Raw genomic sequence first — 144179 nt, forward strand, 5'->3', positions numbered from 1 at the left:
ATTCATAACACCTTTTTATTTCACAATCTGATATAGCATGCAGGACAGTTTCTCAATATCAGCATTACATTTGTATGTATTATGATTTTTTAAATCTCTATCAATTAAATATTGTTTTGAAGTAGAAAAGCAAATCTGTTAGATAAAAATATACGTAGATAGTTTCCACCTCTCAGTACAATCCAAGACAGAACAAGGACAGCCCTTTGGAACAGAGATAGAGGAATTTCATTAGCCAGAGAGTGGCTAATCTACGTTGCCACAGATGGATGTGGAGGTCAAATCACTGAGTATCTTTAAAGCGGAGATTGATAGGTTCTTGATTAGTAAGGGCGTCAAAGGAGAACGGGATTGAGAGGGATGATAAAAATCAGCCACGATGGAATGGTGGAGCAGACTCAATGGGCCAAATGGCCTAATTCTGCTTCTATGCCTTATGGATGTTATTAGCAAATAAGCCTAATTATGATTATAATTCCAAACAAGGGAGTCATGCATAGTCCAATTCAGAACCAGGATACATATAGAATTATGTACAAGAAAATTGCATTTGGGAATGCCAGAGAAAGTTCTGAAATGCTCAAATGGAGATACAATAAAAATACTCAAATACTTACAAGCATAACAATGGTAGCAATTAATCGAGTTGGCTCAAACATTTTTTTCAATTGTTTGACAGGCCCCATCAAGAACAATGTACTGAAAAACAAAAGTGAATCACAAAATTATAAATTATCAATAACAAAAAACTGAGAAATGTATGTAAGGGGAAAAGGTTTGGAGAGCTGATATTCCTTTATTGTTCAAAACCTCACTGACAAAGGAAATAATTACTTTTATATAGGACCTTTACAACAGCAGGCCATCCCTAAGCCCTACAAGTACTTACAAACTGCAGACATTGTTCTAATGTATCAATAATTTGTACACAGTAACCTTCAACAAGTAACAGTATACGGATGAACAGATAACATTTTTTTTAAGTGTACAAAAAGCATCAACTCTTCAAAATACTGCCACTGGATCTTTTTCATATGAAAAAAACACTGATGAAGAATGATAAGTTCAAAGAGCCAAGGTTGTTCGGAGAGGATAACCAATAGGTGCCTTAAAGCAAGTCAGCCTCAACTTTTTTTGTGTGTTCAAATCTCTGGAGTGGGCCGTGAACCTACATCCTACAATCTTGGAGACAAGAATGCGAAAAATGGAATCACAGCTGACATTCAAGAATAATATTAAGTTGGTTTAAATCCCTTAGCAAATAATCAGCAGGCTAGATTCTGGGAACTAACACTGCCACCCTACAAAAGCAAATGAAATACAGAAGCAAACTATCAGAAAACACTGGCATAAACACGCTGGATGAACTCAGCAGGTCGGGCAGCATCCATGGAAACGAGCAGTCAACGTTTCGGGCCGAGACCCCTCGTCAGGACTGAAGGAGGAGAGCGCAGGGGCCCTATAAAGAAGGTGGAGGGAGGGTGGGAAGAAGGCTGTGCCATGTGAAAAACCAATCAGAGGAAAGATCAAGGGGTGGGGGAGGGGAAGCAGGGAGGGAATAGGCAGGAAAGGTTAAGGAGGAATGTACGGGGAAAGCACTATGGGTAGTAGAAGGCAAAATCATGAGAGGTGATAGGCAGCTGGAAAAGGAGGCAGAGTGAAAGTGGGTTGGGGGAAGGCAGAGGGAGGGAACTACCTATAGTGCTTTCCACTTACATTCCTTCTTCACTTTTCCTGCCTATCCCCTCTCCATTTCCCATCCACCACCCCTTGATCTTTCCTCTTACTGGTTTTTCACCTGGCACCTACCAGACTTCTTCCCACCCTCCCCCCACCTTCTTTTTAGGGCCCCTACCCCCTCCCTCTTCAGTCCTGATGAAGTGTCTCAGCCCGAAACGCTGACTGCTCATTTTCACGGATGCTGCCCGACCTGCTGAGTTCCTCCAGCATGTTTGTACGTGTTGATTTGACCACAGCATCTGCAGTGCACTTTGTGTTTACAGAAAATACTAGAATGTCAACCAGGCACAAAAGTAGCTTCATGTATTAAAAATATAATTTTAAGACTAACATCATTGGTCAGTTTAACATGAACCACAAAATTCTGCAAGATCGCTACTTGAATCCTTATGCACATTTAGCTGAGCCATTGCAGAATGAAGATTTTGCATCACCTCCAAAAACCAGAGGTTAGGCAAGAGTAGATAAGCTTGAGTTCCACTTCTTGGCCTCCAAACACCCATCTTCATACCAGAAATGCATTTAAAAACTGAAAAGGTCAGAATAAACTTTAGCAGTGTTTTAATCCAAACTACAATGTGTCTCAGAAAGCTTGAGTAACTGTACACAAGTATGAAATGTAGAATTCCTGCACTTCAAGAACTATTTGCAATTAAAAAGTGAAAAATCTTGCACTACTTTACAAATATCAAATATTCCTACAAGCTACATGCTTTTAAATTCTTGAAGCTTTTTGTGGGATGCTTTCTGCATCATCCATTTTATACTACTGTAATTCAGTTACCAGAACCAAAGGTTACATGACAGAATTTTAAGTGCAACCCAGGTAGGATGTAAATAAAGTTTCCATGCTTCTAAATTAAGTGAATTTGAATAAGGCCACTATAATCTCATTTTTTTTCCCCATTTAGTAGTGCAAAACTCCTCATATTATCAATCCTGAGAAAATTAAAAATACCGACGGTGCAGAACAATTGAAGGAACCAAAATTTATGTTCATTGTTAGGCTCATTTGGAAGATCAGCTCTTCGTACCACATGCTGGAATAGGCATTGGCTCCTGAAACTGCACAAACACAGTACAGCTCCCATATTTCATTTGAATTGTATAAATCACAAAAAAACTCAAAAGTAATAAACAATAAAAAAGCCTCAGAACATTTCGTTGCATTAACAATTTGTAAAATATTCTGGGATAAAAAGCTTGAAAATTCTGTATGGAATAACAAGCAAATAACTGGCATTTTGTAAATTGGACAAATGGTTTACAAAAGTTTAGCATTTGCTCTGATTTCACAGTAATTATTTATATACTAATTGTGACTTACCTACCAATGGATGATATGTTCCCAATGCTATAAAAGATAGCGAAAAGTATTAACCCTCTTTTTGGAATCCAGAGAAAGCATACACCCTGGGAAAGAATTGTATTTGTAAACAGACTGTTAATTAACTAACACAAACTATGCATGTACTTTTTAAAACAATATCTCTTTTATTTCCTGATTTGGAGGTGTGGCAGGAAAAAGTGTAGATGTCTCAACTTGGCTTTGACAGCTGAGTTAGACAATGAAGTTTTTGTATTACCGTAGATTCCGGACTACAGAGCGCACCTGATTAAAAGCCGCTGGCTCTAATTTTAGAAATAAAATCAATTTTTTACTTGTACAGGCCGCACCGGATTTTAGGCCACACCGGATTTTCGGCCGCAGGTGTCCCACGTTGTAATATGAGATATTTACACAGAAAGATATTACACGTGAGGATTTTTTAACTTTTAATTAAATCCATATGGTAACATAAACAAATACATATTGCAAATGCTTTTTTTCGAACCGTGCCTGCAACGCGGCTACTTTTAAATATACATTGCGTATACTTCTTTACTGAACAACATTCCAATATCTCCTAACGACTGGTAAAAAATATATATACTGCAGCCTACCAGGAAAAGTTATTGATCGCCTTTAACTTAAAAGCAGCGTTTTCACTCCGCCGCTCGCCCCCCTCCTTCCCGTTTATCGCAAACCGGTATCCCACAAGACGTGGCGAAACCGGGTGTGACGTCATAGCATCCCGCGATGTAGTACAGAAAACAAATGTAGTTAAAACAGTTCTAACTTTAACTAACAAATGAATTACTAAGCGAAAATATTATAAACTAAATAACTGCCATAAAGGCAGCACAATGCTTTTCTTCGAGTGTTTTCCATGTTGATGAGGGTGAGTACAAATGACTGATTTACAATAATTTAATTGTGAAAGTGCGCTTGATTTATCGTACAATTTCATTGGACCTCTGTGAACTACTCATCAATTTTATTGGTCTACTGTTACGAGGCAAAATGTTTTTGGCGGCATGAAAAAAAAACCACGTATTAGCCGCTCCGTATTAAAGGCCGCAGAGTTCAAAGCTGTTCAAAATGTGGGAAAAAAGTAGCGGCTTAAAATCCGGAATCTACGGTATTTTACCATTGGTTATATTAAAAAAATCAATTGCAGTCTAATTTAATGGCACTGCAAGAGTTTCAACACACCAATTTCTGTGTTCTAAGGAGGCAGATCACCATCTTCTTTTGTAATGCAAGAAGTGTTCAGAACTAAATGCAAACATTGTCCCCAAGGGCCACATGGAGTATTATATTAAAAGAAAGGTCTTTGCTTGTCACTATGGCATTGCATAATCCTTCAGTCTGATAGTTTTGATTTAAACACCCTGGTAAACAAAAAGTGGCTGCAAATATAAAAGTAATTTATGGACTGCCCCAAGAAGTATAAATTAGATGTCATAAATATCAAGCCATAGAGATGACTGTGGGGAAGCAGCTTTGCTTACTAGATTGAACATTCATTTCAAACATTAGAAATGTCTAAACCAGGTCCAAAACAAGGGCAAGGATTGAACCCAAATGTTTCAGGGTGACATGAGTTTCTGTTTTCTAAACTGAAGTTATTGAAAGTTTTAGATGCTACCAAAGTTCAAAAGCTCAAAGTTCAAAATAAAATTTATTACCAGAGTGTATACATGTCACCACATTCAACCCTGAGATTCTTTTCCTGCAGGAAAACTAAGCAAATCTATAGCTGAAAAAGATCAATGAACAACAAACTGTGCAAATGCAGATATAAATAAATAACAAAAATTAACAAGCATGAAATAATAAAAGAGTCCTTAAATGAGAAAAGTTATCTCCTTTTGTTCAAGAGCCTGATGGTTGAGGGGTAGCAACTGTTCTTGAACCTGGTGGTGTGACTCCTGAAGCTCTTGAATCTTCTACCTGATGACAGCAGTGAGAAAAGAGCATGGCCTGGGTGGTAAGTATCTTTGATAATGGATGCTACTTTCCTATGGCATCATTTCATGTAGAGGTGCTCAATGGTTGGGAGAGTTTTACCATTGATGTGCTGGGCCAAATCCACTACCTTTTGTAGGATTTTCTGTTCAAAGGCATTGATGTTCCCATACCAGGCCGCAATGCAGCCTGTCAGCACACTTTCCACCACACATCTATAGAAGTTTGCCAAGGTTTTTGATGACATGCCGAATTTCCGGAGACTCCTGAAGAAGTAGAGGCGCTGCCGTGCTTTCTTCACAATTATATTTCTGTAGCGCCATGGGAAAGGTTTCACTGCTAAAGTAATGGTTTTTCTGTAGCAGCAATGCTTGGGTTATGATTAGAGATAACGGGGGCTTTGGAATGTGTGCCGGCCAATGAGGGGAGTGTTTTTTTCTTTCTTGTGTGCCCGAGAGTGAGATTCGCAGTCTTTTCTTCAGTGGAAGATGGAGAGAGAAGATGCCAGAACAGGGAAAGTCATAGACAGCAGGACAGAGTGAACTTCGAATGGGGCCGGGAGTCGAGCCTGCCCGGGGAAAATCAATGGAGGACTAACAGACAGGAAACCCTGAGCTCCAACATGCAGATTAGACTGATTCGTTAAAATAGGCCCTTTTCTTATTGTTTTCTTTACTAACCCTCTAGTCAAATTAATAATTATAAAGCAAAATCATTTAATTGCGTATGGTGCACTGTTTGTTATTTTGTGGTACTGATTTGTAACAGGGGAACACATCAGGCAGCATCCACACAAACAAGAGGTTTTGCACCTCAGATTTCACATATTCGGCAGCCCAGAGACCGTCTTCCCTAGACTAGTGCTGCTGGCCAAATCTGAAGGTCACATTTATATGATGGGTCCAGAATAAGTCTTCTGAGATAGTGACACCCAGGAATTTAAAGTTACCGGCCCTCTGCACTTCTGATGATTTCTGTTTCATGGATCTCAGGTTTCCCTTTCCTTAAGTCTACAATCAGTTCCTTGGTCTTATTGCCATTGAGTGAGAGGTTGTGTTATTACACCACTCAGCCAAATTTTCAGTTTACCTCCTGCATGGTGATTTGTCACCACCTTTGATACAGCCCACAACACTGTTGTCATCAGCAAACCTGTATATGATATTGGAGCTATACTCAGCCACACCAGCAATTATGGATGGATTTAGCAATAACCTCTTTATTTGAGTGGCGGAAAAATTGGGGTGAGTTGTTTCAGAGAATAACTATATTAATATTACTCCTACAAGAATGGTACGAGAAGGACATCAGAAGAGTGGCAGTGAATTGGGGAAAAAAACTGGAACAGTTAGTAATCGGGCAGCAGAGATGAGCAATACAAATCAGCACAATTTTAGTGGTAGCTTACATTTCCAATAAATCAGAAACTAACAAAACTGCAAAAAAAAAATCAGCTAAATTTGAATTGATTTAAAATAACACACTGTAAAATCAAAACAATGCCCTTAGAGTCAAAGGAAAAATAGATAGAAAACTGCTAGTCAAATGACTTTTTTTTAAACCAAAAATCCACGCAGGCTATTTTTCTATTGGCAAGCACATAGTGTATCATGGAGGCAATTAATTTGTAGTAAGCATAGAACCAACCAGAAATCAAAAGCAAGAGATCAGTGATCAGAAAATTTACAAGCTACCCACTTATGATTGCCACCAAGAAATATGATTAAGTTTGTAATACATTTGGGGAGATATATTACATTTGTGAATGTAAGTCTCAGAAGAAGAAAATGTTTCAATAAGAGAACCACAGCACTTATAATGAACCTACCCTCATTAAGGACCCTCCAACTTCCATCTCATTAGACACAGAAGTTTTTGAACATTTTTGAACCCTTTGCCTCTCAATCTTACCTTGGATAACTAGTATTTCAGAAATATTAGAATGAAACTTTAAGTAGCAAACATAGTGATCACAGTGTGCACTTAGTACAGGTGACCCCACAATACAGCAGTTTGGGTAACAGAATTTCATCCTTGCAGAAATCAATTTTTTTTAACAATTTTCTTGACATGCGCAAATGACGCTACTTCATATTTCATAAAATTGGAATAAAGATTGCTTGATAGGAAGACAATTCCTTAGTAAAGTGGCGGTGACTTCCACAAAGTCCCAACTTTGTACATACTTCAGAAAGAATAAAATGTTAATTCAAATTAGCTTACCAAAATAGAGCACAGAATTCCAGCTACAAAACAGACAAGAAAGCCCTTCACTCGAGTTCCCCATCCTAGTGTGCTTCCTTCAATTACCTACAAGAAAAATAAAATATCATAGTAAAAGTGAAGATTGATTTAAAACAATTTCTGGTCATTGAGGGACACTGCCGCAGTTGCTCATTATATTGATTCTTGTAGATGCTCATTATATAGGTTCTAACAGAAAGCAAGACTGAAAGGTAACCAAGTAGAAATACTTTCTTCTCAGACTGATGCAAGCAGAAGAAAATTATGTTGAAATATATAAACAGTGATATTTTGAATTTTTTCATTTTTGAAGATATTCATAGGAAGTGACAGGGCCTTTGTAAAACTAATTGAAAAAGCTTATGGGATCTGGAGCTTTAGCTATTGCATAATATAATAAGGTATTTGGTAGAAACAATGAGGTAGTCAGGTGTCCCTGGTGACAGTTGGAAAATTTCGTAAAATATTGTAACCATGGAAGAAAAAATTGAGGAAATAATATGAGGTCTTATCTAGATCTTTAAACATGCCCAAGTATTGATTCTGGATCAATGGTAACAGACTGTGGTAGAGGCCAAGTTTAAGTTTAAGGTGAAAGTTGATAGTTTCCTGATCAGTCAGGGCATCAAAAGGATGTGACGAGAAGGCAGGTGTATGGGGTTGAGTGGAATCCACGATCAGCCATGATGGAATGGCAGAACAGACTCGATGGGCTGAATGGTCTAACTCTGCTCCTATGTCTTATGGTCTAAGTTCTTATACTCTATTTGTGAAAAATAATGAAACCACAATAACCTTTATTAAAACAAAAGTCTGACCACAAATAAAGCATATACTGGGCACCATACTCTGGGAAATGTTAAGGCTTAAGAAAGTTGCCAGAAGAAATGTACTAAAATGCTTCTGGGAATGAGGGATTCTAGTTATGTGCAGAAGCTGAAGCAGAAGGAGTTTAAGAGCTATTTAAAATTATGAATGGTAAAAGGTAAGAATGAAACCACTCCCATCATCAAAGGATACAGAATTAAAGTGGTGTACAAAACAGCCAAATATGACAATGGAAATGACGTCTTTATTTTAAAAAAGTGGTAACAATATGTAATGTACTAATAAAGGTATTAATTGAGACAGATCCAACTGCTGATCTATTAAGCATCTGAAAGATAAGGCACGCTCTGTGGAGCAGGCAGAGGAATTGAACTAACTGAATTGCAGTTACATTGAGCTAGCACTGACTCCATGGGCCAAATGGTTCTCCAATTGTAATTGTTACCTTCTGCAAAAATCTTTTGTAATTGAATTCCTTAATGTAGTGTTAATCTGACATTTATTAAATATAAACATTACTACTGTTGTGGTTGACTTTCTTTTTAAAAAAAAATCAGCCTCACTCAGAAGGCCAGTGCTTTTATGTATCTTTAGCTACCCTGGAACAGTGGACTGAGGAATCTTCATGAACCATCATTTAATACTGGGGAATGTACAGCCAGCTTACATCAGAAGGTAAACATGGCTCAGGGTGTATTCTTCCAACAAGAGAGACAGAGAAAGAAGATGAAATAGAGAAGCAAATGAAGGAAGAGTATTGGTGAGATGCAAAACTGAGGTCGATAAATGTAATTTTAGAATAGCACACATTATCCTCATATTCATTGTTTTCTTGGGAACTTATTTCACTTTCGAAAAGTATCCTTCTACAAATCAAAACTGAAAATATTGGAATCAAATGTTCAGACACTTCATAATGAAATACAGTGGATTCTGGCTAATTATTTGGAACAACTCTTAAAGAACAAAAACTAATTGAAAAATAGCCAAGATTCCCTTTGTTTATTTGGGATACTACACTGCTTATTTGGGGCAGGAAGATGTTGTAGTTTCTAACTAGCATCAGTTGAACGCACCTGCAGGGCCATTAGACACAACACTGTGCTTCGAGCAAACAGTTTTTAAATAGCGTCAGTTGTGTGTGTTTGTGTTTAAAAAACAGCAGTTTTTTGTCACAGATGGCTTGCAAGAAATAAGGAAAAAGACAATTCAGAACTGTTTTGCTCACTGCCTTTTCAAGCTTGGGTGCGAGAAATGGCCGGGAGTGAAAATGAAATGATTTCACTACTTCAACAAGTTAGAAACTACGAAGAAATGAAGGTATTGACAATCATCTTGAATGTTACAATGAAAACTTGGAGGATGCAATTGTCAACAGCACTGTAGGAAGGCCGTCCAGCATCTGCACAAGGTGTCTGCTCTGATTTTATTTACAGTCAAAAGAACGCGACGCAGATGAATTCTTCCACCGATTAGTATTAAGAACTAACACTAGCACTGCAGCAGTATTGTTAGTGTTCTAATTTGTTCTGTATTTCTTTTAAATACATAATTTGTTACTCAGTTAAATGGTAACTCATCTTTTTAAAAAATATCTTTTTAACTATTTCTATGAAACTTCGGCTAATTGGAGCGGCCGATTGACTGGGCCAAAACGTACTGATCCCAATGTGTCCCAACAAGCTCATGATTTAAAAATCTGTTAAGTTTCAAGGGCAGCTTTTCTTCACCCCCCAACCCCCCGCCCCACAACATATTTATGCTATTGGTTTTTAGTCTGTTCCTCACAAGGACAAAATTCTAATAAGCTTCTTCAGCATTACCACATTCCCCAGCTCACAAAATGTTAACTGTTTTTCTTTCGACATATACCGCCCGACCTGCTGTACATTTCTCAGCACGTTCTGTTTTAATTTAAGATTTCCACATCTGCCATTTATTTGATAGTCATTTATTCAACTCTCTTCAACTAAATACCAATGATTAACTAAGGTTTGTACATCAATTACAATTAAAGCATTTTGGTCATTGAAAGGTAAATTGAAGGCAGTTTGCCAAGTTATTTCAAAATCTCTGTGCAACACTGAAAGAATTAACTCCTCAGATAGTTAACAGGCAGCTACTGAAGCCACATATGCAATCAGAATATCTAATTAAATGTCACCGTGTTCTGGAAAATCATTGTGGATACAGGAAATCCAGAGTAACATCATTAACAGAATTCTCCTCTGCCATCTCACACCTCCTCTTCAAAAAAACTGCCACACTGGACCCTCTTTAGAGTGAAAATTTCCCTCCAATTTTCCACTACACCGGTAGTTCGTTTGCTCCTATAAGTCAGTCGACGACGCACAAGGGGAAATTGGGGGGAGGGAGTGGCTGACATCACAGCCCAAGTTGGACAAGTTCATTCAATGCTCAGAAAACACACTTCACACTCCTCTACAGCCTACCGTCCTCTCCTCTGAGCAAAACAGTGCTCACCAATTATCAACAACCTCCTCCATCTTGCGTATAAACTGAGAATGGACGCACCAAATGAACTCGGTCCATACTGGGCTGAGGTTGCTAACAGGGCTGCTTGGTCAATGCTCACCAATGTTGCACAACGCTAGAAAGAGGAGTTTTCTTAAATCACGATCTCTTGCAGAACCCCTGGCCTATAGCATTAAATTACCTGCGTCTCAATATCACCAAGACCAAGGAGATGGTGGTGGACTTTAGGAGATCTAGGCCTCATATGGAGCCAGTGATCATTAATGGAGAATGTGTGGAGCAGGTTAAGACCTACAAGTATCTGGGAGTACAGTTAGACAAGAAGCTAGACTGGACTGCCAACACAGATGCCTTGTGCAGGAAGGCACAGAGTCGACTGTACTTCCTAAGAAGGTTGGCGTCATTCAATGTCTGTAGTGAGATGCTGAAGATGTTCTATAGGTCAGTTGTGGAGAGCGCCCTCTTCTTTGTAGTGGCGTGTTGGGGAGGAAGCATTAAGAAGAGGGACGCCTCACGTCTTAATAAGCTGGTAAGGAAGGCGGGCTCTGTCGTGGGCAAAGTACTGGAGAGTTTAACATCGGTAGCTGAGCGAAGGGCGCTGAGTAGGCTACGGTCAATTATGGATAACTCTGAACATCCTCTACATAGCACCATCCAGAGACAGAGAAGCAGTTTCAGCGACAGGTTACTATCGATGCAATGCTCCTCAGACAGGATGAAGAGGTCAATACTCCCCAATGCCATTAGGCTTTACAATTCTACCGCCAGGACTTAAGAACTTTTTAAAAGCTATTATTAATGCTTTTTGAGATAGTGATTTAGATGCATATCATATTTTTTTTACTGAGTTAAGTATTGTATGTAAGTAGTTTTGCTACAACAAGTGTATGGGACATTGGAAAAAAAAGTTGAATTTCCCCATGGGGATGAATAAAGTATCTATCTATCTATCTATCTAATTGTGGGGCTGCTGGGTAGCATGCTCAAAGATCCAAAAGGCCTACTCTGTGCTGTATCTCAATCAATAAATCAATAAATAAGAAAGAAAGACCATAAGACATAGGAGTAGAATTAGGCCATCTGGCCGATTGAGTCTGCTCTGCCACTCAATCATGGCTGATCCTTCTTTTCCCCTCCTTCTCAACCCCAGTTCCCGGCCTTCTCCCTGTAATCTTTGATGTCGTGTCCAATCAAGAACCTATCAATCTCTGCCTTAAATACACCCAGCTGCATGTAGCAACAAATTCACCACCCTCTGGCTGAAGAAATTTCTCTGCATCTGTTTTGAAAGGGCGCCCCTCTATCCTGAGGCTGTGCCCTCTTGTCCTAGAGTTCCCCACCATGGGAAACATCCTTTCCACATCTACTCTGTCTAGGCCTTTCGACATTTGAAAGGTTTCAATGAGATCCCCCTTCACCCTTCTGAATTCTAGCGAGTACAGACCCAGAGCAATCAAACATTCCTTGTATGAAAACCCTTTCATTCCTGGAATCATCCTTGTGAACCTCCTCTGGACCCTCTCCAATGCCAGCACATCTTTTCTAAGATGAGGGGCCCAAAAACTATTCACAATACTCAATGTGAGGCCTCACCAGTGCCTTATAAAGCCTTAACATCACATCCCTGCTTTTGAATTCTAGACCTCTTGAAATGAACGCTAACATGGCATTTACCTTCCTCACCACCGACTCAACCTGCAAGTTAACCTTTAGTGTGTCCTGCACAAGGATGTTGCTTCGGGCCAAGTCCTGATGAAGGGTCTCAGTCCGGAGTATCTTTGCATACAAATTAACGTAGATCTAATTTTCAGTATTATTAGATGTATATTTTACTCAGTACATCAACTATGATCAGTCTAATTTCAGCTGGAATAAAGAATTCTATGGAACAGAAAGGGGCCATTTGCTCTTTATACTTATGTTAGACTATTTCTTTGTCAAATATTATAGTTCTTTATAAAGCTTCTAGGGAACATTTCAAAATTACAGTAATCTACTTAGTAAACAATTCTTCCAGTCTACTAAAAATACCCTGTTAAAAGTCACTTGTAATTGTCTTCATGCTCACAAAAATGAATGTGGTTATGTAAGTTCTAACATTTTGCACCCTTCAAGTTTCTACACAGCCTGAGAGAAAAACAAGCCTAACCCCCTGGGAAATATCACTGCTTAACATTATCCAATATTAATAAAACTCCTGATTTCTGTGGTTTTCCTGAATTCAGTCATGCCACCACATTCCTGCAATCATTTTCATGTTTGACCCCAGGCTCTCTGGGAATACCTCTGAAATTCAGAAAGCCGTTTCCATTAAGAGGTAAAACTATGGATTTCTGGTGCATGCAATGAAGATCACTAGCATAATAACATCGTATTCCTCTGGCATTCGGGTGACTTCAAAACATCACTTTTGCATTCTCTTGGGCATTCTGACACAAGTGTTATTTAACTGCAGATGCAAATGGTAGAATCCTTAGAATTAACAATAGCTCCAACAGCTGAAACACTAAACAAAATAATTTAAAGCCAGTTGGAGATGTTCCTATGCAGAGCTACAGATGATTAAAAAAACAAACACTAGTATTTTGCATTATTTAGACTACTAAAAAATGTGTCCAAAGTGATTCCATCACAAATGTCAGGATATCTGTCCAGATTATTAGATATCTCAATCTAATTTACTGACATTTGTGCAGACTGAATTGGCAAATACGTTCAGGATCTTCTAGCAATACTCTGCCAAATATGGCCTACCAATCCCAATGTGAATGGATCTATAACTAAAGATTACCTGCTGCAAATGGGGAACGCAACATTGGAGGTGTTTATTCACATGTTGCAGAACAAAAATAGTGAAACAAACAACTTCTTTGGAGAAGTGTCAGTAGAAACAGGAATGAAAAGAAAAAGAAACAATTTACAGATTTTAATAAAGTACTTATACCTATCAAATAAAAATCTACCAAGTTATGAAATCATACAAAAGTCCAAAAATAGGGTCACACAATGGACTCCATTCTGTCATTTGACATACTAGCTTAGGGGCTAAAAGTTTGAAAATATAAATTCCAGAGTTACATTTTCTGGCAACTTACACACCCACAAACGCAGTACTTTAAACAAAGGCACCAGAAAAGACTAAACTGGAGAACAGCAACAAAGATTTACATGCAAAAGTCATACCAGAGCACAGAGAATCATTACAAAAATCAATATAAAAATTAGAACTTGGTTTAAGTACTAACTACAATGCACAAATAAAATAATCCTGACATTTGTACAACACATATAAAACAAAAGAACAAATTTTGTAGACACAAATATATAATAAAATGCGAATCGACGTGATTAGCATGCACTAGTTTTAGAATTCTATTTGACCGCTTGACTGACCAAAAAGTTTGCAGACATCACTGAGACTTACCCTCAACACTAATAAACTGCTAAAAGCTAATTTCGATAAGGGATTTGAACTATGACCTGAAAGTTACACCCTTGTTACAGGTTAGTGCAGCAGAACTAAAAATTCCTTAAATGAAATGTGATACGTACGTCTAACATCATATGGAATGCTCACCATCTCTGAGACGTAGATTTAATACCAAGATACCAATAAATAACATAATGCACAACAGGAACTTCCGCACCTCTATTTAGAGTTTAACTTTCCCAAAGCATGTACTCTCCCAAGAAAGGCGTTTACAATAAGGTACGATTTATGTTTAAATGGCGATCTTAGAGTTCAGGAGTCCACGTTAAAAGGGAAAGGCTGTAGAAGAGTGAGGCACACGCCAGCGTCAAGCACCGTCCTCGGGACTGTTGCCCAGGCTGCCCGGCCTAACCCCGAACTCTAAGCCACGGCCCCTCGACTAACCCCGACTCGGGACGTCGCCTTACCTCGCTCAGGGCGCCTCGGTCATCGGACGAATCCTCCCCGTTCAACACCTTCTTCAACTTGTCCATCTTTCCGTGACCGCTCGCACACCCCTGACTAAATGCGCATGCGCCAGGTCGCCACTAGCGCCCCTCGTGGCCACAGGATGCATCAACACCGCAAGGCGCACCGTAATCTGAGATACCAGAGTCGGGTCAACTTGTCCATTTCTCTCCACAGATGCTGCCCGACCCGCAGAGTCAATTATCGATGAGTTTCTTTGTGCAAAGTGACTCAAGTTGCACTTGTTATCCGTGATTGCTTTTTTAAGTCATTCACCATGCTGTGTAAATGGATCCGTGACTTCTTCACTGGGAGGCCACAGTCTATGAAGATCGGAAATAACATCTCCTCCTCGCTTACGATCAACGCTGGCTCACCTCAAGGATGTGTACTTACCCCACTGCTCTACTCTCTCTAAAACCACAATTGGATGGCAAGGCAGTGCTCAAGTGCCTGGTATAGATTTGCCGACAACACCACTATTGTTGACAGGATGGTGATGAGGAGGTATAGGGGAGTGAGATAGATCACCAGCTGGGTGGTGCCACAGTACAACCTTGCACTCAACATCATAAGACCAAGGAATTGATGGAGGGGAAGTCGAGGGAATACACACCAGTCCTTGTCACGGATCAGAAGTGGAAAAGGTGTGCAGTTCCAAGTTCCTGGGCGTCAACATCTCTGAGGATCTAACCTGGGCCCAGCTGATGCAATTACAAAGAAGGCACTACAGCAGCTATATTTCCATTAGGAGCTTGAGGAGAATTGGTATGTCACCACCAAAGACACTCACAAATTTCTGTAGGTGTACTGTGGAGGGCATTTTAACTGGTTGCATCGCAGTTTGGTGCAGATGGACCACTGTACAGGATCAGAAAAAGCTGCAGAAATTTGTAAACTCAGTCAGCTTCATCATGGGCACCTTCAAATAGCGATGCATCAAAAAGGTGGCATCCATCATTAAAGATCCCATCCACCCAGGCCATGCCCTCTTCTCATTGCTACCATCAAGGAGGAAGTACAGGAGCCTGAAGACACACATTTAACTTTTCAGGAACAGTTTCATCCCTGCTATCAGATTTCTGAATGGACAATGAATCCATGAACAGTACTTCAGTATTATCCCCTCTCTTATAGCACTACTTACTTAATTTAATTTTCTTATATATATAGGGATTATGTCAGCCACTATGGTTCAGATTGGTGGAGGAACTATGTTTTACATAGTACATAAAACAAAGAAATTACAACATAGTATAGACCCTTTGACCCACAATGTTGTTTCAACCATTTAACATACTTTGAGATCAATTTAATCATTGGCTCCTATGTAACCTTCCTATTTCTATTATCCATGTGCCTACTTTTTGCAGGTGATTGTCATAAAGTTGTTCTCCTATGCAAATCAGTAATGAATTTCATCTTGTTTGGTCTCCAAGTGAGTACACATACAATCATTCATTTGGATTGACATTGGTTCCAGAGTTCAGATCAGTTTGAATCGTTTCCTGAAGATTAAAGTCTCTCCATTGGGAACTTGTTGGAAGTGAGGTGTAATATTATAGCTTGAAAAACTGTGAGTAAGGTTAGAGGAATGACACAGCCTTGATGACTGGAATCTGCACTGGGACAGGCTCTGTGCTAGTTCTGTTGTTAGAATCATGACTTGTGAGTTATCGTGTGGCAGGTGTGGAATGGAGGCAAATTTCTAAGGACAGTCGCCTTTGCAAAAGTTCCCCTACATCTCTCCTCAGTTGTCAGAGTCAAAAGCTACAGAAAGCTTTAGAAATCGATGCTGTCCATGACTTTACTTTGAGAGTTTGTGTTGTTCAGATCATGCAATAACTGCAAATCAGCGATAAGCCCTTTGTCCAGTAGGAACTGTTAGAATTGATCTGCTGTTACCTTTGATCTTTAGCATGTGAGATGTGATGTCGTACTGGGTCAAACAGTTCTCTTCCTCCAGGAGTGTCTCATTTTGTTGAATAAAACACTTCTGTATCCACTGGCTTCACTGTCCCTCTGGTGACTTTACATTTGGGGCCTTGCCTGGAATAGCTTCATGGGACTTCTTTCCTTTTCAAGGTGGCTGGTGTCCTGTCAAAATCCGTGATCTACAGCCGCACTCAAACTGTGTTTGTTTGTCATGGCTCTTACTTAAAATTAAATTTAAATCTTACATCCACTCCACAACATGAGGGAGTAAAAATCTTCGCATTATGACTCTGTTGCAATATACAGACACGAGAATTTATAAGTTCAAAGCCTTGTAGAAAGATGCTGTCCTGTAGCCTGTTCAGATTCAGATTCAAATTCAGATTCTGTTTATTGTCATTTAGAAACCACAAATGCATTGCAGTTAAAAAATGAGACAACATTCCTCCAGAATGATATCACAAAAGCATATGACAAAACAGACTACACCAGAAAATCCACATAACGTTTGGCAATCCCCAATCCAGAGTCCGGAGAGGCTGCTGCGTATTAATATCGCGCTACCGTCTTAGTGCATTCCCTGGAAAGGAGCTCCAAATCCACCAGACAAAACAAGACCAAAAACTAAAGCTACAAGACCTGCACAAAACCACATAGTTACAACATATAGTTGCAACAGTGCAAACAATAGCATAATTGATAAAAAAAAACAGACCATGGGCACAGTAAAAATAGTCCAAAGATGTTAAAAGACTATAAGTTCAAAAGAAACCACCACACAGTTTCCACAAGTCCCCAGGGTCCCGACAGACTCGCCATCCCACACCGGCGGCAGAAGGGAATACCCCCGCTATGGACTTCCACGGTGCCGCCCGACTCAGCCTCGCAGTTGCAGCACACAATGAAAGCACCATCGAACCCAGCCTCGTAGACACAGCATACAGTGAAAACGACCTGACAGCAGCGGACTCCGAGTCTGTCGAACCTCCGAACCTCCGACCATCCCCTCCGGCACAGCTTCTCCGAGCACCATCCTCTACCGAGCGTATTAAGACGCCCCCGCCAACAGCCATCGGCAACGCGACCCTGAGGACTGAGGGCATGTTCTTCCCAGCAGAGACCCGGACCTCACAGCAGCCTGAAGAAGGTCTTCCTGGAGATTTCCAGATGTTCCTCCGTGCTCCCACGTCCGTTTTTCATCCAATTATGATTGCGCACGGCACCCCGCTTCACAAATAACAGATAATCAGCTCCGGAGTGGCCGCTGCAAGCTGCGTTGCGCCGCCATTCGGAAGGTGTTGGTCCCGGCTTTAACGCTGCAGTACTGTTGCCAAATGAAAGTAGCTGAAACAGTTTATGGTTGGGTTGACTGGCATCCTCAATGATCTTCCAGGCCTTCTTTCTGCACCTCCTCAAGTAAATGTCCACAATGGAGGGAAGTTCACATCCACAGATTCGCTGGGTTGTCTTGTACCACTCTCTGCAGTGCCCAGCAATCAAGGGTGGTGCAATTCCTGTACCAGTTGGTGATACAGTCAGTCAGGATGCTCTCAATAATGCCCCTGTAGAAGGTCTTGAGGATCTGGGGCCTCATGCTGAACTTCTTTAGTCGTCTGAGGTGGAAGAGATGCTGTTGTGCCTTTTGGCCACAAAGCCAGTGCGTATAGTCCAGGTGAGATTATCAGTGATGTGTAGACCGAGTAACTCACCCTCTCAGCTGCAGACCCATTGATATTGATCAGGGCAAGTCCGTCTCTGTTCCTCCCGTAATCCACCATCAGATCTTTTGTTTTTTGGACATTGAGGGAGAGGTTGTTATCTTGGCACCAGGGTGTCACCTGTCCTCTGTGGGCTGTCTCATCACCGCTAGAAATAAGGCTGATCAAAGTTGTGTCATCTGTGAATTTGATCTGCAGATTGGAGCGGTATATGGCAGCACAGTCATGGGTGGAAAGGGAGTAGAGGATGGGACTCAGAACACAGCCCTGGGGAGCACCTGTGTTGAGGGTCAGAGGAGTAGAGATGAGGGAACCCATCCTTACCACCTGTCGGCAATCCGATAGGAAGTCGAGGATCCAGCTGCACAAGGTGCAGTGCAGGTCCAGCTCTCTGAGCTTCCTGTCAAATCCGGAAGGAATTATGGTGTTGAATGCTGAATTGTAGTCCAGGAATAGCATTCTCACATATACATCTCTCTTCTCCAGGTGAGTGAGGACAGTGTGCAGTACTGTGGCTACGGTGTCGTCGGTAGACCGGTTCCGCCAGTGGGTGAATTGTAGGGAGTCCAGTGTGGGTGGTAGCATGCTGCAGATGTAGTCTTTAAGTACAGGGACAATGGTGGATGATTTGAAACAGGAGGGCACTACACACTGGGAAAGGGAGAGATAAGGCCACTGAGCCTGGAGTACGCTGAGTGGCCTGGCGTTTCTATATCTCCAAGAATATCTTCAGGCTGCGGCCCCAATTCCATGCCAGTGTCTCTGTCTGAAGCCTCGCAGGAGTTCGGAACATTGAGACCGCTGTGTATACCGTGTGCGCTTCAGACTGTACATTTGTTGGTCTTCCTCTCACTGTGGCGGGATCAATACTTCTCTTTCCCTTGTTAGTGAGAGAGGGAGAGGACCTGCGGCACCCAGGGGAGAAGCAGAACATTTTGTCAGAATTGCCCTCAGTTAAGGTCACCTGCGGGAATGCAGAATTCTGGCGCAAGCTCAAGGAAATGATTGAAATTCCCCAGGTGCACCCTAAAGATATACATATGTTGGTAAAAGTGAATATGTGGGACAGATGGCCCAGACAGTGCAGGATAGTACATGGACAACTATTGGAAACGCCGGCATTGAAGAGAGATATCACTTCTTGAAGGGGGAGTGAGGCAGCGACTGGGGGGGGAGGTGAGAGTAACTGGGGAATGATAATAGCAGTGATTCAGAGAGCTGATGGATTATGCAGAATGTAAATATCCAATGTGTGAGTCGGGGTGGTTAATCCAGGGAGGGATTACCCGGCCTTCCTGAAAATGCTGAGGGAAAGCCTGAGCTCGGTCCACCAGGAAGTTTTAGATCGTGGTGGGATCAACCTACTCTGTGATAGTGTCATGGGCCAGTGAGATAGACCAGAGGAGGGTGAAGAGAAGTCAAAAAGTGGCTGTAGTGAATGTAGCTGCTGTGACATCACAGAGAACTTGCTTCAGAACCATAGAACACTACAGCACAGTACAGGCCCTTCAGCCCTCCATGTTGTGCCGACCCCTATAATCCTTAAGAAAGGTACTAAACCCACACTACCCCATAACCCTCTATTTTTCTTTCATCCATGTGCCTGTCCAAGAGGCTCTTAGATACCCCTAATGTTTTAGCCTCCACCACCATCCCTGGCAAGTCATTCCAGGCACTCACAACCCTCTGTGTAAAAAACTTACCCCTGATATCTCCCCTAAACTTCCCTCCCTTAATTTTGTACATATGCCCTCTGGTGTTTGCTATTGGTGCCCTGGGAAACAGGTACTGACTATCCACCCTATCTATGCCTCTCATAATCTTGTAGACCTCTATCAAGTCCCCTCTCATTCTTCTACGCTCCAAAGAGAAAAGCCCCAGCTCTGCTAACCTTGCTTCATATGACTTGTTCTCCAAACCAGGCAACATCCTGGTAAATCTCCTCTGCACCCTCTCCATAGCTTCCACATCCTTCCTATAATGAGGTGACCAGAATTGAACACAATACTCTAAGTGCGGTCTCACCAGAGATTTGTAGAGTTGCAACATGACCTCTCTACTCTTGAACTCAATCCCCCTGTTAATGAAGCCTAGCATCCCATAAGCCTTCTTAACTACCCTATCAACCTGCGCAGCGACCTTGAGGGATGTATGGATTTGAACCCCAAGGTCCCTTTGTTCATCCACACTCTTAAGTAACTGATCTTTGTGTGCCAACAGCCGGGGCATGTAGCAAGGAACCGCTGGAAAAGGCATGGGAGGTTAAAGGAGGTGATTTCTTACAGCTGCAGCTTCTCAAGCCACGGTTGGAGGCAATGTCCTGAAGAGAGAGCCAAGTGGGAGAATTGCACAGGCAGAACCCGCAGCCGCGGCCTCTCTTTCCGATTTGAATGCTGACCAGATTATAGATCCAGTGAGGCTAGACAAATGGCTGACGGCAGCCTCCAGTGCTGGTCACCCATGAATGTATACAACAGGTTTATTAGCGAGTCAGCAATGTGAAATGTTAATGGAATTCTCAGTATCATTAACTGATCTACTCGTGATGTGATTTACATTACCAGTGAATCAATGTGGGCGGAGAGAAGTCAGCCCCAGGTTCTGGAGATTGAGGGAGTGCAGCTTCCTGTAGATTTTTTGGGTGTGCCCAAACAATGAAGGTACTGTCCTGGGATTGACACAGTGAGTAAGGCAGGTGCAATCACAGACTCAGGAAAAGGAGAAATAACATGGACAAGACTAGGACAGCGAACATGTGTGACCCACAAGCCAGTAAACATGGCCCACAGAGAGACTACAGCCCTAGAAAGGGAGGAGAGGCAGGGCGATGTGTGGGAATTATGTCAGGAGGTCCCAAGGGGAGGGACCAAATACAGTCAGGAGCTATTAGAAGTAATGCAGCTGCCTGAGGTGATCACAGTAACAATTTCTGCTTAGAGACTTATAGGTAGCCATTAGGGATGATAGCATAGATGCAGATGCACTTGATAGCTAATTTGGGACAGAGTTCCAAAGTACAGGGCATTTTTGCTGCCCTATTTGATTAGATCCCCCTAAAAGTATGACCTTTCCTGAACAAAATTATTTTTGTCCAGGAGGGCCAAGAGGAGGGACTGTTGGGGTGTGTTCTGGAGTTAGGGTATTTAACAAGAATTAAGTTAAACGACAAACACAAAATGCTGGAGGAACTCAGCAAACCAGGCAGCATCTATAGACAAATGTTTTGTGACTGTACTTTTTTCCACAGAGGCTGCCTGGCTTGCTGAGTCACTCCAGCATTTTGTGTGTGTTGTTTGGATTTCCAGCATCTGTAGACCTTTTTTTTTTGTTATGTTCAACATCAGCAATTATTTAGACATGAAGGTGGATTGTAGATTAAATTTTAAAAAGGTCTCTTCCTCCAAGAGTGTCTCATTTTGTTGAATAAAACTCTTCTGTACCCACTGCCTTCAGTGTCTCTCCAGTGACTTTGTTCACGTTACAACAGGAACAATGGAATAGGGACCATGCTTGACTTTCCCCATGGAGTGGGAGATACCTCTCTATTTACACAATGGAAGTTGTTTCTTTACTGGAAGACGGTCATGTTTACACCTCCTGAGGTCCCCTAGCATATCCTGCACTTTTCAGATCAAATAGGTGTGGCCTTGAATTTGTTCTCAGAAGTTTTAGATCTTCAGCAGAGATATTGTCTGCTCCAGAGGCATTATTGATTTCCTTTTGAAATATGGTGTTTTCACCCTCCTGTTGGTCTTTGGACCAGATGGCATGCCATGAAATGGAGTTAAGGACAATTGCATCAAGGATTGATTGAGGAATTCTTCCAGTGGGTGTCACTGCTTTGCTATCCTTGATAAGCTCTCCTCCTTTCCGGGCTCTCTGTAAGGTGGACCCTTGCAATTTTGGCCCATAACCTCAATAGTTGAAAAAACTATGTACATTGTAATAATTAACAAATTCCGACATTCTGTGTACTCAGTCAGTACACCATCTGTTCTGCGGGTCAAGAAATCTTTGATGGAATTTGGTCCTCACAAACCTGTAGAACTATTTTCTTCCCTTGAGTCGTGATTAAATTTCCGATGCCAAAACACTCGAGCTGTGATTAATTAGCGGCAGATCTGGCTCCTTTCATCAAAGCAGTTTTGATGTTTGCCAGTAGAGAAGCCAAGAGTTTCTTCACCAATTCTAATTATACTGGGATTTCAAGGGAGCGCAGGAACAGTCTTTGGCTCATTTGGTTGTGAGACAGCAGGCTTTCTATGAGGCACGAACTGAGAAGAGCAATTTTTTATGTACTTTGAGATACAGCATGGCAAGAGGCCCTCCCAACCCAAAAAGCCTGCACCGACTTCTAACACACGTGATCATCTCAAGTCAAGTTTATTGTCATTTAACTATATACCTGTATACTGTGAAAAGAGACAATGTTTCTCTGAACAAGAGTGTAAAGCACAGTAGTGCACATAACATTCAATAACTTAAGGATGTGACTAAACACATTGATGAAGGAAGAGCCATAGATGTAGTGTATATGGATTTCAGCAAGGCATTTGATGAGGTACCCCATGCAAGGTTTATTGAGAAAGTAAGGAGGCATGGGATCCAAGGAGACATTGCTTTGTGGATCCAGAACTGGCTTGTCCACAGAAGGCAAACAGTGGTTATAGACAGGTCATATTCTGCAGGGAGGTCGGTCACCAGTGGTGTGTCTCAGGGATCTGTTTTAGGACCCCCTACTCTTCGTGATTTTTATAAATGACCTGGATGAGGAAGTGGAGGGATGGGTTAGTAAGTTTGCTGATGACACAAAAGTTAGGGGTGTTGTGGATAGCGTGGAGGACTGTCAGAGGTTACAGCGGGACATCGATAGGATGCAAAACTGGGCTGAGAAGTGGCAGATGGAGTTCAACCCAGATAAGTGTGAAGTGGTTCATTTTGGTAGGTCAAATATGATGGCAGAATATAGTATTAATGGTAAGACTCTTGGCAGTGTGGAGGATCAGAGGGATCTTGGGGTCTGAGTCCATAGAACGCTCAAAGCAGCTGAGCAAGTTGACTCTGTGGTTAAGAAGGCGTATGGTGCATTGGCCTTCATCAATCATGGAATTGAATTTAGGAGCTGAAAGATAATGTTGCAGCAATATAGGACCCTGGTCAGACCCCACTTGGATTATTGTGCTCAGTTCTGGTTGCCTCATTACAGGAAGGATGTGGAAACTATAGAAAGGTTGCAGATTTACAAGGATGTTGCCTGGTTTGGGGAGCATGCCTTATGAGAATAGGTTGAGTGAACTTGGCCTTTTCTCCTTGGAGCGACAGAGGATGAGAGGTGACCTGAGACAGGTATATAAGATGATGCGAGGCATTGATCGTGTGAATAGTCAGAGGCTTTTTCCCAGGGCTGAAATGGTTGCTACAAGAGGACACAGGTTTAAGGTGCTGGGGAGTAGGTACAGAAGAGATGTCAGGGGTAAGTTTTTAACTCAGAGAGTGGTGAGTGCGTGGAATGGGCTGCAGGCAACGGTGGTCGAGGCGGATACGATGGGGTCTTTTAGGAGACTTTTAGATAGGTACATGGTGCTTAGAAAAATAGAGGACTATAGGTAAGCCGAGTAATTTCTAAGGTAGGGACATGTTTGGCACAACTTTGTGGGCCAAAGAGCCCATATTGTGCTGTAGGTTTTCTATGTTTCTAAAATCTATAGATGAATCATGCACAAATAACAAACTAAAGTGCATAAATTAAATATTATCAGGTACAGAACAGATTAACTAGTGACACTTTGAATGTGATGTGGCAGGGAGTTTAGAAGGCTAGTGGCTTTAAGGAAGAAACTGTTTTCCAACCTGACCATCGGAGTTTCCTGCCTGGTGGTAGAAAGTCAAAGAGAATGCGGGATGGATGGGTGGGATCCTTGATAAAATTCTCTGCACCTGATAAATGTCCCCGATCTATGGTAGGGAGACCTCCTCTAACCTATTTATACATCTTTGCAATGTGGGAGGGAGCTCGTGAGGCTGCAGGGAGAATGTACAAGCTCCTTCCACACAGCAACGGGATTGAATTCAGATCGCTGGCATTATAATAGCACAACGCAAACAGCTACCCTATTCTTTCAGATCTGTGGACTTGACTGTCTTGCAGCATTATATTGGTTAATGTTATTACTTTGGAGCTAAGGTTAATGGAAGTAACGGTGGGAAGAAGGCAATGGTCCATCAACAACTGTCACATTACATAGTATTGCTCAGATGTTGACACAATCTAATCGGTACCAGAACGTGGACCAGAGTTGATGCTGCAAGGTTTTGTCCCTTTGAGGAAGCAGAACTTTAATTGAATGAAACTGTGTGCCAGGTATTTTATCAGGATGACATCATTGGTGTCAGCTTTCCCTTCTTCTTCTTTACTGATCATACGTACGTTTGCAGAGGTTTGCATAGAAGCAGACCTTTCTCCTATCATGCAACACACACAAAATGCCGGAGGAATGCAGCAGGCCAGGCAGCATCTACGGAAAAAGAGAACAGTCGACATTTCGGGCTGAAACCATTCAGCAGGACTGGAGAACAAAAGATGAGGAGTCAGAGTAGGAAAGTGAGGGGAGGAAGAACCACAAGGTGATAAGTGAAACCAGGAGGGGGGAAGAAAAGAGCTGGGAAGTTGATTAGTGAAAGAAATACAGGGCCGGAGAAGGGGAATCTGATAGGAAAGGATAGGAGGCCATGAAAGAAAAAAATGGGGGAGGAGCACCAGAGGGAGATGATGGGCAGGCAAGGAGATGAGAGGGGGAATTGGGAATGGGGAATGGTAAAGGGGGGGGGGTGCATTTCCAGAAGTTCAGGAAATTGATGTTCATGCCATCAGGTTGGAGGCTACCCAGATGGAATATAAGGTGTTGTTCCTCCAACCTGAGTGTGGCTTCATCTCGACAGTAGAGGAAGACATGTCAGATTGAGAATGGGAAGTGAAATTAAAATGGGTGGCTACTGGGAGATCCCACTTTTTCTGGCGGAAGGAGTGTAGGTCCTTGGCGAAGTGGTCTCCCAATCTACGTCAGGTCGTCTACCATGTCCCATCCATCCCATATCCTACCAGGTTCATGTGGACCACCAATAATCCATCTGTACTAATCACTTACCAGCACTTGGTCAGTAGCCTACCCTGGTAATTCAAGTAGTTATAAGGACATTTCTTATATGTTTTGGAAGTATATCAGCCTCCACAATCCCTCTGCATTGCATTCCACATTGCAGCCAATTTCTGGGTGAAAGAGATCTTCCTCTGTGTACAAACCAGTTGTATATTAACAGATTGGAAACCTTGCTAATCACTGATGTTGCTTTGATTGTCACATGTGCTGTCCATCACCCCTGAACCTGTGGGAAACAGGCCAGCCCAGTAAATAAACAACAGGTCTTGCTCAAGGTGGTAGCGTTCTACTGCCACCTAGTGTTTTACCCTGAGCAACACACACAAAACGCTGGAGGAATTCAGCAGGTCAGGTGGCATCTAAGGAAAAGAGTACAGTCAACATTTCAGGCTGAGACCTTTCATCAGGGCTGGAAAAAATTTTGAGAAGTCAGAGCAAGAAAGTGGAGGGAGGTGAGGAAGAACCTCTAGGTGATAGATGAAACCAGGAGTGGGAGGGGTGAAGTAAAGAGCTGGGAAGTTGATTGGTGAAAGAGGTAACAGGGCTGGAATCTGATAGGAAAGGACAGAAGGCCATGGAAGAAAGAAAAGTGGGAGGAGCACCAGAGGGAGGTGATGGGCAGGTAAGGAGATAAGGTGAGAGGGAAGTGGAAATGGGGAATGGTAAAGGAGAGGCTGGGGTGGGGGGTATTTCAAGAAGTTTGAGAAGTCGATAATCATGCCATCAGGTTGGAGGTTACCCAAATGGAATCTAAGGTGTTGCTCCTCCAACCTGAGTGTGGCCTCATCGCAACCGTAGAGGAAGCCATGGACTGACATGGCAGAATGGGAATGGGAAGTGGAATTAAAATGAGCGGCCACTAGGAGATTTTGCTTTTTCTGGCAGCTGGAGCGCAGGTGTTCAGCGAAGTGGTATACTAATCTGCATCGGGTCTCACGGATATACAGGAGGCCACACCAGGAGCTCCAGATATAGTAACGATCCCAACAGACTCACAGGTGAAGTGTCGCCTCACCTGGAAGGACCATTTGGGGCCCTGAATGGTCGTGAGGGAGCAGGTGTAGCAAGGATAATTGCCAGGTAGGAGATCAGTGGGAAGGGATGAATGGACAAGGGAGTCATGTAGGGAGCAATTCCTGTGGAAAGCAGAAAGTGAGGGGAGGGAAACATGTGCTTGGTGGTGGGATCCCATTGGAAGACACTAGCAGTGTGCCAGTGGTCTATAAGTGTCAGGGAATAGGGGTACCATTGTTATAACAAAGGAGAAAGTGCCTGGAAAACTCAAACATCTTAAGGTGGATAAGTCACCTGGACCAGATGGACTACATCCCAGAAGGAAACAGATGCATTGGTCATGATCTTTCAAGAATCACTCGATTCCGGCATGGTCCCAGAGGACTGGAAGATTGCAAATGTCACTCCACTCTTTAAGAAGGGAGGAAGGCAAAAGAAAGGAAATTATAGGCCAGTTAACCTAACCTCAGTGGTTGGGAAAGTGTTGGAGTCTATTATTAAGAATGAGGTTTCAGGGTACTTGGAGACTAATGCTAAAATAAGTCAAAGCCAACATGGTTTCTGTAAAGGAAAAGCTTGCCTGACAAATCTGTTAGAGTTCTTGAAGGAAATAACCTGCAGGGTGGACAAAGGAGTGGATGTCATTTACTGAGATTTTCACGCCTTGTATTAAATGTTATTTACTCTCCCTCCCAGGAGATATCGGAATGTGTGACATCCTTAAATGCTAAGAAGGTCTTCGATCGGCTTAAATGGAATTATTTATTTAAAACCTTAGAAAAATTTAATTTTGGACCAGATTTTATTCAATGGATTAAATTACTTTATCTATCTCCTTCTGCTCAGGTTCGTACCAATTTTCAAAATTCCAAACCATTTAAACTTCATCGTGGAACTAGACAAGGCTGTCAGTTGAGCCTTTGCGTTAGAACCCCTTGCCATTGCTTTTCGAGAATCTAATGATATCTGTGGTATTTTAAGGAGAGGTATTACTCACAAAATATCGCTTTACACTGATGATATATTGCTGTTTATCTCTAATATTGAGACCTCGTTACCTTGCATACTTTCTTTACTGTCCCGTTTTAGCCAGTTTTCAGGATATAAATTGAACCTACATAAGAGTGAATTATTTCCTTTAAATAATTTGGTATCAATTAATACTAATCTCCCTTTTAAAGTTGTAAGGAATCAATTTATTTATTTGGCTGTTACAGTCACTAAGAATTACAAACACTTGTTTAAAGAAAACTTTCTTACTTTATTGAATCATGTAAAGAAGATATCATTAAATTGGTCACCTCTTTCAATATCATTGATTGGACGAATTAATTCTATTAAAATAAATATTCTACCTAAATTTATATATCTTTTTCAGGCTTTACCTGTTTTTATTCCTAAATCCTTTTTTGACTCTCTTGATTCTATTTTATTCTCTTATATATGGAAAAATAAATGTACTTGTTTAAATAAAGTTCATCTTCAAAAATCTAAGAAGTCTGAAGGTTTAGCCTTACCTAATTTTAGGTTTTATTACTGGGCAGTTAATATACGATATCTTACGCTTTGGCTATATTATATTAATCGTGTAGACTGTCTGGTACGCGTCTCTTTAGAAGCTAACTCTGTCACTCACTTCCTTTATTTGTAAGTAAACTAACTGATATTTTAATAGTTAAACATACTCTGAGGATCTGGATACAATTTAGAAAACACTTTGGTTTATTGAGATTTTCCCTTTCAAGTCCCATTTATTCTAATTTTTTTTAAACCCTCCATGATTGATTTAGTTTTTAAAGAATGGGACAGGTTGGGTATTAACTGTTTTTGGGATCTGTTTGTTGGGGGAAACCTTTTTGCATTTGAGCAATTGTCAGCTAAATATAGCTTACCCAAAACTCACATTTTTTGATATTTACAAATTAGAGACTCTTTAAGATCTCCATTATGCACATTTCCTATAAGCGCAGATAAGAACTTACTAGACGTAATTTTTAGTTTGACACCTTTTCATAATGGTTCAATATCTAATATTTATGGTATGTTACTGGAGATGAGGAATGTTCCTTGAGACAAAAATAAGAATCTCTGGGAACAAGATTTACAGACATCAATATCTGAGGAAACCTGGAATGAAATGTTTAAACTGGTTAATACTTCATCGCTATATGCTCGTCATTCCCTCCTACAATTTAAGGTGGTATATAGAGCTCATATGACTAAGGATAAGCTATCTTGTTTTTATTCGGATATACTCCCTACTGTGACAGACGTAATAATGGAGAAGCTTCATTAATTCATATGTTTTGGACTTGTCCGAATCTTGAAAAATATTGGAAGGAAGTTTTTCAAACTTTTTCCTTACTTTTTAACGTCAATTCTAAGCCTAGCCCTCTGATGGCCCTATTTGGTATTGTTGCAGGACAAGATATTAAGCTGAAGGCATCTGATTTACATATTTTGGCCTTTAGCTCTCTTGATGCTTTTGTTTAAATGGAAAGATGTTCTTCCTCCTACTCATGCTCAATGGTTATGCAACATTGTCATGTTTAGATTTAGAGAAGATTCGTTGTTCAATTTCTGAATCTTGTCAAGACTTTCAAACATCGTGGGGACCCTTTTTGAATTATTTTCAAAACATGCAATTCATTGTTTAAATTCAGATGTTGGTTATTATTAATTTTTATTATATGAGAAGGTATTTTACCTTCTTTTCTCCTTAATGAACAGCTTCGGTCTTGGTAGGGGTTAGATTCTTTTTTTGTAATAAATTAGTATATTTCAATATAACTATTGATTAACTTACGTGAATACAGGGTAATGAGATTTTTATTATGAACAGATATAATGTAATTGGTAGTTTTTAAAAAACCTTTTTGACCTTTTATATACACTTTCTTGTACTCTGTATTCTTCTACACAGTAACTAATAAAAATAATGGAAAAGAAAAAGATTTTCAGAAGGCAATTGATAAGATGCCAAATATGAGGCTGCTTAACAAGATAAAATCCTATGGCATTATAAGAAATACACTGGCATGGATAGAGGAATGGTTGAATGGCTGACTGGCAGGAGAGTGGGAACAAAGGGGGCCTTTTCTGGTTGGCTGCCAGTAAATGGTGGGGTTCCTCAGGGGTCAGTATTGGAACTGCTACTTTTCATATTGTTTGTCAGTGATCTGGATAATGGAACTGATGGTTTTGTGGCGAAGTTTGCGGATGATACAAAGATAGGTGGAGGGGTAGGTTTTGCTGAGGAAGCAATGTGATTGCAGCCGGACTTAGACAAATTGGAAGAATGGGCAAAAAAAATTGGCAGATGGAATACATTTTGGTAAAAGGAACAATAGTGCAGATTATTATCTAAATTGGGAAATGATTCAAATATCAGAGGTGCAGAGGGACACAAACGCTGGAGGAACTCAGCAGGTCAGGCAGCATCCATGGAGAGGAATCAACATGCCAGGCTGAGACCCTTCATCAGGACGAGAAAGAAACCAGAATAAGGTGGGGGAGGGGAAGGTGATAGCTGAAACCAGGTGAGGAGGAAGGTATGTGGGTGGGGGAGGGGGGAATGAAGTAAGAAGTTGTAAGGTGTTAGGTGGAAGGGGCAAAAGGTTGAAGGAGTCTGATCAGAGAGGGTAAATTACTTCCAACAATTTGCTCTCCCTCACCCTCTCTAATTTCCATTCCCCTTTCAGCCCCCACCCCCACTTCAACTCTCTATCACCTCCCTCTAGCACAATTCTTCCTTTCCTTTCTCCCATGGTCTATTCTCCTCTCCAATCAGAAACCTTCTTCTAAAACCACTTACCTCTTCTTCCTATCACCTCCCAGCTTCTGACTTCACTCCCCCCCCCCCCACCTGGATTTACCCATCACTGGGCAGCTTGTGCTCCTTCAGCTCCCCCCACCACCTTATCCTGGCTTCTTCCCCCTTCTTTTCAGACCGGATGGGACTCGGCCCAAAATGTTGATTGTTCATTCCTCTCCATGGGTGCTGCCTGACCTGCTGAGTTCCTCCCGCATTTTAATTTCCAACAACTGCAGAAACTCCTGTTTTTATGAATGTTTATGAGATTTTGCTGCATGTGAGCACAGGTTACTTCATTATCTGAGGTTCTTTTCCCCCTTTGCATCTTGTGGCGCCTCACCGTTTCTATGGCATTTGTCTGTTTTTTTTTAAAAAAGAGGGCAAGTTGCTAGATTGACCTCACCCTCGCACGGATGAAAAGCGTGTGAAGAGCTGGCTGGATTTGAACATGGGACCACTCACATCAAAGTCCGGTGCAGATGCCACTACACCGCCGGCTGAATATCAGAGGCATTGAACACACCTCTCTCTCTCAGTGTCACAAAAACAAAGAGGTTGGTTGTGGATTACAAGAGAAATGGATGCAGGCTAACTCCTACTGACATCAATGGATCTGGGGTTGAGAAGCTGAACAGCTTTAAGTTCCTCGGCATCCACATCACGAATGACCTCACTTGGTCTGTACACACCAGTTGTCGTGAAAAAGGCACAACAGCGCCTCTTTCACCTCAGGCAGTTGAAGAAGTTTGGCATGAGTCCCTAAATCCTAAGGACTTAACTGCAGGGGCACAATTGAGATCATCCTGACTGGATGCATCACTGCCTGGTACGGGAACTGTACTTCCCTCAATCGCAGGACTCTGCAGAGAGTGGTGTGGACAGCCCAGCACATCTGTGGATGTGAATTTCCCACTTTTCAAGACACTTACAGCAACAGGTGCATGAAAAGGGCCCAAAGGATCATTGGGGACCTGAGTCATTCCAACCACAAACTGTTCTAGATGCTTACCATCTGTTACCACAACTGTTTACCATTTGAGAAACAGTACCACAGCATTAAAGCTGGGACCAATGGGCTTCGGGACAGCTTCTTCACCCACCATCAGACTGATTAATTCACACTGACACAACTGTATTTCTAATCTATATTGACTGTTCTTTTGTATAATTTACTGTACACACTATTTATTACAGATTACTATAATTGCATCACAGACAGTTGTAACATAAACATTTTTACTCATGTATGTGAAAGATGTAAGAAATAAGGTCAATTCAATTCAAATAGGCCCATTTTGGTTTTAGTTTATTATTGCTTTATTATCCTGTTAATATATTGAATCAATCACTTTTGCTGGAACATAATTTATAGAGAAATGAAAATATTAATTTAAGAATAGCATTTTCAGAAACTAGACATATCAACATATGTATATTACAATAACATTATTTAACAAAGCATTTAATATGTAATGATTTCTGGAATCTTCATTTCCTTTATTTCCTTCTATATTAACATATTCATATACCCAAACAAGTTCAGTACCAATTGAGTTGTGACAAATATATTCTTCCCAATATATAGTAAAGGTATTAAAAGCTTCAGAAAGTCATAGCACTTCAGGCAGCAAAATTAAATAGAAAACATAACAATTTAAAATCAAATATATACATTCTTTTGAAGTTATCTGCCAATTAAGACAGTTTGAAGATTGATTTTGGTCCTTGCAGAAACAAAGATTGTATTTTAACTATAGTCAATGGCAAACTGAAACAATTATACAACATTTAAATTAATAAATGAATCAACTTCAATGGCTGTGCTTGTTTAACAAAGACAAAACTACTTCATATATTTTTCAGTTTTAGAAAATAAATACTCATTTCATCCATGATATATACTGCTTACCAGACTATATATTATTTAGGAATGCATAAAATGAAAATCTAAGTTTATCTTCAAGGTATTTATTTATAAAATGTTTCTACAAAAAAAAGATACAATTTTTAAATGGTTTCAAGCTTTCATGTTCAATCTTTTGCATACTTCACATCACGTACAGATCTTACAAATCCTGTATATTATGTAAATATGAACTTAGAATGCTGAACATTTTAAAATGGTAAGTACGTAGACTTGGAAAAAAAGTAATTGGAAGAATACTCAAAAGTCTTAAATGCTGAAGGCAAAATAAGAATATTTGAGTTCGCCAAATGTCAAAAATTCTGCAATTTTTCAACATTTAAACACACATCAAGATAATTTGACTGAAGACAGACAAAATTGTAGATATTAATAGCCATTAGGCAGGGAACAGGAAGAGAAGGGTAGCCCAGAGCTGTTTTCTTTGGAGGTAGAGCATTAGATTTGGAAGAAAGGGCCGAGTTGGATGGGTGGAGGTGTTAAATTAGGGTTAGGGTAAGGGCGGAGTCATTTATATTGCCTGAGGGGGTGGCCAGCACAGGCTAGGAGTGAGGGATGACATCAGTATTTTTAACCAACGGAGAAAAATGCTATTATATATTCTATCAACATACATATGGGATGTACCTTTACTCTCATGAATTACTGTACACCAAAATAGTAGTGCTTATGTTCATTTTATCTGCTCTATGGTTTCATAAAGACACATTCCTCAGTAATATTTCCAGTTAATTCAAAGTTTTTTTTAAATCCAAGATTCCAAATACTTTCAAGTTTACTTAGTCTTTTTTTCTGAACAACCACCACAGCAACAACCACATCCCTTCTCCCCAACTCCAACACATACCCATGTTCCAGCTCTGCCCATTACGAATGAGCAAACTAACTATTTCACTAACTATCTGTGGCCGTGGCTGGCTAGAGTTTGTCAATGGGGTAGGATTTCGGAAAGCGGTGATGAGTGGGTTGGTGGCTGGATGCTGTTTTGGATTCTGGCGTTGATAATATGGTCAGGTAGCTTCTGAAGTGGCTGCCTGCTCCAAGCCCCATGGCTCAGTAATTCACCCACACCAGTAAAGGAGCAGGACTCGCTTCCCTTAATTGAAAGTATCATGAAGTAGCACTGACGTGAAGATTGTGTGTAAAAGTATACTGCAGTATTATTAATTTTATTTATTTAGGGATACAGCATGGATGAGGCCCTTCTGACCTCTCGAGCTGCACGTCTCCAGCAACCCCAGTTTAAACCTAACCTAATCACAGGACAACTGACAACAGCCCGATAGGTCTCTGGGCTGTGGAGGAACCCAGAGCTCCTGGGGACAAACTCGCGCATTCCACCGGGAGGACTCACAGAGACTCCTTGCGGAGGATGCCGGAATGGAACTCCGAACTCTGATGCCCTGAGTTGTAACAGCGCTGCTCGAAGCTACCGTGCTGCCTATTCTGGCAAATGACTGAGAAATCCTGGACGTTTGGGGGGGGGGGGGGGGGTGTGAACCAAAATTCTTACTGAATTTTCTTCCGTCTCATTCTAAATTAGGGTGGCACTGTGGCGTAGTAGCCAGCACCACACTTCACAGTCCAGGTGACCAGGGTTTGATTCCCGCTGCTGCCTGTAAGGAGTTTGTACGTTCTCCCCGTCACCGCATGGGTTTCCTCCGGGTGCTCCGGTTTCCTCCCACACTTCAAAGACATACCGGTTGGTAGAATAATTGGTCACTGCAAACTGCCCCATGATTAGCAATTCAGGGGAATAGCTAGGCAGTGTGGCTCGAAGGGCTGGAAGGCCTGTTCCATGCTGTATCCCAATAAATAATGCACCACACAGCAATACTGCTTTCTTTCTTTAAAAAAAAAACACTTATGCAACAGTTTCTGATGCTTTCCAAAACCTTTCCAAAATACTTTCCATCTAACTTATGAAAAACTGTAAACCTTTGTTAGGTATAACTGGTGGATCTAAATGTTAGTCCGGAAAGTGATTCATGCTTATCGACCGTGTTTGAAGTAATGTGATGAGTGCCTTGTCCATTGGAAGAAGCATATGATGCCAGATATTACACAATCTAATAACATGTCCTCGATGTCACAGCACAGACAATAATCATCAGGAAAACTACAGAGTTTGCAATTAATTTCCTGCTCCTGAAAAATGTTTTAAAGCTAAAGAAATATGTTAGTGTTATAGTTCGTGGAGGACCATTGTAGTGAAAAGGCATTACAGTTGAATATGCATCAGGCAGTCTAAATACTCACATTTCTATCATTAGACAGCCTTTTAGTCAGTCCTCTGTATAATGACAGGAGAACACTTCTATTTGTAAAATGGTCCAAGAGAAAAACATTATTGAATAAACCCAGCTGGGAATTTTCTTGAAACGCTTCAGTCACCATTGCCACTATAATGATTGCGAGTTTGTGGGAAATCGCATTTATATGCTGAAGCATTGGCATTTGTGGTGGCTAAACTTAAAAATACCCTAAAGGCACCAATAGTTTCTCAAGTAGAACTTAGAGAAAAGATTATTTATCTTAGTTTGCAAGGTTTATTTGCTCTCTTAACCATAAACATATGTATAAAGAACTCAAGACTTCACTACAAACATAAAAATCAGAGGTGATTTTTCATGCACGACAGAATCTTTGTATTAATATTACTGCAGATACTTCAAGGATCCGAAGGTAGGCACAGGGGATGGGGAAAGGGAACATTTTATCTTTGACTAAGCTTGAAGTGGACCAGTTGGAATCCTTGAGCTGGCATCAACTTTCTTTTCATATCAATGAGAAACAGATTTCTGCTTCAGTCTGAGCCTGCCTCATGCAAGGGCACAGACCAATTTCTATTAGCCTCAGCTCAAAATTTTCCTTTTGTAACTTCCACTTTTTAAGCTCTTTCATGTTTTATGTTCAATTATCAGCAAGATCGTACTTTTGGTTAACTAAAATGAACAACATTAATCTAAAGCATCCAAGCCGTTTGCCCTTTCTCATGGAATGTCACTGGTATTAATAAACTGGAATGCAGCCTGTATTCAGAAAGGTTAGACTTCCAAGATTCATTGGAATTGGAATCAGATTCTACTCTAAATCACCTAATTCCTATTTTGTTTTAAGTTTTAGAGCACAGAAAGTGAAATTCTGACAAAAAGATGCTTTTCTGCCATCTTCCATCGCTGACAAACAGTAGAACGCAGTATAAAGTTCTGATTATTGCGAAGTTACTTGATACCACCATCAGACTTGTCAGAAATTATGGGCAATGCAGGAAAGTACAGGCAGTAGATTTCATTATCATGCATAAAGTTAACTATCATCGACACAGGTTTACCCAGAAGAAAGCGGTCAACCAAATACCAAAGTATTTTCTGAAAAGGCAAATCCTAGTAATAAAGAAGGCACAGTAGTAGCAAATAACAAGATTTATCTGGCTACATTTCCTCTTCAGTCTCTTGATCTTTCTCAGTTGATTTAAGCAGTCCCATTTCCAGAGGCTCAAAACGTTTTAACTTTGTATGAATTACCCTGTAAATTCACAAAAGATGTGTGTATAAGTTTGATGAACATAGCCACAGTGAGAATGATACAGATTAGTCTTAATGTTAAATAAATTTGATTGGTACCCCATCATGACCATAAACTTTAATTCCCTCCAAAATTGGTGCATTATGGCTGGACTGTGAACCATTAACAATAATGGTCTGAAAGTACCTCTTAAACCTATAAAATCTACCAATAATGGCAGCAGACACCACCTCCTGCAGGTTTCTTTCCAAGACTCAAACAGTCCTAACTTTGAAAAAAAATCCCCAGTTTCTTCACAGGTGTTTAGTATCAATCCTAGAGTTCACAAAGACAAAGGATGGACCAAAAAAAACAAATGGTCTTACCAGCGATACCCACAACACAAAGAATAACAAAAATATATGGTTTTAGTTAAAAACGTGGAATACATTTGCCGTTTATTGCTGCATTCCATGCTATGGATGGCAGGGTAGCACAGAGGCTAGTGCAATGCTTTACAGAACCAGCGGTCGGTGTTCAATTCCTGCCACCGTCTGAGAAAAGGTTGCACATTCTTCCCATGACCATGTGGGTTTCCTCCATGTCGCGGCTGGTGGTAAGTGTGGTCTCCCTCAGCTCTGCCCCTCAACACAGGAGGACCCCTGATGGCTGTGGCCAAAGCCCCCTCCTTTACTCTCTGCTCCACAGCTCCAATCTGCTCATTAAATTTGCAGATACTACACTGAGTGACCTTTTCTCAAATAATGAGGCAGCCTACAGAGAAGAAATCATCACCCTGGCACAGTGGTGTCAAGAAAACAACCTCTCCCGTCAATGTCACAAAAGCAAAGGAGTTGGTTGTGAACTACAGGAGGAACCATAGCAAAGAAAGCCCAGCAGCGTCTCTACTTTCTGCGAAGGCTGAGGAAAGTCCATCTCCCACCCCCCCATCCTCATCACATTCTACAGGGGTTGTATTGAGAGCATCCTGAGCAACTGCATCACTGCCTGGTTCGGAAATTGCACCATCTCGGATCGCAAGACCCTGCAGCGGATAGTGAGGTCAGCTGAGAAGATCATCAGGGTCTCTCTTCCTGCCATTACAGACATTTACACTACACGCTGCATCCACAAAACAAACAGCATTATGAAGGACCTCACGCACCCCTCATACAAACTCTTCTCCCTCCTGCCGTCTGGGAAAAGGCTCCGAAGCATTCGGGCTCTTACGACCAGACTATGTAACAGTTTCTTCCCCCAAGCTATCAGACTCCTCAATACCCAGAGCCTGGACTGACACCTTACTGCCCTATTGTTTTGTTTATTATTTATTGTAATGCCTGCACTGTTTGTGCACTTTATGCAGTCCTGGGTAGGTCTGTAGTCTAGTGTAGTTTTCTTTGTGTTTTTTTTTACGTAGTTCAGTCTAGTTTTTGTACTGGGTCATGTAACACAATGGTCCTGAAAAACACTGTCTCGTTTTTACTGTGTACTGTACCAGCAGTTATGGTCGAAATGACAAAAGTGACTTAACTTGACTTGAACCCCTATTGACATCAATGGATCTGGGGTTAGAGGGTGAGCAGCTTTAAGTTCCTCTGCATAAACATCACCAAAGACCTCACGTGGTCTGTACATACCGGCTATGTAGTGAAAAAAACACAACAGCACCTCTTTCACCTCAGACGGTTGAGGAAGTTTGGTATAGGCCCCCAAATCCTGAGAACTTTCTGCAGGGGCACAACTGAGAGCATCCTGACTGGCTGCATCACAGCCTGGTATGGGAACTGTACTTCCCTCCATCGCAGGACTCTGCAGAGAGTGGTGCGGACAGCCCAGCGCATCTGTGGATGTGAACTTCCCACTATTCAGGACATTTACAGCAACAGGTACATAAAAATGGCCCGAAGGATCACTGGGGACCTGAGTCAGCCCAACCACAAACCGTTAGAGCTGCTACCATCTGGGAAACAGTACCGCAGCGTAAAAGCCAGGACCAACAGGCTCCGGAACAGCTTCTTCACCCAACATCAGACTGATTAATTCACGCTGACACAATTGTATTTCTAAGCTATATTGACTGCTCTGTTGTATCTTACTGTACATACTATTTATTACAATTTACTGTAATGTGCACATTGCACATTCAGAGACATATTGTAAAGATTTTTACTCCTCGCAGGTATGTGAAGGATGTAAGAAATAAAGTCGATTCAATTCAATTCCAGTTGCTCCAGTTTCCTCCCACATTCCAAAGGTGTACAGAACGGGCTAGGATTAGTAAGTTGTGGGTGTGCTACATTGGCTCTGGACTTGCTGGCTACCCCCAGCACATGCTGGGACCTTGTTGGACACTGACACAAACGGCACATTTCACTGCACGTCTCGATGCTTTGATGTAGCTGTGACCAACCAAACCAATCCTTATCTTTACACTAAGCTTTTAATTATCTTCACTTTGTTTTTATCCCCATTATACAACTCCATTTCTTCTTCAGCTTCTCCTGCAGAAACCAGCATTAAAAAAATACTAGAATGCATTTAGCCTTCCAAGGTTCAAAAAATTCTATTGATGCCTTCTGAGAGAAGTCTGCACTCTGTTTTAAAACTTGAAATGATTTGATCACATTGTTATTTAATCAATTCCTGAGAATTGAACACCAGGGGGCAGGATTGCAACTTCAAGCTCTCACATACCAGTATAACGAACCCAATCAATTTTCAGGATTCAACATTCAGGAGTGTTTAATTTCAACTCCAGTGCACAAGTGGAAAGGAGAACAAAATAATTCTTGCTCTGGATTCAATGCAGCACCAAAGGAAACACAATAAGATAAAGAACACCATCATAAAAAAAAATATATGGCATGTATGTATATGTAGATATAGATTTTAATGTTGATAAAGTGACACCAGACACGGGAGTGTCTGTACATAAGGTGACTAACAATAAAAGAGAAAGTAGTGGTGTTGGTGCGGTGTGGTGAGGTGGGTTAATGGTTGAAGATGTTGATTAGCTTTATTGATTGGGGAAAGTAACTACTTTTGAGTCTGGTTGTGCTGGCATGTATACTACATAGCCTCCTCCCTAATAGGAGTGGGATGAAGGGTCATGTGCAGGGTGGTATCCTTCCTGATGTTACAGGCCTTTGCCTGCACCTTTTGGTTTAAATGTCCTTGACGGTGAGTAGGCCAGTGGTGATGCGTTGGGCAGTTTGACTACCCGCTGTAGAGACTTCCTGTCTGCCACAGTGCTGTTTCTGTACCATGTTAGGATGCTCTCTACTGCCCATCGGTAAAAGGACACAAGTATAGATATATACAGTCCAGCTGTCTTCAGAAAGTAGAGGCATTGGCGCGTTTTCCCAATTGTGTTGCATGTGTTCTGGGACCAGGAGTTTGAAACTGCTCTGTCGCCGATTTAAAAAGGGCACAAGTTTCACCTCCTCTGTAGGCCATCTCATTGTTGTTGGTGATGAGCCCTACCACTCTTACGTCATTGGCAAACTTAATAATATGATAACGCGTCTGCTTGGTTGTGCAATCAGGTGTGTCATTGCCAATAATATACTTTTGTACATGGAATGGTAATGAATTGAGATATCTTTGTTGCATAATTAATCATACTTTCAAAAGTGCTCATTGGCTGAAATTTGATTGATTAGTATGAGACAACCTTTGTCATGAACATAGGGATTTTTTTTTAAGGGCAGCACAGTGGAACTGTAAGTAGAACTGCTGTTTCACAGCTCCTGCAGTGTCCTATCTGCGTCTGCGTGTTGCGTCCATCTCTGAGTCTGTGTCCATCTGCGCACCCGCGTGCCCATGTGCCCGTGCATGCGTGCCCGTCCGTGTGTGGTGTTGGTACACTTTGTGTAACAATATAAGCCTGTCCCAGGTGCTTGGGCTTTCTTCCACATTAACAGGTTTGGGTGAAATTAGAGTCGTAGAGCCAGCGAGCACTTCAGCACAGAAACTGGCCTGTCAGCCCAGCTGGTCCATGCCAAACTGCTATTCTGCCTGGTCCCATCCAACCTGCACCCATCACTTCTGCTGGCAGCTCGTTCCACACACTCATCACCCTCTGAGTGAAGTTCCCCCTTCTGTTCGCCGTAAATATTTCACCTTCCACCCCAAGTTGAGTTCTAATTCGAGTCTCACCCAGCCCCAGTGAAGAAATGGCTGCTTGAATGAACCTCTCTACACCCTTCACAACTTTGTTTACCTCTATCAAATCCACACCCCACCCCCAATTCTCCTACGCTCCAGGTAATAAAGTCCTAACCTATTCAACCTTTCCTTATAGCTCAAGATTGCAATTCCCAACAACTTCCTTGTAAATTTTCTCTGTACTCTATTTTATTAATACCTTTCCTGTCGGCAGATCACAAGAACTACATACTATACTAGAAATTGGGCCTCAATGAATGATATCACTTCCAACAAAGCATTGCATTCCTGTACTTTGATCTACGAAAGCCAATGTGCTAAAAGTTTTCTTTACAACCCTATCTGCCTGTGATACCACTTTCACGCAATCATGGAAACCTCTGCTCTGCCATGCTCCCCAGTGCACATTCGCTGTGCAAGTCCTACCCTGGTTTCTCTTCCCAAAGTGCAGCTCCTCACACTTGTCCACATTAAATTCCATCCCCCATTTCTCAGCCCGAGGTTCCTACTGGTGCGGGTCCCTCACAAGCACTGGGAGCCTTTATCGTTGTTCACTGTGTCACCAACGCTGGCATCATTTGCAAATGTGCTGATCCAGTTCACCACATTGTCACCCAAATCGTTGATATCCATGAGAAACACTGATCCCCATTGGAGGTCACAGACCTCCGGTCGGTGAGGGAACCATTTACTATGACTCTCTGGCTTCTCCTGTGAAGCCAGTGTTCAATCCAACTCATCAGCTCAACCCAGATGCCAAGCAACTGAAACTTCTGGGCCAGCCCCCCCTGCGGTACTTTGTCAAAGGTCTTGCTAAAGTCCATGTAAACAATCTGCAGCCTTTCCTTCCCGTACTTCCCTGGTAACCTGCTTGAAAAACTAGAAGCTTGGTCAAATACAACCCAAAACAAGCAAAGCCTGATTGACTCTCCCTAATCAGGCCCTGATTTTCCATTTATATATCCTGTCCCTTAGGCAACGCTTGTTTTGCTTTGGTTTAAAGATATTTTCCAAATCTGCATTAGTTTTAAATTACAAAGGGAGAAGAGTGGGTGTGCGCAACCACATTTTAAATGTCCATCAGGCACAGACAAGTGCAAGAGCAGGACAGAGAAAATGCCACCCGCAACAATTTTTTTTGAATTTTGAATTCATTAATATCCAGACCACTATCATGAACCGATGCCGATGGAAATGCTGATCAATATTTGGGAAATTAAAATCTCCCACCATGACAACCCTGTTATTATTACACCTTCCCAGAATCTGTCTCCCTATCTACTCCTCGATGTCCCTGTTACTATTGGGTGGTCTATAAAAAACACCCAGTAGAGTTATTGACCCCCTTCCTGTTTCTAACTTCCACACACAGAGACTCCGTAGACAATCCCTCCATGATTTCCTCCTTTTCTGCAGCCATGACACTATCTCTGATCAGCAGTGCCATGCCCCCACCTCTTTTGCCTCCCGCCCTGTCCTTTCTGAAACATCTATAGCCTGGCACTCTAAGTAGCCATTCCTGCCCCTGAGCCATCCACGTCTCTGTAATGGCCACGACATCATAGCTCCAAGTACTTATCCATGCTCTAAGCTCATCCGGTTCGTTCATGATACTCCTCGCATTAAAATAGACACATCTCAAACCATCAGTCTAAGCACATCCCTGCTCTATCACCTGCCTATCCTCCCTCTCACACTGTCTACAAGCTTCTCGATTTGTGAGCCAACTGCCCCTTTCTCCGTCTCTTCAGTTTGGTTCCCACCCTCCAGCAATTCTAGTTTAAACTTTCCCCAATAGCCTTAGCAAACCTCCCTGCCAGGATATTGGTCCCTCTCAGATTCAAGTGCAACCCATCCTTTTTGTACAGGTCACACCTGCCCCAAAAGGGGTCCCAATGATCCAGAAAACTGAATCCCTGACCCCTGCTCCAATCCCTCAGCCACACATTTATCCTCCACCTCAATCTATTTCTATACTCACTGTCGTGTGGCACAGGCAGTAATCCCCAGATTGCTACCTTTAAGGTCCTGCTTCTCAACTTCCTTCCTAACTCCCTGCAGTCTGTTTTCAGAACTTCCTACCCATGTCATTGGTACCAATATGTACCACGACCTCTGGCTGTTCACCTTCCCACTTCACAATATCGTGGACGCAATCAGAGACATCCCGGACCCTGGCACCCAGAAGGCAAACTACCATCCGTGTTTCTTTCCTGCGTCCACAGAATCGCCTGTCTGACTCCCTAACTATAGAGTCCCCTATCACTGCTGCCATCCTCTTCCTTCCCCTACCCTTCTGAGCCACAGGGCCAGACTCTGTGCCAGAGGCATGGCCACTGTCACTTCCCCCAGGTAGGCTGTTCCCCCCCCCCCACCCCAACAGTACTCAAACAGGAGTATTTACTGTTAAGGCGGGCAGCCACAGGGGTACTCTCTAGTATCTGACTCTTGCCCTTCCCTCTCCTGACTGTTACCCACTTCTCCGTCTCCTGAGTCCCCGGTGTGACTACTTGCCTATAGCTCCTCTCTATCACCTCCTCACTTTCCCTGACCAGACGAAGGTCATTGAGCTGCATCTCCAGTTCCCTAACGCAATCCCTAAGGAGCTGCAGTTTGAAGCACATGGCGCAGATGTGGCCGTCCAGGAGGCTGGGAGTCTCCCAGACTTCCCACATCTGACACCCAGTACAGAACACAGACATGCTTCCTATTCTTCACAAGTAACTTAGCTCACCTCGACCTGTTGAGCTAAAGCCCTCCTACTCTGACTCCCTCTACTCTGACACCCGCTCTATAAAGCTGTCTTCTTTTAAAATTCTTCTTGCCAATCTAACTCGCTGACGTCCTCGTGCCTGCGCAGTCTGCACAGTCGTGCCTCGGAAAGAAAAGCTGTGAGGTAGGGAAGGGGTTTAAAGCAGCAGTGTGGGAAATGGATGAGCTTTGGACAACAGTTTCGTTAACAGTGGTGCAGGGGAATCTCTGTTTCATGAGAGCTGAAGACATTTTACGACACTGATGGCAATCTTCTCATATGAGGAGAGATTAAGATGACCAGAATTATGCTCTCCACAGTTTAGAACAGGGGTTCACAACTTTTTTTACGTCATGGGCATTTTAACATTAACCAAAAGCTCTGTGGATCCCAGGTTGGGAACTTTTGGTTTAGAAGAACAAAGTTGGTGTCATTGAAACACACAAAATTCTTTCACGGTTTGGCAGGGAGAATGTAGATTTGCTGGAGTAACTTGATCCAGATGTCACTATCTAAAAAATCGAGGATCAGGAAAACAAGATACAGAATAGAATAAAACCCCTTCAGTTAGACAACTGTAAAACTCTTCCATGGGTGGTTCCAAGCCCGAATGCGAAAGGAGGAGGATTGTGCAAGCAAACCCTATCTCGCCAACGACCTCATCCCTGGAAACGGAAGGATCTTCACCAAGAACTGCAACAGGGGACAACTTGAAAGACTGGTCTAGTACAACCGTTATGCCTTTTGAATTCTCTACCCAAAAAACAAAAGCTGTGTAGGTTGAGACAATAATTATCTTCAAGACAGAGACTGATAGATTTTTGGATATTGAGGAAATCAAAGAATATGGTACTTGTGCAGGGGGACGGCATTGAGGCGGAAGGTCGGAGATGATTTTAATGTATGCAGAATGGGCGTCAGGATAGAAAGGCCCACTCATACTTCTGTCTCCTAAGCTCTTAACCACAGTTGACTTCAGATACGTGAAAGAGAAATGCATCCACTCACCAACTGACAATTGCATAGCTAATGGCCACAATGAGAAGCGAAAAGGCATAATGCCAACAGTAGCACATGGTAATAAACATCATATTGTCGTGGCTGCTTTGGTCCCATTCAGGGCTTCCGTTCGGAGGGTATAGAATAAACCCAATCTGCAAAAGAGAAATTAAATTATCTCAATTAAAGGAATTAAAAGGTGCGCAGATTTTTTTTCCCCAAAAACTCCATCGGGGTAGTTATAAATTCAACTCCACCATGGACAGACCCAAGCCCAGCTGCGAAGGGGGGGGGGGGGGGAGTTGGGCAACCCCCTCCCATAAAAACCCAACAAAAGCTCCAAAGACCTCATGCCTGTGAGAAGGAGGATATACCAAGATGATGGGGCATTTTGAAAGAATAGACAGAGGGATTCTGGCAAACTACTGCTGGTGGCCAAAGACCAAGAAGGGGTGATGCGCTCATGAAGAGAAAAGGTTATAAATTCAGAGTCTTCAAGTGGAAAAAATCTAAGCACGTTGTAACCAATCAGTAAGAAATGTTTCACATGGTTTTATTACATGACACTTTTTTTTTTTAAGAGCAATGGATTAAAAGAGAGTTAAGAACACATTCACTTTGACACCTGGGAAAGGGTTCAGAAAACATTTTTAAGTGATCAATTTTAGAATTCAGGCGCATAAACAGGATGGAAATAAATGCTAGTTTTGGATCGGGGGTACCATTCTAATTGCTACTGTGAAACCAAACACACAAAATATGATTAAATATTTAAACAAATACAAAACTGACCTAATGATACTCATTAACTATTTAATTTAGTGGTTTTAGGCTAGGAAAACTAATCATTCCACTCTATGTGATATTATCAGTTCGCCATCTGGAAACACTGCAAGTATGGCAGCAAGCCCATCAGGAAACATACCAAAAGTAAAACATCACTCATCCAGTGGGGATTTACTCAGACTGGCCCTTCTGGACCATTACTTCTGCATTTGTTTCCTGATCATTCAAGTATCAGTTATCACCAGGTAAAAGATCATAGATACAATAAACACACATCACATTTTTAGTTAACGCAACACACACAAATTGCTGGTGGAACACAGCAGGCCAGGCAGCATCTTATAGGGAGAAGCACTGTCGACGGTTCAGGCCGAGGCCCTTCATCGGGACTAACTGAAAGGAAAGATAGTAAGTGATTTGAAAGCAGGAGTGGGAGGGGAAAATGCGAAATGATAGGAGAAGACCGGAGGTGGTGGGGTGAAGCTGAGAGCCAGAAAGGTGATTGGCAACAGGGATACAGAGCTGGAGAAGGGAAAGGATCATGGGACGGGAGGCCTAGGGAGAAAGGAAGGGGGAGGGGAGCACCAGAGAGAGATGGAGAACAGGCAGAGTGATGGGCAGAAAGAGTGAGAAAAAAAAAAGAGGGGGCAAAAAACTAAATATAACTGGGATGGGGTAAGAAGGGGAGGAGTGGCATTAACGGAAGTTAGGAAAGTCAATGTTCATGCCATCAGGTTGGAGGCTACCCAGCCGGTATATAAAGTGTTGTTCCTCCAACCTGAGTGTGGCTTCATCTTGACAGTAAAGGAGGCCATGGATTTTTAGTTAAATGTAGATGTAGTCACATTTTTAGTTAATGTAGATGAGCACAATATTGTACCCTCACTGGAAAAAATGCAACACAATATTGCTATTGCAATGAGCTTTTGACTGAAAGGTGTTAATAACAAGTCTGCAATGTTAACTTTAGAACAATAATCCTAAATCCTAAAATATCAAAATTAATTGTATTCTAGAATGGTATGAATCTCTTTTACGATTGTTTAATTCTGATGGTCAATGATGAATTTTTCATATTTTCAACTGTATCTAATCTACCCATATAAGCAGTGACGACACTTTGAATTTTGAAAAGTAGCAAATACAAAGCACTGGGGTAACTCAGCAGGTCAGTCAGCATCTAAACAGCCAGCTGTTTATTCTCCTCCATAGATGCTGCCTGACTGCTGAGCGCCTCCAGTATTTTACGTATGCTGCTTTAGATTTCCATCACCTGCAGAATTGCTTGTATATATGATTCGGAACACAGCCTCCTTTTAGAGCTACTAATTAAATACCTGTACATTACTGAAGAGTGAGGATTTATTTCACATTTCACTCAGATTTTAAACCACTTGCATCAAAAGAGCCAATCAATGAACCACACCCAAAATGTAAAGTATTCAGAAAAAGCAGGTTCTCCGATTTCACTCCTGTATAATCTTTACAAAACATCCAATTTATAGAGCCAACTTCATCCATACTTGCTTTAGTAGTTTTCACTTGCACCCACTGGTTTTGCCACCTAGTATTGAAGGGAAAATCTTTGCTTTGCACATTAATCTCAAGTGCAAATAGTTTTGCCTGTACTGTTTAGTTGGTGTAAACATATTCCAGATGCTAAGCATAGAGAATAAAACCCAAAGGAACAAGCAGTTTCTGCTTATGTATTGTATGTTATGCCTCTGTGTTTGAAGCATTAGCAGAGGTCATTCTGATCCCCATTCTCATACTTGGAGTTTTTCCTATTTTCTTTCACTGGTACATATAAATATGCTTCTTTAACCTCATTATTGTATCCTATAACATCTTTATTTTTATTTCCTTTCCTATGTTCTCCTCCATTGTCCCTTATTCCATTTTGCTAGTGTAACCAGCTGACCACTGAATATCATTTTTTGTTGTTAAAGTGTACTTATGTATTCACCTTGGTAATGCTAAAATAGCTGCCTGTGCCTTTAAGAGAAACTGGTGATGTCATTTTGCATGAGTGGAGTAGAACAACGAGTTTCCATGTTCTAGAAAGGACGATGTTCAAATGCTTTTCCCAGGTTTGGTGAGGAAAGGTGAATAATATTTGATAATATCTATGTAAATTCATTTATACTTTTGTAAATCTAGAATATTGATAATTCGATGTTTTACATGTGGATGCCTTAGATTTTCACGAGTAAAATTGATCGACACTGGAATAGCGTGATTGCAAAGTTCCATAATTGGCCTACTAGGTTAGTCTTCTTAGTAATTCAACCACAAAGCAATATATTGTAAAAGTTTATTTGTCTTTCTTTATTATTTCACGAATGAACGTGAATGTAACAGAGTAATGCAAATATGTTAATCTCTGTTTACATATGTGTTTGGAAGTTAAGCATGTGTGTGCCAAATGTGAGTATCCCTCTAGTTAAGATGAGATGTATTTATTCACATTTTCAATGTTGTGTATAAGGTACGGGGTTGATGGGGTTCTAACGTTGTTTGTATTGATTTTTTTAAAGAATTGCCTCTGCCGTATTGTTTGGTATGTTTTGTTTTAGTTATTTTCATACTGCATATGTAACAAGGGTCTGAAATTAAGCTGAGATTTTAACAGCAGGAACTGTGTATTTTTAATTTATTTTATTTTGTCGTTTTTATTTTGATACCTTCTTTCTGTAATAAAACATCTAAAACAGATAAAGGAATTTAAGACCCGAAAAAGTATTTGATGTCCTGCGTGTGCATCTCCCCAGGCTACACTAGTAATATGTCAGATTTAGTGGAATGAAGACAGTGTTCATCTGCGTTTATAAACTACTAACACAGGTGTCTTACCTGCCAGAACCAGCTGCCCTGCAGGATACACAAGCTTGTCCTCAAAAGCTCCAGTACGATATTCCCACGGAGAAAGACTTCAAGAAAGATGCTAATGGAACCGCCAAACACAGCCACCAGCAGCAAAATATGGACATGAATATCAAGCATTGCACGCCCATGGACATGATAGTAAAATAAGAAACCTGTTTAAAAGAAAAGATGAAGGCTGATTGTAAGAGATGCAATTGCAGACTTTGGAAGTCAAATCCTAAGGAGAAATTAAGGGCCCGAATTTTTGTGAGGTTGTCCTAATTGCCTTACGTATTTGTGGTGAACTACATATACCTGTCTGGACACGCCCCTCTGCTGACTGCTCCTGTGGCTCCTCCCACAGACCCCGGTATAAAGGCGATTGGAGGCACTGCTCCCCCCTCAGTCTCCAGGATGTTGTGTGGCGGTCTCTTGCTGCTAATCGTGGTCCCTTGCAGCTAATAACAGCCTATCGTTCGCCTACCATCTCCAAGAGTTATTGGTGGTGCATCAGTATTGTCAAGAGAAGTTAACCAGAGTTGAAATCCATAGCATATCATAACTAAATTCTGATTCTCTGTCACTTAAGTGTTCTAGAAAATTTACCATTGCTGCACTTAATTAAGCTTTGTGTCCAAAAGATGAAAGGATGAACTTTAACTTTGCCTAATCATCTAAATACACGTGTCATAGTTTTCTTTCACATCAGTGGCATTAAGAGCACTGAATCAATTAAACCTGCACATAATGTTAAGTAACTTATGAAGAAAAATATGTGATTCCTCTTCTGGTAATGCAGAAATTTTCCATGCTCCTTTCCATATTGGGAGGGCCAACTTAATCCATATTTGCTCTAGTTTATATCTACAGTCACTTGTTACGCCATCTATACTCAAAGAAGTAATATGCTCAACATATTAGGCTGAAGAGTATATATTTCAATCAAGACCATTTAAAAGTGCATTCAATTTCAGCTTTAAAAAAAGTTGTTCTTACTCATGCACATTAAGAAACTTCTGAACTTGGACGCCAACACTGAGATACATCCTGGGATGTGCTGGGACACATCATCAGTGATGTATCCTGGGGTTATCGGGTGCTTTGTGTCTTTCAACATCAAATACTCTCACCCAGGCAATTCAGCCAGGGTTGATCAGGCCCTGGCTTGTGTCCCAGCAACACTGGTCCATGGGTACACCTCTTGATACATAGCCATCTGGAGGCTCGCTCAGCAGGAGTTCGAATACAGACTGCGAGTAATTGATTAAAGCTGAACATTTTTAGTACTTGTTCAGAAAAAAATTTTTTAAAGCAACTTCGAAGAATTCGTCTTGATGCTGCAGATCTACAGAGCTGCAAAACTGCAGCCTTCTCGCATAACCCAACTGATCCAATTCCATATGCAGAATTACCTGCATTAAAATGATATTTACACATGCTTTGTCTGACTTTCTGATATAAAGTTAGAAAGGAAAAGCAAAAGGGAAGATGAACATATAGGGAGTTGAATTGCAAATAAATAGTTTAAATAAAGATAGATTTTTAAAAAATTCAGTCACAAGATATACGGTATGCATCATTGACAAAACCAGAATTTATTGCCGATCCCAGACAGCCCTTGAAAATAGTGGTGAACCTTTGTCTAAAAGCTCTGCAGTCCAAGTGGCGAACAACTTCCCTGATTACATCGGAAAGTGAGTTCCAGCATGAATGGAGGAGCTGTAATGCAAGGATGGTGTGCATTTGGGCCTGCCTGAGAATTGCGGTATTCCCACATGTCTGCTGCCCTTACTCCTCTTGATAATAAAATCTGCTGTTGTATTTTTCTTTGCAAGAGGGGCACACAGGCTCATCTTAAAGCATCACTAATGCATCCAAGAAATTGTTCAGATGCTGGAGATCCAAAGCAACACACACAAGTGTAGGAGGAACCCGGCAGGTTCAGCAGCTTCTATGGAAATGAATGAAGAGTCAATGTTTTGGACCAAGACTCTTCTTCAGATCCTGAAAGGAAGGGGGAAGATGACAGAACAAAAAGGTGGGGGGAGGGGAAGGAAGATAGCCAGAAAGTGACGAGTGAAGCCAGGTCGATAGGAAAGATAAAAGGCTGGAGAGGAAGGAATCAGTCCTAAATAAGGGTCCCAGCCCAAATCATTGACTATTTACTCTTTTTCATTAATGCTGCATGACCTGCTGAGTTCCTTTAGCATTTTGTGTGTGTTACCTAGGAATCTGACAGGAGAGGAGAGTGGACCATAGGAGTAAAGAAAGGAGGAGGATACCCAGGGGAAGCTGATAGGCAGGTGAGAAGCGTTAAGGTGCCAGAGTGGGGAATAGAAGAAGAGGAGATGGAGGGAAGCTTATTTTTAACTGGGAGAAAACGATATTCATGCCATCGGGTAGGAGGCCACCCAGACAGAATACAAGATGTTGTTCCTCTGCCCAGAGGGTGGCTTCATCATGGCACAAGCAGAAGCCATGGACCGACATGTTGGAATGGGAATTGGAATGGGAATTCAAATGTTTGGCCACTGGGAAGTCCTATTTCTGGACATCCATCCTGTGTTCCTCCAGAAGATGCACACTGCATTCACTGTGGGTCAACAGTGGGAGCAGTCAATACTCTGTTCTATAAAGTGAAACACAATTGAAAGTATGTTAAAAGTAATTGGTTCAATCTTCATGAAGAGCTTGCTGTATTGTTTAAGGATCTCTGAAAATATAATTGATTAAAGTGATTAAATTGATTCCTCAGTGAGTCCCAGGGTCAAAAGCAAAGATCGAAGCCTGAAGGTTGACTGGAGGTCCAGAAGTCAAGGCCTGATTGCTGAAGTACTTGATTTACAAGTCTACTGAGGCCTGATGTCCAAGAGTCAGCGAACCCAATGGATGCTGGAGACCCGGAGACAGCCTGTCCTGTGAGGGGAGGGCTGTCTGTGTGTGGGGGGGGGGGGGGGGGGGGAGGAGGGAGAAGGACTTGTTTTGCTGTTGTTGTTTCATTGTTTGTACTGTTCTGCCGAACATCGTGGGCTTGCTATATTGATGCCAGGTAGTGTGGCAACACTTGCGGGCTGCCCCTCAGCACATTCTTGCGTTCTGTTGGTTGTTAACGCAAGTGAGACATTCCACTGTATATTCTAATGGATATATGAGAAATGAATGAATCTGAATCTGGCTAATTGTTTTTACATTAATTATAACTACTGATCTGCAAGGTGGGTAGACGCAATGTCACTATGAAACAGGACAGGAGATAGGGGAAAGCAGCATGTAACACCTTGTTTGAACCTGAGCAGAGTGAACCTGGTCCACACAAGCAGGAGTGCCTTGTATAGAACGTAGATCAATCAGCCTTCCTTGGGACAAAATGAAAACAGGGGAATGAGAGGACCTGGAGCTTTATCAATGGCTTCCTACCTCCTGCACTGAGCAAACACAGGGCAAGCTCAACTTGGGGGACAGCACAGAGTCCACCTTACAGAAACACTGCAGCCTTCCAGACACAACATTTAGTTCAACAACTTCAGGTAACTCACTTTCTTTGACTAGTGCTACAGGTTAAATATCTATAGGGACAATTGACTGATTGCCTGAAAACACCAGAGTCCAGATTTGATCGTAACTTCGGCTGCTACCTTTGTGAAATTAGCATGCTCTGTTGACCACGTGGGTTTTCTTCAAGTGCCTCAGTCTTAACTTGTATTCTAATGACTTGTGGGTTGGCGGGTTAATTGGCCATTGTAAATTTGCAATTGGTGTACAGAAGAGTTGTTGAATCCAGGGACAATTGATGGGGATAATAAAAACTGGGATTAATTTAGGATTATTGTGAAATTCTCTCAACCTTCATGAGCCTATCAAGTAATAATTGCTCTGGTGGCAGATGGCAGCTTCTCCAACAGCTCATCTCCCAGGCCTCAACGTACCAGAGATATCTGCTTTGCCCTATCCATCCCTCTCTCACGCACCCTCTAATTTAAAAACAGCTCATTTTCCTCTCTCTCTCTCTCTCTCTGTCCTGACAAAGAATTTTCCACTTGAAAGATGTTATCTCCCATTTCCTCTCTGCACAGCTACTACCTGACCCATTGAACATGTCCAACATTTTCTGATTTTTATTATAAACAGATATAGATGTAACTGACATACTTAGTGCCTTCATACCAAAAGGCGGCATAGTGACATTGCAGTTAGCATAATGCTATTACTGCGCCAGATTTAAGATTGGGGTTCGATCTCCTCTGCTGTCTGTTTGGAGTTTGAATGTTCTCCCTGCGACTGTGTGGGTTTCCTCCCATATTCCAAAGATCAGCGGCTAGGGTTAGTGAGCTGTGGGCATGCTATGTTGGCACTGGAAGCATGGCAACATCTGCACAATCCCTGCCAATTTGATTTGATGCAAATGACACACAATTCTTTAAATGCCTTGCAATGTGAAGCACTTTAGGAAACCAACAAAGAAATTGTAGGTGCTGGAAATCTGAAATATGACTGTGGTGAACTACGTATACCTGTCTGGACACCCCCCCCCCCCCCCCCCCCCCCCCCGCTGACTGCTCCTGTGGCTCCTCTCACTGGCCGTGGCTCCTCCCACAGACCCCGGTATAAAGGCGATTGGAGACACAGCCCCGGCCTCAGTCTCCAGGATGTAGTGTGGTGGTCAATTGCTGCTTGTTCTTTCTTCCAGTCAATAAAAGCCGATATCTCGCCTCCCGTCTCAGAGAGTTATTAATGGTGCATCAATGACTTAATCTGATTTTAACTGCTACATCATCTCACCCTTTTCAGAGAAATTCTCACCCACCACCTTACCACTCCTTCTCATGGAGGTACTTGTTTCTCTTTCTGATGAACAGTTCCAGACCTGAAACATTACAATATATTGCCTGTGTGGCTGAATTTTTCCATCATTTTTAACTTTAAATACTTTTGAAGTCTGGTTACTATGGTTAAGTCAGGAACATGGCAACATGTTTGTGCACATGAAGATTCCACAAACATTATAAGCAAACAATATATCTTGGGATATTTCCTGAGAGCCAAAAGGTAAACCACATGTCCAGAAAAAACTTGTTTACAACTCCATATTCAAGCTGGTTCAACCTTTTACCCTAAAGTTCCTGTAGAGCTACCTTAACACATCACAAGTGTTGGCCAAGAAACAGTTCCAGTTTCTGGAGTGGATTTTGAAAGCCATAGCTGAGGGAAAGAATCTCATCTGTCAGGAATACATAAGAAAAGATAGAAATTGTTTCACACGAACAAGAATGAAAACAGGGAACCCTCTTCTCAAAGCAAACACCATGATATTTTGCTTAAGAAAGAAAAATGCACAAGTGTTTGGGAAATACTCCAAGGATCATGGAGAAATTAGACTGATGAGATTCTTTATAGAAAGGTTACATAAGCCTTGCTGCCTCCATTACTTCTTTCCATGCTGTGAAATATGGTGCAGGAATTTGTTCTTTGTGATGAAAGGGCTCAGCAGGTCATCAGTTAGCATTTAAAGTCAAGGACCCTTTACCAGAGCTCATCGATGGGGCCCTTGTCCTGAAATGCTGACTGCTTCCTTCTCCATGGATTTTGCTTTCTGTTTTCATTGCAACGAGTTTGAAACTAAATTCACTATGCACATAGCACACACACAAAATAATGGAGGAACTCAGCAGGGTGGGCAGCATCCATGAAGGGAAATGAACAGTCAACATTTTGAGCCAAGACCCTTCATCAGTTTTGGCCTGAAACATCGACTGCTCACTTCCGTCCATGGATGCCGAGCTCCTCCAGCATTTTGTGCATGTTACTGACGCTTTCCAGCACCTGCAGAATCTCCCATCTCTAGAATGTATATCTTACTGAACCAACATATCAAAAGATATCATATAGACCAGCTAAATGACTGCACACATAACATTTTAATTTACTGAGCCTACTGTGAACTTTGAAATTTCCTTTACATTGTAAATACAGGTAAGCAGTGAGTCATAGGCCCCGTTTCTGGCTTAATACACTGATTAAGATAACAGAGTATAATAATCCTGATAGGTATAAACATTGTCAATAAGAGATATCCTCTTGAGCAACTGTGAAACTGCTTAATTAAGGAAATGAATCCTCACCTTTGGGAATGGAGGAAGAAAACTAGGCAGCTACCAACTGAACTGAAAAATAGCAGCATCTCTGTGGGAGTCCAGTTGCTAATGCTTTGTACATTTCTAATAGAGCTCAAACGCAAATATCACTAATTGACCCATGAGTCAGAAGATTTTAGGCTCAAGTTCCAATTTCATGACATCAACACACCATCTGGTTCATTTCTGACGGAGTTCTCCATTTTCAGGCCCTCAGGAGTCTCATCTATTGTCGTTATTCAGCCGATAACCATTTTCCTGGACTAGAGAACCAACTGGGACGAGCATTTTAGGGAGTCAGCAGACCACTAATGAACTGGGTTATAGGTGCTCCTGTGGGTTACGGTACAATCACGAATAATATACAATTAAGCCAAAACTCTGAATTTAAGAAAGAATGGCCAACCTTCAATGAAGACTGCAATAGCCAACATGAGCCTATCCAGGGCTAATGGCACTGCAGGTGTCAAATGGACAATAACGTCCACAATCCCCGAGATACCATAGAAGAGATACATAGTTGCATGCTGCCAGTTCATCAGATGATCCCAATGCTGTTCCTCATAGTTGTAGAGCTTCAGATGGGGTCCATCGGGAACAAATTGTTCAGCTAACATTCCTGTAACACAAAATGGAAGACGTGGAGGATATTTCAGCTTTGTACTAAATTAGTATTATTTTTCAAATACTGAAAACTTCACACTTATCTACAGAACTTGATTAACTATATTGAAAAAAGCAAAATGATCATTTTCTCTTTTTAAATTTTTCAGTACTACTCCACCAATAACTGCAACACCAATTTCCTTTCAGAACATTCAGGTGCTACTTTCTGAAAGCGCACATCATTTCTGTAGATCCTTTTAGTGTGGTATGTGGGGGACAAGGCAATGAAGAGATATGGTTTCTGGTTCTACTGTACCCACTGCATGTCAGACTATCTCATGCAGAATAGCCAATGTAAATTAACTTACATTCTAAGCTCCAATATTTTATCCTCTAACAGAAACAATTCTATATATTATTAGTTGCCCCCCCCAACAAACTAGAAAATGATGTCCAGAATGTACCCTTCTGACTTAGATCAAACTACGCCCAAGGCCAGAATGCTGGGGGTTCTTTGCACTCTAACTAAACGAAAGTTCAAAGCAGTTCATTGCTTTTCAAAAGCTTCACTACCTGACAGTTAAGTGAAAATATTTCTGCACTTACCCAAAAAGTTACATACCCTGTAGTAGATTGTTTTTATTTGCATTAATTATAATTTGACCCTGTTCATCCCCTTCTCATCATCTCTTGTTCACATAATTCCACATTTTGCTTTGGTGGTTACCCGGCCTCAATGCCTGGGAAATCAGCCCAGCAAGATCAAATTATGAAGACCAAGATACCATTTTAAAATGCAACATGACGTAGAAACTAAAATATTGCATTTAATCTTAAAAGTACAAAATATATATCAAAAGCAACAATAATTGTCTTTGTGAGTCAATTACAATATTTAAAGCACTGAGAGAAATGAAACAACATTTAATCTAGCAACAATACATGGTAACATTCAGACTTGCAAACAATTAATAAATAGTTGCAGTGCTTAAACCTTTTGTGGAACTCAACAGGTCATTTTGGGTCAAAGTCCTGCATCAATTCCCACAGTGGCTACTTGACCTAATGGGCACCTCCAGCACACTGTTGGTCCAGATTGCAATATTTGCATCTTGAGTGTCTTTTAAAGCCATTGCAGTTGCCATATGTTGTTTAATTCTACTTCTATGTTATCACCACAGTTGTCCATTTGTTCCATCTTCATTCACAGTAGTGTCCAGCACTGCCTAACAACTGATTGTATATCAAAAGCATTTGAGACTTTGTAAATGCTGTCCGTTTCATAGAAAAGCACAACTACAACATCCAATTCTGTAGCAGTGCTATTACCAACATTTCCTGCTCATTTTTGGTGTGTACTAGAAACAATTGCAATGAACAGTTTAAATTAAAATGAAATCCTTCCAGCAAAACAAGACATACTGTACATATCCAGTTTATTTTCATTTCAATTTTGCAGCAAATACAATCATCTTTTCACATCTCTAATGCTTTTGATCATTATGCTTTATGCAATGCTGCTGTCAGTGCTACTTGCCCAGCTCCGCGTTACAGACTGAACAGGCTGGATATAGTTAGGATCATCAGCCTGCAGTAATTGAAGCTTTGATGAGTATAATCAGGAGACCACACCATGGCAACAGGTGAACATTAAAGCAAGGTCAGATTAACACATCGTCACATAGGTAGCAAGGTTGTAAGTAAAGCTAGTCTCTAATTACAATCAGAAGATTACCAAACCTCAAAAGAAATTTCAAGCAGACACAAAAATCATATGCCACAGAGCACTGTCATCGGTACGTTTGGTCTTATACTTCTCAGTGTTTTCTAAAGAATATAATTTAGAGCATAAGTAAAGAGAAAACACAGGTATTTAGCTGTCTATTTCATTTAATAAGTGGTTCTTTCAGTCTGCAGGTGCTTTCTGGACTGGAATATATTTACACAATTTAATTTTATTTTCAATTTCTTCAGATCTTCCTAACCATTTTCCTGACTGATACGTTCAACTATAAAGGTGAAGGGAACATCTGCACACAAACCGATGGAGCTACTGCCTCATGGTTCCAGTAGTCAAATCCTGACCCCGAGGTCTGTGTGGAGTTTGCACATTCTCCCTGCGAGTTTCCTCCTCCTGATAGTTCCCTCCCACATCCCAGTGACACTAGCTTCACTGGCCATTGTGAATTGCCACTAACATGCGGGTGAATACGGGATGAGTCGATTTTGAACAAACCGGGATTACTGCTAGATTAGTGTGACAGGATGCTGGATGGTCCTTGCAGACTCAGTGGGCTGAATTACACGTTTTGGTACTGTAATGCCTAATCTCTTGTTATACGTAGTTATATTGCACTCCACTTCACCAAATGATGTCTTTGAGTAAACTCCGCTCTATTGCTGGACCAAGTTAAATTCTTGCTCTCCCTTAACATTCACAATTTATTGCTTCCTCTTTTGGCTCAGCACACTTTTTCCTTTAAAACCTTGGAGTCCGTGGTACTGAGTCAATCCTGCCCAGCAACGACAGTAGCTACAAGTACTGTGGGACACAAATACCTACCAAGAACATTTCATTAGTTAAAGAGTCATAAAGAAATGCAGCATGGATACAGGCTCCCTGGCCCACTCAGCCAGTCTGAATTTCCTGCATTTGCTCCATAGACCTCCAAGCCCCGTTCCTCCATGTCGCTATCCAAGTGCTTCAAAAATGATACGTCTCAACCGCTTCCTCTTTCAGCTCGATCCATATACTCGCTGCACTCCGCATGAAAAGTAGTCTGTCAGTTCCCTTTTAAATCTTTCCTCTCTCACCCTGAATCTACACCCCATATTTTTGGTCTCCCCTACCTTGGGGGAAAAATGACTGTTACTATCCATCTTATTTATGCCTCTCATAATTTTAAACACTTCGACCAGATCACCTCTCATGTTCCAAGATGTTTCATGTTCCTGGCCAACCTCCCCCGAACTCAAGCAACATCCTCATAAGTCTTTTCTGCACTCTTTCCAGTTTAACCACATCTTTCCTATAACAGAGCGGCCACAACTATACATAGTACTCCAGGTGTGGCCTTAAACAGCTGCAATGTAATGTCAAATCTCTACACTCAAAACCCTGACTGATTAAAGTCAGGGTGCTAAACACCTTTTTCATCATTCTTTCCACCCACGTCATCACAATAAATGAACAATCACTTATACTCCATGGCCTCTCTTGTCCCATTACACTCCCGAGTGCCCCAACATTCATAAAACAAGTCCTTCACTAGTTTTGACTTTCCCAAAATGCATAATCTCACACTTAACTGTTTTGAAATCCATTTGCCACTCTCTGACTTACTTCCCTAACTGATCACAAAAACCCTGTAGTCTAATCTTCTTCACTAACAACATCTACTTCCGTGTCATCCAGAAACTTACTGATCAAGACTTTATACTCGCAGCCAAATCAGTTATCAAAACTGAAGAGGTAGCCCACGGAAAACCCCGAATTTCAAAGTAAATGAACAAACCAAAAGAGACCAAATAATCTTGTTGGACTTACCTATCAGTGCAAAGCTAGCTTTTACAATGCCCTCAATGATATCTAACCGCCGATGCCCAGATATCGATGCTAGATAACAAATGTTCTTATTCTTTCTGCAGAGGTATCTCATAGGATATTTCACTGACCACCAGAGGCCAAAGAGGAGGAAAAAGCTTCCAGGAAGTGCATGTCCTTTGAAGTTACCCATGACTTTTTATTTCCTGGAATAAAAAAAAGGAAGCACAATCAATAACAGAAAAAAATTAATTAATACATATCCATTCCCATATAATAGTTATAATTCTCATCTATTCAATAGATTTAATTAATAAACATTATTCTACATACATTTTTAAAATCTGCCTCTATTTTATGAGATTTGTTAAAATTTTGATTTAATTTTCAAACTATGAGGTTCAATATAAAATAAATACATTGATTGAATTTATATTCATTTTTGAAAGTTGTGGTGCAGCAAGATTGATTTGTATATAATACTGATCCCTTTACAAGTGTGCAATATGATAATAGTAAGTCTCTGCCGCTGACATCACTCAAATCATAGGGAAGCGTATGGGGGAAGGTGATGACCACAGCTGGGCAAGTGTTGGAAAGGATCATCTTTGCCAATGCCTTCCTCACTGGGCACTTGACTGTGTGTATGTGGGGTTGGGGTTCCTGAATTCTATTCTTCATACACTCTAACTCTGACAGAATGCCAGCATCCTCAATCTATCCTATTTAGTAGGCCTGCTGACTTTCTATTCAAAACACCCTCTCAAAGTGGTTTAAAGGCAACATCTCACAGCCACTTGCATTTGTATTGTTATTCTATCCCTCTTCTTTCAATACATCATTTTGTTTAATCAATTATTAAATTTCCTCTATAGATTGTTCGTCTTTCCACAGTCACTAAACCAACTTCAAATGATTAATTTGATAATATCGTTGACGACTATCTCACTGTTTAGTATCTAAATGCTGAGTATCATTTGGCTCTTCACTCAACCCTGGAACATCTGGACAGTGAAGATGCAGATATCAGGATGCTCTTCATTGACTACAGTTCAGCATTCAATACTACCACCCCCTCAAAACTGATCAATTAGCTTCAAGACCTTGGCCTCAATAACTCCTTGTGCAATTGGACCGTCGATTTCCTCACTTGCAGATCCCAGTCAGTTTGGATTGGCAACAACATCTCCTCCACAATCTCCAGCAGCACAGGTGTATCACAAGGTTATGAAACAATCTCAGGTCTGGGGTCTCCTTGGGATCTAGCTCACTGGCTACTTTATCACAGATAGTATAAGGAACTGGATGGGCTTCAGAAAACTTGCTTGTGCCATTTTCATTTAATACTATTTTAGCCTCGATCTGTACGAGTTTTCTTAATACTATTCTCGAACTCTGCTGTGGCATCATCCAGCGCCTTTCTTAATTCACTTTTAGTTGACTCTGTCGCAGGGGACGTGGCATGCAAATAGGGGATGGATCGCCAATCAAATTGTACCCGTCTCAGCCAATCACGGCCCCACAATGCTGGGTTCCCACAACCTATCAACTCATTTTCAAGAACTCTCCATCTCATGTTCTCAATATCTATCGCTTATTTGTTTATGCATTTCTCCTTTGTACTTGCACAGTTTGTTATCTTTTGCATGTTGGTTAGTAACTTTCCTGTTGGGTGCAGTCATTCATTGATTCTATTGTGTTACTTGGATTTATTGTGCATGCTTAAAAGAACACAAAACTCAGGGTCATATAGGGTGACAGATGTGTACTTAGGTAATAAACTTACTTTGAACTTTATAACCTTTTTCTGCTGACATCTGTGTCTAAAAAAAGCTCTGTTTTAATACAAGTTCATCCTTACATAATTTGCAGCATGGTGGTAATTTGAACTACTACCAAAGAGACATGTATGAACATTATGATTATATTAAAATACAACTTCCACATGCTCTTGTGAATCAGTCAGCTTTAAAAGTGGTAGAGCAAAGGGTTGTTGATGAGAAGGGCGTGGTATAGAGAATATGCAATAAACTTAATGAAAATGAAATAAAATTGATAAGCATAGCCAAAAAAACTTAAAATTTCCAGATGTGCTAAATGTCAAAGTGCCTCTTTAATAAAGATGCTGTTTGTGACACTACACACTTTGAAACGGATCCCTGCTCTGAGACATGTTCGTGTAATACTTAATCTTTCCAGTGTATTCCTCAGTGTAATTAATTAACAGATTACCAGACACCATTTGGAAAAACTGACATAATGAATGGAACAGAAGCACGCACGAGATCTAAAGCAGCTCTTCACTGCAATGTTGTGAACCTGAGGCTCACTAGTAAAGCATTCCTACCTTTGATCATGTAAAAGCAGAAGGTAAAGCAAGACGTGGGTTTTCACTGAAGTTGCACAGCAAGACGGTATTTCCTTTCGTTGTGCTATTTTTTGACTATCAAAGCCCCTTAGCTAATTTCATTTAAAATGAATAAACACAGAAATAGATATTACTATGCGACAGCAACTCCTTTCTATGTTATATTGACAATTAAACTCAGCAAATCCAGAGATCTCTCTCCAAGATACACAAATCCCTGACTAGCCGAGTAAGAAGAGAACTTTCCAGTCTGGAATCTGTTTCAATGCATAGATTCCTATGAAGTTAGTGTCCTGATACTCATGCTTTGGGACAAATTCATTACCAGAAAGGTAACCATGTTAAATGCATTCATAGCAGTTTCAGACGCAAGCTATGGCACAGAATATTTTGACTGCATGAAGCCTTATTCCTTCAGCTCAATTGGTTTTGCAGACACCTCTTACCTTTCTCTCACAAACTACATTGTCAAGTCCAGTCACTTTTATTGTCATTTCAACCATAACTGCTGGTACAGTACATAGTAAAAATGAGATGACGTTTTTCAGGACCATTGTGTTACATGACACAGTACAAAAACTAGACTGAACTATGTTAAAAAAAAAACACAGAGAAAAAAAACTACACTAGACTACAGACCTACCCAGGACTGCATAAAGTGCACAAAACAGTGCAGGCATTACAATAAATAATAAACAGGACAACAGGGCAGTAAGGTGTCAGTCCAGGCTCGGGGTATTGAGGAGTCTGATAGCTTGGGGGAAGAAACTGTTATATAGTCTGGTCGTAACAGCCAGAATGCTTCGGTGCCTTCTCCCAGACGGCAGGAGGGAGAAGAGATTGTATGAGGGGTGCATGGGGTCCTTCATAATTCTGTTTCCTTTGCGGATGCAGCGTGTAGTGTAAATGTCCGTGATGGCGGGAAGAGAGACCCCGATGATCTTCTCAGCTGACCTCACTATCCGCTGCAGGGTCTTGCAATCCAAGATGGTGCAATTTCCAAACCAGGCAGTGATGCAGCTGCTCAGGATGCTCTCAATACAATCTCTGTAGAATGTGATGATGATGGGGATGAAGGAGATGGACTTTCCTCAGCCTTCGCAGAAAGTAGAGATGCTGCTGGGCTTTCTTTGCTATGGAGCTGGTGTTGAGGGACCAGGTGAGATTCTCCGTCAGGTGAACACCAAGAAATTTGGTGCTCTTTACGATCTCTGCTGAGGAGCCGTCGATGTTCAGTGGGGAGTGGTCGCTCCGTGCCCTCCTGAAGTCAACAACCATCTCTTTTGTTCACATTCAGACACAGGTTGTTGGCTCTGCACCAGTCCGTTAGCCGCCGCACCTCCTCTCTGTAAGCTGACTCATCGTTCTTGCTGATGAGACCCACCACGGTCGTGTCATCGGCGAACCTGATGATGTGGACCGAGCTGTGTGTTGCAGCACAGTCGTGGGTCAGCAGAGTGAACAGCAGTGGACTGAGCACACAGTCCTGGGGGGCCCCCGTGCTCAGTGTGATGGTGTTGGAGATGCTGCCTCTGATCCAGACTGACTGAGGTCTCCCAGTCAGGAAGTCTAGGATCCAGTTGCAGAGGGAGGTGTTCAGGCCCAGTAGGCTCAGCTTTCCAATCAGTTTCTGAGGGATGATTGTGTTGAATGCTGAACTGAAGTCTATGAACAGCATCCGAACGTATGTGTCTTTTTTGTCCAGGTGGAGGGTGCTGGCAATGGCGTCATCTGTTGAGCGGTTGGGACGGTACGCAAACTGCAGGGGGTCCAGTGAGGGGGGCAGCAGGGTCTTGATATGCCTCATGACGAGCCTCTCGAAACACTTCATGATGATGGAAGTGAGTGCAACAGGACGGTAGTCATTTAGGCAGGACACTGAAGACTTCTTCGGCACGGGGATGATGGTGGCGGCCTTGAAGCACATGGGAACGGTGGCACTGCTCAAGGAGATGTTGAAGATGCATTACGTACAATTAACTGGGGCGCCACGGTAGTGGTTAGCACAACACTATTACAGCTTGGGGTGTCGGAGTTTGGAGTTCATTACCAGCGCAGTCCACAAGTAGTTTGTATGCCCTTCCCATGAACTTGTGGGATTCCTCCAGTTTCCTCTAACATTCCAAAGTTATTAGTAGATAAATTGGTCATTGTAAATTGTCCTGTGATTAGGCTGGGGTTAACCAGGCGGTGCAGTTCGTTGGGCTGGGTGGGCCTGTTCCATGCTCTCTCTATATAAACTAACTGATATTACATTTAATTTCACAATTCTAATGTGCATTTCCTAATTTAGCCTATTGTGAATAAATATTCCTCAATCCAGTAGCTGAAGACACAGCTGTTTCCCCATTCACCAAAATCTTCCAATGCCCTTTAAAAGGTGACATATCATTTGGACTGTTCGCTGAAAAAAATACTTGCTATGCAAAACATCATTAAAAAAATTATAGCAAGTGTAATTCTTGAATAAAACCAGTTATACTCCAAATAAAACAGGAAAGAAACTTAAAAATTCAGACAGCTTTTTTTTTAAACAAATATTGGTACTGGGCTCTTTAAATAAGATTCTAGAAATAGATCCTTAAAGCCAAATATCAATTTATGTGGTTGGATGGTTACTGAGCATTTTGCCTGGGTACAAAAGCCTTGTACAAATGCCATGGTGCTTAATTGAAATATCAACTCGTATTTAATGCCTGTTTGTGACCTAATCACAGTTGGACAAGGAGGAAATTGGGCAAATGTTCACCATGATCTTTTGTTCCATTTCATCAACCGGTTGCTCACAATTTATCCTCAACTACTGCATGTAACTAATCTGAAAATCTGCTAAATCCACACTGCAAACACCCAAATTTAGACAAGCAAACATTCATCTGTTTGCTTAATTCTCAATATTCCTCTTGCTGCATTATCAGAGACAAGCAACACTTTCATGATCAGTGGTAAATGGGATTAGTTCCAATTGAACCCTTCTTAATTTCAGATGAGCTAACAAACTTTTCACATTGGAGTTGTCCCATTTTATATGTTTATTTTTTTTATCCTAAACCAATTATTTTACCTAATCCAGGAGAATAAATTAAGGCATTTGTTTTATACAGATATGCCATCCACCAGTACTATCTTTAGTATCATAGTATACTTCTCTTTAAAAACAGATTTTTAAATATTTGATGCATTCCTATTGAACTTTTACTAAATGTTTGCATGCAACAGAGGCCCAACTTTTTCCTATTGATTTAACTTTCTTATCCCTCCTTCAACACATCAGAATGTAGAAAATTAAACAACATTGCCCCATCAATCTTATCAGAGCATTCAAAAGCAACCAGCACAAAATGCTGAAGGAACTCAGCAGGCCAGGCAGCATCGATGAAAAAAAAATGTACAGTCAACACTTCAACCTGAAACGTCGACTGTACTCTTTTCCACAGACGCTGCCTGCTCTGCCCAGTTCCTCCAGCATTTTGTGTGTGTTGTTTGGATTCCCAGCATCTGCACGTTTTCTCTTGCTTGCAAAAGCAACCTGATTTGTTTTCATCAGTGTCCATGGGTATAAGGGAATATATTTGCATTAATCAATGAGTTTACTTTAGCAGGCACAAACACACAGTCAAATCTCACTGAAAAGAAATCCACTGCAGATGTGCAAACACCTGCATCAAAACAAGGGCAAACACATTTATAAACTGATGCATCCATCATTTAAATCAGTTTACTGCATAAATACATATTACATTTAAAAAGTTAAAGGTTTTATTTACATTTTTAAACTAGTTAATGCCGAATTGCATTTTAAGGAGAATTTATATTTCAGGAAAATGGTTCTGGAATGTTCTCTTTAATTAAGGAATGAATTTAAGAAATTGCTGCGTAAAACAAGTGTCCTCACATAAAATATTGATGCCACGAACCAGCTACAACCGACAGAGATTACAGAGAGTGCCAGAATTGAAACTTGCTCAAATTCCAATTCCCACCCCCACCACAAAATCCTAAGATCTATTGAACGGAATTAAAAATCCACCGTTTTTTGCACAAGTTCCTCTTTCTTTTTTCCAGGAATAAAATGGCCATATGCATGTGGCCCACATGGCCCTTTTTAAAACTCGGATTACTTTGATATTTAGCAAGACCAACCGACGCATTGATACAATTTGTATCTTTATTTTATAGCACACATTACACTGGACCACAGTGTGTCCTCTAGGTGCTCCAATTTCTTCCCATATTGCAAAAAAAAAATGCACAGGTTAGTAAGCTGCGGGCATGCTATGTTGGCGTCAGAAGCGCGACAACACTTACAGGCTGCACCCATCCTCAGATGGTTGGTCGCTGACACAATCGACACATTCCACTCTCTGTTTTAATGTATATCTGACATATAAAGCTAATCTCTTACTTCTAAATGAAACAAAAGGATTTCCCATTCTGCAAGACACTAGTTTCTTTCTAGCATTTGGAATTGAAGGCAATGTCATTTTTTTTTAAATATCAGGACTCCTCCTCCTAATTCTATATCACAAGACCATAAGATATAGGAGCTGAATAGGCCATTCACCCCCCTTCAACCCCACACTCCTGCCTTCTCCACATACCCTTTGACAGCTTTACTAATCAACAACCTATCAGCCTCTGCTTTAAATACTGGTTTCCCCCACTATCCGAAGGTACAGCGTTCCTGTGAAACCGTTTGTAAGCCGAAATGCCGTAAAGCGAAGAAGCAATTACCATTAATTTATATGGAAAAAATTTTTGAGCGTTCCCAGACCCAGAAAATAACCTACCAAGTCATACCAAATAACACACAAAACCTAAAATAACACGAACAGATAGTAAAAGCACGAATGATATGATAAATACACAGCCTATATAAAGTAGAAATATTGTATGTACAGTGTAGTTTCACTTATCAAAATCGGGAAGGCAGCGAGCTGAAATCAATCTGGAGAAAAAACAGCACGTACACGCCTACACACGTACACGCCTACACACGTACACGCATGCGCACGCAACTGCACGCACAAGGCTTCACGGTCATGGTAGTCTTTCTCAGGGTAAACACACGTATAAAGCGGGTGCCTTTTTTCGTAAAAGCGAAAATCCTCTGGTTAGCGAAAACAGGTACTAATGTAGGTCTTTCGTAACAGCGAGCTGTCATAAAACGAACGTTCGAAAAACGGGGGCCACCTGTATACCCAATGACTTGCCTCTAGAGGTGAATCTATGGAATGAATTCCACAGATTCACCACTCTCTGCACAAGATATTCCTCATTTCTGTTCTTTCGCAGGATATACAGTACTTCAATGAAGAAATGTTTTAATTTCTGCATGCAATTTATATTCCCTATCACAACTTGATTGAGCAGTGATTGACAGCATATCACCAAGTTAATCTATAGACAAAATCTATTAACCAAATTCTGCAGTGACATTGGAAGGCATTGTATGAGGGGGTTTGAGAAAGGCTAGCTGATGTTTGAGAAAGGCTAGCTGATGTTTGAGAAAGGCGAGCTGATGTTTGAGAAAGGCTAGCTGATGTTTGAGAAAGGCTAGCTGATGAGGGAAACAAAGGAGGCAAACAACAGAAGCCCCGGTTATAACCTTTCACATATTTATACTCAGTCGGTGCCTGGAACAGGAAAACTAATTCTTACATCCTCATTTGAAAAAGGATGTAGGGATGACTACTGAAGAATCATTTTAATTCTGGTGGTTAGGGAAAGTTTAGAAACAATCAGCAACAGAACTAGACAAAGAAAAATAAACCTGCTGGAGGAATTCAGGAGGGTCGGGCAGCATCCATGGAGGTAAATCAACAGTTGACATTTCGGTTCGAGACCCTGCTTCAGGACTGAGCGTGTAAAGGGGAGAAGGTGAATATTAAGAGTGAAAGAGACACGAGGCATGTTCATGCAATAGGTCAACTATTGGGAAAACAAAGAGCTGCAGGTTATGGAAAGGAAGGTGTAGTTTATGGAATCCGATAAGCAAGGAAGATGAAGTCTGAACTTGGACGTGTCTCAATTGATTAGAACAAGTAGGCATGGATTTGTTAAAGGCAAACACTGTCAACCCCACCTTGGAGATTTAAGATGAAGTGTAATGTGGCATACTGCATATGGGCTTCCAGTACGCACCTAATAAAAGCCAGATTACAGAGGAGGAGGTGCTTGCTGTCTTGAGGCAAATTAAGGTGGATAAATCTGCAGGGCCTGACAAGGTTTTGCCTCAGGCCCTGTGGGAAGCTAGCACAGAAATTTCAGGGGCTTCAGCAGAGATACTTAGAACGTCCTTAGCCAAGGGCGAGGTGCCAGAGGATTGGTAGACAGCTAATGTTGTTCACAAACAAGAGAAAATCTGCAGATGCTGGAAATCCGAGCAACACACACAAAATGCTGGAGGAACTCAGCAGGCCAGGCAGCATCCATGGAAAAGAGTAGCGTCGCCGTTTCAGGCTGAAGCGCTTCACCAGGACCCATTGTTTAAGAAAGGTTCTGAGAATAAGCACGGAATTATAGGCCAGTGACCCTGACATCAGTTGTGATCAAGTTATTGGAAGGTATCCTAAGGGATTGGATACAAGTATTTGGATAGACAGGAACTGATTAGGGATAGTCAACATGGCTTTGCACATGGTTAGACATGTCTAACCAATCTTGTAGAGTTTTTCAAGGAAGTTACCAGGAAAATTGATGAAGACAGTGGGAATGTTGTCTTCATAGACTTTAACAAGGCCTTTGACAAGGTCCCACAAGGGAGTTTAGTCCAGAAGGTTCTATCACTTTGCATTCAAGATGAGGTAGCAAATTGGGTTAGACATCTGCTTCATGGAAGAAGCCAGAAAATGTAGAAGATAGTTGCTTCTCTACCTGCAGGTCTATGACTAGTGGTGTGCCGAAGGGATTGGTGCTGGGTCCTTTCTTGTTTGTCATCTATATCAATGATCTGGATGATAATGTAGTGAATGTGAAGTGGATCAGCAAATTTGCTGAAGACACTAAGACTGGGGGTGCATGGGACAGTGGGGAAGACTATCAAAGCTTGCAGCAGGATCTGGACCAGCTGGAAAAACAGGCTGGGGAAAAAAAATGGCAATGGAATTTAACGCAGACAAGTGTGAGATGCTGCACTTTGGGAGGACCACTTTGGGAGATCTGTCACTGAGGAGTGTGGTGGATCAGACAGAACTGAGAATACAGATCCACAATTTCTTGAAGTGGTGTCACAGATAGATAGGATCCTAAAGAAAGCCTTTAGCACACTGGCCTTCATAAATCAAAGTACTGAGTGCAGGAGTTAGGTTGATACGCTGAAGTCGTACAAGGCGTTGATTAGGCCTAATTTGGTGTATTGCGTGCAGTTTTGGTGATCTACCAACAGGAAAGGTGTAAATGAGATCCAGAGAGTACAAAGAAAATTTACAAGGACGTTGCCAAGACACGACGACCTGAATTATAGGGAAAGGATGAATAGATAGGACTTCATGCGCTAGAGTGTAAAAGAATAGAGGAGATTTGATGGAGGTATACAAAAATTAGGGGCAGTATAGATAGAGCAAATGCAAGCAGCCTTTTTCCACTGAGGCTGGGCGAGACTACAACTAGAGTTAATGGATTAAGGATGAAAGCTGAAATGTTTTAGTAGAACACAAGGGAATTTCTTCAGAGAGTGGAAGAGGTATATGCGGGTTCAATTTCAACATTTAAGAGAATTTTGGATAAGTATATGGATGAAAGGGGTGTTGAGAATCAATGGGACTCAGGAGATTAATAGTTCAGCACAGACTAAATGCACTGAAGGATCTATTTCTGTGTTGTCTTGTTCTATGACTCAATACCCATGGAATAAAACAGTTGTAACTATATTGACAGAAAATTGCCCTTGCAGAAACACTAGAAGTTGTTTCTCAGACTGGTGGAAGTTTCAGGACTCGGACCACTACATTTTAGACTTAAACTTGTGTGTAAGGGACATAATTTCCAAAATTTTAGAAATGCAAAAAATGAGATGTAGGAATATTCAGTATAATGTAGACTTCAGGATTAATAGAGTGGAGCAATGGGCATATAGGTAGCAGATGAAATTTAATGTTGAAAAATACAAAGTATTGCGCATTTTTGAAAATAAAATGAGAAGAGGCAATGTAAACTGGGCAGCAGAAATTTGAAAAGGATACAAAAGAGATTTGGGAACGTACAGTATGTCCATGGCTCATTGAAAGATAACTGAAATCTTCCAGTGAGATGGCGGCGTGCTCAGACACAGCAGCTTCTGAGGGTCAACCCAAGGAGCTTTTGGCTATTCAATTTACCATCATAAGACCCCACTCGACATTACAAACTTAAAGTACTGCCAGGTCTCCCCCAATAGCAAGCAGCTCATTGGCAGAGAAACTGAAGGAGTTGGTCTTGGTGTGGACCGTGACACTGCCTGCACCAGAAATGTTGCTATGCAAAGGAGGTCCAACAGCAAGTCTAACTTCTCTAGACATACCCGGATGTATCGGATAAGCCAGGAAGCTGTGGCACTCATTTAATGGTAATATTGGAAGTTGCTTTTTCTTGTGATCACAGGACCCTGATGGACATTGGTGGCGTGGAATGCTGCGTCCAGCTCACTAGTTTACTGCTGAAGAGTGGGGTGAGACAGCAGTGAGGTGGGTATTCATGTGTGGTAGAATGACAATTAAACTTGAACTCTGGAAAGAGACAGTGTAGGTTAAGAAAGTGGTTGAAATAGCCTATTAGAGCTTTGCCTCTATAAATCAGAGCAAAGTGTATAAGAGAAATCAAGTCACAAAGATCCATTATGTATTTTTTTTAAATACTAGCTCAGAGATGTGGTGGCCATTTTGAGTGCACTCCTCTGAAAAGCACGTGAAGGTTTTGGAGAGAGAATTAAACACAAAGGCATTTATCACTATAATTCCAGAGTTAAGTGGATGGATTAGAGAAAACTGGTTTGTCCTCCTTGGAACAGAAGAGGCCGCAAAGGGGTCTGATAGAAGTATTTAAAAATCATGAAGAGCATAGGCAGGAGAGATGAAAACTTATCAGCATAGGGGTCAAGATCAAAGACACATGAACATTTTCTTTTGGAACCCACAAGTGGTTTGAATTTAGTTGCAATTGTGCTGCTCACAAATAAACTAGCTAAGTATCCAAAAGGTTTGGCAGGGCTGGGTTGGGTAATGGTAGGGAGTATGAATGAGATAAATTAAATGTCCTCCTTACATGCTGTAGCCATTGTATGCAATGCCAAAATATACAGAAACATACAAAAATGTCAGAATATGCAGCCAGAAGAAAAGGACACTAAAAACAAGATAACAACGTGAATAAACTACAGGATTGCAAACTCCCAACTACTCCCACCTTCCTCTCTGAATGCCCGTTTCGGTAACTCTTGTCCATTCTCACATGGAAATGTGAGCAAGGAGCCTTTAGACTACTTGCAAGGGATGGAAAGGATGAAGGCAGGTCTCAGTATTTAAAGTTTGGAAAGAATTAAGAAACCAAAATAGTTAATATATACAGTGCCTATATTTTTTTAAAAGTATTCACACCCCCCCCCCCCCGAAGTTTTCATGATTTATTGTTTTACAGCATTGAATCAAAGTGGATTTATTGTTTTTTACTCTGATCAACTGAAGAATTTTGTGTCAAAGTTTAAACAGATCTCTACAAAATGATCTGAATTAATTATACATATAAAACACAAAATAATTGACTGCATAAGTATTCACCCCCCCCCCTTAATATGAAACACTAAATCATCATTGTTGCAGCCAACTAGTTTTAGAAATCACTAATTAGTTAAATGGAGATCACCTGTGTGCAGTCAAGGTGTTTCAATTGATTGTAGAAAAAATACACCCATATCTGGAAGGTCCAACTGTTGATGGATCAGTACCCTGGAAAAAACTGCACCATGAAGACAAAAGAACACTCCAAGGAACTTCTGCGAAAAGGTTATTAAAATGCAGAAGTCAGAAGATAGACACAAGAAAATTTCCAAGTCACTGAATATCCGTTGGAGTACGGTTGTCAGTGACCAAGAAATGGAAAGATTACATATGGCATGGCTGCAGATCTGCCTGGAGCAGGCTATCCTTAAAAACTGACTGACCGTACAAGAAGGGGTCTAGTGAGAGAGACCACCAAGATACCTAGTGCAACTCTGAAGGAGTTCCAAGCTTCAGTGGCTGAGATGGGTGACACTGCACATACAGCCATTGCCCAGGTGCTTCACCAGTCACAGCTTTATGGGAGAATGTCAAAGAGAAAGCCATTGTTGAAAAATAAAACTCACATCTCGGCTAGAGTTTGCCAGAAGGGATGTGGGGGACTGTGAGGTCAGCTGGAAGAAGGTCCTATGATCTGATGGAACCAAAATTGAGCTTCTTGCCCGTCAAACTTAACACTATGTTTGGTGTAAGCCAAACACCACACAATAAAAACACACCATCCCTACTGTGAAACATGGTGGAGACTGCATCATGCTGTGGGGATGCTTTACTGCAGCAGGCCCTGGAAGGCTTGTGAAGGTAGAGGGTAAAATGAATGCAGTCAAATACAGGGAAATCCTGGAGGAAAACCTGATGGAGTCTGCAAGAGAACTGAGACTTGGAAGAAGATTTGTTTTCCAGCAAGACAATGACCCCAAGCACAAAGCCAAAGCTACACAGGAATGGCTTAAAAACAAAGTTAATGTCCTGGAGTGGCCAAGTCAGAGTCCAGACATCGATCCAATTGAGAATTTGTGGCTGGACATGAAAAGTGCAGTTCACTCATTATCCTTATGCAATGTGACAGAGCTTGAGCAATTTTGAAAGGAAGAATGGGGAAAAATTGTCGTGTCCAGATGTGCAAAGCTGAAGAGATTTGATCCACAGAGACTCAAGGCTGTAATTGCTGCCAAAGGTGCATCTACTAAATACTGACTTGAAAGGAGTAAATACTTATGTAATCAATTATTTTGTGCTTTATACATAATACCCTGGTTCATATTTGTACTGTTATGCTGCAATTTGGCAGTTCTGCAAGAACAGCTTGTTTGGGTTATTGTTTCAGATAAGGGATGAGGAGAAAGGTGTGCATCCAATTAGGATGGTCGAAATAAGGGGAGATTTCTCCAGTGAGGGAAACTAAGGTTGGGCTTGGGGCTTTTTTTTAACCGGTGAGAGATGGAGAGAGAAGATGCTGGGGAGAACAGATGTAGCATACAATCTGGTGGGAGACCCGTTTGTCCAAGATGGATTGCGAGTGATGTTCGGGAGGTTGTGTGGACGTTCATGCTGACAGAGGACCCAGCGCGTGAGTGACAGAGAAGTTCAAGATGAGCTCCAACTTGTGCATGTTTATCTGTTTAATTCAAATGGGTCCTTTTCTTTTTGTTATTCTTTACTAACCCTTCAGTTAAGATTCATAAATAGAATTCCTTTAATTGTATGCAGTGTACTGTCTGTTATTTTGTGCCACTAATTTGTAACGGGGTAGCAAATTACTCTGCAACCACACAAACGAGTGGAATGAGCCATCTCAATCCCATGAGTTTGGTGGTTCTTGACAGGGTCTTCCCTGGACTTCTGCAGCCAAGGAAACCAGGCTGCTGTTTCATTTATTTGTAATTAATTGAGTTCACTTTGACGAGATCTGTTTTCACTTTGACACATAAGAGCCTTTTTCTGTTGATTGGTGTCAAAAAAGCCATATTAAATCCTCTGAGACTCAATGTTGTAACACAGCAAATCATGAAAACGTCCAACAGGGGTGAATACTTTTTATAGGCACTGTATATTCGTTACATAGCAATATACTATATGCTCTTATTCTTGCAATATTAATTTAGAATTACTGTGTTTATAAAAAGAGGCAGGGTCAAAACAATTCTAGGTTGGAAATAGGATCTAATTACATGTGCCTGAAGTAAAGGGAATTTTCACTGGCTGTCAGATTCATTCACCATGAGCCTTTTCTTAAATATAAACTAAGAATGTCGGCAGAATTTTAATTCAAATTATCCAGTTCGGTTTGACATCATTTAACAGAAGTTTTTTCAACAACATAAGTTTTGAAATATTCTTTGGTGTTATTTTGAATGAATGTACAAAGCTCCCCAATCAGAATGACAGATTCAAATGTTAAAAGTGGAATTAATAATGGCTCATTATTCTTAGCAAAGCTTGGGGAAGTGCAGAGGAACTAGTCACGTGATAGGTAAGCATTAGGGAGACGTGATATCGTACCTGCTGTCAATGGCCAACAAGCAACCTTTGTTTCTGTTTGAATAACTCGCTCAGTCTGTGCCACATCACCTGCAGAAGAAAACAACTTTATCACTAAAACAGACACATAAGAATCCATTATGATTTGAAACAGATTAGAAAGGTACCAATGTTGCACATCCGAAAAATAAAATGTGGCATTACTGTTCATAATACAGTATACAATCAAATTATACTTAAAATATCTATCAATTACAATATGAATACCAGCTTTTGAGATAACCCCAGATCTTTCCACTTTTCTTCCTGTTCCCCACCCCAGTGCCCTATATTTGGCAACAGTAATTACAAACAGGTTTGAGGCTTTAGAAACTGAGAAGCGAAGGAGGAAATATGATACAATCACAATATTATTCTAAAAAGTGCCTGGCAAAGTTCAGATGATAGCATAGAAACAGGACTACATTTAAATAAAAATTCAGTGTCCCAAATGGCACTTGGCCAGATTCACATCTTGGCAGAATGCGTGGGTGAGGGCAATGTTGGGAAAGGAAGGTGCGTGTTGGGAGCAGGAGGAAGGCAGAGCTGGTCTTCAGAAATCAATTGGAGGAAGTGTCTGGAGTGAATGGGGTGTGAGCATATGGGAGAAGGGGGTTGGGTTGGTTTCAAGGGAGAAAGGCTCCAGGGCAATTAGGGACTTTCAAGGACTTTAGGTGTTCCAGATTCCTCAGTGCTGTGGAAGGATGCCGGTGGAAACAGAGTTTGGGTTGCCAGTGCTGGGCTTCAACAATGAAAGAGGTTGGGGGAGGAGAGGGGACGGCAGAGATTTTGATTTTGTCTGCCCGACCCAGTAACATTTCCTATAGCATTTACCAACGGGGGGGGGGGGGGCAGGTGGAATTGCTCTGAGATTAGGTTTCAATTGAATTACTTTGGAGGTCATTGCCAAACACAAAACCCTGTGTACAAATTACTCGGAGATAGCAATCAAATCAAAATTGGTCCAGACTAAATCATTGTTGCTGCAGTGCTAAGATAATTCAGTGAGAAAAGTCCCAATTTTACCACTTAACTATAAAACAACCCAATCGATATGGTATTGTTAGCAAATCTATTCCCTCATCTCCCAACTACTTTCCCCCACACTACCACTTCCTACCCATTTAGCTGTCTGTGACTCCCATTTTCCCTCTTTACCTTACCCCCATTTCTCCTTTATAAACCATCAATGACCATTCTCTCCTAGATCCCTTTCACCCCTTCAGATTTTCTTCTTTCCTCATGTAGAACACGTTGACATATATTAAAAAAAGAGAATGTGCTGGAAAACCTTTGAAAAGCACAAGGACAGGCAAGACCCCGGGGCTGGACAGGATACAGCTCAGATTACGACAGGAAGCAAAGGGAGAAACTGCTGCGCCCTTGCAATGATCTTCAGTCCTCACTAGCTACAGGTGTGGTGCTAGGTGATTGGAGAGCGGCAAATACTTCTTTGTCCAAGGAAGGAAGTAGGGAAAATCCTGGGAATTACAGACCAGTGAGTCTTACTTCTGTGGTGGACAAATTATTGGAGAAGATTCTTAGAGACAGAACTTACGAACAGTTGTAGTTTGATTGGGGATAGTCAGCATGAGTTTGAAGGTCAGGACGTGTCTCATGAGCCTGACTGAATTCTTTGATGACGTGAGAAAGCACATAGATGAAGGTACAGCAGTGGTGTATATGGACTTTAGTAAAACATTCAATAAGGTTCCCCCAGTAGGCCCATTCAGAATGTCAGGAGGCATGGAATTCAGGGAAACCTGGCTCGATGGAGCCAGAATTTGTTTGCCTACAGAAGGCAAAAGGTGGTAGTAGATGGGATGTATTCTGCTTGGAGGTTGACGACTTGTAGTGTTCCACAAGGATCTATTCTGGGAACCCTGCTCGTTGTGACTTGGATGAGAAAGTGGGGGAGGGGGTACTGTAGTATGTTTGTAGGTTCCATGAAGGTTGGTAGAGTCGTGGATAGTGTAGCAAGATGCAGAGCTGGGCCGAGAAGTGTCAGATGGAGTTCAATCCAGAAAAGTGTGAAGGCAGAATACAAGGTTAATCGCAGGACTTTAGTGTGGAGAAACAGAGGGATCTTGAGGTCCATGTCCATTTATCCCTCAATGTTGCCACACAATTTGATGGGGTTGTTAAGAAGGCTTATGGTGCATTGGCTTCACTAGTCAAGAATTGAATTCAAGAGCCACAGGATAACGTTGCTGCTCTATAAAATCCTGGTTAGACCACACTTGAAATATTGTGTTCCGTCAGGTCACCTCATTATAGGAGGGAAGTGGAAGTTTTTGAGGGAGTGCAGAGGAGATTTACCAGATGTTGCCTAGATTAGAGAACATGCCTTATGGAGATAGGTTGAGTGAATGAGGGCTTTCATTTTGAGCAAAGGACAATGAGAGTCAACTTGATAGAGGCGTAGAAGATGATAACAAACATAAGTTGAGGGGATTGCCAGAGATATTACCCCAAGGTGGAAATGGCGGTTGAGGCTGATACATTAAGAGCCTTTTAGGAAATTCTTACAGGCACCTGGATAATAGAAAAATGGAGGCCTATACAGATTGGAGAGGTTAGATTATTCTTAGAGTAGCTTAAAAGGTTGTGAGCCAAAGAGCCTGTACTGTGATGTTTATTCACACCACCTCTGCTTTCTCCACTACTCTCCCTGCTTCTTCTCCTTCCTGCTTCCCGAGTTCCCCCCCCCCCCACCCCCGATATCAGGCAATTTTCAGTGCATTGTCAGGATAGAAGCCAGATTGGAAAAATTTGGAGTTACAGGAGCTACATACACCTATTTAATATGTGATAGCATGTTTATGGCATTTTGTGGAGAAAGGGAAATGAGAAGCACGTTCCTCAAAACCTACCTCAGCAAAGATATGGCCACCAGACCACTAACTTCTCTCAGCAGTGGAAGGCTACTTGGTGAGATGGGTTATTCAAAGTAGCTATGGTGATCAGTTTCTGGAGCGCTGTGTTCTACTTTTTGATGGTCAGACCGTTTACTAGATTCCTTCCCATCCCACCATCTGATCGTTCTTCTCTTTCCCGCCCTTTCTCTCGCTATTTTCCAACACTTAGTTCATCCACCTCCTTTTACTGCTCTGTCCGTCCACAATTCCACCCTCTTAGTTTAATTATTACCCTGAAGCTGTTAGAAACTATAACTTTGCCAATCGACCCTGAAATTCTATATCCTGGAACACAGTTATGTCAAATGTTGAAAATGACTGCAAGCACCATCAGTCAAAAAACTTGATAGACTAGTCTCAGTGTCAGTTCCTAATGACAAGAACAAACAACAGTCTTCCATCACTTACAAGGAAGTACGTTTGCTCAGGATTTTGTGTGGAGCCAGTGCACAATCTACAAACGGCAGTTTCCACAGCAGATGGTTTCAGTTTCTGAGAACTCTGTATGCAAAAGCCTACGTGCACACACGCACACACACACACACACACAAAAGTAATCAACGCACTTCACGACTATTCTGCTGGGAGGAGTACTGCCTCACTGGTATAGGAATAGGTCAACAATCATAAATCTCTAGGGTTGACAACACTTAACTCATTCTACTTTTGGTGTATTAATCTGTCTAGTTACTCTAGCAGTGTGCTTTTTATTTCTATTGCAGTCAGGGAAGTTTGTTTTCTTTGCTCTGTTCTAAGGAACCAGAGGGCATAGATTCACATCTACACACTGACAGGTTTTCAATATCTAATGCCCATAAAGATGGATAGATTACACTTGAAAGTCAAATAAAATAAAACCAAATTAAACACTGATAGCCAAGTCTAATTAGATTGATAGGCCGTTCAGCTAAGACCAAGAAATAATGAATCGCTATTTGAACAAGGAACTGTAGAGTTATTAACTCAACGTCCACGAAGCCTGAACACAAACTGGAAACATTTATCCCTACAAAAGGTATTTGCATTATAAAATTCTGCTCTGAAACCAGTCCCCAAAATTTCTCAGACATTGTGACAATGTCTACATTACAAGCTTAAAGTAAGTAAAACACCTATTTTCTCATGCTCTATACAGCAGCAAGATTCACATCCTCACAATATTTGTTGTCCCATAAGAAATCCTGGTCAGGTGACACAAACAGGCCACAGCGATGATGCTTCTCTCAGGTCGGTGACACTTGTTTAAAAGTACAGAAGGGAGAAGCGGGGTGGCCATTGTTGGGAGTAGGCCAGTGGTGAGAGTAGGAGTGTCAGGCTTTGGCTCAAAAGAGGTGTTGGCTCTGGCTAAACTTTTGTTAAGGGTCCCTTTTTTCCCCTCTTACTGCACCTAATGAAGTAAATGGCTGTTGTGTGTTCTTCATGCCAGATATCGGGAGTCCTCTGAGACCCAGAGTCTCCCAGGGAACTACATCTGCATGAAGTGCTTCCAGCTGCAGCTCCTTGAAGATCATGTTAGGGATCTGCAGCAGCAGCCGGACGACCTTCGGCTTGTACGGGAGAGTGAGGAGATAATCAGAATTACAGGGAGGTAGTCACCCCCCAAGTGGCAGGAGGCAAGTAGCTGGGTGACTGTCAGGAGAAATGGAAATGTGGAAGGGCAGTTAGTGCAGAGCATCCATGTGGCCATTCCCCTCAATAATAAGTACACTGCTTTGGATACTGCTGAGGGGGATGACATCCAAGGGGAATGCCATGGAGGGGTTACTGGCACTAAGCGTGGGTCCATAGCGTAGAAGGAGAGGGGAGCGGTATTGATAGGGGACTCGACATTCAGGGGAACAGACAGGAGATTCCGTGGATGATGAAACAGGAGATTCCATGGACGGGACACACGGATGGTACGTTGCCTCCCAGGTGCCAAGATCAGGACATCTTGGATCGCATCGACAGTATCTTGGAGAGGGAGAGAGAGCAACCGGATATCTTGGTACATATTGGTACCAATGACATAGAAAGGAAAAGCAAAGAGATCCTGAAAAGAAAATTTATAGAGCAAGGTAGAAAGCTGAGAAGCAGGCCCTCCTGGGTAGCAATTTCTGGATTGTTATCTGTGCCACACACCAGTGAGGGTAGAAGCAGAACGATTTGACAAATTAATGCGTGGCTGAGAAGCTGGTGCTGGCGGCAGGGCTTCAGGTCCTTGGATCATTGGGATCTATTCTGGGGGAGGTATGACCTGTTCAAAAGTGCCAGGCTGCACCTGAACCCAAGGGGAACCAATATTCTCACAGGCAAGTTTGTTAGAGCTGTTGGAGAGGGTTTAAACTAATTTGGCAGGGGAGTGGGAATCAGAGTGAAGGGACTCAGGACAGGATGGATGGTAAAAAGCAAAGATAGCATGCAGTCAGACTGTCAGGAAGGGCAGGTAGATGACAGGACATAATTGCAGCCAGCAGTACGAGTATCAGTGCATTAGGGATACAGAATCAAAAGGGTTAGCAATACCCTACTCAAGGTGTTATATTTCAATGCATGGAGTACAAGAAATAAGGTGAATGATCTTATTGCACTATTACAGATTGTCAGGTACGATGTTGTGCCCATCATTGAATCATGGCTGAAGGACGGTTGGAGTTGGAAGCCAAATGTTGAAGGTTATAATGTTGTGTCACAGGGATTGGAAGATCAGCAGAGGGTGTGGCCTGCATCTGAATGGCATCAAATCAGTAGAAAGATGTGACACGGATCGGAAGATGCTGAATCCTTGTGATTGAGTTAAGAAACTTCAAGGATAAAAGGACTCTGGTGGCAGGTTTACACAGGCCTCCCAACAGTAGCTGGTATGTGGACCAGAGATCACAACGGGGAAAATCAAAAAGGCGTGTTAAAAGGGCAATGTTATAATAGTCATGGGAGATATCAACTTGCAGGCCAATTGGGGAAAATCAAGTTGGAAATAGATCTCATGACAGGGAGGTTGTTGAATGCCTACGAGATGGCTTTTTAGAGCAGTTTGTCATTGAGCCTACTTGGGGGGGGGGGGGGGGGAATCAGCTATACTGGATTGGGCGCTATGTAATAAACTGGAGGTGATTAGGGAGCTTAAGGAAAAAGATCCTTAGGAGGCAGTGATCACAATATGATTGAGTTCAACCTGAAATTTGATAGGGAGAAAGTAAAGCCTGAATAAGCAGTATTTCTGTGGAGTAAAGGAAATTACAGAGGTATGAGAGAGGAGTTGGCTGAAGCATATTGGAAGGAGATGCTGGCAGGGATGACAGCAGAGCAACAATGGTGTGAGTTTCTGGGGAAAATGAGGAAGGTGCAGGATAGATGTATTCCAAAAATGAAGAAATAATCAGATGGCAAAATAGGACAAGGAAAGTCAAAGCTAATGTAAAAACAAAAGAGGACATAAAACAAAGCAAAAATTAGTGGGAAGACAGGATTGGGAAGCTTTTAAAACCTACAGAAAGCAACTAAAAGAATTAGGAAAGAAAAGATGAAATATGAAAGCAAGCCAGCACACAATATCAAAGTGGACAGTAAAAGCTTTTTCCAAGTAGGTAAAAAAAAATTAAAAGATGAGAGTGGATATAGGACCACTAGAAAATGTGGCAGGGGAAATAATAATGGAGGACAAGGAGATGACAGAGGAATTGAATGAGTATTATGCATCAGTCTTCACTGTGGAAGACACTAGCAGTGTGCCAGATGTTGAAGGGTGTGAGGGAAGAGAAGTGAGTGCAGTTACTATTACAAGGGAGAAGATAGTCAAAAAGCTGAAAGGCCTAAGTGTACATAAGTCACCTGGACCAGATGAACTGCACTCTAGGGTTCTGAAAGAGATAGCAGTAGAGATTGTGGAGGCATGAGTAATGACCTTTCAAAAATCATTGGACACTGGCATAGTGCCAGAGGACTGGAAAATACAAATATTACTCCACTCTTTAAGAAAAGAGGGAGGCAGCAGAAAGGAAACTATAGAGCAAACACGAGGAAATCTGCAGATGCTGGAAATTCAAACAACACACACAAAATGCTGGTGGAACACAGCAGGCCAGGCAGCATCTATAGGGAGAAGCACTGTCGACGTTTCGGGCTGAGACCCTTCGTCAGGACATCCTGACAAAGGGTCTCAGCCCGAAACGTCGACAGTTCTTCTCCTTATAGATGCTGCCTGGCCTGCTGTGTTCCACCAGCATTTTGTGTGTGTTGAAAGGAAACTATAGACCAATTAGCCTGACCTCAGTGGTGGGGAAGATGTTAGAAGCAATTGTTGAGGATGAGGTGATGGAGTACTTGGTGACACAGGACAAGATAGGACAAAGCATGGTTTCCTTCAGAAAAAATCCTGCCTGATGAACCTGTAGGAATTCTTTAAGGAGATTACAAGTAGGATAGATAAAGGGGATATAGTGGATGTTTTATATTTGGATTTTCAGAAGGCCTTTGACAAGGTGCCACATATGAGGCTGCTTACCAAGTTAAGAACCCATGGTATTACAGGAAAGGTACTGGCATGGTTAGAGCATTGGCTGATTGGTAGGAGGCAATGACTGTAAATAAATAGATCCTTTTCTGGCTGGTTCCCAGTGACTAGTGGTGTTCTGCAGGGGCCAGTGTTGGGACTGCTTCTTCTTATGCTATATATTAATGATTTAGATGATGGAATGGATGGCTTTGTTGCCAAGTTTGCAGGAGAGACGAAAATTGGTGGAGGAGCAGTTGGTATTTAGTAGGCTGTAGAAAGGCATAGACAGATTATGAGAATGGGCAAGAAAGTGGGAAATGAAATACAATGTTGGAAAATGCATAGTCATGCACTTTGGTAATAGAAATAAGACCGTAAGACAAAGGAGCAGAAGTCGGCCATTTGGCCCATCGAATTTGCTCCGCCATTTCATCATGAGCTGATCCAATCTCCCCTTTAGTCCCATTGCCCCGCCTTCTCACCTTTGATGCCCTGACTACTCAGATACCTATCAATCTCTGCCTTAAATACACCCAATGACTTGGCCTCCACTGCTGCCCATGGCAACAAATTCCATAGATTCACCACCCACTGGCTAAAATAAATGTGCTATTTTCTAAATGGAGAGAAATCCAAAAATCTGAGATGCAAAGGGAATTGGGAGTCCCTGTGCAGAGCACCCTAAAGGTTAACCTGCAGGTAGAGTCAGTGATGAGGAAGGCAAATGCAATGTTAGCATTCATTTCAAGAGGTCTAGAATACAAGGGATGTGATGCTGAGGCTTTACAAAGCACTGGTGATGCCTCACCTTGAGTATTGTGAACAGTTTTGGGCTCTAAGAAAAGAAGTGTTGCCATTGGAGAGTGTTCAGAAGAGGCTCACAAGGATGATTCCAGCAATGAAAGGGTTATCATACAAGGAAGGTTTGATGGCTCCAGGTCTGTACTCACTGGAATTCAGGATGAGAGGGTTCTCACTGAAACATTTCGAATGTTGAAAGGTCTAGACAGAGTAGATGTGGAAAGGATGTTTCCCATGGTGGGGGAGTCCAGGACAAGAGGGCACAGCCTCAGGATAGAGGAGTGTCCATTGAAAACAGACACAAGAAATTTCTTTAGCCAGAGGGTGGTGAATTTGTGAAATTTGATACCACATGCAGCAGTGGAGGCCAGGTCGTTGGGTGTATTTAAGGCAGAGATTGATAGGTTCTTGATTGGCGACAGCATCAAAGGTTACAGGGAAAAGGCCAGGGAGTGGGGCTGAAAAAGGGAAAAAAAGATCGGCCATGATTGAATGGCGGAGCAGACTCAGGACAAATGGTCTGATTCTGGTCCCAAGTCTAACGGTCTTATGAGAGAAAATGCTTTTCCTGGAACTCAAGACCAGAAAGGACAGGAGTTTTCATTTCCCCTTCGAAAACTGGTGGTGATCATTTGGGATGAGCTGGGGTTCCGGATAAGAATAAACCAGAGCTCTGAAGGAAAACCGTTTACCAGTAATAGTAACGTTGGATGTCAGAGGGGTGGGAAAAGGCAGGATTGACGGCATGTCAGATAACAAAGTTGGGGGGGGGTGGGGAAAGAACCAGAAGAGTACAGGACCACACTTCCCCAGCAGACTGCAGAAAAGTTATTCTTGCTTTACCTAACCCTAAAACAGAGTTTTGAAACAAGTTTTTTTGGTGCTTTTCTTGGATTCAGTTTCGCCTGCCATATAACAGCAAAGGCCACAGCAGTCTTGCAGAAAAAGGTCACTGATTCAAGTTGCAATCAGGTTTAAAAAATAATAACAGCCTTCCCTACATATTCTTTTGAAACAACTTTCTGCCCTTTTCCTCCCTTGCTGATTTAGAGCAACAGAATACGTTTGGAAGTTGCACATCTATTTTATTTACACATCCTTTTCTACCTCCACTTCCACGACCACACATCCTCGATCCCCAGAGCAAGATACGCAAAGCATATTCAAAATACCTTGCATTGTTTTTTTACCTCTGTACTTTGACCATACACATGGATGAGAGAATGTGTTCCTTTCTTTATACTGATAAATGACAACTACTTGCCAAGACATGGAAAGGGACAGACCAAATGCTGGTCAATGGGACTAATGCAATTACGTCATTGATAGTCAGTGTAGACTTGGTGAACCAAAGGCCCCATTTCTGGGCTACATAATCTTGTATCCCAGTAAGAATTTCCGCAGTGGGGGAAAAGGAAAAAAAATACTCAGTTGATGACAAGAACCAGGTCTATAAACTGCTTCTTGAGAAGAAGTGGTAACTGCTGTTCATCTTCCATCAAACCTTAATCTAGCTTCCCAAATCTACCTTAAACTAGCTTACCTTTCATAACTGAAAATGAAACAGAAAATGCTTAGAAACACTCAACTGCTGAGGCAGCATCTATGGAGAAATAAATAGAATTAATGTTGCGCATCGATGAGTTTTCAACAGAATTATAACTTGTTTTACAATTCGGGGGAAAGGTGATGTCTCTGATAGGATGGAGTCAAGGTTGCCCCAATATCATGATTGTTTCTAGTGCATGCTGTTAAAGAAAATCAAAATGTAAGCTGAAAAACTGAAACAACTAAGTATTTTATATACAGTAACAGCAAATAAAATTGGATTAAAACATTAGAGGTAGATAGCTTCTCAGCAGAAATGGCCAGTTCAAAAGAGCATCAGCTAGCTTTCTGAATTTGTTGAATTCAATGAAAACAAAATGAAAAGGGGAATGGAGAATTAGAAGTGACAAGCAACAAGCCCAGGGTAACATTTGTGGACTGAACAGATATTCTGCAAAGGCAACACTCAATCTTTGATTAGATTTCTCCAACGCCTCTTTTACCTCACAACCTGCTGTCTCACTCATTTGAGAGTTTAATACTATTTATATTATCTTCCTGAAGTTATGTCCCCATCGTGGAAACAGAAACAGAGCTCCCATTAATTTCCATGTTTAGGTTTATAAAACAGAAATGTTTGAAAGTACTTCACATTTAAGAATCATTCATACTGAAGATTCATCTCCTGGAGATGTGTGGTAGAAAGTGGGCTGACTGGTTGTATTACAGCCTGGTATGGGAACACCAATGCCTATGAGCGGAAAATCCTACCAAAGGTAGTGGATTTGGCCCAGTGCATCACGGTTAAAACCCTCCCAACCACTGAGCACAGTTACATGAAATATTGCCGTAAAAAAAGAAGCATCCATCATCGAAGATCCTCACCACCCAGGCCATGTTCTTTTCTCACTGCTACCATCAGGTAGAAGATACAATGGCCTCAGGAATCGCACCAATAGGTTTAAGAACAGTTACCACCCCTCAATCTTTTGGCTCTTGAACGAAAGGGGATAACTACACTCATTTAAGGACTCTTGTTATTTCATGCTCATTATTTATTGCTATTTATTTATATCTGAAAGTGCACTGTTTACAGTTCCTGATGTTTACAGTTTACTGATTCTTATTACAGTTACTGTTCTATAGATTTGCTAAGTATGCCCACAGAAAAAGAATCTCAGGATTGTATGTGATGACATGTAAATTTAACTTTGAACAATTTTGTCATGCAAATACTGTTACACACATACATTTCTAAATGAGCGCAAGATAGGACAAATAATTTTAAAGCAAAAACATACAGCATGGAGAAAAACGTGTTCGGTCCAAAATGGAAGGAGAGGGTGGGTGCAGATTATGAGAATGATGACGACAAGGCTTCAGCTGTAACTTCACCTACATCCAGTCTCCCACATAATAAAGAATAATTTAAATATAACATGTGTGCTGTTGATAGAGACTGTCTGCTCTCTGGAATAATAATTTCTTACATGTTATCAGCCAGTGTAAAATAAGATGCTATGCCAAGTTTTCATGCTTTTCCCCTTTCATACTCTAACTAAAAATTCAAGAGGGAGTAAAGAGACTAAACCAAATGTTTTCAAAATAGAGATGAGCTAAGAGGTAAACTGTAATTTTGCCATGAAGTAATTATAACAAATCATCAAGAGTCCTTTCATCTATTTTCAGTGTTCAGCTCTTACTTCTTAACAAAGAATTTACATCAAGGGGTGAAGAAATGGGAGTGGTTCAACTAATTATTATTTGCATCAGTGGTAGAGAAAGCCTTTAAAACGAGGTGCCCATTACCTATGCATCCAGAATTCGAGATAATGAATAGTTTCGAATAATCCTGTCCTGTTCTGAAATATCAGATTTGCTTCCATGGACCTGGTGACAATGCATGAGGCCCTCACAAGCACTATTAAAGTCAAAACATCAAGTGATCGTTGGCATCGAAGTGAAGGCTCTTCCTCCTCTGAGAGATACCAATGGCATCGGTAGAAAAGGTGAGGAGGTCCTGAAGAGAGATTTTAGGGAGCTAGGTAGAAAGCCAAATAAAAAAAAAGGACTTCCGGGGCAGTAATCTCTGGATTGCTGCCTGTGCCATGCCAGTGAGGGTAAGAACGGGATGATTTGCATAAAGGACTCCTCCCATCCTGAGCACGGACTGTTTGATCTGCTTCCATCTGGTAGGTGCTTCAGATCCCTCCAGACTAAGACTAATAGGCACTGGAGAAGTTTTTTCCCTACTGCGGTCACTTTGCTGAACAGTTAACTGCCGGTTAACTGTCGGCTAACTATTACTTGGATTGCACTACCTGTATGTATAATCTATATTTTCATCTATATTTATCATTATTATTGTTATGAGCAGAGAGACAACATCTGCCGGAAGTAAATTCCTTGTATGTGCATAGGTACTTGGCGATTAAAGTCTGATTCTGATTCTGATTCTGATTTGGCAGGTGAATGCATGGCTGAGGAACCGATGCAGAGGGCAGGGGTTCAAGTTTATGGATCATTGGGATCTCTTCTGGGGAATGAACTAACTGTACAAAAGGGACGGGTTACACCTGAACCCACGAGGGACCAATATCCTTGTGGGCAGGTTTGCTAGAGCTGTTTGGGTGAGCTTAAACTAATTTGGCAGGGGTATGGGAACTGGAGTGACAGTGCTGAGGACCAGTTGTTAGTTTACAAACTGTGTAGAGAGACTGCTAGCAGGAAGAGGCTGATAATAGAGCAAATTATGGTCAACAGGATGAGATGCAGTGTAAAAGGTGAACAATATTGAAAAAGGTGACTGAAGAGGTTATATTTGAATGCGCTCAATATGCAGAATAATGTAGATGAACTTGTAGCACAGTTATAGTTTGGCATGCATGATGTTGTGGGCATCACTGAATCGTGGCTGGAAGAAGATTATAGCTGGGAGCTAACATCCACGGATAGACTTTGTATCGAAAGGACAGGCAGGTAAGCAGAGGGGTGGCATGGCTCTGTTGGTAAGAAATGAAAGCAAATCATAACAAAAAAGTAACAGAGTCTGCTGAATCATTGTAGGTAGAGATAAGGAACTGCAAGGATAAAAAGACCCTGAGGGAGTTATATACAGACTCTTACCCCCACCCCCCAATAGTAAGGATGTGGACTACAAATTACAATGGGGAGATTAAAAAATGCCTGTCAAAAGGCAATGTTACAATAGTCATGGGGTATTTCAATTTCCAGATAGCTTAGGAAAAATCAGGTTGGTGCTTGATACCAAGAAGAGGAATTTCTAGAATGAACTGGACATGATCAGAGAGCTTAAGGTAAAAGAATCCCTGGGGAAAGTAATCATAACATGATCGAATTCACCCTGAAATTTGAGGAGAAGCTAAGGTCAGGTATATCAGTATGACAGTGGAGTAAAGGTAATTACAGAGGCATGAGAGATAAGTTGGCCAGAATTTCTTGGAAAAGAACACTGGCAAGGATGATGTCAGCACAGAAATGACTGGAATTTCTGAAAGCAATTCGGAAGGCACTGGATATATACATCCCAAAGAGGATGTCGTATTGTAAAGGCAAGATGACACAACCATGGCTAACAAGGGAAATCAAATCCAACATAAAAGCCAAAGAGAGGGCATATAATAGAGCAAAATTAGTGGGATGTTAGAGGATTGGGAAGTTTTTAAAAATAAACAGAAGGCAACTAAAAAGTTATTAAGATGGAATATAAAGGTAATCGAACCAATACAGGTGTGTCCCGCTTTCTGAACGTTCACTTTACGCAACTTTGCTTTTATGAAAGACTTATATTAGTACCTGTTTTCGCTAACCAAAAGAGGACGCCCGCTTTAAACTTGTGTTTACCCCGAGAAAGACTACCATGACAGTGAAGCCTTGCACGGGCAGATGTGTGCGCATGCATGTACGTGCTGATTTTTTTCTACAAATCAGTTTTTGGCTCAATCTTCCCAATTCTGGTAAGTGAAACTACACTGTACATACATTATTCCTACATTATATAGGCTGTGTATTTATCATATCATTCCCACTTTTACTATATGTTAGTGTTATGCTAGGTTTTATGTGTTGTTTGGTATGACTTGGTAGGTTATTTTTTGGGTCTGGGTTCGCTCAAAAATTTTTCCCATATAAATTAATGGTAATTGCTTCTTCACTTCATGCCATTTCAGCTTACGAACGGTATCATAGGAACGCTCTAACCTTTGGATAGCAGGGGAAACCTGTAATACTAAAGAGGATACTAAGTTTCTTCAGATATATAAAGTGTAAAAGAAAGGCAAGACTGCTAGAAAATGATGCTCAAGAGGTAGTTATAGGAGACAAGAAAATGACGGATGAACTGAGTAAGTATTTTGCATCAGTATTCATTGTGGAAGACATTAGCAGTATGCCAGAAGTTTGATGTGTTAGGGGTTAGAAGTGTGTGAAGTTGCCAATATTTGAGAGGTGGTGTTTGGGAAACTGAGAGATCTAAGGTCAGATAAAATCACCTGGACCAGATTGTGTACACCCCAGGGTTCTGAAAGAGGAGGCTGAAGTAATTGTGAAAACATCAGTAATGATCTTTCAAGAATCAGTTGATTCTGGCATGGTTCCAGAGAACAGGAAAATTACAAATGTCACTCCACTCTTCAAGAAGGGAGAGAGGCAGAAGAAAGGAAGTTATAGGCCAGTAAGTCCATAAGACCACAAGACATAGGAGCAGAATTAAGCCATTCAGCCTATAGAGTCTGCTCCAGCATTTCATCATGGCTGATCCTGGATCCTATTCAACCCCATATACCTGCCCTATTAGCATATTCCAATCATAAATCTGTCAACTTCCACTTTGAATATACCCATGGACTTGACCTCCACCACATTCTGTGGCAGAGCATTCAACAGATTCACCTATGTCTGGCTAAAAAAACTTCCTCCTTACCTCTGTTCTAAAATGTCGCCCCTTAATTTTGAGACACCACCCTCTAGTTCTGGATATCCCCACCAGAGGAAACATCCTCTCCACATCCACCTTATCCAGTCCTTTCAACACTCAATAGGTTTCAACTGGATCCCCACACATTCTTCTAAATCCCAATGAGCCCAGGCCCAAAGCTGCCAAACGCTGTGTTAACCCAGAATCATCCTCGTGAACCTCCTCTGGACTCTCTCCAATGACAATACATCCTTTCCAAGATAAGGGGCCCAAAACTGTTGACTATGCTCCAACTGTGGCCTACTAGTGTCTTGTAAAGCTTCAGCATTATCTCCTTGTTTTTATATTCTATTCCCCTTGAAAGAAATGCCAACATTGCATTTCCCTTCTTTAACCTTCTGCAAGTCTTGTAGCACCTCTGACGTTTGAATTTTCTCCCCATTTAGAAAATAGTCTGCGCTATTGTTCCTTTAACCAAAATGCATTGTCGTACATTTCCCAGCTCTGTATTCCATTTGCCACTTCTTTGCCCAGTCTTCCAATTTGTCCAAGTCCTGCTGCAGTCACATTGCTTCCTCAGCAATACCTACCCCTCCACCAGTCTTTGTATCATCTGCAAACTTTGCCACAAAGCCATCAATTCCACTTTCTAAATCACTGACAATGTGAAAAGTAGTCATCCCAATACTGACCACTGAGGAACACCACTAATCTGACCTCTGAGTGTGGGAAAATGTTGGAGTCTATTGTTAAGGACTTGGAGGCACCTGATAAAATAGGCCATAGTCAGGGTCTTAAGGAAAAATCTTGCCTGGCAAATCTGTTGGAATTCTTTCAAGAAATAGCAAGCAGGACAGACAAAGGAGAATCGATGGATGTTATGTACCTAACTTTCAGAAGACCTTTGACAAGCTGCCACACGAGGTTGCTTAACAAGTCAGAGCGCATAATATTACAAGAAAGATTCAAACATCAATAAGGCAGTGGCTGATTGGCAGGAGGCAAAGAGTGAGAATAAAGGAGTCTTCTCTGGTTGGCTGCAGGTATCTAGTAGTGTTCCACAGGAGTCTGTGTCTGGACTGTTTCTTTTAACATTATATGTCATGACTTGAATGACAGAATTGGTCTCTGTGGTGAAGTTTGTGGATAATACAAAGAAAGGTAGAGGGTCAGGTGGCTTTGAGCAAGTAGAGAGGCTACAGAAGGACTCAGATTAGGAAAATGGGCAAAGAAATGGCAGCTGGATTACAGTGTCAGGAAGTGTATGGTCATGCACTTTGGTAGAAGAAATAAGGGTTGACTATTTTCTAAATGGAGAGGAAATACAAAAATTTGAGGTACAAAGTGACGTGGGAATCCTTGTGCAGGCCAAGTCTGGTGAAGAAGGCAAATGCAATGTTAGCATTCATTTCGAGAGAACTAAAAGCAAGGATGTACTGCTGAAGCTTTATAAAGCACTGTTGAAGCCTTACTTAGAGCAATGTGAGCAGTTTTGGGCCCCTTATCTTAGGAAGAATGTGCTGAAACTGAAAAGGATTCAAAGGAGGTTCATGAAAATGATTCCAGGATTGAAAAGCTTGTCATATGAAGAGCATTTTGATGGCTCGGGGCCTGTATTCACTAGAATTCAGAAGAATGAGGGGTGTCCTCATTGAAACCTATCAAATGGTCAAAGGCCCTGGATGTAGAGAGGATGTTTCCTGGGGTTGGGGGGGGGGGGGGTAGAGGTAGGGGTCCAAGATCAGAGGACACAGCCTCAGAATAGAGGAGTTTTAAAGTGGAGATGAAGAGGAATTTCTTTAGCCAGAGAATGGTGAATCGACGCAATCCATTGCCGCAATCAGCTCTGTCATTGTGTATGTTTAAGGCAGAGGTTGATAGATTGATCAGGGCATGAAGGGATTAGGGGAGAGGGCAGGAGACTGGGACTGAGAAGAAAAATAGATTAGCCATAATCAAATGGCAGACCAGACTTGATGGGCCAAATGGCCCAATTCTGCTCCTATATCTGCTGGTCTTGTTACCTTTTCAGGCACTTTTTTTTTTAAAAAAAAGCCCCTTCTGAAATACACGGTTAATGACTCTACAACTCCTGTTCTCAATATTATTTGTTTTAGCACAGTTTGTCTCATTTTACACATCAGTCGTTTGTGTGTAATTTTTCATTGATTCTACAGTATTTCATTTTTCTACTGTGAATGCCTGCAAGAAAATGAATGGCAACATACACATACTTTGATAATAAATTTACTTTGAACTTAGGAGCAGTATATTCTGATGTGTCATAACCACTGAAGAATGAAAGGAATGGATTTCAGACAGGGTGTATGTCAGCCTTTAAGCTTCCTTCAAAAAAATGCTGAGAAACCTGTTGGAAAGATAGAGGTATTTTTATTACTATTAGAGGGAAATATTGTACAAGGGGCAACCAGGCATCCCAATGTGGCAGGACTAGGTATCTGAAAACAACTACTAATTGGTTGTTTTACCCCTCCCAATTCCCACAGCACTGCAAATTTCCACTCCTTCAGGTTTACATTTAAAATCTTAACAATTTAGCATGTGAAAACAATTTGGTCTGATTCTTTTGTAATTAGTTAAATGCGGCTTGTTATAAACCTGAAAACAACTTACTTAATGAAAATCAACCTCATCAATTCCGAGGAAAAACTCAGAATCCGACAGCACAGAAACAGGCCCTTCGGCCCATTTAGTTCATGCCAAACTATCATTTTGCCTTGTCTCATCACCTATACCCAGACCGTAGCCGCCCATACCCCTCCTATCTGAATAACTACCAAACTTCTCTTAAATGCTGAAATGAAATCTGCGTTTACCTCTGAGTGAAGTTTCCCCTCATGTTCGCCTTAATATGAGGGTACAGTTTTAAGGTGCTTGGAAGTAGGTACGGGGGGTGGGGTGAAGGTGGTGGAGGTGGATACAATAGGATCTTTTAAGAGACTCTCAGGTACACGGAGCTTAGAAAAATAGAGGGCTATGCGGTGGAGAAATTCTAGACAGTTCTAGAGTAGGTTACATGGTCGGCACAACATTGTGAGTCGAAGGGCCTGTAATGTGCTGTAGATTTCTATGTTTCTAAACTTTTCACCTTTCACTCTTAATCCATAACCTCTAGTTGTACTCTCACCCAACCTCAGTGGGGGGAGAAAACTGCTTGTATTTATCCTATATATACACCCCTCGATTTTGTATACATTTATCAAATCCCTCCTCATTCTCCTTAGCTTCAGGGAATAAAGTCCCAACTTTTTCAAACTTTCCCTGTAACTCAGGTCCTCAAATCCCAACAACATCCTTGTAAATTTTCTTAGCACTCTTTCAATCTTTTTTGATATCTTTCCTGTAGGTAGGTGACCAGAAATGTACACAATACTCCAGTTTGTGTCACAACTTCAATTACTTCTAAATCTTCTCTGCACCATTTGTCAGAAGTTGGCATACTTTACAAAGAACATTTCTTACAATTTGAGTTTTACCAGTGTTTTATGAAGATTTGCCATCATTTTTGTGATAATATACATGAGGCCTTTACTGATAAAGCCAAAGATGCAGCCCCTTATTCCTTGTCAACTATTCTAGTTCCATACATCACCTTAAATTGTGCTATTTATAGTGCCTCTCCACATTCTTCCTATAAAATGAATTGAGATTTCCCTGCGTTAAATTTCATGTGTCTGCCCATTATACTATCTGCTTTCAGAGTCTGCTGCTCCTTCCTTATTGTTTACTCTGCTGCACACATTCCAGTAGCATCTAGTGCAGTAATATACACTCAGAGACCACCTCCTGAACCTGAAGTGGCCACTGAGCACATGCTTGTCTTCTGCCGCTGTAGCCCACCCACTTCAAATTTTGACATGTTGTGTGCTCAGGGGTGCTCGAATGCACACCATTGTTTTAACACAATGTTATTTCAGCTACTGCTGCTGTCGAGTCACTTCGAAGCAGTTTGGCCAGTCTCCTGACTTCTCTCAGTAACAAGGCTAACCACCTCCCTCTAAGCCCCTCATCCTTCACTTTCCCCCCATGGTCTACGTTCCTCATCAGTCCTTGCTGCTCAGCCTCAGAATGAGCTCCATGGATTTATACAGATGAACAGAAATACTGCCAAGGCCTGCTTTACACCTCCTTCTAAAGGATTTTGTTTGGATTACTCTAGGTTAAACACTGACCCATCTCCTACAACCAGTGAATCTCCATTCACCCTTTACTTTGTCCCCCTCCTCCCCCCACTCCAAGCAGTATTTTGCCACGTGGTGCCCCAGATTACAAAGAAGGCACGACAGTGACCATATTTCATTAAGAGTTTGAGGGGACTTGGTATGTCACCAAAGACACTCGCAAATCTCCACAGATGCACCATGGAGAACATTCCAACTGGTTGCATCACCATCTGGTATGGAGGGGCCGCTGCACAGGATCGGAAAAAGTTACAGAAAGATGCAAACTCAGTCAGCTCCATCAAGGGCACTAGCCTCCCCAGCATCGAGGACACCTTCAAAAGGCAATGGTTCAAAAAAGATCATCATTAAGGACCCCCATCACCCAGGTCAGGGCCTCTTCTCATTGCTGCCATCAAAGGGGGGGATGCAGGAGCCTGAAGACACATATATATAGTAATTTAGTTTTTTTGTATTACAACACTGCTGCCACAAAACATTTTTCATTACATTTACCAAGGATATTACACCTGATTCTGAGAGTATTCCACTTGGTTGCCTTTACTGTCAATGTTCACCAGGTAGAAAGAGAAAAATTGGGCTGAGTAACAAATTTCTCCAAAATCGTCTTAAATCCAACCAGTATAACATTTCAATCTCTTTTTCATTCTGAACAAAGGACTGGGTTTAATTTGAAATTACTGGCCTGAAGAAATAAATATAGTTTTCTGTAGAAATGATATACAGTGCATCGTACATTTAATATTAGAGTAAATATATAGATTAGGCATTCTTGTTTAAATAATTCATTATATACATAAATATGGAAATTGCATACGTCACGCTACCACGTGATACGAGCATGCCTCGCTTAAAATCGATGTAGGACACCGATTTTGTACTCCTGCATCTTCCCTTGAAGTTTAGTGTTTTAAACTTAAAGCACGAGTGATTTCCAGTTAATAGGGTTATCTGTTAATCAGGGCAGCCGCTTATCTGGGTCAACTCTTAGAGAACAAAAACTAATGAAGAAAGTAGCTGAAATTTCCTAGTTTATTTGGGAGGCTGCATCACTGGGGCAGGAGACTGTTGCCAAATGGTTTCTAACTAGAATCAGTTAAGCGGCCATTAGACTCTACACCATGCTTAGAGCAAAGAGTTTTTAAAATAGCTTCAGCTGCATGTGTTTGTGTTAAAAAAAAGAATTTTTGTCACTGATAATTGGTAAGAAATAAGCAGTAAGACAGTTCAGAATTGTTCTGCTCACTGTGGTTTCAAGGCTTTGGGCTTGGAGATGCAAGAAATGGCTGGGAGGGAAAAACGAAGCAATTCACTACTTCAAATTCTTCATAGTTCCTAAGTTGTTGAAGGTATCAACAATCACCTTGAATATTACAAAGAAAATAAAAATTCGGAAGATGCAAATGTCAACAGCATTATATGAAGGGAATATATTATCTGCATTAGGTTTCTTCACTGATTTTGTTCATTTACAGTCATAAGCAGAGGAATTCTTGTACAAGTATTGAGAACTAACAATTTTACTTCACTGTAGTAGTATTGGATGTAATGTCGAGACTTCATAAAGTACTGGTGAGGCATCACTTAAAGTATTATGAACAATTTTGGGCCCTTCATCTTAGAAAGGATGTACTGAATCTGGAGAGGGTTCAAGAGAGGTTTAAAAAGAATGATTCCAGGATTTAAATGCTTGTCATATGAAGAGCATTTGATGGCTCTGGGCCTGTATTTCCTGGAATTCAGAAGAATGAGGGGTGACCTCATTGAAACCTATCGAATGGTGGAAGGCCTGGATAGAGTGGAGGTGGAAAGGATGTTTCCTATGGTGGAACAGTCTAAGACCAGAGGACGCTGACTCAGAATAGAGGGGTATCTTTTTAAAAACGGAGATGAAGAGGAAAGTCTTTAGCCAAAGGACGGTGAATCTGTGGAATTCATTGCCACAGACAGCTGTGGAGGCCAAGTCGATATATATACACATTTAAAGCAGAAGTTGATAGATTCTTGATTGGTCAGGGCATTAAATCCAACCAGTATAACATTTGGAAAAGGCAGGACATAGGGGCTGACCGGAAATTTGCATCAGCCATGATGCAATAGCAGAGCAGACTCAATGGGCCAAATAGCCTAATTTGCTCATGTGTCTTATAGTCTTGTTAGTGTTTAATTTGTTCAGTATTTTATTTACAAACCCCATTTCCAGAAAAGTTGGGATATTTTCCAAAATGCATTAAAAACAAAAATCTGTGACATGTTAATTCACGTGAACCGTTATTTAACTGACAAAAGTACAAAGAAAAGATTTTCAATAGTTTTACTGACCAACTTAATTGTATGTTGTAAATATACACAAATTTAGAATTTGATGGCTGCAACACACTCAACAAAAGTTGGGACAGAGTTAAAATAAGATTGAAAAGTGCACAGAATATTCAAGTAACACCGGTTTGGAAGACTCCACATTAAGCAGGCTAATTGGTAGCAGGTGAGGTATCATGACTAGATATAAAAGTTGCGTCCATCAAAGGCTTAGCCTTTGCAAGCAAGGATGGGTCGTGGCTCACCCCTTTGTGCCAAAATTTGTGAGAGAATTGTTAGTCAGTTCAAAAGGAACATTTCCCAATGCAAGATTGCAGAGAATTTAGGTCTTTCAACATCTACAGTACATAATATTGTGAAAAGATTCAGAGGCATCTCAGTGTGTAAAGGGCAAGGTCAGAAACCACTGTTAAATGCGCATGATCTTCGAGCCCTCAGGTGGCACTGCTTAAGAAACCATCATGCTACTGTGACAATTATAGCCACCTGGGCTCGGGAGTACTTCAGAAAACCATTGTCACTTAATATAGTCCGTCACTGCCTCCAGAAATGCAACTTGAAACTGTATTACGCAAGGAGGAAGCCATACATCAACTCTATGCAGAAACGCCGGTGAGTTCTCTGGGCCCGAGCTCATCTCAGATGGACCGAAAGACTATGGAACCGTGTGCTGTGGTCAAATGAGTCCACATTTCAGCTAGTTTTCAGAAAAAACGGGTGTCGAGTTCTCAGTGCCAAAGATGAAAACGACCATCCTGATTGTTATCAGCGAAAGGTGCAAAAGCCAGCATCTGTGATGGTATGGGGGTGCATCAGTGCCCACGGCATGGGTGAGTTGCATGTATGTGAAGGTACCATTGACTCTGAGGCGTATATTAGGATTTTAGAGAGATATATGTTGCCATCAAGGCGACGTCTCTTCCCGGGACGTCCATGCTTATTTCAGCAGGACAATGCCAGACCACATTCTGCACGGGCTACAACAGCGTGGCTTTGTAGACACAGAGTGCGTGTGCTTGACTGGCCTGCTGCCAGTCCAGATCTATCTCCTATTGAAAATGGATGGCGCATCATGAAGAGGAGAATCAGACAACGGAGACCACGGACTGTTGAGCAGCTGAAGTCTTATATCAAGCAAGAATGGACAAAATTTCCAATTGCAAATCTACTACAATTAGTATCCTCAGTTCCAAAACGATTAAAAAGTGTTATTAAAAGGAAAGGTGATGTAACACAATGGTAAACATGCCTCTGTCCCAACTTTTGTTGAGTGTGTTGCAGCCATCAAATTCTAAATTTGTGTATATTTACAAAATACAATTAAGTTGGTCAGTAAAACTATTGAAAATCTTTTCTTTGTACTTTTGTCAGTTAAATAACGGTTCACGTGAATTAACATGTCACAGATTTTTGTTTTTATTGCATTTTGGAAAATATCCCAACTTTTCTGGAAATGGGGTTTGTAAATATACAACTTGTTATTCAGCTTTTTTAAAAATATAACATTTTAACTATTTCCATGAAACTTCAGCTAATTGGGGCAGCCACTAAATTTGGCCAAAATACACTGGTCCCAATTAACTGGAATCCAGTGCATCTCCTTATTCCCAAAGCAGCCCATGGGTGTGACATCTTTACAGAATGCTTAGCTGTTGTATACCAAAACAAAGCAAAAATCTCAGCCAAGACTTTGACCAGGCTGCCACCTGAAGTCCCCTCTGTATGTCTTTCATCCAAGGTTAGCTTAGAAGCAAAAAATTAAGAGATTCCAATTTTACTCAGTGAGAGCACAAAAAAAATGCAGTGTTTGCAATATGCAGTGTAACTTGCTGAGTAACAAGTACTGGCTAACATTAGGATATGCATTACAGTCAAGTTTCATAGGAAAACAGATGAGAGATGAGGCCCTTTGTCTTTGCAAATTAAAGTTATGTTGTTTTCTTTCTTTCCCAGACCGAACTGTTTCTGTTTCTACAGATGCTGCCTGACCTGCTGAACGTTTCCAACATTTTCTTTCCAGACAGCAGTCCAGGAAACTCTCTGAACTATTTCTAACACATTAGCACCCTTCCTTACACAAAAATATCAGTTGGCAGTATTCCAGATTTGCTCTCACATCATACAGGCACAACTTTCCTACTTATGTTCAAGTCCCCTGGCAATAGACAACAGCATTGCTAGTTTGCCTAATCATCTGCTGTATTTGCTTACCAGCTTTCTGGCAATCATGCACAAGGGTAACCATATCCCTCTGCAACTAGGTCTTTGTGATCCCTCATAGTTGTGACATAAACATCAGCCTAATCTCAAATACTCTGCTCTAGTGGATAGTATAGGTTGCAATGTTATTGGCAGTGTTGTGAACACACTGCAAATGCCTGCATCTGACCTTCCGATGGAGAAAATGTCAATAGTACTGCAACATTGGTGCACTTCTAGCAGGAAAGTGAGTCCAGAGGTTGTGGGAACAGTTCAGTGACAGAGCAAGTGAAATTATTCCCTATGGTTCAAGAGCCAGGTAATTGGTCATGGAGCCAGTGAACAATGCAGGAAAAGGTAATGTTCACAAAACTACTACTCCTACCACTTCTTTCAAACACGATTTTACAAGCAGGCTCTGCATGATTAACTTGGGACTTGCATTTCGGTAGTTTGTTTTTGGGCCAATTGAGTGATATGGCGCTTTGCCGTCTCCAAGGGAGTTCAGCGAGGTTTAGAGTAGAATGCACAGCCTGGAATCCTGGGGACAGGGCACTATCCTGTGACCGGCTCCATTATTCCTCTGCGATTGAGTCATCGAGCATGGTTGAAGCTGATAAGGAAGAGAGCAGAGGATGGGCATCTGCCTGAGTTTGACCGATCTTCCTCTCCTTCTGTCAGAGGAAAGGCGGGAATCTAGGGATCCGTGTTGCCAGGACTGATCAGCAAGGCTGTGGGCTCATTTTGGGGGGCTTTGACATTCACGTTGCACGTGGTCCTGGATTCTGGTTGCTGTTTTTGAGCAGTTTGACTGGGGCAATCGGTGAGGATTGGGACGCTTTAGCAAAGAATTGGTCAGCAGCTCAGCTCAGCACTGGACTGAACTGAACAGAATATTGGTATTTGATATTCTATGGGTTGTTCGCTCACATTTTACCGTTCACACAATTTGGTTTTTTTTTTGCACGTTGGGTATTTGATGTTTTTTTGAACAGGTTCCATGGAGTTTCTTTGTTTTGTGACTGCCCACGGGAGGACAAATCTCAGATGTACTCTGGATACATATTTTGATAATAAATGTACAGTTAATCTTTGAATTACTGGACAGGAATCAGTGCCAAACATTACATTTGTCAACAGCTATTTAAATAATTGCATTCTCAGAACGATTAACCGTTAAGGATGCCATAATAATGCCATTATTCTGTTCATGAGCTCACTGTTGCATACCAGGAAAGTTCGAACAAAATTATCACACGTACAAAAATAAATAAATAAATAGATAGATAAATAAATAAATAAATAAAGAGAACATGGATGAAGAGTCCTTGAAAGTGAGTCCATAGGTCATAGAAACAGTTCAACGATGGGGCAAGTGAAGCTGGGTGAAGTTATCCCTTCTGGTTCAACAGCCTGATGGTTGAGGGGCAATAACTTTTCCTGAACCTAGTGGTGAGAGTCCTGAGGCTCCTGATCTTCCTGCTGGCAACAGTGAGAAAAGTTTTGTATTCTCAACAAAGTTATTGAAAAATTGCAGTTCTAGACTTTTTTTAAAATAAAAATAATAAAATTCAGAAAAATTCTAATAAGGTCTTATTTAGTCTTCTAATTTTTGTCATTTCTTTCAGCAAAATCCTTAATGATGTTGAAAAGCGGTCAAAACTAGGTAAGAAGAGTCTTCTCAGGACCAATGAGATCATCAGTAGTCTACTTTAATGCTGGCAAAAGGAATTTCGCCACAGCAAGATACTACACTCCAACCTTGAAGTTTAGTGCACACCAACTGGCTGTCATATCTGTATGCAGTTGGTTCTTCAATGCATCTTAAAAATTGTAAATCAGTAAATTGGTTTATCATCACACGTAATGAACATCTTTGATCTGCATGCCATGGAAAATCAATAAAAGTATGCAGTTACAGGGAAGTGCAGTGCAGGCTGACAAGAAGGTGCAAGACCATAACGAGAGACTGTGTGGTCAACAGTTGACCATACATCCAACAGCAGGATGGAAGTTGTCCTTGAGCCTGGTTGTATGTGGTTTCAGGCTCTGATGGGAGGACCGAGAAGAGAGAACGTCCAGAGTGGGTTTGATTATGTTTACTGCTTTACTGAGATAGGAGGGGTATTGAAACAATGAAAAAACAGTGTAAATGTCTCTCTTTTTTAGTTTAATAAAAAATATATTGCTTTCTGATTATTGCGCATCTTTGTTGTGTTATTGCCTGGACTTGAATACCACTGGACAGTGCGCAATGTGAGTGATTGTCTTGGACATTTTTATTGTGATCACAAGACCCTGTTGGTCCCTGGTGGCGTAGAATACTCCAAGTCCAGTTCACCAACTCATTGGCGAGACCAGGTATGGGGGAGCTGTATTGCCTTAGTAATGGCACTGAGTCACCTTTTGCAGTCGCCCAGGGGACGACGCTCTGAGGCAGTGTGAAAGAGAGCAAGGACCTTCGTGTGTGCGCTGAAACCTGTACTGGGTTAGGGGCTAGCACCTCCCGTCAGTGCTGCCCTCTAGTGCTCGCTCAGTGGAAGAACAAGCTGGACCAAGACAATCTACAGTCATGCCACTCAGGGACTGAGGCCATGTTGCATTTTTTTTTCCTTTGCAACTCTTTTTCTGAAATCGTAATACTCTGTGCTGTGGCCCCAGAGGAAAGCTGTTTCGTTTGGCTATATTCATACATGGTTGAACAATAATTAGACTTGAACTTAGAAAAGGTTCCTGCTCTTGATTATTACTCCGTGATTCGTGTTGCTAGTTAACTGTGCATCCTTAATGGTGATGCTATCCCAAAGAAAACATCAATACTCTAAATAGCTTTAAAGATCACACTTTCCTTCAGGATCCTCCCCAGGGTTTCAATGGCCAGAGTACTCTATATTGCTGTGTTGAAGGACAGTTGCACTATCTGAGATGTTTAACAGGCAATTGAACAGAAAATATTTCATTGCAATATTTAAAGAAAGATCATTCTTACAAATTCCTTGCTGAGGCACAAAATGGATGAGGGGCATCAGCACAAATAACTTAGAAACTCTACAAGGGAAACAAGCAAAAATATTGGATTGGCCACAGAAACAACTCACTCACCTGTCCAATCCAACATTTGCTCCACCCATGGCTGAGTCTGCAAACCCACAAAGACCTAATCAGCCAATTCAGGGCCAAAAAACACTTCAGCGGACAATAATGAAGACACTCAATAATACATTGGCTGTTAAGACTGTGGAAGTTGTGCTCCAGTTACTTTTTCACAACATGATTAATGATACTTAGCAAAAGCCTGAAGGGCATCAGAGTCCGTGAAACCCACCCTTATTAGCAGTCGCACGACACGAGAGCTGCTGTGGCACAGGAGCAGCAAAGTAGGTTAGAAAATTAGAAATCAAGCTAATGTGATGACTTGGTTTGGATTACTACCAATAAAGAGCCTGAGGAAACCCGTTTCTCTACAGATTCAAATATTTCCACATCTTTTGTGGTGAATGAGATGAGCTCTTTGTTCTTTGTTACAAACACTGTCACTAACTGCGCTGTGCCAGCGTTGATGAGGATATCAGTATTCACAGGTGCTGCCCGGAATTCCAGAGAGATTGAATTAGGCTGTGCAAACAAACCATGTCATCCAACTGGAACAAAATACAATCTTGACTGAAAATGCAATTTACGCCTCCCTGTGACCAGGTGGGCCCCACGTGCCCAACTTGCTTCACACATCCTACACAATTGTGGATTGGTGGAATCAGAACCAGATTTATCATCAGGGATATGTCATGATGCTTGTTGTTTTGCGACAGCAGCAGCATAGTGAAAGCCATAAAAATCGCTCCGTTACAAATATGAATAAATAATGCAAAGGATCAATAGATAGATAGATAGATACTTTATTCATCCCCATGGGGAAATTCAACTTTTTTTCCAATGTCCCATACACTTGTTGTAGCAAAACTAATTACATACAATACTTAACTCAGTAAAAAAATATGATATGCATCTAAATCACTATCTCAAAAAGCATTAATAATAGCTTTTAAAAAGTTCTTAAGTCCTGGCGGTTGAATTGTAAAGCCTAATGGCATTGGGGAGTATTGACCTCTTCATCCTGTCTGAGGAGCATTGCATCGATAGTAACCTGTCGCTGAAACTGCTTCTCTGTCTCTGGATGGTGCTATGTAGAGGATGTTCAGAGTTATCCATAATTGACCGTAGCCTACTCAGCGCCGATAAGGACCTCTTCATTGACCATTCAGAAACTCAATGGCGGATGGGAAGAAACTGTTCTTAAAACATTGTGTGTGGGTCTTCAGGCTCCTGTACTTCCTCCCTGAAGGCAAAGGGGACATATCCCAGATGCCGAGGGCATTTAATGATCGATGCCACCTTCAAAGGATGCTGCTCTAGAAGATCTCCAGAGTGTGGCACAGTAGCATAGCAGTTAGCACAATGCTTTACAGTACAGGCGACCCAGATTCAATTCCCGCTGCTGCCTGTAAGGAGTTTGTACGTTCTCCCCGTGACCATGCGAGTTTCCTCTGGGTGCTCCGGTTTCCAACCACAGTCCAAAGCTGTACCAATTGGCAGGTTACTTGGTCATTGTAAATTGTCCCATGATTAGGTTAGGGATGGGCAGCATAGCTTGAAGGATCAGAAGAGCCTGTTCATTGCTGCATCTTAATAATAATGATGGAACTTGCTGGGTCTGCAATCCTCCGCAGCCTCTTGCAATCCTGTGTTATGGAAGTTCCAGACCGGGCCGAATACTCTCCACCATACATCTGTAGAAACTTGCTAGAGTCTTTGGTAACATACTGAATCTTCTCAAACTCCAAATAAAGTAGAGCTGCCTGTGTGCCATCTTTGCGGTTGTATCAACATGTTGGCCGAAGACATATCTACCCTCAGGTATTGACACCCGGGAACGTGAAGCTGCTCACCTTTTTCCACTGCTGATCCTTCAGTGCGGACTGGTGCGTGCTCTCATTGAGTGTGAGGTTGTTGTTATGACATCACTGAATCACTCCTCTACGCCTCCTTGTCACCGTAGCCAATTTAATTGGACACTGAAATTTGTTCCTAGTGTGCAGCTGAATGGTACAATTCGGTGAGGGTTGATTGGAATGTAGGGAAAATGAAATAGGTTAGTGTAAAAATGAGTGGTTAATGTTACACGTGGACTTGATGGACTGATAAGCCTGTTTCACTATTTTGTGATACACAAGCTTCCACAGTCCCACAGGCACTGAATCTCAAAATGTTCTTTAAGTTGGTATTAAGTGTGAGAAACGGAAGCCCCTTGAGCCTGGTCCACAATTCAATGAGAATGTGGCTGATGTGTGACCATACCTCCCCACTCCAACCAACTCTATACCTATGCCTTTAAACAATCCCTCTTAAATTTGTCAAATCATGTGATTGCACAACAAAAGTCCTACAAAAGGAATGGGGGTGAAAAGGAGGAAATAATGGAATAATCATTTACAGATCTTATCAATAAAGTTTGGCAAAACGTCATATTTACCAAGATCCTTTATTTTGTATTCAAATGTTAACACAATGGCTGAACAAAGCTGAGGCGATAGTTGAAAACTAAATCTGTGGTCAATATGTTGTTTTAAATACAGTAAAAAAACATTAACAAATAGTTCCTGTTTTTACCTGTCATACAAAGGCCTCTTTCAAACAATGGAAGGGAAGTAATCAAATTTGATTTTGATAATGTTTTCACATGGAAACTCAGAAGGTACTATCAAACCTCATGTGAAAATTTTAGACCACAAAACATAGGAGCAGGATTAAGCCATTCGGCCCATCAAGTCTGCTCTGCCATTCCATCACGGCTGATTTATTATCTCTCTCTAGTTTAAGTTTAACCGTCATTCAACCATACACGTGTATGCAGACAAATAAAACCGCGTTCCTCTGGGGCCAAGGTGCAAGCGCAGTATCAACAGTCACACTCAGCACATACAGTCACAATAGCAGAAATACAGTCACAAAAAAACATTCTCCCACCTTCTCCCTGTAACCTTTGGTACTCTGACTAATCAAGAACCTATCAACCTTCATTTCAAATATATCCAATGACTTGACTTCCCTCTATTGGAAACATCCTCCCTACATCCAATCTATCCAGACCTTTAATATTCAGTAGCTTCAATGAGATCCCCTCTCATACTTCTAACTGCAGTAAGTACAAGTCCAGGCTATCAAAAGCTCGCCATACATTAATCCTTTCATTCCTGGAATCATTGTCACGAAACTCCCCTGGATCCTCTCCAATGCCAGCATTATCTTTTCTCAGATAAGGGGCCCAAAACTGCTGCCAATATTCTAAGTGCAGCCTTATAAAACCTCAGCATTGCACCCTTGCTCTTACATTCTAGTTCACTCAAAGCAAATGGTAACAGGACTACAACACAACATGATACTTCCTGGTTACTAACATTTGGAACTATCAACTCAAGTTTCTCTAGGTGAGATGGCAGGGTGGAGAATAAACCTGATTATTGCTTTATTTTCTTACCCTGTTCATCTAAAACAAAAGAATCAATTTCTTTACGATGCATGGTTCCCTGAACACCTGGATCTTGCTTAGGCGCACATTAATTCAGTTGTCAATCATGCTAATACTCAGAGCAGCATTCAATTAACAATGGGAGAAATGAAAAATAAAGTGGGACATAGTTGTTGATGTGCAAACAGCCTCCTGTGACATAAAGATTCCATGTTTCTCTATAAAGGACATTTTAGACTTCTCAGCAATTGAATGAGATCATGGCTGATCACCTTGACCGTTTTCTTGCCTATCACTGAGATTCACCATACTTGGAGAAACCCAGATCTTTAAATATATTGAATGATCCACTAGTTGAGTCTGTAACCTCATTCCCTTCAATATTTACAATTCTTGCACCTTGAGGATGTCCAAACTCAAATCACTACACCGTTACAGGCCTCCATGTTGAGCTTTTAATTCTCTCCTCTCCTTACCTCCCCTTTCTCTTTCAAAATTACTCTGACTTATTGACAATGCTTTTCGCCATCTACTCCAGTAACACCCGGCACAGACTTGTTAAAATCCATGAAACACCTGTGACATCCTTTAAAATTAAAATATGCTAAATACCAATTGTGTTCTTGTCGCGCTCTCACTTCAAGCTTAAAGATATCAAGGATGCGTAGAACTGCAACATATTTTCTTTCCTTAACCTAGGGATAATTAACATAGAAATCACTTCAGTTATCACTCCTATCAGTATCCCAGCTGAATGGCCCATCTACTTTTCTGGTCTACCTTGTGTCAGGTCCCCTGAAACAGGATGGCAAACACTCCAGACTGCTTCATTAGTTGTAACTAAGAACAGCCAGTACTTTACAGATCAGCAGTGGCCTCCAGAATATAGCAGTGTGCATGGCTCAGTCCTGCTCTTGTAGACTTTATTTCATGCAGGAGCTTTGATAATGAGTGCCAATATAGCTTTCAAACTGAGCATCATTCTGCAATGTCCTTCAGCTCAACAACCTTCCAAGGTAGCTCCAATTCTGCTGTCTTGCATATTCCCAAACTTAAATAGATCTTGTCCTTGCTTGTATGACAGATATGTTTCATTTAAAGAGCAATGACAGTTAGAAGCTGCACAAAGGCATGACACTCATTTGCTGTCCATTACGTTAATAAATCATACATTTTATTTTTGAAAGATTGGCTTTACTTGTACCATCTACATCAAAACAATGAAATTTAGTCATTTGCATCAATGGCCGACATAACATATGCACAACTGACCCTAAACCATTCGTCTTGGAATGTGGGCGGAAATCAGAGCCCTTAGAGGAAACGTACACAGTCACAGGGAGAACATATAAACTCTTTGCAGACAGGAGCTGAAACTGAACCCCAGACTTACAGCTGGGAATGCACTGTCACCTAACTGCCATGCTACCGGGCCATCCTGTGGTGATACCATTGATACAAAATATTTTAAAATTAAATCCTTTTTTGAACTGGTAAAACATACTTATACTTCCAGCTTTTTAAACTCAAATACACCTACTCGACATGCCTTTTAGAACAATTGTGACAATTCTGAGGAGCGTGTGCCCGGGTGTCAACATCTGAGGATCCGTCCTGGGTCCAACATACTGATACCATCACAAAGAAAGCATGACAGAGACTATATTTCATTGGGAGTTTGAGGAGACTTGGTTATGTCACCAAAGACACTTGCAAATTCCTGCAGATGTACCGTGGAGAGCATTCTAACTGGTTGCATCACCGTCTGGTACGGAGGGGCCACTGCACAGCATCGGGAAAAGCTGCAGAAAGTTGTAAACCCAAGTCATGGGCACTGGCCTCCCCAGCATCTTGATGCCTCAAAAAGGGGGCACCCCATCACCCAGGACATGTCCTCTTCTCATTGCTACCATCAACGTGGTAAGCATTTCAGGAATAGCTTCTTCTCCTTTGCCATCAGATATCGGAACAGACAATTAATCCATGTACACTACCTCACCTCTTTTTGCTCTCTTTCTGCACCACTTATCTAATTTATTATATATTACTTATCATAATTGATAGATTTATTATGCATTGCACTGCTGCCCCAGAATAACAAATTTCACAACAGATGCCAGTGATATCAAATCTGATGATTCTGATTGATAGAGATGTGACACTGTGAAAGCTGACACTACACAATTCGATATTCTACAACAATGCACCCAAATTACTTAAAACTGAAGTAATATGATAGCTTTCTCTAGATGGTGCTACTAGAGAGCTTCAATGTGTTGCATTTTGGACAGTAAGACATAGGGGCAGAATTAGGCTATTCGGCCCATTGAGTCTGTTCTGCCACTCCATCACGGCTGGTTTATTATCCTTCTCAATCCCATCCTCCTGCTTTCTCCCTGTAACCTTTGATGTCCTTTAATCAAGGACCTATAAACCTCTAGTTTAATACACCCAATGGTTTAGCCTCCACAGCTGTATGTGGCAGTGAATTCCACAGATTCCCCACTCCTGACTAAAGAAATTCCTCCTCAACTCTGTTCTAAGAGACATCCTTCTATTCTGAGGCTGTACCCTGTGGCCCTGGGCTCCCACATGAAAAGCAGCATCCTCTGCATGTCCACTCCATCTTGGCCTTTCAATATTCAATTGGTTTCAATGAGATCCCGCTTATTCTTCTCAACAGGTTAGTGTCCTGGAGGAGGCTGTAGAACAAAGACACCAAAAGGTTACAGGTACATTGATACTGTAAATCAGCAACACAGGTAGTGTGAAGCTGGCACAGGAGATGGGGAACCATGTTGCAATTTTACAAGTCAACAGTGAGACTACATTTGGCATATTCTGAGCAGTTCTGTTCGCCCAGCTATAGGACAGGTGCCATTAAACTAGCAAGAGCACAGAAAAGAGGCACAGGATGTTACCAGCATTGGAGGGCTGGAGTTATTAGGAGAGGTTGGACAGGCTGACATATCGGAGGCTGAGGGGTGAGGTTATAGAAACCTATGACATCATAAGGAATGGAGCTAAGTATTTTCTTCGAGGAGAGTCTACAACTAGAGAACAGATTTAAAAGAAAGGGAAAGATTTAAAAGGGATCTGAGGGGAATCTTTTTCCAAACTAATTCCACACTAAAGGTAGTCAAATAAACATCCCATCATCAAATTTGCAACTTTTGTTATAGTGCTGAACTTTCACTGACCTATCAAGAGTTAAGACTTGAAAAGATTGATGAATGCATTTTGAAATAAATTTCAGAAACTACTGAACTCCAACAGGATCCACAACTTCCTTATTGGAGTCCACGGTCAAAGTGGATAGGTAATAACATCTCCTACATTCTCACTATCAACAAAGGCATACCTCGGGGAGGAGTACTTAGACCAATGCTCTATTCTCAGCTCAAACAACAACTATAATCCGGAGTGATACCACTGTTGTTGGGAGAATGGCAGATGACAATAAAGAGGCTTATACGGCCAAGATGGATAGGCTGGTTGAGTGGTGTCACAGCAACAACCTCGCACTTGGTGTCAGCAAGACCGAGGAATTGTTTGTGAACTCCAGGAAAGGGAAGTCGGGAGGACATGCACCAGCCCTCATTGAGGGGCCAGTAATGGAGAGGGTGAGCAGCTTTGTGTTTCTGGGTGCCAACATCCCAGTACCAATTCTGGACCCAACACATGGATGCAATTACAAAGAAAGCACGCCAGCGGCTCTTCATTAGGAGCATGGTATGTCACCAAAAACTTTGAAATTTCTATAGATGCATGGTAGAGAACATTCTGACTTTGGCATCACAGCCTGACGTGGAGACTCCAATGCACAGGACCACGAGGCTACAGAGTACTATAGATTCAACCAGCTCCATCAGGGCCGCAATCCACCATCGAGGACGTCTTTAAGGGTGGCGCCTCAAGGCGGCGAAATCCATCAATAAGGACCCTTACAATCTGGCACATGCCATCTCCTCGTTACTGCTATTGGAGAGGGAGTCCGGTAACCTAAAGACACTTTCTCAGTTTTTTTAGGAACAGCTTCTTCACCCTCCATCGGATTTCCGAACAGTCAATGAACCTATGAACACTATCTCGTTGTTCCCTTTCTGCACTGTTTGTTTATATATAGATTATGTCTTTTCGCTCTGCTTCTGCCTCAAAGCAACACATTTCATGACATACATTAGTAATGAAAAAACCTGATTAGGTTCTTAAAAACACTAACTCGAAATATCGCTCTGTTGGGGCTGTCTGCCCAACAGTTTCTGTTAAATGGCCAACCCTAGTACATTCTTTAGTACAAACGTTCTGGTGTAGGAAAAGCTGTAACGACTAACAGACCAACTATGTGCCGGGACATTCTTTTACCGCACTGAAAATGAGGTTACAGAAAGGACAGTGTCTAAACTGACTCGTTTTCTTTGCAGTTGACCTGGAGACAAACAAATGTCATCGGTATCACCCGATGGTGTGTTTTAATGAAAAATCTTACTGGGAAAATGTCATTATTTTCAACTACTCTGCGACCCATTTTTGCAACTAAGATTAAAACTATTTTTTTCACGTAAAGAGTAGACTGTTCTGGTCCAACAGCACCGCAGAAATTTCTACAACTATTTCACTATGTAAAGTGAGCAGCTGAATGTTCCTTTATAACACAGCAGATTAATATTTATCCTGTCACGTATCAGCGGCTAGCATTTAATCTGAGTCACTGATACTTCATATTTAGACAATGAGTTAAATAAAAAGTATCCTTTAACAGTATTTACATCCCAGTTATTTTTGCTAAGCAATACGCTGGAAAAGTAGCAAAACATACAAAGAAATAAGTAGCAACTTTTCAGCTTTTCGGAGCCTTGCCGATTTAAAATATTAATTGACTTGCCCGAAAGTGCTTTAAAGATGCGCCATACACTCGTCCTCAGTTAAGTCTGTCTCCAGAAGTCCTGAATAATATTTTTATCACTTCTGTTTATTTCAAAGCAACACAGGTTTCAAAACTCCACCAGAATACAACTAATCGGCACAGACCTCGAACTGTGATGTATTGAACCGCCCGGAGAACGCCGCTCCACCTACACAAGCCGCTGATTGGGTAGAATTTGGTCCCCGCTAGTTAATATCTGCCTCGGAATGGACGGCTGGACTGTCAATCTATGTAAGACGTTTCGCAACGTGCTTACGCAGCGCCACCTCCCAAACAAAGGGTGTAACTGCGGGAACAGGGAAGACGAAGGTCGATGTGGCAACAAGTTCCCTGTGAGTTTTCCCACTACCTCAAGTTCTTATTATATATTGCTCATTTCAGATTACTTGTAGACAGATTACAATTTCAGCTAGATAATACATTTATTATTTTTGATTGATTTCTTTAAATCAACAAGAAATCCATATATTTTGATTCTTTCGCATGCCACTCTCTGTAACTAACAATTAATTTTGCAATCCATTCTTGTTTCCCCTTGTACTTCCCCAATGCACTGTTACATTGAAAAGATGTGTATAGATAGCTTACAAAATAAAGTTTTTCACTGTACCTCAATATATGTAACAATAGTAAGCCAATTTACCAACTTACTTTGAATTTCAATCATAAATTTCCTATAACTATAATGGAAATAATTATGTAATGGTGGAATATTAACTTCATCAATAATAAAAGCATACCACAACATATTTTCTGAGCAGAACAGTATTCTGACTTCATTGGTAATTGTATCTGCTCACATTTCGGCCTGACTGAGATTGAGCAGGCAAAGGTTTCATAGACAAGTCAGTCAGCAGGAAATGCAGCAACTCCACTACACTGAGAGAATAAAATAATTTAAACATACAGTCCGTGGCGAAGCTCAGACTTGCTGAGCTGACGCAGTTTGTACCTGAGTTTTCAACTTAGCAGTGTACCAAAAAAGACCCAATTCATGTGAGTTGTGCTGAACTAAACTGAAAAGATAGGTAGATAAAGTGATCTGGTTGTTTACCCTTTGTTTGAATTAGTATTGATGTTATAATTAATTTGTATTCACTAAAAATGTTTATATTTTTAAATTATTTGTTTGTTTTATGTTAGGTAGTGTTATCAGAAATGTTTACAAACAGTTGAACAGTTGATTCTGTTGGGGTCATCTGCCAAATCCAGTGCTCCTGATGTGGTCTCCTCTGCACTGGAGAGATCCGGAATAGAGTGAGAACCGCTTTGTTGAGCATCTTCGTTCCATCCACCACAAGCGGGATTTTCCCGTGGCCAACCGTTTTAATTCCAATCCCCATTCCCATTCCGACATGTCAGTCCATGGCCTCCTGTACCGCCACAAAGAAGCCACTCTCAGGTTGGAGAAGCAACACCTCATATTCCATCTGGGTAGCCTCCATCCCGATGGCATGAACACTGATTTCTCGAACTTCCATATTTCCCCCCTCCCACTTCCCTCTTCTTCAGTTCCCCACCCTGGCTTCCCTCTTCTCATCTCCTCACTTGCCTATCACCTCCCCCGGTGCCCCTGCGCCTTTCCTTTCTCCTGTGGTCCACTCTCCTCTCCTACCAGATTCCTTCTTCTCCAGCCCTTTACCCTTTCCATCTATCACTTTCCAGCTTCTTACTTCATCTCTCTTTGGTGGATATTCACTGTCTAGGGCCAGGGGGCCTTTTTGCCAAGCTTAACTTTCTAAAACAAGCAGCTGACACTTCCAGGAGCAAGAGTTGTGTTTAAGTTGAACTTCCCAGCCAATATTTTTTGTTTAGTTTCTTGTCATAAACAGGAGCCAATCTTCAGTTCTTAATGTAAGTGGCAAGTAATAATCAGCCTGAAGTTAAAGGACAACTTTTCAAGCAACAACACTCTCTATAGAGCACTGGTTGCTGACCTACAACATGGATCTGGGTGCAGTGTAAACAATGGAGTTATGTTAACCGGGTTTGTATCAAACCAGACAAAAACTGGCCAAGTTATTTGGTTCAAGGAAGCTTGCAGACCAGATCGAAACTATCACTTAGCATACCAAATAGCTGAAATATTAATAGTTGGAAGATCTGTGTACTCAAAGAGTCAGCATTCATGCCATTAATTTTGGGTGTTTGGGACTTCTGTTGCTAGAAGCTTTCAGGCCAGCTGTGTGAAAAGGTTTCTGAAAAATGTCAGGTGTGTGAAGTTATCCAAGTAGCAAAACAAACAACATAAGTAAAAGAGAGCAATCAGACTTATTTGAAATGGTTGAAGAACATCATGAAGAATGACAAAAAGATGGGATGAACTAGAATCCATTTCTCTGCCTTCAGTTTCTCTGTCGGACAACTCGTTTATCTGCAACTCACTGATAGGTCTTTTCGGCTTACAGGAATTGCACATGTGTTTTGGAAACTCTTCATGTTTTAGAAATTGCTTGCAGTTCAGAAATTTTTTTATAAAATAGAAATCCACTGAGTTTTAATTTTTTTTTAAGAATTGTATTTAAATTTACAAGTACATCTCAAAAAGTAAATGTTTGAACTACTTAGTTAGCTGGGAGTTTCTGGTGACCCACTGCTCAAATAGCGGGTATTGGCAGCTAAACGTTGCATGGAGGATAAACAAGGAAATGAATTAGTCTTTGAAGGGAAGGTGGCAACAGCATAACCTCCATTTGGTGAGGGTACCTGTAGCTATCTACATTGGATAGGGATAAGATCTCCATTTGAGTTTCGAACTTTGCGGTCAGCAAACCCAATACCATCACACACACACACACACACACACACACACACACACACACACACACACACACACACACACACACACACACACACACACACACACACACACTTAGCTTCACTAATCACCTTCTAGCTTGTAGTCCTCCCCCTCCCCCCACATTCTTATTCCGGCATCTTCCCCCTTCCTTTCCAGTCCTAATGAAAGTTCTTGGCCCAAAACATGGACTACTTATTAATTTTCATAGATGCTGCCTGACCTGCTGAGTTCTGCCAGTGTTTTGTGTGAGTTGCTCTAGAAACAGCTAAAAGGGCCTTTGACAGTTCAGAACACTATCAGGATGGTCCTGGGACAGGGACCTGAGGATCCAGCAGCTGAGGCTTGCTGGCTGCGCAGGTACTCACTGTACCAGCGAAGCTTCTTGTGTAATTGGGCCCACAGGATCACAGAAGATTATAGATAATAGGTGCAGGAGTAGGCCATTCGGCCCTTCTAGCCAGCACCACTATTCAGTATGATCATGGCTGATCATACACAATCAGTACACCGTTCCTGCCCTCTCCCCATATCCCTTGACCCCGCTATCTATAAGAGCTCTATCTAATTCTTAGTGCTGCTGTGAGGTTCACACAATGTGCATGTAAGACGTAGACCGTGTCATATGTGATCCAGCCATTCTCTTTCAATTTCAAAACCATCATTATTGTCAAGATTGAGTTATTCTCATGTGCACAGGTGCAACGAAAATCTTACTTCCGGCAACATCACAGGCACAGAGCATCATATAAGCAACATTCACAAGAGAAACATAAATTATATACAAGAAAACATAATTAGAGCACAAAAAACAAAGTCCATTTAGTGCAAAGTTGGTCATAGTTTGCTAAGCTGTAATTATTAGGGTTTTGCAGATTGGTTCAAGACCAAATGGTTGAAGGGAAGTACCTGCTCCTGAACCATGTGGTGTGGGACTTCAGGCCTCTGTACCTCCTGCCCAACGGTAGTTGTGAAAAGTTGGCATGGCCTGGGTAGGGGGGGATCTTTGATGACAGGTGTTGCCTTCTTCAGACAGCGCATAGTACCACTGGTAGAGTGGAATTTGCTTATGATGTATCGGCAGAGTCCACTATTCTCTGTTGCTGCTCTCCATGTATATTGCTGCTTGTTTAAATTACTTATCAGGTTATGATGCAACATTCAGGATATTTTAATAGTACATCTGCAGAAGTTTGTTAGACAAGCCAAACCTCCTTAACGTCCTAAGAAAGTAACAATACTGTCAAGCTTTCCGTATGCTTAGCTGTAAACCCTGAGGATCTAACCTGGTCCCAACATATTGATGTAGTTATAAAGAAGACAAGACAGCAGCTATACTTTATTAGGAGTTTGAAGAGATTTAGCACGTCAACAACTACACTCAGAATCTTCTGTAGATGTACCATGGAGAGCATTCTGACAGGCTGCATCACTGTCTGGTATGGAGGGGCTACTGCACAGGACCGAAAGAAGCTGCAGAAGGTTGTAAATCTAGTCAGCTCCACCTTGGATACTAGCCTACAAAGTACCCAGGACATTTTCAGGGAGCGGTTTCTCAGAAAGGCAGCATCCATTATTAAGGACCTCCAGCACCCAGGGCATGCCCTTTTCTCACTGTTACCATCAGGTAGGAGGTACAGAAACCTGAAGGCACACACTCAGCAATTCAGGAACATTCTGCCATCCAATTCCTAAATGGACTTTGAATCATTGGACACTTACTTCACCTTTTTTTAATATACAGTAGTTCTGTTTTTGCACATTTTTTAAAAAATCTATTCAATATACATAATTGATTTACTTGTTTGTTTATTATTATTTTCTTTTATTTTACTTATTATTTTTTTCTCTGCTAAATTATGTATTGTATTGAACTGCTGCTAAATAAACAAATTTCACGTCACATTTCATGATAATAATAAACCTGATTCTGATTCTGATTGTATCTATTACTGGGCCATATTGCCCAGGAATTTAAAGTTGCTGACTCTCACTACTGCTGATCCCCCTGATGTAGATGGGCACGTGTTTTCCTTCCTTCCCCCTTCCTGAAATCTACAATCAGCTCTTTAGTTTTGTCAACAATGTTTCTGATGTTGATGTTGAGTGAGAGGTTGCATTTGCGACACCATTCATCCAGGTGACCTATCTCGCTCCGGTCGGATGACTGACTCATCCATGATCTGCTGTGATTCGCCCAACTGCAATAGTGTCGTCAGTCAATGTTAAGATGGCTTTGAAGCAGTGCATAACCGTACAATACAGAGAGTAGAACAAGCACTTATTAAATCTTTCTAAAAAATATCCAAACTTGAATGCCTGCAATCCCAGTCCCATTTTTAATCCAATCTTATCTGTTTATTAGTGTGGACATGTTGTTAAAATACCAAACAACAGTATTCACTGTTCGTTAAAACGCGTCAACAATTTAACTCCTCACTGCACCTATGTCGAAGCCTCCACCAATCCGTTAATTGTTATCTGAGGTTTATTCTCTTGAATCACTATGAGCCCTGCTTTTCAACACACTCGCAACGCCTTTCATTGTCAATATCATTTTCCTTTTCAATGTTCTTGAACAGGCTATCACCTCCTAATTCACGATCATAGTTCCTTAACCATGGATTTTAAATCTCTCCAATCACCTGCCACAGCATTGGAATCGGAATTCTCCCTCAGCAGCATGTGGCCCCTTCACAATATCAGCTACAGGCATTATCTCAGGAAACTTATAACATCCAGTTATGCATTCTGTACCTCTCTTGATTCCTTATCTGCCTTTGTTTTTTTTACAGATTAAAGATTAACTTTGATTGTCATATGCACATATGTTTCAGTGCGTCATTTGTGTCAAATCAAATCAGCAAGGGTTGTACTGGGCAACCCGCAAGTGTTGCCGCCCTTCCGGCGCCAACAGAGCAAGCCCATATCTCACTAACCCTTACTGTAAAAGCCAGAGCACGTAGAGGAACTCTGAATATAAACTACTCCTGATTGTTCTATTGTTGATGTTCACATTTTGGAGCTCCAATGTATGGTATGGAAACCTCTCTGCATTTCCAAATCCCTTATTTAATACGTACCCTTATTAAGAACCAATTTCTTTAACCAATTTCCATCTTAACTCTTTTGATAGGCCACTTTTATAATACAACCGTGAATGCCTAATCCTACTATGAGTTTATTTTTTCCATATACGGTAGCACAAGAGCATGATTTATCGTTAACTTTTTTCCAATTATGTTCATCCTGTCATAATCAGAATTAGGTTTATCATCACTGGCATATGTTGTGTAATTTGTTCTTATGTAGCTGCAGTACATTGCAATGCATAATAAAAATGTAACTTACAGTAAATATATATCTCTATTTTAAAAAGTTAACTACGTAGTACAAAAAGAAAGGAAAAAAGTAGTGGTGTTCATGGGTTCAACGGCTATTCAGTAATCTGGTGGTAGAGGGAAAGAAGGAGTTCCTGAATCATTGAGTGTGTACATTCAGGCTCCTGTACCTCCTTCCTGATGGTAGCCGTGAGAAGAGGGCACGTCCTGGCTGATGGTGGTTCTTTGTGATGGGTGCCTTCTTTTCGAGCTATTGCTCTTTGAAGATGTCCTGGATGGCCTATGATGGGGCTGACTGAGTTTACAACTTTCTACAGTTCATTTCAATCCTGTGCAGTGCCCCCCTCACATACCAGAAGGTGATGCAGCCAGGTAGAAAGCTCTTCATGGTACATCGGTAGAAACTTGTCAGTATCTTTGGTGACATATCAAATCCCCTCAAAGTCCTAATGAAATACAGTCACTGTTGTGCGTTCGTTGTACTGCATTGCTATATTGGGCCCAGGATAGATCCTCAGAGATGCTGACACACAGGAACTTGAAAGTGCTCGCCCTATTCACTTCTGATTCCTCAGTGAGGACTGGTGTGTGTTCTTATCCTTTCTGAAGTCCACAATCAGTTCTTCGGTCTTGCTGACGTTGAGTGGAAGGTTGTTGCTGCAACACCACTCAACCAATTACTCTATCTCAGTCCTGCACGCCTTCTCACCACCATGTGAAATTCTGTCAATAGTTGTGTTGCCAGCAAATTGCCACTTGAACTGTGCTTAGCCACACAGACATGGGTGGAGAGAGAGTAGAGCAGTGGCCTAAGCACACATCGCTGAGGTGCACCAGTGTGATTATCAACAAGGTGGAGATGTTATTTCCAGTTTGCACAGATTGTGGTCTTCCAGTGAGGAAGTTGAAGATCCAATCGCAGAGGGAGGTAAGATCCAACTACAGGGCCCAGGTTTTGGAGCTTTTTGATCAGAGCTGTAGGAATCATCTATCACAGTGAAACCCTGATTTTACGCGCCCCGATTTAACGCGAATTTGGATATAACGCGATGAGTCATTGGACTCTATGGCCATCCATGTACATGTCAATCCATACTCCCCCCTTCTCCAGCCTTGTATCCCTTTTGCCAATCAACTTTCCAGCTCTTGGCTTCATCCCTCCCCCTCCTGTCTTCTCCTATCATTTTGGGTCTCTCCCTCCCCCTCCCACTTTCAAATCTCTTACTATCTCTTTTTTCCGTTAGTCCTGACGAAGGGTCTTGACCAGATGCTGCCTGGCCTGCTGCATTCCACCAGCATTTTGTGTGAGTCATTGGACCTTTATTTTGCTCAAAATGGAACAAACTGCTAGAAAAAGAAAATCTTTTTCTGTGAAAGATAAGCTTCACGCATTTGACGCGATAAATACTAAGAGTCAAACTCAAGTTGCACGAGACCTCGGGATACCGGAATCAACACTTCGTGGCTGGAAATATCACGAAGAAAAGTTGCATAAAGACCACATAAAAAACCTCCATCTTGGAAGCATTCCAGATTTTGCTCGCAACCAGCGACATGCTACGTTCAAGCAAGGAACACTCGATCACTTTTTTAAGAAATAAACTGTAAATGATTATTGCTAATATTCTTGAATGTTTTTGTTTGTTGTTTTGTGTATTAAAAAGCTTTACTAAAAATTAATTTGTGTTTTAATTTCTACAGTAACAACAACAATTTATTTGTGGAATTCTTTCATTCAAAGGTAATTCACTTGCCAGAAGGTAAACATGCAAAAAATGGGTCAAATAGGGCAAAAATAGGGGTGTTTTAGGATGTTAGGTCAACATTGGGTCAGTTTGAACGCTGAGTTTCTTGAACCCTGATTTAGCACGATCCCGCTTTTTTCGCAATGATATTTTATGGACCCAAACAAACGCGTTATAACGGGGATTCACTGTATGTATAAAAGTGATAGCAGAATTGCAGAAACAAAGTTAACCAAAGCCAACAAAAGGGAATTGGATGGGCATTTGAGGGAAAATAATTTGTCAGGGTACGGGGAAGAATGAAGGAATACAAATGATCAAAATGCTCTTCAGGGATCCAGCATGGGCTGGAGGCCTGAACGTGCTCATCCTATTTTTATTCCCGGATTCATGACTAAATGCTTCTAAAAATGCATCTGTTATGAAATAGATTCAAAAGATTACTGGTAGTCAGCTGGCTGTGGTTCTGGTATTTTGGGATCTATTCAATTTATATCTTGGATGGATGCCTCAAAATTAGAGGCAATAAACAGTGGAATGTAGTTCGGCCAAACTGCTAGCAACAGTTAGGAAAATAGTGCCTTTTTCACTGCCAGAAATGTGATAAAAATAAACTCATTAGTGATGTTGCTGACCAGGGGTTGCCAACCTGGGGTTCATGGACCCCTTTCTTAATGGTATTGGTCCATGGCATGAGAAAGATTGGGAACCCCTGTTGTTGGCAAATCTTTACATCCTCCAACTTCTCGAACTTCTGGTACACTGATTTCTTGAACTTCCAGTAATGCCCCCACTCCCCCCTCTCCTTGCCTGCCTATCGCCTCCCTCTCATGCCCCTCCTCCCTTTTCTTCTTCCACGGCCTTCTGTCTCTTTCAGCAATCAACTTCCCAGCTCTTTACTTCATCCCTCCCCTCCAGGTTCTACCTATCACGGTGTTTCTCTCTCCCCTCCCCCCACCTTTTAAATCTACCCCTCAGCTTTTTTTCTCCCGTCCTGCCGAAGGGTTTCAGCCCAAAACGTCGCCTGTACTCTTTTCCTAGATGCTGCCGGGCCGACTGAGTTACTCCAGCATTTTGTGTGTGCTCCTTTACATCCTTGTTTATTAGTTTTTTTTATATGTGGACCTTCATTCATATTTCTTTAAGCATCATCATTATAAATTTAGTAAGCTTACTTACTGGAAGCATTTCAAAAACATAAAAACGATCTTAAGAAAAAATGTCATACTATAGTGCACAAACTAAGACCCTATCAAAACTTGTATTGATTTGATAAGTGAATTAATTTTCTGCATTAATTTCTCAGATTACAACTGTACGATTACTTACATTGATAGGGATGTAGAGCAGCAGAACTGATGTAGCGATTGCAAGTGCATCACTGATATTGTTCTACCATCATTAATTTATATTAAGTAAAAAATGCATTCTGTACAAAATGTATGCAACATGCATAAAATAATGGAATCCAACATTATCTTTCAAAACTTATCACTGCAAGATCAGCATTCCCTTTTTGGCTAGCAAATGGTAAAGCCATGTATTATTTAAACCGCATGTGGAAGGTATGATGAGTTAGGCGTGGGTAATACAAGAGTAATCTAGGGGAATGCTTCCACTTGTGCAGTAATCTTGATATCAACAAAATCTTAACCCCCACTTAATACATGTTCTTACAAAAGCTTACCACATAATAACTAAAAATTGATGTGTATTTCTTGGAACCGAACATTGGAATTAAATACTAAAGAATTTTCGGATAGTTTTTATTCCTAGATATTTCTATTAACCTTACTTAGAATAAGCAAATTCAATAATTTATAAATTAGATCACAGCATTTTTAATACACTGTCCAATCCATGTCACCAACAACTCTGGATGAAATTCCACCAATCACAAAAAGTTCTCAGGCATTTCCAGTCACAGTCAGTGTAGTAAGCCTGATCTTTCTCTAGAATTAGACAGGTACCATAAAGACATCAATGTTCATGCAAGACAAAATTCTGTCCACACCAACATTAACTGAGATCCAAAACTTCACACAACAAGCATCGTGATATGGACTAGGTAAAGCAAGATGCAAATAATATTGCACCTGATTTTTGCTTTGTTCACTTTTTAAAAGTTTGTTAACTGGGGAGCATCAGTGTGTAACAACCAAGAGGAAACATTTTCTCTTTTAAAAACATAAATAGGAGCAGGAGTAGGCCATCCAGCCCATCGAGCCTCCCCCGCCATTCAATAAGATCATGACTGATCTCTCTGTAAACTCAGCTCCATCTACCTGCCTTTTCCCCATAACCCTTAATTCCCTTACTATGTAAAAAGCTATCTGACTGTTTCTTAAATATATTTAGTGAGGAAGCCTCAACGGCTTCCCTGGGCAGAGAATTCCACAGATTCACCACTCTCTGGGAAAAACAGCTTCTCCTCATCTCCATCCTAAATCTTCTCCCCTGAATCTTGAGGCAATGTCCCCTAGTTCTAATTTCACCTATCAATGGAAAAAACGTTCCTACTTCTATCTTATCTATCCCTTTCAAAATTTTGTATGTTTCTATAAGATTCCCTCTCATTCTTCTGAACTCCAGGTGACTCCATCACTCCTCATATGTTAACCTCTTCATCCCTGGAATCAACCTGGTGTATCTCCTTTCCACAAATGAACTGCTAAACTACTCTTTCTGGACTACCTAAGTTGTGGCACTGTCAGAATAGGCTCGAGAGAGGGTCAAGGCCCTCAGGGAAACAGGCAAAGTTGTGTCTATCTGCAAAGAGCCTGCAGCCAAAGTACTTTATGTCACATCTGGACTTAATTAAGCTATAATATATTCAGACATGCAGGTGTTCGACATTCAACATCACTGAAAATTCATGAAATTCTACAGGAAGCCCTTTGGCTTTCACACCTAGAAAGGTTACAAAGGAGGTTAAGGTGTCTCTGAACTTCCTGCCTACTGGATCATTTCCAGACAGCAGTAATAGATCAATTTCATATTTCCCAAGTTGCTACGCAATGCAGCAGCAGAGAGGTCGATGGGGCCAGTACTCTTGGAGGATAGGTTTCATTTTTTGTATTTCAGAGAGGAAAGGATAGTATCTCAGACATGGGATTTTGCCAACATTGCCTCATGTGAAGGTCACAATTGGCTGGATTCATGAGCCATTAGTGCTTCCTGTAATAACCTGGTGCACAAGACATTCAGCAGTGCTGGAAATCCAGAGCAACAAACACAAAATGCTGGAGGAACTCAGCAGGTCGGGTTGTATCTACGGAGAGGAATTTTGGGCTGAGACCCTTCATCAGGAGTGGAAAGGAAAAGGGGAAAAAACCAGAATGAGTACAATCTGGCAAGTGATAGATGAAGCCAGGTGAGGGGTAGGTGAGTGAGTGGGGGAGGGAAGATGAGGTAAGAAGCTGGGAAGTGATAGGTGGAAAAGGTAAAGGACTGAAGAAGAAGAAGGGATCTGATAGGAGAGGAGAGTGGACCATGGGAGAAAGAGAAGGAGGTGGGGCACCAGAGGGAGGTGTTAGGCAGGTGATGAGAAGGAGTAAGAGGAGAGCCAAAATGGAGAACTGAAAAGTGAGAAGGGGAGTGGGGTAGAAATTACTGGAAGCTAGAGAAATCAGTGTTCATGCTGTCTGTCTAAAAATGGCTAAGAGAAAATGTTGCCACTCCTTTAATGTGTAGCTGGTTTTAAGAGTACTTCTTAATAGTGAATGCCATATTTCTTGGTAACTTCATCCTTATTGAATTGGCAATGCAAACATTTTGAGCAGTCAGTAACACTCTTTAAGATGGATCTGTGGGTTACTCTCCACTTCTTTCATGATAGAATCTCTAATTACAGCAGTTGAGCAGTGAAACGACTAGAACACCAAAGCATCAGGAAAGTAGTGGTTTTTAAAACAGTGGTACTTTCAGGATGAGATGCCATTAATTGCAACAATATGGGCAATCATGCAGTAAATACCATGCAGGTCCAGAGATGCCTTTAGCTGCTTGACCTTACAAAACACAATCAGCGCCCTAGTACTGGAGAACAAATAGGTCACACACCTTGTGCATCAAGGACATGATGCATTATTTGAGGACTACCTGGAAGAAGTTCCAGGTAAGCACCAATGGCTTTATTGCTCAGAAGATCAAAGGCTACAAGAGACATCCTGATATAGAGACACTTTTTACTGGGGACAACAAAGTCCCAGTGACTATCTCCACCTTCAATATAGTTAATGGGAAAGCTGTTGACTCCAGGAGATGTGTTCCATTAAGTGGAATTGTCTCAGTAAAGTGGGCCACACAGTTGTAACATTACTGATGCCACACCTTTTGTATCATTATGGAATTGGTTGAGTATGACATCCAATGTAAAGCTGATTTTTCTACCCTCTTTAATCTGAAATTGGAATTGGTTTATTATTGACATGTACTGAGATACAGTGAAAAGCTTGTCTTGCATGCTGTTCATGCAGATCAATTCATTGAGATGGTATAAGATAAAGCAATAAAAGAATGCAAAATAATGTGTAACAGCTACAGATAAAGAGCAGTGCAGGTAGACAATAAGATACAAAATCATAACAAGGTAGATTATGAGGTCAAGAGTCCCATCTTATCGTAAACGGTAACCATTTAATATTCTTCTGCTCCTGGAAGTCCACAGGTATGTAAAAGATTGAAAGTGACGGGAAAGATTTTGATTATCAGTCAGAGGTGTTTGTGCTGGAAAGCATGACATTGTATTGATCGCATCCAGTAAAATATCAGTTCTTCCATATGGTGTATTTTCAAATAGTCATCTGAGTTAAACTGACCATCACTGAGTTCAAAAAGCACATTTCATCAGTACATGAGTGTGCTCTTCGTTGTCCAGAAATGTTAGCCCATCCTTGTAGCTCTGTAAGTGCATGCGTGCTGTCTTTTATATGTCACTGTATGAGTCCCTGATTCCATTACTTAAATGACTTGCGACTACTTGCCTGTCTTTCCCTGTGTTTGACACCTCACAAACAGAATCCTAACCATAGATGTGGTACAGTTTCCTTGTAGGAATCCACCGCAAAGGTAAACATTTGTCAACATGCTTTAGATTTTAGTTTGCTGTTCAAAGACAAAGTTGCCTACTCACCACTCTAGTGCAGCTGAAATTAATGAAATCCGCAGTATTTGGATTACATTAGCATGGAACGGATAGGGAGCTGCAAGGAATGAATAGCATTTCAAGCCTTTCATTAGGTTCTAAACAGGAGAATTATGCTTTTTTAAATTGACTTTGCAGGTATGCATGAAAGGCATAAGGAATCAGATATGCATGAATAAGATTTTAAAATCTATGTGAAGCACTACATCAATTTCCATTGACACCAGTTTATCAGTCCTATCTTGAATGCAGCGAAACTAACAGAATATGTGATTTGGTCAATATTTATATTCTGGGATCAAAATCTCTAAAACTACAGATTGAACCAAGAGCTCAAAATCTAGAGATGATGTTTTACAGCAGCTTTCAAAAGTCATGTATTCATTTCCTATTTCTCCAGTGTACTGTACATCTGATAAAAATATATGCTAGTAGGCAAAGAAATGCGTGTGTATACATTTAGAAAGAGGTTGCTCAGAAATTAGAGTGTCGACCTTAAATTAAAATTACAAAGTCTATTTTGTATTTCATAAGTGCACTGTCCCCAACCACTGGTACCAGGCCGCAAAGCATGTGCTACCAGGCCGCGAGGAAATGATATATTTGTCGATATGAAACAGTATGAGTCAGCTGCACCCTTCCTCATTCCGTCACGCCCACTGTTGAACTTGAATGCACGCGAGGTCATTACTCACGCGAAATCATTACCTACATGAGGTTATCAGTCGCCTAAACACAGTGATACCCTTGCGCCAGGGATCACTGGTTGGCCTCGGGTAACTGGCTGCCTCACATGGCCGGCGAGAAGTTCCAATGCTACTGACCTGGAGCGCGGACAGATGGGCGCTGCCTCTAAACCTGTTTAGCACTCCGAATGTTTGTGGGGAACCCGTTGCTAAAGTATTCGCAGACAACCTAATTCAGGTTCAGGGTTTCATAAGTAGCAGAGCAGCTACCTCACTGCGATCTACTGAAAGTCATCCCTCGAGCTGAACTTTTGTCAGCCAATAGATCCTACATACCTACAAGGGAGGAGGGCATGTGCCATCGCACTCCTCGCCCGGTCAGTCGCTTTCTTCGGACTGTGACCACCGTGGCTCCGGTACAGGGACCTCCAGCCCTTGCCTTGTCCTCTCACTGGTGTGTTGCAATAATTTTATATGTTCATATGAGGAAAATATGCGCTGTATGTTTAATATCCAAACGTTACTTAAAATGTTATGATGCTATTGACTTATAATTGAGTTATAATTGACTTATCACTATGTTCATGCGAGGAAAATATGTGCTGTGTATTTAATATTAAATTTGTTAGATAAACTCTTTTAGAAACGAAATTGAGTGTATTAGCCATTTATAAGTGACTTATAGTTGACTTAACACCTATATTCCAGTCGATAATTAATACCCACACTGCCCCCCCCCCCCCCCCCCGGCCGTTCCACAAGAATATTGTCAATATTAAACCGGTCAGCTGTTCAAAAAACGTTAGTGACCCCTGCATAACTGTGGGAGTACTTTTAGTTAAGATGCTGCTCATTTAGCAGGTGATTAGGTCTTTCAGATCTTATTCAAAATGAATTTACCCACAGACATATTTTAGACTCTGATTATCAATCAGTTTGTCATCTGGGGTTCTCTTTCACATATCAATTGAAGAACATCCACAGAAAAGACAGATTGTACTGCGAATTTTCTGCAAATCTACGCCAAATCATTCTGAATAAATCCCCTTGTGTGCAAGAGTTTCAAATCAATTGTCAATGTTTATATTAAAAAAATACAGGATTTAAAGTGAAGTTAGGTTGCATCTAAAACAAGTAAATAGATTGAGATCTCAGTTTAATCATGATTTAATTATATGGCAAAAGAGCCTACCCTTGTTTCCACATGAAAATATGCATAAGCTATTTCTTTAAGGCAGGAAAAGGACAAATTATGCAGAAGTGTTGATATGATATTGATTAAAGGTGTTGCCCTCATTATAGTGATAGTGTTCAGCAGGTTTTAAATTGGCATTCACTTCAAATCGGAAATTATACTAAACATCACAATAAGGAATATTAGCCCTATAAATAAATAAATATTCTAATTAAACTATCTTGGCATTATGTCACTGCTGGAAAGAAAAAAAAACACAGCAGGAAGTCCAGTTCTTAAAAATGATTCAGTGAAACATAAAAGAGGCACCATAAATTCAACCTATTAACATCTAATTGCATATCAAAGGCAAATGCTATTACTGACTGTAAAAATGGAAAACATTTTGTTGCTCATTGTCTACCCAACTTTGTAGAGTGCCTAGCAACCAGAGAAAAAAACAAATCAACTTGTTATAAAAGTAGAGCCACCTGGTTAAGAATAACAGCAGAAAAGTTATTGTTTGCCTGCTCGAATGCCTGCAATACTATTAAATTATCCACATTAAATTAAATACTATTAAATTATCCGCATTAAAATGTACCCTGTGTGATTTTTATTATGCTTTTTGGCTGAGGAACTTTGGTAAAAAGCCAATATATTCAACAAAATGCAAGACTTAAAGGCGTAGTAGATACGATACAATCAGTATACTGGTGATGTAATTCATGCGTTTAAAAGGAGGAGCTGACGATTAAGAACAGCTAACAATTTTAGATCTTGGACAATAAGAGCAAGAAATAAAGTGGTACTTTTAACCTACCCAGCCAAGCGGCAAAACTACAAGATCTGTTGGAATGCTTCATTTAACATCGTACTACAATCGAGAGTGATAACAGGAATGGTGATAACAATACACCTACATTGTATGTAACTAACTCTGGCAGTGTTCTGTCCCAGGGTAGTCTAAGATTGTTCCATTCCACCTTCATACAAGGCGCCTTATTCTGTAGCAACACACACAAAATGCTGGAGGAACCCAGCAGGTCAGGCAAGGTCCTGAAGAAGGGTTTTGGCTCAAAACATCGACTGTTTATTCTTTTCCGTAGATACTGCCGGACCTGCTGGGTTCCTCCAGCATTTTGTCTATTTAGCTTTGGATTTCCAGCATCTGCAGACTTTCTCATATTTACTCTTTCCTGCTTTGTAAATGTCTCCGAGTGTTTCACTGTAGCAATTTGTATTCATGTGAAATAACTTAGTATAAAAGTATGGAGTGCAGTGTCACACATAGAACAATAGGAACAGAACAGAACTGTGTTTGGTAGAATCTGGAGAAGAAATATTTGCCAAGCGTTCAAAAGCTCTTGGCTCATCAAATCTTGATGGGACACCAACGGGAACAGGGTATCACAGGTGAAGGCAACAGTTATCAGACATCCCACCTCTCCCAGAAGTTCCGGGAGTTTCCCACATGTTGACAGCGGCTCCCTGACGCCCGCAAATTATATACAATATCCCGGAAATCAATTTTTTTGATAGCGAGAGAGAGAGACAGGGACAGAGACAGAGAGAGCGAGTGACAAACGTAGTGAGAGAGTGACAGAGAGAGCATCCTGATTGGTCTCTCTTTGTGCTAAGTAGACCTATCAGTTTTCTCTGTGGGCGGGCTTTACAGTCGACCTCTCTCTCTCTTTCATTGTCCATCAGTTCAATTTAGTGTCCTGCAGCACCATGGCAGAGTGTTCCAAAGAAAGAAAATATAAAATGTACTTCCAGACTGCACTAAAGTGTATCCCTGCCTAATAGGGGTCAAAAATAATGACAGCGCAGTGAGCAACTGCACTGTTTGCAACAGTGACTTTTCTATTGCCCATGATGGGTTAAATGACTGTAAAAAACATGCTGAGGTGAGTTTAACAGGTGTCATTCATTCATTAACATAGCTAACGTTATTTAAACTAGCTGGCTAGCTGCTAAGGAGCTACTCTATTGATGTCCTCTGTGATGAGGCCAAACTGTCTGGTTTTTTGTGTGTATACCATACTCTGCCAGAGCCTCAGCAACCACTTTTTTTTCAAGTGGTTGTCTTGGAGGAAAGATTCTGTGAGTTGTCCCCCACGTCCTTCTCACAGCGCAGTTTTTTTTACGAGGCCGAGTTGTGAGCTCGACACTCAACCCGGCACGGGTGGAAAGCGTGCCCAGGAGTGGCGTGACTGGATTCGAACTCGGGAACCTTCGCTCTGGAGTCCAGCGCTGATGTCACTGCGCCACCAGCCAGTCAAACTCCCTGTAGACTTGCTTCAAGTTGTAATAGAATTTTAAAAAATGACTCCGTGACAATATGAGTACATATTTTAATGTCACATTTTCTGCATAAGAATATAATAAGGTTACACCTTATGCTTTTATTTCTTTTAGGGACTACAACATATTAGGGAGGCTAAGTGCAGACTTCTGGCAAAATGCTCAAATCTGCCAAGCAAGCCACATCACAGTACAAGGAAAGTTTGAAAAAGAAATAGAAAAGCTATTTGCATTAGCATTTGGCTATTAGCATTGAGACTGCCAACAAAATACTCAACAAGGAATATATATATATGTGTGTGTGTGTGTGTAAATAGTTTCAATATGTGATCAAGTAAATTGTTGTGTTCTTTAATAATCAAATGTCCTGTATAAATACACCCTTGGAGGTTGACCGGGTTGTGAGGGGCGGGGATGTTGGTGCTACCTCCCTGAAATGCATTTTTGCAGGGTGGGATGTCTGAGTTATGTACAGTAGATTAACCCCAGGCCTGATTAGCAAGTAGAAAGGCAAAGAGCAGGAAGTTTGCAGCTTGAAAGTACAGTTGTAAGTGAATTGGATAGTTTTCACCATGAAGAATGAAGTTTGAAGTAAAATTATTCTCAAAATAAATAAATTTTACTTTCTGCTACCTTGAGATTAATTTTCCTGCAGGCATTTACAAGGAAAAAAGGAAATACAATGTAGTTTTTGAAAATCTATACGTAAACAGACTGGCAAACACCAGTGTGCAAAAGAGTACAAAATGTGCAAATAAAAAGAAAGACTGAGAACATGAGTTGTAAAGAGTTTTTGAAAATGCGTCTGTAGCTCGTAGTATCAATACAGAGTAATGATGATTAAAGTTATCAATGCCAGTTCAGAAACCTGATGGTTGTTTGGTAACTGTTTCTGAGCCTGGTGGTGAGGGACCTAAGGTATATGCTCTTCCTGTCAGTGGTAGTAGCAAGAAGAGGGCATTGCTAAATGCTGGGGTCTTTGATGGTGGATACTGCTTTCTTGTGGCAGCATTCCATGTAAATTATTCAGTGGTGGGAGGGGCTTTATCCACCATTTTCTGTAGTCTTTTCCATTCCTGATCATTGGTGTTTCCATGCCAGGCCATGATGCAGCCAGTTATGATACCCTTCTCTGTGTATCTGTAGAAGTGTGTCAAAAGTTTTTGATGACATGCCAAGTCTGCACAAACATCTAAGAAAGTAAAGGCTTTGTCTTGCCTTCTTTGTGGTGACACAATTGCACTGATCTCAAGACAGGTCCCATGATATGCCAAGGAATTTAAAGCTGTTAACTGTTCCCATTGCCCAGCCAGTGGTGACTGGCATCAGCACCAGACTTTGAGGTGAGTGGTCCTGCGTTCAAATCTGGCCAGCTCCTTGCGCACTTTCCATCCTTTCTGGGTTGAGCATTAAGCTATTCACTTGCCCTCATAGAAAACAGACAAAATGCTAAAAAAAAATAGGGCAAGTTTGTCACCTGATGAGCCACAAAGCGCAGGGAGGAATAGCAATCTGTTACCATGATGACGACTAGCACACGGGCCTCCAGCTTCTTCCTTCTGCGGGTGATAATTTGCTCTTTGGCTTTGCTGATGTTCAGTGTGAGGTTATTGCTCTGCTCAACCAGATTTTCTGTCTCCCTCCTACATGCCAATTCGTCACCATCTTTGATTCAACCAACAACGGTGGTGTCATTAAAAACTTAAATACGATATTGAAGCTGTAGTTAGCCACACACAATCATAGAGAGATGTTGTTCCTGTTCTAATTGGGGTCTGTCAGTAAGAAAGTAGAGGATCCAGTTGCACTGGAAGGTACCAAGACGAGGGTCCTGAAGCTTAGTGATGAATTTCATGCGGATGTTGGTGTTGAGTGCTGCATTGTAGTGAATGAAGAGCATATGCATCTTTATTGCCTAGGTGTTTCAGAGCTGAGTGGAGAACTAGTGAAATGGTGCCTGCTGTTGATCTATTGTGGTGGTAGGCAAATTGGACAGGTCCCAGGTCACTCCTTAGACACTGCAGGTAGAAGGAAGAGTTCTGCAGTGAATGATACAAACAATTGATTGGCTTTGACCTTGACTTGTGGCAAAAAGAGTAAAGTAGCCTGCAAGTTATCATAGTCTAGGACAGGGGTTCCCAGCCATTTCTATGCTGTGGACCAAGGTCTGTGAAACTCAGGATGGGAACCCCCAGGATGAAGAGATTAATTAGGTGGGGTGGGGTGGGGGAGATGAGGAGGGCAGAATGATGGTGAACCTGGAAGAGACTGGACAACATAAGTTTATGTGGAGTTTTAAATATATGTAGGTAAGGAGTCACTCACTGCAGACATTGAAGAATCAAATTAAATTGACTTTATTACATATATCCTTTATATACATGAGAAAAAATTCTTTACATTACATCTCCATTCAAATGTGCAATGTGCAATTATAGTAATTTATCATAAAAATTATGTACAACAGGACAGTCAATATAACATAGAAATACAGTTGCGTCAGCATGAATTAAGCAGTCTTATGGCCTGGTGGAAGAAGCTGTCCCAGAGCCTGTTGGTCCTAGATTTTCTGCTATGGTACCGTTTCCCGGAAGGTAGCAGCTGAAACAGTTTGTGGTTGCGGTGACTCGGGTTTCAATGATCCTTCGGGCCCTTTTTACACATCTGTCTTTGTAAATGTCCTGAATAGTGGGAAGTTCACAACTACAGATGCGCTGGGCTGTCCGCACCACTTTCTGCAGAGTCCTGCAATTGAGGGAAGAACAGTTCCCATACCAGGCAGTGATGCAGCCAGTCAGGATACTCTCAATTTTGCCCCTGTAGAAAGTTCTTGGGATTTGGGGAAGTCATACCTCTTCAACTGACTGAGGTGAAAGATGCATTGGTGTGCCTTTTTCACCACACAACAGGTACGTACAAACCATGTGAGATCCTTGGTGATGTTTATGCCGATGAATTTAAGGCTGTTCACCCTCTCAACTCCAGATCTATTGATGTCAATAGGGGTTCCTCCTGTAGTCCACAACCAGCTTCTTTGTTCTTGCTGCCTTGAGGGAGAGGTTGTTTTCTTGTCGCCACTGTGTCAAGGTGATGACCTCCCTCTCTGTAGGCTGCCTCATTACTACTTGAGATTAGGCCAATCAGTGTAGTGTTATCAACAAATTTAATTAGCAGATTGGAACATTTTAAAGAATTTCTGCCTAATATACAGTATTTTCAAATTAAAAACAGGAATGCTGGAAACATCCAACAGATAGGGCAGATCTGCAGAGAGAGAAAATGTACTGATGTTTCAATTCAAAAGCCTTCCATTAAAGGAGAGAAAGGTTAGATATTTTAAAGTATTAAGGTATACAATCAGAAAAAAATGGATGAGAGGAAGAAAAGGTCAGTGACTTACTGCAGTTCATCTTTCTAAACCAGATATAGCAATTTATCTTTTCCTTTTACAGAGATAATTAAAGAGGTTAATTATTTATATTCTTGTGAGATGCCTGACTCATTGAACTCAGCCAAGTCATGTAAATATGTACCACGTATAACAGTAATCGATTTTGTATGGGTCAGGATTGTATGATTAATCAAATTTGAGTATCTTCAAAAGTCATTATAATTTCTTTTCAGAAGGGCCTAATTTTAAGTAGCATTTCTAAAATAGTAATTAGGCATCAGTAATGATGCATTTGCAATCAACTTAATGAAGACATAGTATCCAATTCCCAGCAAACAGGTTTGATTATTCCAAATCAACATCTTAAACTCAAAATTAGCTGGAAATGAGGCATTAGATTATAGTAAACATTGCCCTTTTTGCTCTATGTCAGCTGTATGCTATTGACAATATCAGAGACATTCAGAAACATTCAAAAACAATTAGAACTCCTGAAACAATAAAAATCCAAAAGCAATTAAGTTTAAGAAAGGAACTCACCTAATCTGCTTAAGACACTTTAAAACACCATTCAGCATTAAGCTCAATTATTGTACGAAAGTATTGACCTTATATTTGCCCTTGTTCCTTGCAGCTGTTCCTGCACCAGCTCTTACAGATCCAGTACAATTGCAGCATTGTAGAAGCTTTGGACCTTGTCTCTGCTAAAAATGCATGTTACATTCCATTTGACATTGCAATTTGCCTATTGCCACAATAGGTCAATGGCAGATGCAATCTCAGTGGCTCTCCACACGACTTTAGACCGCCTGGACAACACAAACACCTATGTCAGGATGCTGGTTATTGACTACAGCTCAGCATTTAATACCATAATTCCCACAATCCTGATTGAGAAGTTGCAGAACTGGGGCCTCTGTACCTCCCTCTGCAATTCAATCCTCGACTTCCTAACCAGAAAACCACAATCTGTGCAGATTGGTGATAACATATCCTCCTCGCTGACGAACATCACTGGTACAACTCAGGGGTATCTGCTTAGCCCACTGCTCTACTCTCTATGTACACATGATTGTGTGGCTAGGCATAGCTCAAATACCATCTATAAATTTGCTGATGATACAACGATTGTTGGTGGAATCTCAGGTGGAGACAAGAGGGCATACAGGAGTGAGATATGCCAACTAGTGCAGTGGTGCCGCAGCAACAACCTGGCACTCAGCGTCAGTAAGACAAAAGAGCTGATTGTGGACTTCAGGAAGGGTAAGATGAAGGAACACATACCAATCTTCATAGAGGGATCAGAACTGGAGAGAGTGAGCAACTTCAAGGTCCTGGGTGTCAAGATTTCTGAGGATCTAATCTGGTCCCAACATATCGATGCAGTTATAAAGGAGGCAAGACAGTGGCTATGCTTCATTAGGAGTTTGAAGAGATTTGGCATGTCAACAAATACACTCAAAAATTTCTATAGATGTACCATGGAGAGCATTCTGACAGGCTGTATCACTGTCTGGTATGGGGGTGAGGGGGCTACTGCACAGGACCGAAAGAAGCTGCAGGGGTTTATAAATCTAGTCAGCTCCGTCTTGGGTACTGGCCTACAAAGCACCCAGGACATCTTCAGGGAGCGGTGTATCAGAAAGACAGCGTCCATTATTAAGGACCTCCAGCACCCAGGCCATGACCTTTTCTCACTGTTACCATCAGGTAGGAGGTACAGAAGTCTGAAGGGACACACTCAGTGATTCAGGAACAGCTTCTTCCCCTCTGCCATCCGATTCCTAAATGGACATTGAACCCATGAACTCTAACTCACTTTTTTTATTATGCACTATTTCTGTTTTTTGCACAGTTTTTAATCTATTCAATATATGTATGCTGTAATTTATTTATTTGTTTATTTTTTTCTTCTATGTTATGTATTGCATTGAACTGCTGCTGCTAAGTTAACAAATTTTCACAACACATGCCGGAGATAAAAAACCTGATTCTGATTCCGATTCACAAAGCATGCCCAGTAACTTCTAGGTGCATCCTTGTCATAAGTATGTCAGCCTGGAACAAATATCTGGTTGTAGTCAGTACTCAACATGGTTTTCTGTTCAAAATCGATCTGTAATGCATAAACTGTCACGCTACATGATCAGTACTGGACCATTCACCCAGCATTCTGATGAAATGTCACTAAAGCCTTTGACTCTATCAACTGGATGCCCTCAGCAAATCTGGCTGTCCACAGAAATTCTCTCAATCTTCCATTGTTACGTGAGAGCAAGCAAACCACACTACTGACCAAATCGTCCACAGCAAAACCAGTGTCACAGGAAACTAATATCAAACAAGGCCACGTCACTTCCCAACACTTTTTCTCAATCTGTTTCAGAGCAATGTTGCACCTCGCCTCCAACAAGATTCCTGTGTATTTAGAACTCATCTTCAGATCCAATGGGAAAGTGTTCAAGTAACGTATATAAGCACAAGAGAGTCTGCAGATGCTGGAAATCCAGGGCAACACACACAAAATTAGGGAGGAACTCCGCAGGTCAGCCCAGATGAAGGGTCTCAATGCAGAACGTTGACTGTTTATTCCTCTCCATAGATGCGGCCTGACTTGCTGAGTTCCTCCAGAACTCTGTGTATTGAGGAAGATTAATAGCTAATCTTCAGAAACAATGGACAAAGGTTCAAATTTCAGAAGCTATGATCCAGATCTGAGGGCACCTAAATCTCAGTAGGAAAGCTAAATATGTAGACATTCCAAGAGCCTGGAAAATGTGTACCATTTCCCTTATGTTGGGAGCCTCCTCTTAGCAAATGGAGACATTAATGATGAAACCCACTTCTGCCTTCAGTAGGTAGCACAGCCTTCAGTCAGTTGAGGAAAGGGGTACTTGAATATCAAGATCTCGAAGCTGCCATGAAACTTGTGGGCAAAACCTTTCACAGCAATCCTTTATGTTTTGAGTCACTGACTACTGGCAGCGGGCACCTCAAGGCACTAGAAAAATACCACAAACATTGTGTAACGCTCACGCTATCGGCTGATGTATGTCGAGGGGAAAATCTGTCCACCCGCCAAACCGTGTTTCCCGTATGTGTGGATGCTGTGAAATGCACACTGGTACAAACTCGCACACATAATATCAGACCGCACACCATGTACGTTTACAGAGTACACTTTATAAATCTTACTAGAACTACGTAATTAGTAGCGATACAATATATTAAAAAAAAGAAAAGAAAAGGTGCCAAAACTTATCAGAGTTTAGTCAATTCGTGCACAACCATTGGAGCTCAATTATTGAAGTCTTCGGTCCACTATTCGATCTTCTCCAACCTCCTCGACCTGCCGCCTGGGACCAACCTCGGTGGTTGACCAGAGCGCGTCCAGCACCATCCACCTTCTTCGGTTCTCCTCCCCGAAAACCCACGCACTCACCCCAGGTTCCCACACATACCGATAGAACAACATTGCTACCGTTGGTTAGTTCCTCCATTATCAATAATTATAACCCAAACATTCCAACTAAACAGAGCATTACCTCATCAGTTACCCACAAAGAAGCCATTTCATTATAACTCTATAGAGCAGCCATTTTATATAAGCAGTTAACATACAGTTAATAATCTGAGAACCCTACAATTGTATCTGCAAAACCTTCCAAGTTCACTGGAAGGATAAGCAAACCAACGTTGGTGTTTCCTCTGAAGCCAACATACCCCACCACTGAGATGCTAGTTAGTCTCAGTCAGCTCGACATCGCATCCTGACACCGCACTCCAGGAGCAGGCACTGAATTCCAGGTTTGTAATGGGAGGAGATTATCAGGCAGACAGAGAAAGAGATATGCACATGTGCTCAATCTGGGTGTGCACCAACTTTTGCGAATCTCTGGTTCAGAACCATAAAAAATGAAAAAGGAACATTCAGGAAGTATTTAAGACAGAGATTGAAAGGCTCTTGATTCATAAGGTGGTTTAGGATTACAGGGAGAAAGTGGGAGAATGAACTTGAAAAAGAAAATCAGCCATGATTGAATGGTAGAGCATATAAGGCCAAAATAAATGCAAGAGTGGATATTGCATCAGTGGAAAGTGACACTGGATATATAGTATGTATTATAAACATGAAAAAGTCTGCAGATGCTGGAAATCCAAAATAACACACACAAAAATGTAGAGGAGCTCATCAGGTCTTGAAGCATCTACGGAAATAAATAAACAGTCCGCATTTCAGGCCAAGGTCCTTCATCGGGACTGAGAAGGAAGGGGGATGATGCCAGAATTTAAAAGGTGGGGGAAGGGGAAGGAGGATCGCTAGAAGGTGATAGGTGAAGCCAAGTGGGTAGGAAAGATAAAGGGCTGGAGAGGAAGGAATCTGATAGTAGATCATAGGAGAAAGGGGAGAAGGAGGGGACCCAGGGAGAGGTGATAGGCAGGTGAGAAGACGTAAGAGGCCAGAGTGGGGAATAGAAGAAAAGGGGAAGGGGGATGGAATTTTTTTATATCGGAAGGAGAAATCAATATTCATGACATCAGGTTGGAGGCTACCCAGATGGAATATAAAGTGTTACTCCTTTATCCTGAAGGTGGCCTTATCTTGGCACAGGTGAAGGCAATGGACCAACGTGTCGGAACAGGAACAGGAATGGGAATTGGAATTAAATTGTTTGGCCACCGGAAAGTTCTACTGTTGGCGGATGGAGTGGAGGTGCTCGATGAAGTGGTTCCCCCAATATAGTATTTATTTATTTTTTATTTATCATAGATGCAGCGTGGAACAGGCACATCTGGACCACCGCTCCGTACCGCCCTGCAATCCACCGATTTATCACAGGACAATTTACAATGACCAATCAACCTGTTAACCAGCGTGACTTTGGACTGGGAGAGGAAACTGGAGCATCCAGAGGAAACCCCGCACACGGGGGAAGAACCCAGAAAACTTCTTATAGAGGACACCAGAACTGAACTCCGACCTCTAACGCCCCAAGCTGCAAGAGTTTTGTGCTAACCGCTATGGAATGGTTCTGTGGTAAGGGGGAGCAGAGGGATGGTTGTTGAACTGAACTGGTATCTTGCATCATAGAGGACATGACTAGCATACTAGAATTTTGGAAAGAGTCACGTGAGTGTAGATGCCATTACTCGGGAGAAAGTGCTTGGGAAGCTGAAAGGTCTGAAGGTCAATAGGTCACTTGGGCCAAGTGGAACTCTATCCCCATTCAGGTGGTGAGAAAATGGAGTGAGAAAGGATGTAGAGAAAACATAGAAAACCTACAGCACAATACAGGCCCTTCAGCCCACAAAGTTGTGCTGAACATGTCCTGACCTTAGAAATTACTAGGCTTACCCATAGCCCTCTATTTTTCTAAGCTCCATGTATCTATCTAAAAAGACCCTATTGTATCCGCTTCCACCACCATTACTGGCAGCCCATTCCATGCACTGACCTCTCTGTCAGTAAAAAAACTTACCCCTGACATCTCCTATGTACTTACTTCCCAGCACCTTAAACCTGCGTCCTCATGTGGCAACCATTTCAGCCCTGGGAATAAGCCTCTGACTATCCACATGATCAATGCCTCGCATCATCTTGTACACCTCTATCAGGGAAATGGAGGAGATGTGGGTGAGGGCAGCATCAGTGGTGGAGGAAGGGAAACCCTGAAAAAGGAGAACATCTCTGATATCTTGGAAAGGAAAACCCCATCCTGGGAACAGATGCAGCAGAGATGAGAGAATTGAGAAAAGGCAATAGCATTTTTACAGGGTGAGAAGAGCTGCAATCAAGATAACCATGGGAGTGAGTAAGATATCAGTGGACAGTGTGTCTCGCGAAATTGAGATAGAGAGATCGAGAACAGGGAGGGAGGTGTCAGAAATGGACCAAGTGAATTTAAGGGCAGGGTGGAAGCTGGAGGCAAAGTTGATGAAATTGATGAGCTCAGCTTGGGTGCATGAAGCAGCACCAATGCAGTCACCATTGTAGTGCAAAAAGAGTTGGGAAGCGTTACCAGGGAAGGCTCGGAACATGGACTGTTCCACATAGCCAGCAAAAAGGCAGGCATAACTGGGGCCAGAGCAGATGCCCATGGTTTGGAGAAAGTGGGAGGGAGGTGTTGAAAGAGAAATTGAGTTTGAGAACCATTTCCTCCAGGCAGAGGAGGGTGGTGCTGTAAAGGGACTAGTCAGGCCTGTTATTATTCCTCCTTATCTCTGTCCTTGTATTCGGAGGCTCTGTCTTCTGGTCCTGGACGCCTCCACTAAAGAAAACATCCTCTCAACGTCCACTCTATCTTGGCCTTTCAATATTAAGCAGGCTTCAATAAGCTCCCCCTCATTCTTCTAAACTCCAGCAAATACAATGCCTGAACCATCTGTCTTATGGTCGTATGAAACATTTCCAGCTTGGCAGCTGATACTTGATACATTCTGCGATGTAGGTTCTGCTGACCAGCATAATGACTTGTGTGCAGGAGTTTACCACCTATGATGTCAGTTACTATGTAACAATGAATTGGTAGCAACACTAACCCTAGCAGCCGGGCACAACATTGAACTCCCTCCACTAACCTCACACTTCAGCGAAAGGAAGGACAAATTACCGGTACTGTATAAAATGATCATCAAGTTTCTGAATGTTAGTTACTGTTTGTTTTTTTGGATTTTTCTCATGATTCTATGATTGGCAGTTGCTACCTGGCTCTGCAGGGAGTGGTGCGCCAGGTGTCAATGGATTGTGCCAACTTCTCAGCCTTTTGCAACATTCTGACATAGTACACCCACAGGGTTTATGGAAGGGTTGAGGGTGAAGATAGCAGGCAAGGTGCTAAGGGAAGGAAAGAGAAGGACTCTGTGCAGCTGCCTGTTCCGTCCAGGCTCAGTGAGGGGCAATGTTTGAGGGATCTGTTCCTCTTTAAGGATGCACTCATTGGGATAGGTCATCCGCTCCAGTCACAGCTGCTCCTCCTGTTTAGGCTGAACTTCACGTCTAAGGATGACTTGCTTCCACTCCATTTCTGTAGGTTCTGCATTAGCTTGTCAGGTCATGCAGAACCTGCAGGCTCTGTCACAGATAACACAGAGGAGGCTCTACTCGAGGAGGGCGTGTGAGGGGTCTGGAAGGTGAGCTCTCATTCTGCTGCTTATTCTGTACCTCTGTGTGATCCTGAAATTCTCAGATCCGTGCCAAATGCTCCTTCATCATTCCGAATGGCCATGGTACAGGGCATCCCACCAGTTGGTGGGGACAGTAAACTTTTCCAAGACGCTTCGAGAATGTTCTTGAACTGTATCACCTGTGACAGTCCTCAGGATAGGATATTAATTTTGGGCATTCAAGTGACCTGCCAAGTATCATGAGAGCCTCAGACCTGGGGATGTAAGCCTGGCAGAGACTGCAGACTTTGCTTTAATTCACCAGTTGTGGATTTGGAAGATTCTGTGGAACAGCATTGATTGTATGTCCAGTGTCTGGTGCTTTGAGGAGTCTGCTGCAGACAGACCATGTCTCAGAAGCTTTTCATGTGGGTGAGGATGGTTTCATCATCGAACTTTTTTGTTGGGTTCGAGATTCCGGTGTTAACAGACATCTTTCATCAGGCAGCCAACATTTTTTCTTCTGACACACAGAATGATGGTGATTTTCATTATCAATACAGTCGGCCCTCTTTATCCGTGGGGGGATTGGTTCCAGGTCCCCTCGCAGATACCAAAATTCACGGATGCTCAAGTCCCTTATTCAACCTGTCTCAGTACAGTGGACCTTAGGACCCAGCAGAACCCCAGACATTATTTAACCTGACTCAGTACGGTGGAGAGCGCACTCGGGAGCGGTCTGTCCCGAGTCCCGAGAACTTCCGTTCCCGAGCCGGAGCTGAAACATACGTTCTTAAATGTTTTATATGCATAGAAAGGTAAAATATATACAGGTGGCCCTCCTTAACTGTGAGGGATTGGTTCCAGGACCCATCACGGATACCAAAATTCGCGTATGCTCAAGTCTCTTATTCAACTTGTTTCAATGTGGTGGATCTTAGGACCCAGCGGAACCCCAGACCTTGTTTAACCTGTTCAGTGCGGTGGACATTAGGACCCAGCAGTAGAGATCTGAATCCGCAGTGTTTCTGTTCACAAAAATAATCACGATCATGATTGAAAATAAAGTGGAAATAATAAAGCTATCGGAAAGAGGTGAAACGCCAATGGTCATTGGAAAAGCGTTTGGCTACGTCGGTCAACGATCGGAACAATTTTAAAGGATAAAGTGAGAAAGGCCCTGCCCCAATGAAAGCCACAATTATTACTAAGCAACGCAGTGGTTTAATTATTGGGTTTTGGGGTTTTCGGGTTTTGATCCTCACATCAACCTGGCATGGTGGAGAGCACATTCGATAACGGTCTGTCACTGGATCGAACTCGGGAAGAAGTTCCCCAGTCCAGCACTGAAACATATATTCTTAAGTGTTTTATATGCATAGAAAGGCAAAACATATACTATATACTAAGACAAACGTTTGACTAACTAGCGCTAAATAATACCGGATGTACCTGTTCCGACTTACTGAGTAGGAGAACTTACGACTTTTTTCGATCCCGATCCACAATAACCCACGCACATCCTCCTGTATACTTTAAATCATCTCTAGGTTACTTATAATAGCTAATACAATGTAAATGCTATGTAAAATGGTTGTTATACTGCATTGTTTAGGGAATAATGACAAGAAAAAAAAGTCTGTACGTGCTCGAACAACAAGTGCTGGAAGAGCACTTCTGGGTTTTCGCGATTTGCGGTTAGTTGAATTCACGCATGCGGAATCTACAGATAAGGAGGACCAACTGTATCTGTCTTTGCCAGGAGATGGCCCTCGATATGAGTTCAGATTTTCCTGGATCTCATTACGAACCTTTACATTTAAAGGCTGTGTTTGTGAAATGGTGCCATCTTTATTTTGCATTGTGAGTCGGTGATGATGAAGATGGTCTCTGAATATTAATGAGATAGGCATCAGTTGAATGACAGAGTTTAGAGTGACATGGATTATGGAGAGGATATAACAGTTTTGTCATGCAGATTAGATCTGCTTCAGCAAGAACCTTATTAGACATGAAGCCTAATAATGCAGTGAGAAAGTTTGAAGAAGGTTGTGGGTCAATAATGCAACCTTCCTTGACAGCACACCGCACTGAGATTAGGTCTGCAGGAGACATATTGGTTAATATTACTTCTCGCACAGCATCTTGCAAGCAATAATCTTGCCCTTAAATCGAATCAGGTTTATTATCACTGACATATGTCATGCAATGTATTGGTTGTGGCTGTGCTACAGTAGAATACATTAAACATTCTGTAAGTTACAATAGAGAACTTTAAATAATAAATGAGCAGTGCAAAATGAGAGCAAAATAGTGAGGTGGCGTTGAGCAGTTCATGCACTGTTCAGGAATATGATGGTGGAGGGCATTAGAGCGATTTTAGGGTTTGGTACACATACATTTAGCAATTGACTTTGGCTACCAGTCTTCACATCTGAAAATGTATTGTACATTTAATTTGGAATGCAGCTCTGAACAATGGTTACCAAAAAGCTGTGAATCACAGACCAGACAATGCTGATTAAAATTCATTTGGATATCTACGGTGTGGATGTAAACAGGGAGTGTGAAGGTTGTGTGTATTTTCAAAGAAAGCATTCTCCCTACTTTGTAAATATGGAATTGTCCTTTGATAGTTGGCACATAAAATATTGAGCAGCGAGACCTTTCAACTGAAAGCATCTCCATATGATGCCTGCTGCACCTTGTTTTGTAGAATAAAGAAGCTGCTTTGTTTCTATCAGTAATTCTCTCTGGTGACTTCATTCACGCAACAACAGAGGGGAAGAAGCTGGTCCTAAAATATTGAATGTGCATCCCTAGGCTCTAGTACCTCCACCCTGATGGTAATACTAAGAAAAGGGCATGTCTTGGATGGTGAGGGTCCTTAATTATGGATACCATCTCCATGAGGCACTGCCTTTTAAAGATGTCATCAATAACGAGGAGGTGTGTGCTTGTGTATGTAAAGCGTATGTGTCAACAGGCACCTACACTTGGGTCAACATGTGGGAATGTTTACGTCAGGGCTGCAGATCTTCATCTCTAATTATTTTGTCACTAAAACAAGGTCAAGCCAGTACAGTAGTTGATGTAAAATTGCTAAACCATGTGAAAGGAAAGAGTGACTCCACGAGAAGGACCTCTAACATCAGGACCTGCATGGGCAGTCCCAACATTGACCATTCTAAATGTCACTCTGGTATCATAACCTCAGAATTCAGGCATTCTAACATTGACACTGCCATCCTGAGTGAGATGTTGAGCCAGGAAGGGACTGCTGAGAAAGAAAAGGACAAGGATACCCTTTTCTGAAAGAACAAACCCAGAACAGGAAAGCCTTTGTTGTCTCTGGGTTTTGCTGTCAAGAATAAAGTGGTGCAGGGTGCCAGAAGGCCAAAAGATCATGGGGTTTTTAAATAAAGTCACTTATCAGGTGCCTTAATTCAGTGAGGCGTTGGTCTAGTTATCTAAGTAGTACCCATAAATGGTTGCATGGTTTAAATTCCCTGCAATTTTCCAAGGAGAGCTGCGTGAGGAATGACATCTTCATTGTGTAGCAATGCAGAAATTGTGTTAAGGTGGCGCATGCCGAGCAGATTTTAGGAGTGAAATTTTCTTTATTTGACAATGAATAAAAAAGATTTTCAAATTGCATTACAGTGAAAGAAACATTTGAGAAATTCAATTTTTAATTTGACGTGTATTCAAATTTCATCTTCAAATTACATGTACCCATATTTTATCCACTTTAAGCACAAGTGAATTGATACTGGGTATACCTGCGGGTTATGTTACAAAGACCATGTAAGCCATTTGTTTTCACATGTCAAATGCTTATAGTCAGACAGTATTAGCTTTCTTGGAGCTGTTGTTCATTTTCTAGGTTTACTCGCGTGCTTCCAGTAAGATGACAGTTTGATCAGGTGCGAGAATAGAAATGGCCTTTTCACACCCATTGAGATGCAATAAAGAGGGTGAGAAATCCTGTCCCATGTGGGCGGGGTGGGGAGGGGATTTGATGTTTATTCAACTGGTTCGTTCCATGGTTCTACTTTGGTTTCGTGGCTGTGGGAAAGATGAAGTTCAGGACTGTATTCTGCAAACATATGTACTTTGTACTTTTTACTTTCTGCAAACATATATAACAAACGTACTTTGAATCAGCAAATGTTTTCTAACTGCTGCACAGTAAATTTGAAGTGAAATTGGAATCATCACTCACATGCACAAAACCTGTCCTCTGGGTGTGCATGATACACACGAGTATTATATCTCCTGGGCTCATACCAGTGAAGTCACATTAAATTTTACTGCTGTATTTAAATATTCAAATGTGCTTTGGAAACTGCAGTGCACAGAGCTACACGAGCACTCCTTCTGGGGGTGGGGGGGGGGGGGAAGATGACCTCATCCATATATTTAAAGACCCAACCTTTGCCTGAATCACTAAGAACTCAAGAGATGCTGGAAATCATGGATAAATGAGAGATTTCTGATCTATGAGCTTTCATGAGAGTTAGAGTGTGATGAAAAGTCATTGATGTATAACATTAAGTAAGCATCTCTCTCCACAGATACTAATGACCTGTTGTATGAAAGTGATGCTGAGGCTTTATAAGGCATTGCCTAGACCGCGCTTGGAGTATTGTGAACAGTTTTGGGCTCCTTATCTAAGAAAGGATGTGCTGGCATTGAAGAATGAGCTGAGGAGGTTCACGAGAATGATCCCAGGAATGAAAGGGTTAACGTATGAGGAGTGTGGGATGGCTCTGGGTCTGTTTTACTGGAGTTTAGAAGAATGAGGGAGGGAATCTCACTGAAACCTATTGTATATTGAAAGGCCTAGATAGAGTGGATGTGGAGAGGATGTTTCCAATAGTCGGAGTGTAGGACCAGAGGGCACAGACTCAGAAAATGAGGATGTACATTTAGAACAGAGATGTGTTATGTTCTGTAACTTCAAAACGTTAAACTAATTCAAAGGAAGACATGGGAGTCCGAAACATGAGTCTAACCTTGTCTTTACTTTAAGCGAGGTGCACACTTATTACATAGTAGCGTGATGGCGTATGCAATTCACGTATTTTTACATATAACCCATAATGAGTTATTTAAATGAACAAGAATGCTAATAAAAAAAATATATATAGATAGATACACACACACACACGATTACTCAAATATTACTGAAATATTAAATACACAAGAAGAGGAGGGATTTCTTTAGCCAGAGGGTGGTGAATCTGTGGAATTCTTTGCCACAGATGGCTGTGGAGGCCAAGTCATTGGGTATATTTAAAGTGAAGGTTGAGAGGTTCTTGATTAGTAAGGGCATCAAATGTTACGGGGAGAAGGCAGGAGAATGGAGTTGAGAGAGATAATAAATCAGCCATGATCAAATGGTGGAACAGACTTGATGGGCCAAATGGCCTAATTCTGCTCTTATGTCTTATAGTATTATGAATACTTTTGGCACTTTTTAAATATCAAGCCTTAAACAATAGACTAAAATGTCTCTGATGTTTAAAAAAAAGTCTTCAGCTTTTTGTAATTAAGATGGGGCAAAGACCTAACCCTACTCTTCCACTTCTGATACGTTCATAATGCAATACAGTACCTAATTCCCACTCCCATATTTTACCAGTCAATGAGATCCCCACTCGTTCTTCTAAACTCCAGCAAGTACACGCCTAGAGCCATCAAATGCTCCTCATATATAAGAAATAGGAGTAGGAGTAGGCCATCCAGCCCAATGAGCCTGCCCCACCATTCAATAAGATCATGGCTGATCTGTCCATAAACACAGCTCTAGCTTTTCCCCATAACCCTTAATTCATAACACATTAACCCTTTCATTCCCGGAATCATTCTCATGAACCTCCTCTGGACTCTCTCCAATGCCAGCACATCCTTTCTTAGATCCTGTCTTGCCCACAGTATTCCAAGTGTGGTCTGTCCAATGCCTTATAAAGCCTCAGCATAACACCCTTGCTTTTATATTCTAGTCTTCTCAAAATGAATGCTAACATTGTATTTGCCTTCCTTACCAGCAATTCAACCAGCAAATTGACTTTTAGGGAATCCTGCACAAGGATTCTCATGTCACTTTTCACCTATAATTTTTGAATTTCCTCCCCATTTAGAAAATATTCTATGCCCTTATTCCTTCTACTAAAGTGCATGATCGTACACATCCCTACACTATATTCCAGTTGCCACTTCTTTTCCCTTTCTCCAAATCTGTCTGCAGACTCCCTGCTTCCTCAGCGCTACCTGCCCCTCCACCTATCTTCGTATCATTCACAAACTTGACTACAAAGCCATCAATTATGTCAATGACGTATAGATTGAATAGAAACAGTCCTAACATTGATCCTTGTGGAACACCACTTGTCACCAGCAGCCAACCAGAAAAGGCCCCCTTTGTTCCCACTCTTTGCCTCCTGCCAGTCAGCCAATTGTCTATCCATGCTAGTATCTTTTGTGTAATACCCTGGCCTCATGTGCGGCACCTTGTCAAAGGTCTTCTGAAAATCCAAGTAAGCAACATCCATTGACTCTCCTTTGTCTATCCTGCCTGCTATTTCCTCAAAGAATTCCAACAAGTTTGTCAAGCAATAATTTCTCTTAAGGAAACCATGCTGACTGGCCTATTTTATCATGTTCCTCTAAGTGTCCCAAAATCTCATCCTTAATAATGGACTCTGATATCTTCCCAACCACTGAAGTCAGGCTAACTAGGTTATAATTCCCTTTCTTCTGCGTCCCTCCCTTCGAAAAGAATGGACTGATATTTGCAATTTTCCAGACCACCGGAACCATTTCAGAATCCAGTGATTCTTCAAAGATCACTACTAATGCCTCCACAATCTCTTTAGGTACCTCTTTCAGAACCCTGAAGTGTAGTTAATCTGGTTTAGGTAACTTAACGGGTCTTTAGGCCCCAGCTATGCTAGCCTTTTTATTGGCTACGTAGAACAGTTCATGTTCACCTTCCCTGGTAATACCCCCAACTCTTCCTCAACTGCATTGATAACTACATTGGTGCTGTTTCATGCACTGATGCTGAGCTTGTCAATTTCATCAACTTTGCCTCTAACTTCATCCGTGCCCTTAAATTCACTTGGTCCATTTCTGATACCTCCCTCCCTTTCTAGATCTCCCTATCTCCATAAGTGGAGACAAACTGTTGACTGACATCTTTTATAAGCCTACTGATTCCCATGGTTAACTATACTATTCCCTTTCTTCAGTTCCTTCATCTCCACCACATCTGTTCCCAGTATGCAGCTTTCCTTTCCAGAACATCAGAGATATACTCCTCCTTCAAAAACAGTGTCTCTTTTCCTCCACCATTGATGCTGCCTTCACCCACATCTCCTCCACGTCCTGAACATTTACACTCACCCCATCTTCCCGCCTCCGTAACAGTGACAGTGTTCCTCTTGTCCTTACCTACCACCCCATGAGCCTCTGTATCCAACACATCATTCTCCAAAACTTACATTATTTTCAAAGGAATCCTACCACTAAACATATCTTTACCTCCCCCTCCTCTCTGCTTCCCATAGGGAGCACTCCCTCCGGAATTCCCTTGTCCCTCCCAGCATTGATCCCTGCTAGCAGCCTAAGTGCTACACCTGCCCACTTCCTCCCTCACCTCCATGCAGGGCCCCAAACAGTCCTTCCAGGTGAGGCAACACCTCATCTGCCATTCTGCTGGGGTTGGCTATTGTGTCCAGTGCTCCTGGTGCAGCCTACTCTACATTGTTGAGACCTCTCATAAATTGGGGGACCGCTCTGTCGAGCACCTCCTCTCCATCTGCCAAAAGTGGAACTACCATGTGGCCAAACATTTTAATTCCAATTCCCATTCCCATTCTGACTTGGCGGTCTATGGCCTCTTGTGCTATAATGAGGCCACCCTCAGGGTGGAGGAGCAAACTCTTATATTCCTTCTAGGTAGCTCCAACCTGATGGCATGAATATTGATTTCTTCTTCTGGTTAAAAAAAAATTCCTTCCCCCTCCTCCCTTCGTCTTCTGTTCTCTACCCTGGCCTCTTAATCTTCTCACCTGCCTATCACCTCTCCCTGGGTCCCCTTCTCCTTCCCTTTCTCCTCTGGTCCGCTCTCTGCTCCTGTCAGATTCACTCCAACCCTTACCTTTCCTACCCACCTGGCTTCATCCGCTAGCTATCTTCCTTCCCCTCCCCTACCTTTTTATTCTGATATCTTCCCCCATCCTGAGGAAGGGTCTCAGCCGGAACTGTGAACTGTTTATTCATTTCCATTGATGCTGCCTGACCTGCTGAGTTCCTCCAGCTTTTTGTGCGTGTTGCTTTGGATTGCAACAATTTGCAGATCTGCAGAAAATCTGCAGATTTTCTCATATTTATTATTAGGTGACTTATCTATCTACAGACCTTTCCAAACACCTTCCCCTTAGTAATAAGAACTACACTCACTTCTGCCGCCTGGCACTCCTGAATTCCTCGCGTTCTGCTCGTGTCTTCTACAGTAAAGACTGATGCAAAATACCTATTAATTTCTTCCACCATCTCTTTGTCCCCGACTACGACTGATTATATGATTCCACTGGCAGAGAAGGAGGCCCAACATAAAAGTACAACCTTCCCACGTTACAATGGGTATGTAAATATTATTCTCCATCTCTCCTACATTCTTATTCAAACGCATGAAACGTGATATTTCAGAGTACAGTGTTAATAATGATGTTTGTAATAATGAATGTAAACAGTTTGAGATACTCTATCACAATGTGTACATTACTTTGTGTAAATACAGGTTTCAAACTTATGAGTAGAAAGGATCGCCTTTACACCAGGTGTAATGCATGGAATTAAGATGTATTGATCGATTTTGGTAGTCTGTCATATCCGATGGTGGCGGTTAGATTTGTGCAGTTTTTCATGATGTGACCTCCACAAAGAAACCTGTAGAAGAGAGTTTATAAAGTGGAAAAGCTGCTGCATTCAGGCAGTGCCACTCTCTCGACCTCCGACGTCTGGGTCCATGTTTCAAGTAGTCGTCACACACGCTGTCTTCCTTGCCTGCCGTGGATGACTGTGGCTTCTTCGTGCCATCCGCTCTCCATGAAGGGTTACAGAACCGCCTTTGTAGCCACTGTTGATATAATTCACCTAGTCTGCTGGAAATGACTTTGCATGCTGGGTGCATTATCAAATCGCATACTGTCCTGACGTGGAATTATTGTCAGTCTTCCTCATCACCGGACAGGTGTTCATAACAGATTGTTTTAAAATGTTGGCTCTCCTGACACCATCTGACAGTACCTTCATTGAAATTGCAGCCTTTAATGAAAGAGATTTATCCTAACCTTTGTAAAGCTAGTTGAAGAAGAGACATAAATTCTGATCATGTGAGTAACACCCATATCCCTTCAGTGAAGTAAACAATAATGAGAGCTCACTTACTGTATCAGTTTACTGTGTGGACCTTGTCTAAGCCTAGATAAGTCTTGCATCTTTTATTGCTTTTGTGTTTGATAAGGTAT

At 41.5% G+C, this 144179-nt stretch overlaps 2 protein-coding genes across 2 annotated transcripts in view; both read right to left on the minus strand.

Moving 5' to 3' along the window:
* The window catches only part of sft2d2a (SFT2 domain containing 2a), a 22629-nt gene extending 8024 nt beyond the window's left edge, over window positions 1-14605 (minus strand). The window contains exons 1-4 of the mRNA XM_073045136.1: window positions 14498-14605; window positions 7256-7342; window positions 3068-3153; window positions 618-699 (exon numbers count right to left, since the gene is read on the minus strand). Coding sequence (XP_072901237.1) covers window positions 618-699; window positions 3068-3153; window positions 7256-7342; window positions 14498-14563 — 321 coding nt within the window. The 5' untranslated portion in view covers window positions 14564-14605. The remainder of the gene's footprint in view (window positions 1-617; window positions 700-3067; window positions 3154-7255; window positions 7343-14497) is intronic.
* A 16863-nt stretch (window positions 14606-31468) lies between these two features.
* On the minus strand, window positions 31469-107078 carry tmem45a (transmembrane protein 45a). Its single transcript, XM_073045134.1, has 7 exons — window positions 106908-107078; window positions 72082-72150; window positions 57463-57665; window positions 53716-53928; window positions 47167-47351; window positions 43537-43682; window positions 31469-35627 (listed from the first exon to the last, which is right to left on the minus strand). Exons 3-7 carry the CDS (start codon window positions 57650-57652, stop codon window positions 35534-35536), a joined length of 828 nt encoding a protein of 275 aa, XP_072901235.1. The 5' UTR covers window positions 57653-57665; window positions 72082-72150; window positions 106908-107078; the 3' UTR covers window positions 31469-35533.
* Between the last annotated feature and the right edge of the window lie 37101 nt (window positions 107079-144179).

The sequence above is a fragment of the Hemitrygon akajei genome, chromosome 5 (assembly GCF_048418815.1).
Source record: "Hemitrygon akajei chromosome 5, sHemAka1.3, whole genome shotgun sequence".
NCBI classification, from domain to species: Eukaryota; Metazoa; Chordata; class Chondrichthyes; order Myliobatiformes; family Dasyatidae; genus Hemitrygon; species Hemitrygon akajei.

Coding starts and splice junctions, on each gene's coding strand:
- tmem45a (XM_073045134.1), bottom strand. CDS start 57,652: ATGGGTAACTTCAAAGGACATGCACTTCCTGGAAGCTTTTTCCTCCTC. Junction 43,683..47,166: donor AGGGCAGCTGGTTCTGGCAG/GTAAGACACCTG, acceptor TCTCTTTTGCAG/ATTGGGTTTATTCTATACCC. Junction 35,628..43,536: donor AGCTATGCAATTGTCAGTTG/GTGAGTGGATGC, acceptor GTGAATTTACAG/GGTAATTCATACAAAGTTAA.